This window comes from Myxocyprinus asiaticus, chromosome 26 (genome assembly GCF_019703515.2).
Source record: "Myxocyprinus asiaticus isolate MX2 ecotype Aquarium Trade chromosome 26, UBuf_Myxa_2, whole genome shotgun sequence".
NCBI lineage: Eukaryota > Metazoa > Chordata > Actinopteri > Cypriniformes > Catostomidae > Myxocyprinus > Myxocyprinus asiaticus.
The window spans coordinates 42,001,581-42,106,987 of record NC_059369.1 but is presented as its reverse complement, the minus strand read 5'-3'; the positions used below and the strand labels follow the sequence as shown (position 1 = coordinate 42,106,987).

Sequence of the window (105,407 nt, the reverse complement as noted above, 5' to 3'; positions counted from 1 at the left end):
ACGAGGCTGTGAGGGATATATTTACAGTCTCTTTAATGGGTTGTACTGTTTAAAGTGTTTTGGATCGTTCGGCTGACAAAACATTGAAAAACATATTTCAAAGAAATTTCAGAAAATAAAAAACTGGCTACCACCCTGGAGTTCGCTAGTTCGCTAGTTCGAATCCCAGGGTGTGCTGAGTGACTCCAGCCAGGTCTCCTAAGTAACCAAATTGGCCCGGTTGCTAGGGAGGGTAGAGTCACATGGGGTAACCTCCTCGTGGTCACTATAATGTGGTTCGTTCTTGGTGGGGCGCGTGGTGAGTTGAGCGTGGATGCCGCGGTGGAAGGCGTGAAGCCTCCACACGCGCTATGTCTCCGTGGCAACACGCTCAACAAGCCACGTGATAAGATGCGCGGGTTGGCGGTCTCAGATGCGGAGGCAACCACCCAGATTGAGGCGAATCACTACGCGACCATGAGGACTTAAAAGCGCATTGGGAATTGGGCATTCCAAATTGGGTGAAAAAAGGTGAAAAATCAAACAAAAAAGAAAAAAAAAAGAAAAGAAAAACTCCAGAAAACACGAGTAGCGGAAAAATGTTATGTGATCAAGGTGCTTTATAAAGTGTGTGCTACTGAAGACACTGTAAGTCTATTCTTCACTGCCTCATTTTCATTCCTGTTAAGAATCAAATATGGCACTACTGCGAATAAGGTCTATTGAATTGAAAATTCAATGTGCTGCTCTATGGTGAATTTGTCAGATTTTCACCGACTTAAGGCTATAAAAGAAACTGGCACTTTGTTTGGTGCCACACTGGATGTGGTGCCACCCTAGGCATGTGAGCAATTGGTGCCCTATATGGTTATGTAGCATTCCAAACAATTTGGAATTTCGGAATTTTACAACTTCCGTATAAGAAATATGCTATGGAATGTCACTTGAAGTCAGACTTCCAACTTGTAAACTCATGCAGAACTCTTCAATTCCAATTTTGCCAAAATGCAGGTGCATGACATCACATAAACATGTTTGCTCCCAAGAAGATGTACGCAGTAATACCCATCAATGAGTCAAAGTTCCTACATTACATAGTAATAAACTTGTTTAACAAATATTTCAAAACACTCTAAATTATATCATGTTTTGATAATCGTATAAATTGTATCTGTTGATAGTTGAACATCTGCTAGGGAGCGTTGCAGTCCAAAACGGTTAAATCCTGGAGTATTTTAGGTCTTCTTTTTTATGGCGAAATATTATGTTATGCAGTGCTGTTCATAACAATATTTTCATTTCCTTCTCTATCACTTTCTCCATCTTTTTTTGGTGATTCACAATCTTCGTGCATATCGCCTCCTACTGGGCAGGGAGGAGAATTCATGATAAAAAAAAAAAGACTTAAATATTGATCTGTTTCTCACCCACACCTATCATATCGTGTCTGAACACATGGATTTAACCACTGGAGTCATATGGATTACTTTTATGCTCCCTTTATGTGGATTTTGGAGCTTCAAAATTTTGGCACCCATTCACTTGCATTGTAAGGACCAGCAGAGCTGAGATATTTTTCTAAAAATCTTCATTTGTGTTCTGCAAAAGAAAGAAAGTCATACATATATGGGATGCTATGACTTAATATGTTGAATTTAATCTTTGAAAACTGAGCCACTCTTGCTTTATAATCACTCAAGCATAGGCAATCAAAACTTCAGATGTTTTTGATGCTTTGTTTTCAGACCTCTTCCGACAAGCAGCCAGATCACAAAACAATTGCAACAAGACTGTAATCATCTTCCCAAGTCAGCTTAATGGATCTAATCTTTTACATAAATTACTGAATCCCCTACCCTGCTCCATGTTTTAGCAATAAGCCTGAGGCTTTAAGTTAAAGCGATTTTTGGTAACACTTTACAATAATGTTTTCATTCATAACATTAGTTAATGCATTAGGTATCATAAATTAACAGTTTAAAAAATATTTTTTACAGCATTTATTAATTGTTGTTAATATTAGTTAATAAAAAGACAATTGTTCATTGTTAGTCCATGTTAGTTCATGCTGCATTTACTCATGTTAACAAATGAAACTTTTGATTTGAAAAATGTATTAGTATACAGAATGTTGAACTAAACATTAACCAAGATTAATTAATGCTGTAAAAGTATTGTTCATTGTTAGTTCATGTTAACTAATGTTGTTAACTAATGTTAACAAATGGAACCTTATTGTAAAGTGTTACTTGATTTGATACGGGGTGTTCTTAGACACATGAAACAGAGTCAAAAGGGATTTAATTCATATGAATTCTATTAATTGTATTAATATATGAATTAGCAGAATAAACTAGTTCTTTATTGTACGCTGTTCACATTTGCCAAGCAGTATGGCACATTAATTTACACTTTATATTTGATACGCTTTATATTTAAGCCTATTTTAAGATTCATGTACTTTAATTTTATAACAAAATTCCATCAAATTGAACTGCTTTTTTTTATTTTGTATTATTATAAATTTTTATAATATATTTTTATTATTTTATTTTTACAAAATTACATTCATAAAACATAAATTGTTTGTTTTTTATTTTATTTAGTTAAAGATTACTCATTTAATTTTTATGGAATTTTGTTATGAAATTGAAATGCATAAATCTTAAAATATTTTTTTTGAGTGTAGAATGAGCAGTTGTGTTTATCAGATTTTTACAACTGTTTTGAAGGCTCATCCAATCAGAATTTAGAATTTTATTTTATAAAATGTAAACCCTGAAAAGAGATAAAGATAAATGTTGTCTTAAGGGCAACATAAAGATAGGATCCATTTTCTTTTGTCAAGAAATGAAACTGATAGTATCTTTTAGAACATATCAAACCTATGACAGTTGACATATGACATGTTTCCATGCCCAAAAGAAAATGGATGTGTCAAAAATTCATAAATCATAAATGAAAACAGTTCATAAATCAGTTGCATGTCCAAAAAAATGTTTCAATCAAAACTCGTATTTTGTACTTTTAATTGAACAATTTGATTACTACAAAAAAATCGACTTTTCTTTAAAAAAAGCAAAAATCTGGGTTCCAGTGAGGCACTTGCAATGGTTGTGAATGAGGCCAATCTGTAAACATTAAAATAGTTTCAAAAGTATTATCTTCCACAAGAGGTAAATAAGATATGTGTCAACATGATTTTCGTGTAATAAAAACACTTATCGACCTTATCTGTGTAAATTTATATGCAATTTTTTCATTGCCATGACGACAAAACGCTGTAAACCCAAAAATCCTAAAATGAACGTAAAAACGATGATATGAAAAATTTAACAGCTCAAGTAAAACACAAGTTTTAACAGAAGAATTAATGTAAGTGATTTTTATAATATCATAAGCTTCACATTTCTGCCTTTTAAACCCTTCAAAAATTGGCCCTATTGACTTCCATTGTAAATGCCTCACTATAAGCTCAATTTTTGCTTTTTTCAAAGAAATGGAGGGATGAGTTGAAGCTAATTTTTGTAGTAATCAATATTATGCCACAAATGCTGTTGATTGAGCTTAACTTGCATTGAACCTGGAATATTCCTTTAAAAAAATGACAATTATACAAAAGGTCAGATTTCCTTGAAGCACACAAAATAATTTGTAATGAGTAAATGTGGAAAACTTTTGAAAAATGTATCAAACCAGCTACACTTGGGTGTGTGCATTGTTCCAAAGACAGGCGGGACTATCTTGATTCATTCGCCTGTATTTGTATGTTGAAAAAAATCTTGTTTGTCTTTTCGATTTCTTGCAATCACGTGCTATGTATTGTTGATTTTGAAAGTTAAAAAGAAAGCAGAAACATTGTTAATATTGAAATACTGAGGGAAAATCTATATCTATGTAGGCTACCTTTTGTCTTCATCACTAGAAAATGATGATGCAATATACTGTATGACTGCATATACTGTAAAGTGGCATTGTCTAATATGCTGAAGCCAAATGGGTCCACATCATATGTATTATTGATCTAAAGGACAAAGAGTGACAAAGAGAGACTTTATGTCATTTGCGGACATGCAATTCCTCCATTGTTCTTGAGATTTATTTTTATTGCATTTCATTATGTTGAGCATCAAGAACCTTTCAGTAAGATTATAGGATTTCAGTTTTGTTGGCAAACATCAGACGTGTAAGTAAAAAAATAAATAAAAAATAAATAAATAAAATGCATAGATTTCAGTTCTGGAAAAGTATGAATCTGGAATCACTGCAGAATATCTATAATAAATGTCTAGGAATATTTACTTATACATGTAATAATATAAACATATAATAATGTAATTAGTATTGCGTTACTTTTCATTCAAGTTCATCAAGTTTTTTTTAATTCTATAACCTTCTATATGAACAATGACAGCATATGAAGCCCCAAAATCTATTGAAGTCTATAAATATAAACACTGCACTCTAAATAGTCTGTACCTATCATCAAAAAGGTTTGATTCATTTTGTATAAACAAGATCTTCCTTAACTTGGCCTCTATGCACTTGAAAAATAAAAATCTTAAACATCTCTGATGTATTTCTCTTGTGCTGTACATCGTAAGTGGAATTTATTCAAAGATAATTTTGTTTAACACAGAAAACTACTAGTCACTCCATAAATAATGAGAAATCAAATTATATTTGATCTTCTATAAAGATCAGAAGTTGAATCAGCTAATTGCAAATTGCACTTTTTTTGTTTCAAAACACTACACTCAAAAAACAAAACAAAAAACAAATACATATTTTAAGATTTAGGCATTTCAATTTCATAACAAATTTACTTCAAATTGAATTAAGGAATCTTTAAGAAAATACAATAAATGCTAAATATATCAAATTTTATTGATTTAATTTAATAAAAAATTACACAATTCAATTTGATGGAATTTTGTTATGAAATTGAAATGAATAAATCTTAAAAATAGGACACAATTATTTGTGTGTATTTTCGTTATGTTGGTTTCGATGTATGGGCTTAACACAGTAATATATAGCAGCACACAAAATTGGGTATGTGTGCAGAAAAGTATTGTAGTAGGTAAAAATAAAAAAAATGATGGTAGGAAGTAAAAAAAAAATATTTTTTGTTTTTTTTATTTTCTCCCCTTTTCTCCCCAATTTGGACTGCCTAATTCCTAATGCGCTCTAAGTCCTCATGGTGGCGTAGTGACTCACCTCAATCTGGGTGGCGGAGGACGAATCTCAGTTGCCTCCACGTCTGTCCGTGCATCTTATCACGTGGCTTGCTGAGCACGTTAACGCAGAGACCTAGTGCGTGTGGAGGCTTCACGCTACTCTTCACGGCATTCACGCACAACTCACCACGCGCCCCACCGAGAGCGAGAACCACATTATAGCGACCACGAGGAGGTTACCCCATGTGACTCAACCCACCCTAGCAACCGGGCCAACTGGTTGCTTAGGAAGCCTGACTGGAGTCACTCAGCACACCCTGGATTCAAACTTGCGACTCCAGGTGTTGTAGTCAGTGTTTTTATTTGCTGAGCTACCCAGGCACAGACTGCTGCATGTTTATTGCAATCTCATTAAGCAATGGACACCTGGATACGACAACCATTAACAAACAACTTGCTTTTGTCACCACGGGATGGTGTGGCAGTGCTTTTTTATTTTTAAAAGGACAATCATGAATTGGGTTGCTGTGCTCAGACCTAACTTAAGTTTTAAACACATTCGATGTCCATAAATAATATTTTATTCCGTAATGGTTGAACGCACATACTAAAGGTAACATCTTGTCTGTATGCAGATCACATAGTCTAGATGTTGAAGAGAGACAACTGCATAATAGATAAGGGTTTCATTTTATTCAATCAGTTAATGGTAAGTTGTTGTATCCTAAAAATAAAATGAAAACTATTTGTAGCCATTAAAATGTAAGGTTCATTCTGTTCTGTTCCCTACTGTATATGTACACAAATTTACTCCCCTGCTGATATTTCACTTTAAAAAAGGTATACAGATAGACATGTCGGGCAAAATAAAGTCCTTTCTGACAGCAGCCATGGCAACCTGCGCACTTAAAACTGCAACGCAAGCTGCGAAAAAGGCTGTCCTCAATGTAGGCTACGTGATAAACTTGCTGTGATTTTGCGCTCCCCATGTCCCGTGTGAAAGCGCTTTTATTCTGAAGAAAAGTAGACAGAATGAGGAAGGACAGACATTGCAGTTATAACCAATCAGTACATTTACATTTATGCATTTGGCAGACGCTTTTATACAAAGCGACTTACAGTGCCCTTATTACAGGGACAATCCCCCTGGAGCAACTTGGAGTTAAGTGCCTTGCTCAAGGACACAATGGAGGTTGCTGTGGGGATCGAACCAGTTTAACAGTTACTGATTACCAGTTATGTGCTTTAGCCCACTACGCCACCACCACTCCATTAGAAATGGGCGTGTCACGACCATCCACTTGTACAAATCAAATAAAAAACAAATAATAAGATTGTACACTTATTTTAAGCGCTTGCATAAAAAATTCCTGAATTCCTGTTTTACATTTCTTATATGAAATGAAAAAAAAAAAAAAAGAAAATAAAGTGTTTTCTTAATTTTGCTAATTTCTTTTTAGATAAAAAAACAAGTAAACAGTCAGTTTGTTGGTTTTGAAGACAAAAATGAGAAAACAAATTATCCGAAGGTACACGGACCCAAAATAAGTGCCATTTGGCTTATATTTTCATATACTGTATACAAGGGCATAGTCAGGAAATTACTGTTGGGTGGGCCTCAATAAAAATGGATGGGCCAAGTATTCGCCCAAATATATATATATATATATTTTTTTTACCAAATTTTCCTTAACAACAGAGAAGCAGCACATTCAGACAGTTCTTTCACACTTTCAGAAATCAGAATTTATGCACTTTTAAACTATTTATAAATATATAATTGAAGTCAAAGAATAATCTCTAATATACTGGGTGGGCCTGGGTCTAATTTGGGTGGACACAGGCCCACCCTTTGCTATGCCACTGACTGTATATCTTCATACCGCAGGACCATTTGGCCATTGGTTGTCCAGTCATGTATATATATATATTTGGGTGGAAACTGGGCCCATCAATTTTTGTTGAGGCCCACCCAAAAGTAATTTCCTGGCTATGCCCTTGAGTTCAGCATTTTGCATTGTGAATACAACTGATTCAGTTTATCCATACATGACTAAAATACTTTAAACAAAATAGGGTATTTTTGCTCTTTGAAGAAAGCAAAGAAATTTACCATAAAAGCACAGCCAGCATAATAAATGTTTTTGAGTTTTATTTCAAGAATACAGAAATGTTATATGTAGTTTTACATAAAGTTTATAGTTTATATTGCTTGTCACTGCCCCAAAAAGAAAAGAAGAAAGTACAGTAGTGGAAAATAATAATAGAAAAATACTGAAAGCAGTAGGACAATACAAACCACTCCAAAGCTATTGTTGTACTATTCAATTTACTGTAACTGGAAAGACTTGAAAGTCTTTTTCTTTAACCTTGGTGTTGTTTGTGCGCATTAAATGATCTCAGAAAGTAGGCAATAGATGCATGCGGTCAAGTGCTCTTGATTTTTTGGCATTATATGCCAACAGCCCCACTAGTACCACAATGCAGACAATGAAGAGACCTGCAAAGACACCGGTGCTTGTACTGACATGTACTGATCCTCCTTTTTCTGAGGCTGCAAAATGAAAGAACAATACAGTTACATGAAAGATAATAACATCACTCTTTCTTTAATCAGCTCTATATCACTAATATACCTGCTGCAGAATTGTGCGTTTGTCTAAGCACACGCAAGGGACCCTGTGTGATGTAGTGCCTGGCTGTTTCTTGGTTCAAATCTCGTCTGTGTTTGTGTGAGGTTTGCCGAAGACAGCCTTGGGCACATCTGGAGTTTGGGCTTCCTTCCACACACAGAATCACAGAGCAGCTTATGTACACCTGTCGACAGAATTTCAGTCTGTTATATAGTTTAATGTTCCAGTGTGGAACTCAATGTACAACATGAATTTGCATGTATCTGTCGTACCTCATCGAAGCCACCTGTGAACTTGAAAGCTTGGATCTCAAAGTCGTACTTCATGGAATCGTTTGAATAAACCTTGACTGTATCATCCAAAATGCACCTGTAATGACACATTCCAAGAGGTCAGAGAGAAAATGCAAAACTATATATTCACTGTGTTCATGTCTTAGAAGATAATACCTTCAGCGCTAAACTCTCAATAATTAAATGTCTGAATTTATTACAGTTTGCTTGCTGTTCTAACCCTTAGTATTAAACTTCTGCCACTTATTCTTGAACATAAAGACTCAATTCAAACTTTGTTTTGTTGGTAATTAGGCGTGCTATCTACAGTATTTTTGTTTATAAAAACTTTACAATTTTTACGAAATTTAAAAGGAATGTTCTGGGTCCAATACAAGTTAAACTTAATCGACAGCATTTGTATCATAACGCTGATCAACCACAGAAAAATATTCAACTCATCTCTTGATTATTAATAAAAAGAAAGAGGAAAAAAATCAGTTACAGTAAGGCACTTACAATGGAAATGAATGGGCCCGTCCATAAATGCTAAAATACACACCGTTTCAAAAGTATATCCACAAAACTTAAACATTATACATGTTAGCATGTCAGGGGTGTGTCGGTGCCCATGGCATGGATAACTCGCACATCTGTGAGGGCACCAGTAATGCAGACAGATATGTACAAATTTTGGAGCAGCATACATTGCCATCCAGCACCGTCTTTTCCAGGGATGTCCCGGAATTTTCAGCAGGACAACTTCAAACCACATACTGGCCGAATAAGCAGAGAGCGCGGGTGCTAGATTGGCCTGCCTGCAGTCCTGACCATCTCCAATTGAGAATGTGTGGTGCATTACGAAGAGTACAATATGGCAACGAAGACCCCGTACAGTTGGGCAGCTAAAGACCTGCATAATGGATGAATGGGGGAAAATTCCACTTTTTAAACTTAAACTTGTGTCTTCAGTGCCCAAATGCTTAATAAGTGTTATTAGAAGAAATGGTGATGTTTCACATTGCTAAACACTCGACTGTCCCAACTTTTTTGGAGCGTGTTGCAATCATCTGATTTGAAATGACTGTACATTAAAAACAACAAAGAAATTCACATGATAAACATCATATACTGTGTAGTTGTAGTGCTTTCAATACAGCAAAGGGTGAATATAATTTACAAATCACTCCTTTTTGTTTTCATTAGCATTTTTCAAACGGTCCCAACTTTTTCGGAATTCTGTTATTTATTATTAAACCATATTTTATTATAAGCGATATGCAGAAAGATAAAGATCTCTTAGCAGCAGAACAGGTTTCTACATAATTAAGTACTTGGCGTGACATGTCACAGAAACACTACAATTATTTGACAGATAATATTTCCTTCAGTATGGTGCTATAAGTGACATGTGGACAAGTGTATTAAGCATTGAAAAAAAGGGTGATGTTAGCATTCATACTTGTTTCGCACATTACTGCGCCACACCTGCTTCCACAGTAAGACGATAAATGGTTTAGAAGAAAGCCACTGTGAAGTGTGCAACAAAAGAATTTGACAGATCTTTGAATTTGGAGGAGTCCAACCTGCTTTTGACTGGGTTGGAATCTGAAACTATGTTGTTAGTAGCCTGTTAGGCTTATTAACTTAGCAAATTAAGTTCCTTTAGCAGTTTTAATCACAAGCTTTGTGTATGGTGAATGTACTTCATCCAATTTGTTATGGGACAGTAAAATGTGAGAACATTTTAACAAACCCCATCCATAAGTATTGCACCATTTGTTGTGTGTAAAAATATTGTTCATGATGTAAAGTCTCACCCGTCTTTGATGATGTCGTAATAGAGGGCACTATATGGGTTGTCTTCTGGAGTGGCCCTGCAGGACTCGACAAAGAGTTTGACCTCTGGGAGAGCGGAATGGGCTTCAATGCCCATGTAGAGCATCTCCATGAGCTTCACCTCCACTGGATACACGTTGGGATCTACCTGACTATTGAAGTTGTTGTCTGTGAAAACTTCAAATGAGTAACCAAAAGTGCCAAAGCTGGATTCAGTGAAGATGTAGTCAGACTTGTGGTTGACGTAGTGGCTGGAGACGCTGGCTACTTTGGGATACTGGCAGGAGAAGCCAAACTTTACTTGATTACGTCTGGTGATGACAGCATTCGTGTTCTCAAAGGAGTTGATCTCATTTTTGAAGACCATGAAATCTCCAAAGTCCTGAATGGTGATGAAGATGTACAAAAGGTTTATGTAGAAACAGAAAGGAGAGAAAATGAAGAGAATGTTAATGGAGACTGGGGACAATTGTAACATTTCTTTCCATTTTCTTTTTTTTTTTTTTCTTTTTTATTGGCATAAGAAACATATGTGCCAAAAGTAATGATAAAATTAAAATATTTACATATTTTAGAAAGACTGGATCTTTCAACTCTTGAATTTAATACAAGAGCTCCCCTGCTATGGGGATGATTGTAAAACTTGAGGAAAAGTGACATTTACCCATAACTTATATTACTGCTTTAATACTTTTTTTATGGGTGTTTCTTTAACTTTAGGAACATTTAGCTCTGCAGATTTCTATGAAGAAAGTCTTGTTAAAACATTTTGTACACTTTTGTACAATTTTTTTTAAAGTAACAATGTAATTATGCCATTTGTATCTGAAAGTCATGAAAATTCCCCCCACAGTGTCATTTCCAGCACATCTCAAATTCCGTATTGTGTTTAATAGAATTCTGTGCTGGAAATGACATTTTGAAATAAAATGGTTGACTCTTGTCTTGCAAAAGCTAATTTCATTGCTAACATTTTATGTATTCTAAAATACACACAAATGAAATAATATTTTCAAACTTTTTGGATAATATGGCAAAATCACAGCTTGATTGTTAATGATGCACAATAAAAATATTCTGCTCACATGTGATAGGATAAGATGGGGTAAGACGCCCCCCTTAAGAACAATGTTCATTTACTTTTAAATTGTAACATAAGGCATCTTACCACAAGGGTCTAACTTTACTTTGTCACTTCAAAATAAAAAATATTTTTTACTCCAAAAATCTAAATATTTTACTGTGTCCACAGATCCCCCATTAACAATTAGACATAAAAAATAAAAATACTTTTTGAATGTCACAGATCACCATTTTCCAATGACAAAAAATTTGGTCATTTCACCTCAAAACTGTTTGGACGGAATAAATCTCACAAATGTTGATATTTGGATGAAATGTCAATATTAAGAGGATGTTACATCCCAGGATGTATTTATTTCTTTCCTTGTTACATCTGTGGATGTAGTGGTTGATTGTATATTGATTATATAGTGTTTGTATGTTTTTCCTTGTGTTCTCTCTCTCTCTGTCATTTTCCCAATCAGATTAATTGACATAAACTGCCAATGATTAAGGTCAAGTGCTGAGCTGCTCTGATTGGAGGACAACATGGGGAACATGTGGATAAAGCTGAGATGCAAAGTCAGCTAGAAGAGACTCCTTTCTCAGCATGTGCAATGTTGGTGTTTAGTGCTGGTGTAACGTGAAGTTGTTCTCTATGATAAATTTTATCATATATATAGTTTATATATATATTTTTTTATATATATAAACAATCTTGTGAGTGTAAGCTCCTGTGTTGGGTGTGTGCTTATTTCCACCCCTTAACATTTATGGAAGCAGTAGAGAGGTGGGTGCTTGTTTTCTCCTGTTTATGGCTAGATGGGGAGTGAGGCTAGATGTCTTAACTTTCTATTTCTTTATTTGTAAGGGTAAGTAGTTTGTGCCTCCCATCAGCTTTTTTTTTTTTTTTTTTTTTGCGCCTGGTCCCCTCTTGAAGTCTTAATGCTTCCTTTGTGTTCACAGAAGGAAAAACTTGTAACTTATTTTAATCTGTGGTTGTTATTGGCTGGGACAGAAGTGAAGACCTCCATATGTTTCATTTAAATTGTATTCCTCATCACTTAGTTTTCTCCCACCCCTAGATGGGGAGGAAACGTAACTGTGCACAGACCTTCAATAAAGGTGTTGATGAGCTTTAGTGCCATCTATGGTCAAGAGAAGTTTAAGGTAGGAGGGTCAACTTACGCCAGTGGGGCATCTTCCCCATCTTACCCTATTTACTTCTCTTTATATTTCTTATCAGTCATGATTTTCATTGATCGTGTTTACTTTTAACAACTTCCCTAATATTTATTAGTACCTAACTTTACAGACTTTTATTAGACAAATTGTTTGGTGTGGTGGCACAACTGTGGGACAGTAGTTTTTGAGGTGGGTTTTTTTTTCCTATTAGTGTTACAATTACCCCTGAGCTCACAGCCAAGAAGATTTTATGGTGGTTACCAACAACAGTGATATAGCAACTGTTAACTTTAATCCAGCAGTTTAGCAATAAAACGCATTGAAATATCTGCTTCAAAGTTTGTTTCACTTCAAAGGTACTGTAAACCCTGATGTTGTCACAAATGGAAATATGAAGTTGTCTCAAACGTTAAAATGTCAAGTTGTGGGCCAACATCTCGTATCGACGTTCTTTTTCTTAATCCATACACTTAAGTGTTAAGAACTCAATTGAGTGCAAAATTGAGGCTATGGGGAATACCCACAATGCCTTGTGCTTGAATTATCTAATATATTGACCAAGGAAACATAATGGGGGCATTTAAGTAGTTGTTCTATAGAGGTCTTAATAATTTTATAGTACTGTTTTGTTGCAAATAGATAACCCTAGTGGGGATCAAAACAACTCTCCTTTGGTCAAGTTGGACCCGGTTAACATTATCTCAGAATCAGTAATAACCATTATTTAAGATGTGTTGTTGTAAGACTGAGTCCATTCAATTAAAATTAAGTTGAAACTGTTTAAATGGAAAATCTAAGTCTACTTGCATCTTAACATAAATAGTGAAGTTCATTCTATATGAACACCAAGTTAAGTGAACTTAATTACAAGTTTGAGACACCATTACTCCATTCAACTGAGAGAATGAGTTTACTCAGTTGTGTCAACTTATTAGGGTTTCCAATTAAAACTTTGAGCATAAGCTAACTGTCATCACATCTTATTTTGTATTGATTAAATACATTTAGTGTGTTTCAACTACCTGTTGTTTCCCCTACTGTGCAGAGAGTTACTATAAATTTCCTATAAGTTTATCTTGAAGAACAAAGATGGCAGTTACTGTACCTCCACTGTAGTGCCACAGGTGTTGAGAGACATCGTGCCCAGGATGTGGGTTTCATTTGAGGTAAGAGCAGGTGTGATCTCTCAGTTGGAGCCAGTTCTGGTTAATGCCTTCCATGGATGCTTTACTTACTACAATGCTGATGCGGTTATCCCCACAGGATACCACTGCTTCACCTTAATACAAGTCATTTTTAACAAGTTTTACCATTCTAGCTTAGCTTAACAAACCCTGTTTAATATATTCAAAAACCAAGGCCAGAAACTTTTTGTAAGTAAATGTATGCAGATGTGATCACTTGGCCAACGCATTGCCATTGCAGGGTCCAGTTGAACGTGCTTAACGTGCATTCTTGCATTACTGTGGCGGTAACAAATCATAGTACTCAAGGAGGTGATAGACACACCTTCAAAAGTGCCATAAATATTTTGATTTTAACTTACTTGCTCAGCTATATTTTCTTCAAACTGTTGCACCGCCATGACATTCGTTGACAGAGAAAACTGACTGTAGAAGCGGACAGTTCACACTAATCTCACTATAATTTGTCCATGTTGCAAACGACAATATCGTAGGCATTAATGTAAACTCTTGTTAGTTTTCTCTTTCAAGTCAGCCTCTGTTATGGCAGAGGAACAGTTTGGAGAGGATCTTTCTGAGCAGGTTAGTTATCTGAAGCAGGTCGCCATCTTGAAAATAACACATTCGTTTTAATGACACAGAGTTTTTAAGGTAACTATCGCCCCCTTGAGGTACTGAGGTTTATTACTGACACATTTAGTGCATTCAATGGTACCACAATGTTAAAATCTGTTTTCCATGCATTCGTGTCAGTGCATTGCTGTAAAGTAGCTTATGTCTCAGTAAAAAATAAAATAAATATTACCTGATAGAACCTTCGATTTTGCCACAACCACAACAATGCATCTCATCTCTGATTGGCTAATTAAGAAAACACAGACAAAAAGAGCTCTTTAGACAATTTACAGAGAACACAAATAGACAATTAGCTTAAAGAAAAACCTCCTTTTACCTGTGAAGGGTCTCTGCTGTGAAACACACAGGTACGTGACGATACAGATCCGTTTCCTGTGGCGTCCAGGTCAGTGTTGCCACGGTAACCCCATGATCCTCATTTCTCAGGGTTTTAGACATATTAGAGGGGCCACTGACTTGGAAGTCAAAGATGCTACATGAGAGATATAACATCAGTTAACATATATCTACTCAAGCGGCTATCTAGTAAAATTTGTTTGCTTAAGCATACATTATTGATTGAGCGTGTCAAGATATTCAACCTGATCTAGTGATACATTTAAAAGACCTTCTGTGCTGACACAGATTTTCATAAAGATTATTAAAGTTTGGGCTACTTTTACTTTTAGGCTGCAATTAGTCAGAATAAAGAGTGGGGAAATATGTTTTGTTTTGAAGAACAACGAACATATTTGAGACCTGTTGTCTGAGCTTTGGGCTCGAAGGGTGATCTCATGAGCATGTCCCACAGCGGCGTGATGTTCCTCTCCGTGTAAGGGAGTTGGTGTCAAGAAACTTGGCTTGTTCACACCTGGAACACAACCCTGAACTGGAGGAAGAACTGCAAGACAGTGTAAACTCAAAGCACAAATGCACAAAAACAATGAGATTTACTGTACACTTCATTGACATTGATTTTTTTTTCTATACAATGAAAGTAAATGGTGACTGAGGCTAACAGTCTTTCTAAAATGTCATTTTGTGCTCCACAGAAGAAATAACGCTATGTAGGTTTGGGGTGAGTAAATTATAACAGGATTTAAATTTTTGTGTGAACTCTCTTTAAGAACATTTAAGAACATCACTTTGGGGTCAATGTTGTTTCTAATAATTAAATGTGATGACTGTGGACTCAAATAATCATACTAGTCTACAATCTTTACCATGCAGCTTTGATTTTCAGTCATTTCTTTATACTTGTAAATGTGTATATTTTATAAATGAAATTGCTACATATTTTTACTTAAAACTGCTTTTTGTGCTCATAGGTTTACAAACTCCTTGCAGAATCTGTAAGAAGTTTAGCATTTGTTTTTTAATAGAAATGAAAGTATTTTATTTTTATTTGGTAGGCTACAGCCCAGAAGCAGCAGCACAACATTCATTTCAGTATATTCCACAAGATAAAAATGAAATTATCCTGTTTATAAGGCCATTGGTTCTTAACCAGTGGCCATGAGCATGTTTACATGCACACTGATTTGTGGATAAAGACCAAAAATCAGCTTTCTCAAAAACACCGCACAAAAACCTTGTTTACACGAGACTAGGTTGATTCTCAGAATTATCCAAATAATCATTGGATCATTCTCTACTTTTAACATCAAAACATCAACAGTTATGCACAAAAAACTTGAGCACATTGGATAAGCTGCTAAGAATGCCAGTAAAGGTGTTTACATTAAAGCAAGCATTAAAGTAATCCATAATACGCCAGTGGTTAAATCCATGTCTTCTGAAGCGATATGATAGGTGTGGGTCAATATTTAAGTCATTTTTCACTGTAAATCACCACCTTTGACCAGCTCCAACCAGTAGGTGGCAATATGCATGAAGAATGTGAATCGCCAAAAAACAAAAGAAGAATGTGGAAGTGAAAGTGGAGATTTAGTAAAAAAGGACTTAAATATTGATCTATTTTTCACCCACACCTATTATATTGCTTCTGAAGACATGTATTATAGCACAAGAGTTGTATGGATTAATTTTATGATGTCATTATTTGCTTTTTGGAGCTTGAAGATTCTAGTCACCATTCACTTACATTGTATGGACCTACAGAGCGGAGATATTCTACTAAAAATCTTCATTTGTGTTCTGCAGTAGAAAGAAAGTCATACACATCTGGGATGGCATGAGGGTGAGTAAATGATGAGAGAATTTTCATTTTTGGGTGAACTATCCCTTTAAGCCGTTTACATGACCTCATACATTTTTGGCTTTTTAAGCATAACTGGTGTAAGAACGTGCATGTTAATGCATTCAGTGACTGCTTGCAGCATTTTGTGAAAAAATAAAAATTGTCCATACATTTTATTTCACAGACAAAGCTTTGTTTCTGCTACATTCATGCTTATTGACTTGATACAAAATGCTTAAATCTTACTCTATAAAAGATTTCATGCCAATAAACTGGCATACTTTATTGCAAATTACCTGCAAATTGAATGATTAGATCTTCCTTAAAAGTGCTCATTGTATTGCAATGCCAGCAAATGTGATAAGAAACCTCAGGCATTTACAGTTGGGACATGTCCCTACCACTTTTTGCCTACACCAATTTTTTTCCTGCCACTTTTTGAAATAGCATGTCAGAAGTGTCAGAGGAAACTTGTCCAGTTCGAGCAGGAGTTTCCATTTAATTCGTGTCTGTTATAAGTGGTGATCCAGCACTGGAGTTTGTTATTTTTAATATTATGATGAGTGCTTGTTAATCCAGAAGTGTGCTCTACTCGCTCCTTTCCAGTTAAATCGCAAAGCAAAATGCAAGCAGATGTGTCGCTGCTTATGATATACAGTACATCCACTGTACAGGTGCAATCTTCGTTTATCAAAATAAAAAGTTATATTAAGGTGGATTAGAACTCAAAACTCTAGAGGCAAAAACATTACCATGAGACCAACCAGTCATTCTGGCTAAAGGTATGCTGATCAATGGATTTTTTCACTGACGAACAAAATCTCAGAATTTACAGTGCTGGGTGAATAGATGTAGTTACCAAATTAATTAAATGTAAAATATTTATTGTAGCGCTTGAATCAAGAATTACTTTTTATTCAAACAGTAAAAGATTATTTGACATGATCTGCACATAACCTAATTAATATTAATGAATTTCGCCACTTTGTGAGGTCAACAAACTGCCCCAAACTGTCCCCTCCACTTTTTAAAACAAAGTGACGCCTATGTAAGAAACTGCCAATTTCTATCAATACTTGCAAATTATTTTTTTATGCATATACATCAGACCGTCATGCAACGGACTGTGCAGTCTGTGGGTATGCCGAAGCTCTGAGGCTTAGACTAACTTATATATTCAAGCTCCTTAATGCTTCCCAAATTACAAATGTACATCTGTTTTATTGCACTTTATATTGTTTGACTCATAGCAGATAATGCAATGATTCTCACTTACTCTCAACTCCAAACTGCAGAGGCACTTGACTAAGTGGAGTTGGGTTAGTGTTGACCATCAGATTAAAAGCACTACTGGCTAAGGAGACCCCATTTCCATCTGTCACAGTGATGTCTGTAACAGGATAATCCTCCAGCATTAGCTCAAACACATGCAGACCAAGAGCCATTGAACTGTTTCTGTGCAGTGTGCATGAGCCCTAGACACAATACAAAATACATAAAATAATTCATAAGAGTATGCAAGTGAATGGTGGCCTGAACTCTGAACTCTCCAGACACATAAAGACAGCATAAATGTAATCCATACGACTCCAGCGGTTTAATCTATATCTTCTGAAATGATATGATAGGTGTGGATGGAAGCATATTAAATTTAAGTACTTTTTTACTATAATGATCCACCTTTGACCAGCCCTGACCAGTAGGTGGCGATATGCATGAATGTGAATCCCCAAAAAAACAAAAGTAGACGAATTTGTGGAAGTCTGTTGGTAGCTCCAACATTGGAGATAAAAATCAATGACTTTGAACAATTTCAGTAAGACAACTTCCCACCCCTATTGAAGTTTTACATCAATTTAAAGAGTGTGTCATCAGAGAACATTACCTCATCAAGATGTATGCTTTGGTGTTGATGACACGATGAGCAGTTGGCCTCACTAAACTTGCATCTCACAACATCTCCATCTGGGTCATGGGCCATCAGAGGAAAGCTCTGGAAACAGTTCTGAGGAATCCTGATTACAAACCATTATCAATGACAAGATGATGCAAGCTGTATTATGGTTTTATAGACAGTAAATGTGATTTACAGTATTTATAATTATAAAATGCATAGTTTTGGTTCTGAATGCTGATTGGACAGTACAGCATTCCAGCCATGCTAAAACAATTATGATGCAGCTGTTCACCGACAGTAGCTACTGTGTACTATGTCACTGCACAGCACAGATAGAGGCTAGTTTACACACCAGGGAAAATGTCTCTTAGTGTAAAGAATTTTCTAAATAAAATAGCATTTTACAAAAATCAGTGTCTTTAATATTGCTATTAGCCACTTTATTATCAGTAGTAACTGAAAAGCAATAACGTATAAAAAGGTTGTGCTGTATTGTGAATATATACACAGTTAAAGAGCATTGTTTGTAATCACTTCAGCTCTTGTTCCTTATTGCTTAAAGGAATAGTTCACCTAAAAATGAAAATTCTCTCATCATTTACTTGCCCTCATGCCATCCCAGATGTGTATGACATTCTTTCTTCTGCAAAACACAAATTGTTTTTTTTAACTAAATATTTCAGCTCTGTTGGTTCTCACAATGCAAGTGAATGGTGGTCAGAACTTTGAATCTTCAAAAATCACATAAGGCAGCATGAAAGTAATCCATAAGACTCCAGTGGTTAAATTTGTATATTCTGAAGCAATATGATAGGTGTGAGTAAGAAACAGATCAATATTTAAGTCCTATTTTTCTATAAATCTTCACCTTTGACCAGCCCCGACCAGTAGGTGGCGATATGCACGAAGAATGCGAATCGCCAAAAAACAAAAGAAGAATGTAAAAGTGAAAGTGGAGATTCATGGTAAAAAAACGGACTTAAAGATTGATTTGTTTCTCACCCACACTTAATCTTGGTTTGTGTTCTGCTGAAGAGAGAAATTCATACACATCTGGGATGGCATGAGGGTGAGTCACATTTTTGAGTGAACTATCCTTTTAACTGCATTTTTTGTAGCATGTATCTGTGTAATCACGTAAATACACTAGTTTAAATAAATGATTTAACAATTCACTTAAGCATCTGCAGGGTAATTATTGTCTTTTTTTTAAGGGAAAGTAAAAACATTGCTGCTGTTTATCACTTTTTTCAACTTTGACTGTAAAATGTGTTGCGTTTTAGTTTTAATAGTTGTATTTATTTTCATTATGTAGTTTTATAGAGCACACACCTTATAGTTGATACTGCTGCTGAAACAGGAGATCTGTTTGGAGACTGAGTGTCCGAATGTTGTCCTGTGTCAACAGGAGTGCGAAACGTCCATCCACCAACAGCATGAACATTATTTTCCCAGCAACAACCAGAGTCACTGAAAGACATATTTGATCATAGAACAGCTGTCAGAGTCCATGTAATTGCATTAAAATATTCAGAACTGTTATGCTGATAATACCATTATCATTTGTAGTAAATTACAGTATAAAAGAGTACAAAATAGAAGCATATGCACTATTACGTTATAAAAATACATAAATCTTCCAGAAATTGCTGTAACTGATTTTAATGATTATATAATAATTACAATAAATAATTAATTTATAAAAAAAAAATTTTTTTTCTTTTTTTTGCTAATTGAGGTTGTATGTTGCAGAAAGGTTTTGTTAATTAAGAGGTTAATGGAATTTAGGGGAACCATAGTACAACCTAAAACTAAAGTTCTATTTCTGTAAAAAGAAAAACACTTTCACGGAAAACCAAATTTTTTCTTTAAAGCTCTGTTCAAAGAATGTTCCGGGAACCAAAAATTGTTAGTTGGGATTTTTTAATTGGAATCCTTTGACCTAAATATGTAAAAAAAAAAAAAAAAAAACATAAAATAACCGTTTATGGTTATTACAATTTGCATTTTGTCACCATATAAGAGTAAAATCAAGCATTAATGGGAACAAAGTATAATAAATACCATATAAACCATTTTGACTTGAACTTAGATTCACTATGAACACTATGAATATCTTTCACATTAAATATAAGGCAGAGCATAATAATTCTGTTTATAGCTGTATTAATTGTAAAGATTAACTCTGATGACAATAATAATAATACAAATAAAAAACAATCCATAAACAAAAACATGATCTTTGTGATCTTACCCCAGAATGAAGGGGCCATTGCTGGTGACGTTGGTGGTCATGTGGCCCTCCGACTGGCACCACATGTTTTGATCTTGGTCCTGATCTGTCACCTCATCTGTGATCAGTGATGTGTATGGGAGGTAGCCACAGCCTCCACTCTCACAGACCCAGTTAAGATGAGAGCCACAGGGCCCCCTATTGGACTCTCTGTAGTAAAAGTGCATCTGCAAGAAACATACAGGGCAGGATGGGGCTAGTTGTCACACAGGCTATCTCTCAGTAACTGTGAGGGTTTGAGTCAAAAGTCCAACTACACAAATGCCTGTTTCCTCTAGCAGTGGATTTTATGTTGTGTCAATCACCTAGTTCAAAACTGTGTTCAATTTTGCAAATCCTCCAAACTAAAATCTTTGCATTATCATATTTTGTAATAGCTCTTGTGTAAACAGATGAAAACAATAGTCACATTGGCATACAAGGATAAATTATATAATGAAGTTAGACTTTAACAAATGGTTGAATTGTGTCGAAGGTGTGTGTGTGTGTGTGTGTGTGTGTGTGTGTGTGTGTGAGTGTGTGTGTGAGTGTGTGTGTGAGTGAGTGTGTGAGTGAGTGTGTGAGTGAGTGTGTGAGTGAGTGAGTGTGTGAGTGAGTGTGTGTGTGTGTTCCTCACAAATGTCAGGTCCGAGCAAGTTGTCACATATGTTTTAAATGTTGTCATTTTATAGAGTTTGTTAATGGCCAAAGCAATATTTTGATATTTTTGGTTACCTTTTCCATTTTAGCTGTTTCTTGTGTTTTAATAATTGTTTTTGCCAATTTACTGTAATAGCCTATTTAAAGGCAGGGTTCCATTGTGACAACTTCTAGGCCAAGATGTGTTCAGTGTTTTACCCTGGGCAAAAAAAGGATTAAAAAGTCAAATACAGCTTTTTATGTAGCCAAGACTTTAAGGTATGTGCCGATACAGAAATTGACTTTCAAAAATAAATCTACCCTGAGTGTGACAACTAGCCCCATTTTCTCCTCCAACTTCTCTTTCATGAGGTAATTCGGCAATTTAATATTTCACTTTTGCTGAAGTTGCCAGGGGTGGTTCTAGACCATTTTGACTGGGGAAGTCAGGGTGGGGCTGGGTGTGCTTGAAGGGGGGCAACTGTATTATACCTTAAATGTCCCCTGTACACAAATAAAATATAATTTGCTGTTTTAATATTTGCAAACATGCAGTTTTTTAAAGATACAATTCACCAAATTTGAGTAAATATTTTAATTCTAAAATATATAAACAAACAGGCTCATGACGGATGTTTCATTTAGTCAATACACCCTAACGTTCTGGTTTTACCCACAAACTTTAAGCCATGTTGCCCGTTCTTTAGAATGACTAATGCAGTAAAAAGTATTGGGTAAAATGAATGATAGGCTACATCAAGACTTTAGGTTAGAATTTAATCAGTCGGCTATAATCAGCATGTACAGATCTTGTAAATGGTCATCATTTCCTTTAAGATTTGTTCATTTTAAATGGTCCAGTGTAACAAGTGAATTTTTAAATGCATGTATCTATCTAAATGCAATTACTATGAGTTTAAAAAGTTGCATGCATCGTAATTATAAGTAACAAATAAGATGGCTTTAATGTGTTTTTTTTTAATCAGTGAATTTTTTCAGTGTCTATGCGCATTCATTATTGAGTGCGCTTGGTGTGCGCCTCTTAGAGAATGCAGTTGCTGATATTAAGCTTACAGGTACATCTCAATAAATTAGAATGTCGTGGAAAAGTTCATTTATTTCAGTAATTCAACTCAAATTGTGAAACTCGTGTATTAAATAAATTCAATGCACACAGACTGAAGTAGTTTAAGTCTTTGGTTCTTTTAAATGTGATGATTTTAGCTCACATTTAACAAAAACCCACCAATTCACTATCTCAAAACATTTGAATATGGTGACATGCCAATCAGCTAATCAACTCAAAACACCTGCAAAGGTTTCCTGAGCCTTCAAAATGGTCTCTCAGTTTGGTTCACTAGGCTACACAATCATGGGGAAGACTGCTGATCTGACAGTTGTCCAGAAGACAATCACTGACACCCTTCACAAGGAGGGAAAGCCACAAACATTCATTGCCAAAGAAGCTGGCTGTTCACAGAGTGCTGTATTCAAGCATGTTAACAGAAAGTTGAGTGGAAGGAAAAAGTGTGGAAGAAAAAGATGCACAACCAACCAAGAGAACCGCAGCCTTACGACTGTCAAGCAAAATCGATTCAAGAATTTGGGTGAACTTCACAAGGAATGGACTGAGGCTGGGGTCAAGGCATCAAGAGCCACCACACACAGACATGTCAAGGAATTTGGCTACAGTTGTCGTATTCCTCTTGTTAAGCCACTCCTGAACCACAGACAACGTCAGAGGCGTCTTACCTGGGCTAAGGAGAAGAAGAACTGGACTGTTGCCCAGTGGTCCAAAGTTCTCTTTTCAGATGAGAGCAAGTTTTGTATTTCATTTGGAAACCAAGGTCCTAGAGTCTGGAGGAAGGGTGGAGAAGCTCATAGCCCAAGTTGCTTGAAGTCCAGTGTTAAGTTTCCACAGTCTGTGATGATTTGGGGTGCAATGTCATCTGCTGGTGTTGGTCCATTGTGTTTTTTGAAAACCAAAGTCACTGCACCCGTTTACCAAGAAATTTTGGAGCACTTCAGGCTTCCTTCTGCTGACCAGCTTTTTAAAGATGCTGATTTCATTTTCCAGCAGGATTTGGCACCTGCCCACACTGCCAAAAGCACCAAAAGTTGGTTAAATGACCATGGTGTTGGTGTGCTTGACTGGCCAATAAACTCACCAGACCTGAACCCCATAGAGAATCTATGGGGTATTGTCAAGAGGAAAATGAGAAACAAGAGACCAAAAAATGCAGATGAGCTGAAGGCCACAGTCAAAGAAACCTGGGCTTCCATACCACCTCAGCAGTGCCACAAACTGATCACCTCCATGCCTCGCCGAATTGAGGCAGTAATTAAAGCAAAAGGAGCCCCTACCAAGTATTGAGTACATATACAGTAAATGAACATACTTTCCAGAAGGCCAACAATTCACTAAAAATGTTTTTTTTATTGGTCTTATGATGTATTCTAATTTTTTGAGATAGTGAATTGGTGGGTTTTTGTTAAATGTGAGCCAAAATCATCACAATTAAAAGAACCAAAGACTTAAACTACTTCAGTCTGTGTGCATTGAATTTATTTAATACACGAGTTTCACAATTTGAGTTGAATTACTGAAATAAATGAATTTTTCCACGACATTCTAATTTATTGAGATGCACCTGTAATTCTCCATTATTGAGCACATGTGTGCCTCTCCCTTTTGATTGGTGTACTTCGCGATAAATATTTGATTGATAAATGGGGTTCATAAAGAAGATGTTGTGTTTGTTATCTGCCCGGTAAACTATTTAGTGCTTCTCTTACATTTCGTTTGCAAGGGAAGCAGCAGGATCAACTCTGAAGCTTTGTTCTCTCTCACCCGGTGAGTTGCGCATTTGCTTTTTATTCTTGCGCCTGTACCCAACAGTACCAATATTAATCTGTATATATTTTTAGGTTGCAGTGCATTGATGTGGTGAGCTTAGTGTATAAGAGCCTTTCTCACTGAAGGAAAATCATTTATTTGGGCTTCAGTGGGGTGGTTTATAAGGGTTCCAATTTTATGTTTTTAAGTGTATTCACAATACATTTGCCATTGCAGGTGCGGTGTGGCCCTGTATAATGCTAGCTGCTGTTTCTTTATACCTGTTTCTATACATCTGTTCCTGCATGCTGTTTCATCAGAGCCACTTCATTGTTTGTTTTGCCAAACTTTTAGCAATACATTTGTCTTGTTTCTGCATTGTACAGTGCAAAACATTAAATTAAAGACAGTGGGAAAAAATACCTCATTATAAATAACATAAGTGTGTACTGTATATTATTCCATAAATACACCCGACAGATACACATACAAAAAATATTTGATAATGAATACTTGCCATATAAGAGCGATCTCTAATGAGTTAGGATCAAGTGCATTCAATAAGGCAGAAAATCAGATCCAGATCGGGTTTCGTGATAATAATGTGGGAAATTGTGCTATAAAAGTAACTTATACTTACATTTACTCCAGCACATATAATCCACATTAACTAGAACTGAAACTGGAGCTGGCAGGTCCAAAGATGTGAAACTAATGCTGAACTTCTACCTTATCTCCAGATGTTTTTGGCTCCAGTTTCCAAGTATTCATTCATTAATTGATCCAATTAAAGTGTAAGTTATGCATAAAATTTTCAATCTTTAGAATGGGTTAAGGTTTGTTTTTTTGTTAGTTTTTTTTTTTTTTGTTTTGTTTTTTGTTTAAGTGTTTCAGACAGAACATGCATGGGAGTTGTATTGAACACTTGGACACCAGTGATGTTTTAGCACAGTGTGTGGCCTTTTTTAGACAATCTCTTATTAACCATAAGCAAATATTTAATAAATATTTAACTTAAATTAAACTTTACCCTGCTAAATATTATTATGCAGTCATAATGCATTGATGTTTTGTTTAAATATACTTTCTTTGGTCTATTTATTATGATGTGGGATCACTGAACTCTCAGTAGGATGGAAAATGAGAATTTAGGGGGGCCACCTGGTGGTGGTGGGGTGGTTGGCCCCAGAACTGCTCCTGGAAGTTACTCAGAAAATGTTCACTTATTTAATCTGTTTAGATTAACTACATATAAATAACTAGTAATGTACATTTTTGGATGCCAATAACAAATACAACTACTACAAATAGAACAAATGCAAAGGAATATAAATCATTACATTAAGTTAAGATTAATAAATTAGTTCAAAGTTAATACACTGAACTTACCTCCAATAATCCATCTGGATATCTTTTTCCTGGAGTGAAAGTCAAAGACCCCCCCATAGAAACCTACGGCTGAGCCCACAGAGAGAGCCAAGCTAAACAGCAGCAGTGCCATGGTGTGAGCCATATCTGTTGAAATCACACTGTGCGCAATGGTGTATAGGAGAACAGGGTGGACACTTTCTTTTTTTACATGTTATTGTCTGACTGGTTCTACCAGCTAAAGACGAGAAGAATGGCAAAAAAGTTTCTTTGACACAGGGATTATTTTTGTATCTGCTTGGTGGTTATTTTCTGATTTGGGGAAGTGTTTCAGATAGCAATATTATCTACGACTAACAAGTTTTGAATTCCAAATGATAGGAAAATCATACTGTATATCAAAACCGAAATACCCAATATTTTAGATAATTTAACTGTATGCATGTTATAAACCTTTTGTCCCGGTTACTTATTATTTTAATATAAAACAGTAATATATATTAATGTATAATTAATATACACATATACAGGTGCTGGTCATATAATTAGAATATCATCAAAAAGTTGATTTATTTCACTAATTCCATTCAAAAAGTGAAACTTGTATATTATATTCATTCATTACACACAGACTGATATATTTCAAATGTTTATTTCTTTTAATTTTGATGATTATAACTGACAACTAAGGAAAATCCCAAATTCAGTATCTCAGAAAATTAGAATATTGTGAAAAGGTTCAATATTGAAGACACCTGGTGCCACACTCTAATCAGCTAATTAACTCAAAACACCTGCAAAGGCCTTTAAATGGTCTATCAGTCTAGTTCTGTACACTACACAATCATGGGGAAGACTGCTGACTTGACAGTTGTCCAAAAGACGACCATTGACACGTTGCACAAGGAGGGCAAGACACAAAAGGTCATTGCAAAATAGGCTGGCTGTTCACAGAGCTCTGTGTCCAAGCACATTAATAGAGAGGCGAAGGGAAGGAAAAGATGTGGTAGAAAAAAATGTACAAGCAATAGGGATAACCGCACCCTGGAGAGGATTGTGAAACAAAACCCATTCAAAAATGTGGGGGAGAACCACTACGCACAGACGTATGCAAGACATGGGTTTCAGCTGTCGCATTCCTTGTGTCAAGCCACTCTTGAACAACAGACAGCGTCTGAAGCGTCTCGCCTGGGCTAAAGACAAAAAGGACTGGACTGCTGCTGAGTGGTCCAAAGTTATGTTCTCTGATGAAAGTAAATTTTGCATTTCATTTGGAAATCAGGGTCCCAGAGTCTGGAGGAAGAGAGGAGAGGCACACAATCCAAGTTGCTTGAGGTCCAGTGTAAAGTTTCCACAGTCAGTGATGGTTTGGGGTGCCATGTCATCTGTTGGTGTTGGTCCACTGTGTTTTCTGAGGTCCAAGGTCAACGCAGCCGTATACCAGGAAGTTTTAGAGCACTTCATGCTTCCTGCTGCTGACCAACTTTATGGAGATGCAGATTTCATTTTCCAACAGGACTTGGCACCTGCACACAGTGCCAAAGCAACCAGTATCTGGTTTAAGGACCATGGTATCCCTGTTCTTAATTGGCCAGCAAACTCGCCTGACCTTAACCCCATAGAAAATCTATGGGGTATTGTGAAGAGGAAGATGCGATATGCCAGACCCAACAATGCAGAAGAGCTGAAGGCCACTATCAGAGCAACCTGGGCTCTCATATCACCTGAGCAGTGCCACAGACTGATTGACTCCATGCCACGCCGCATTGCTGCAGTAATTCAGGCAAAAGGAGCCCCAACTAAGTATTGAGTGCTGTACATGCTCATACTTTTCATGTTCATACTTTTCAGTTGGCCAAGATTTCTAAAAATCCTTTCTTTGTATTGGTCTTAAGTAATATTCTAATTTTCTGAGATACTGAATTTGGGATTTTCCTTAGTTGTCAGTTATAATCATCAAAATTAAAAGAAATAAACATTTGAAATATATCAGTCTGTGTGTAATGAATGAATATAATATACAAGTTTCACTTTTTGAATGGAATTAGTGAAACAAATCAACTTTTTGATGATATTCTAATTATATGACCAGCACCTGTATAATATATTACTCAATATAAATCGAGTGCAATTTTTGAACTGTGGGAAGCCTTTATATTATAAAACTGTGTGCACAGATTTTCTGTCATCATAAAAAAATCTGCATAGTGGCTTAAGGAGGGTTTGTATTATACAGTTTGGTGAAATTGCAAAGAAGGCTTTCTGGGAGACCTGTTAGGATACTTTTCTGGCTGTGAGCACTAGAGGACAGTAGAGTTTAGCCTTCAAAGTAAACAAATATGCCTCCTTGGCATTTGGCAGAGGCTTTTCATCCAAAGTGGTGGTGAGGTAAATGTGCTGCACATTTTGTGAAATGTTTGTGATAAAGGTCAAGAGTTTTATATGATGAGCTTAGTTTATCTGAGTTATCAATTGGCAATAATCCATCAAAAACAAAAGGGTCATTCCTGGGATTCAGTATGTCAACTTGGAAATACAGTATTTTGTTTTTCAACTACAATTGATTAATTGTCTGAATACTCCACAACATTATGCACACATCAGACATTAAAGCCCTTTTATTATTTTCTAATAAAATAATTAGAAAATAATTATTCTCACCCCTGTCACGGGCATAATGGAAGTGGTTTGAAAATTATTCCACACAAATCTGGTTATATAATAAACATCTACCTACTGCTCATGTGTCCCTCAGACCAATTTAATGACTACAAATATATCATTTATGACAGTTTTCTCATTTTTATATGTTGAAGCTATAAATAGACCAATTGTGTGCCTTTGGTCGCATTCGGTTTGTTAAAAATGTTTTAAATTCAGATTTTAACTAAACCCCTAACTTTTTGTGCTAGCCCTTCACATGTCAAACAATACATTGATTTTTAACTGCGTTCCCATTTAAATTACCCAGTACTGTCACACTCGTCTCAACCCCATCACAATTCTCTAACCACTAGGCGACTTGCACCCATGTATTTTTAACACCATGTTTCATTCAAATCAAATCAAATCAAATCAAATCACTTTATTGTCACACAGCCATATACACAAGTGCAATGGTGTGTGAAATTCTTGGGTGCAGTTCCGATCAACATAGCAGTCGTGACAGTGATGAGACATATACCAATTTACAATAACATCAAATTAACACAACACAATTTAAACATCTGTTATACACATAATTACACTCAACAGTATACAAATAATAACATACACTGTACAGTATACAATACGCACTATATAGATACACATTATTCAATAAAAATAAAAAATAAAAATATATAAAAAAAATTCACATGACATTCAGGCTGTCGGTTGGTAGTCAGTTGTTAAGAGAGAATATAATAATAATATAATTTATGACAGTCCGGTGTGAGATATAAGAGTAAGGGTAATAAAGTGCAGTGCTGATGTATTTGATCGTGGGAGATCAAGAGTTCAGAAGTCTGATTGCTTGGGGGAAAAAGCTGTCATGGAGTCGGCTGGTGCGGGTCCTGATGCTGCGATACCGCCTGCCTGATGGTAGCAGTGAGAACAGCCCATGGCTCGGGTGGCTGGAGTCTCTGATGATCTTCCGAGCTTTTTTCACACACCGCCTTGTATATATTTCCTGGAGGGAGGGAAGCTCACCTCCGATGATGTGTCTGGCAGTTCGCACCACCCTTTGCAGTGCTTTGCGGTAAACATATAGTATTTGTAATGTATAATATATTGACTATTGTGTCTATAAATGTGGTGAATTACTCAGCCCCATCACAGGTTGACAGTGAAGAAATGTGACAGGGTTGTGTGTGACAGAGTTGTGTTTTTTGCTCAAAATGGCCACTGTTCCTTGGTGTAGGACAGATGACCACATAACATGCATACAATTAATAAATTATATATACAGTATATGGATTAAAATATAATTTTGAAAAGTACTGATTTAATGTCTTAATTTCATGTGACGGGGTTGAATTGTTGAGCTTGACCATACCCATCTGACAAAAGGAAACTTCAGTATATGAATACAAATTATGACATTTCTTATCTGTTTCTAATCCAGGCTTTTGAAGAAAGCTGAATGATGTCACATATGTGTGGAGCAAAATGGTTGGTGTGACGGGGTTGAGTTCAAAAGGAGGGCCAAAACTTGCCTGGTTTTATTTTTAAAATATCTTTCTCAGCAAAGAAACATTAATGACAAACATTATAAACATTGTAGACATTGTATTAATTTTTTCTAGGAACAAGTACAGTGAAGTGCCCCAGTGACATGACAGAATGTCAGGTATAGGATAGAAAGATTATTTTATGATAAAGATTATTTTAATGCAATACTTCGTTTAATTCATTATAATGGACATATCAACACTTCATTTCAGTGAACCACCGCTTTAAAAAAAAGAGTGAGGTGGCTGACATATTAGTCAAAAAAGCACTATAGAGGGAAGTAGATGCCCCTGTGGGTTATTATAAAAATCTACAGTATATGGAAAATGTTCATTAATAAATGGCAGGTAGGCTAAACGGATACTGTCTGTTCAATTTAACCGTTGCCCCAAACAACCATTTTACCTACAGTATGTTATCGCATCAACAAAAATATCTATTTGGCGCCATTTTGCGAATCAACATGGTTAGTCGCCCACTGTCTATGCCTTGGAGCACAAATTGCACAATATTAATATTAGCCTACAGGTTTTCTCAATCGATTTTACACATTTCTCTAAACGATAGTCAATGCTTTCAAAACATTTCACACAGCCGACAAAACAGACACTTAATTTAGCAGAACAATTCAATTTCACTGCCTAATGAAGCAATGTATTCTTTTCTGATAATGCATTTATTAAAACTAAATACTAACATCAAAACTATATGTGTTCTCTATTGAATTAATTTATAACATTTTCAGCTATAGATTGTATATAAATGTATGTAAGACAGCACTGTAAACACAGATGGTACAGCAATTGTGGACATTGATCGTGGCATGCAGACCAAAGCTATTTCTCCCTCATTTTTTGTTGAGATTGAAGTCACTGTAGATCTGCTCACTCACAGTAGGTTGAATTCTTTGTGTGTCTCAGAGAGACTGTGATTCATAACATGATCAATTACTGTAATACATATACCACTTTTGATTGGGGACTAAAAGCTCAGAAGAAAAAGGAAACTTCTAGTAGACACAAAGAGCTGGATGAGATAGAAATTAAGATGAAGGAAGACATATGGATTGCAAACTAACACAGTAAAGACTGTGTATCTGTATCTGTATTACTGTAAGCCCAAAGAAACAGAATGCGATTTAGATTTCTACTTTTGTACTACCTTTGCCAGCTGAGGAAGTTCAACCTGCCACTGGAGCTGCTGACTCAGTTCTACTCAGCCATCATTGAGATTGTCCTGTGTACATCTATAACTGTCTGGTTTGGTTCAGCCACCTTGGTGTTACTCAGAGGACAGGATTTAAGTTTAAGTCTTTTGTGCTAATAATGCTTAATGTGACACTGTCAGATACATACAAAAAAATCTCTGTTGTCTTTTGACCTTGCTACAGTATATAGACCACCTGGGCCGTATTCTGATTTCCTTGGTGAATTTGCAAATTTTCAGCAAAAATTTCAGCAGTTAAGGGCAGTGGTAGCTCAGCGGTTAAGGCTCTGGGTTACTGATCAGAAGGTCAGGGGTTCAAGCCCCAGCACCACCAAGATGCCACTGTTGGGCCCTTGAGCAAGGCCCTTGACCCTATCTGCTCCAGGGGTGCTGTATCATGGCTGACCCTGCACTCTGATCCCAGCCTAGCTGGGATATGTGAAAAAGAAGAATTTCACTGTATATGTACAAATGTATAATGTGTGATAAATAAAGAAAATTATTATTATTAATTATTAATTGTTGGTGATTTCAACATTCACATAGATAATGAAAATGATACATTTGAATTAGCATTTATCGATATTCTCAATTCTCTTGGAGTCAGACAAAATGTGACAGGACCAGCTCATCGCTATAATCATAAGCTAGATTTAATTCTGTCATATGGAGTTGATGTTGATGCTATAGAAATACAATGACATCTCAGATCATTACCTCGCCTCTTGTATGCTGTGATCAGCTAATGTTACTCAGTCTACCCATGCTATCGTTCAGGTACTACTATTCTAAACTTAAACTCAGTGAGTGTGTCTGCATCCTGAACATTGTTAGGGAGACTATTCCATAGTCTAACTATTCTTTTGACCACTAAAGATAGCTTCACTAATAATCTTCCAGATTTATCTCATATACTCAGTAAGCCAAAAAGTCAAGAAGAACTTGATGTAATAACAGAAAATATAAATACAGTCTTCTCTAGCACTCTTGATAGTGTCGCCCCCATTCGGTTATAGAAAATTAAAGAAAACCAATTTCAAATTTCCCATTTATGTCAGAAATACTAGAAAAGGTAGTGTCCACACAAGTATGTTAATTTCTACTGAGAAATAGTATATATGAACAATTTCAATCAGGATTTAGGCCCCATCACAGTGCAGAGACTGCACTTATCAGAGTTACAAATGTCTTGCTCTTATCATCTGATCGCGGCTGCATTTCTCTAGTGCTAGTCCTAGTGCTCTTAGATCTTAGTGCTGCCTTCGACATGATAGATCACGACATTCTCTTGAATAGGCTTGAGAATTATGTTGGCATTTGAAGACTTGCATTAGCATGTTTTAGGTCCTATTTAGCAGACCACTCCCACTTTGTCTATGTAAACGAGGAATTGTCAAATCAAACAAAAGTTAAGTATGGAGTGCCACAGGGATAATTTTTATGGCCTTTGCTTTTCTCCTTATATATGCTTCCCCTGAGAGATCATTACCTTGAATTAAGGAACCTTGGATTAATAGCGATGTTCGCATGGCACTTAATGTGCGGACGTCCACTTTTAATTCCGGGAATGCGGAGGAGCATAAACAAGCCAGTTATGCCCTCCGAAAAACTATCAGAACCGCAAAACGCCAGTACAGGAGCAAGATTGAAGGACAGTTTAACACCACCAACTCTAGAAGCATGTGGCAGGGAATTAACATCATCACGGACTTTAAAGGGAATAAAAACTCCGTCATGAACACCGCTGCCTCTCTCCCGGATGAGCTAAATACTTTTTATGCTCGTTTCGAGGGAAATAACACCGCCCTCGCAGAGAGAGCTCTCGCGGCTGAAGCTACAGAGGTGTCCACATCACTGAGGAACTCACATGGTCCATCCACACTGAAGTCGTTGTGAAGAAGGCTCATCAGCGCCTCTTCTTCCTGAGACGGCTGAGGAAGTTTGGAATGAACCACCACATCCTCACACGGTTCTACACCTGCACTGTAGAGAGCATCCTGACTGGCTGCATCTCCACCTGGTACAGCAATAGCACCGCCCACAACCGCAAAGCACTGCAAAGGGTGGTGCGAACTGCCAGACACATCATCGGGGGTGAGCTTCCCTCCCTCCAGGAAATATATACAAGGCGGTGTGTGAAAAAAGCTCAGAGGATCATCAGAGACTCCAGCCACCTGAGCCATGGGCTGTTCTCACTGCTACCATCAGGTAGGCGGTATCGCAGCATCAGGACCCGCACCAGCCGACTCCATGATAGCTTCTTCCCCCAAGCAATCAGACTTCTGAACTCTTGATCTCCCACGATCAAATACATCAGCACTGCACTTTATTACTCTTACTCTTATATCTCACACCGGACTATCATAAATTATATTATTATTATATTATATTCTCTCTTAACAACTTACTATCAACCGACAGCCTGAATGTCAATACAGTACAATACTGTACATTCTATATATACTATATATACTTTTTTATATATTTTTGTTTTTTATTTTTATTGAATAATGTGTATCTATATAGTGTGTATTGTATACTGTACAGTGTTTGTTATTATTTGTATATTGTTGAGTGTAATTATGTGTATAACAGATGTTTAAATTGTGCTGTGTTAATTTGATGTTATTGTAAATTGGTATATGTCTCATCACTGTCACGACTGCTATATTGATCGGAACTGCACCCAAGAATTTCACACACCATTGCACTTGTGTATATGGCTGTGTGACAACAAAGTGATTTGATTTGATTTGATATTATCAGGAATCATGGAATAAGTTTCCTCTGTTATGCCGACAATACCCAACTTTATATTTCTTCGAAACCCAATGAAATTTCACAATTCTTCAAATTAGCAGAGTGTATCAATGAAATCAAAGATTGGATGGCCAGAAATTTCCTTCTACTCAATTCAGACAAAACAGGGGTACTATTTATTGCACCAAAAACCTCTAAAAATAAGCCGCTAAAATATAAAATGACTATTGATGGATGTACTGTTACATCGTCTTCTACAGCGAAGAACTTAGGTATTATATTTGATTCCAATCTGTCCTTTGAAAATCAAATTTCCAATGTTTGTAGAGCAGTTCTTCCACCTCAGAAATATTGCTAAGTTACTCACATGCTCTCTGTTGCTGATGCCGAAAAATGAATTCATGCGTTCATTACCTCAAGATTAGATTATTGTAATAAATTACTGGGAGGATGTCCAGCAAGTTCAATACATAAACTTCAATTGGTTCAAAATGCAGCAGCCAGAGTGCTGACTACAACCAAGAAATATGATCATATTAGCCCAATTTTATCTTCGTTACATTGACTACCAGTTACATTTCGTAGTAATTTAAAAATTTTGTTAACTACGTACAAAGCTTTGAATGGTCTAGCCCCGCAATACTTAAGTGACCTTCTACCACGCTATATTCCATCATGTTCATTATGATCGCAAAATTCTGGCCTGTTAATAGTTCCTAGAATATCAAAATCCACAAAAGGAGGTAGATCCTTTTCTTATTTGGCTCCTACACTATGGAATAGTCTCCCTAACAATGTTCGGGATGCAGACACACTCACTGAGTTTAAGTTTAGACTAAAGACACATCTATTTAGCCAGGCATACACCTATACACCTTATCCATCAACTCACAATAAGGCTGCTTTAGTTAGGTCTCTCGGAACCAGAAACATTTATCGTGATCTACAGTATAACTCTGCAAAAAGTTGAATGGCATCTACGCTAATATTATTCAATTTGTTTCCCTTTCTCAACCTCGGGATTCATATCCGTGCTGAGATGCTGCATAGTGGCACTGCTTCCGGATATCACATTGTATAGTCCACTAGGACTAATACAAAGCGTTATCTGCATGCTGACCGCTCTAATGGCCCGACGAGGTCTATGCCAATTCTCTCGAAGGGGACCTTGATCAGTGGAAGGGGGCGCAATGTTGCTTTTGTGGTGGCCGGTGGATTCACCAGCTGACATTTGCGGCATGCCGCACACCACCTGCGAACATCGCTGCCAATGCCCGGCCAATAAAAATGGCCAATTAGTCAGTTCAGTGTTTTCCTTTCCCCTAAGTGACCCACCATCGGATTATAATGAGCCGCCTGGAACACCATTTCCTGGCGGCTCCACGGTATTAAGAGCTGGGTTGTATCTTCCTTTGTTTGAGTGTCCTGCGTCACTCTATACAACCGCTCGTTTATAACTGCGAAATAGGGATATGAGAGTGCGACATTCGGCCGGAGATTTTGACCATCGATCACTCTCACTTGGTCGAAGGCGTGCTTGAGGGATTCATCTCACGACTGCTCCAAAGGGAAATCCCCTGAGGATGGGGAAGGCTGCAGCCTCTCCTCCCCTCACGTCATCCTGACGTGGAGCTGATGAAGACAGCCCCGGCTCCGCCTCCCCTGCCAGAGCATCGCACATTTCACATTTCGTCGCTTTTGTGCAGGACCCATCCGCATATATTCCCTTTAATACAATGGGTCGGATCCCCACAGCTCCAGCAGACCGGCCCAGACACCATGCCCGCACCTGCGTTGGCGGTCACCTCAACCTGAGGGGGAGAGCAGCAGGGCACTGTAGATGCTGGGGGAGGTGCAAACCCCCACACACGAGGTACTGGCTTCGGTGGTGGGACTCCTCACCTCTGTGGGGCAGGAACGGGCTCTGGGTAGAGAGCAGAGTGAGAGAGAAGAGGGGAGGGGGAAGAGAATGGGGAAAACACAGTGGGAGGGGAGAGAGAGTGGGAGGGCTCTTCTTCTGTTGGGTATGCCACCATATGGTCCTCCACCAATTGGACAGCCTCCTCCAGCAATGCCAGGCGGTGGCCCTGGACCCATTCCACCATTCCTCGCGGTAGCCGATGGACTAGCTGCTCCAGTACCACCTGATCGATCACTCCCTCGATGTCACGATCCCCTGCCAGCAGCCATCTCTGGCAGGCATCTCGGTCCTCTCCAACTTCATGCCACGGAAGAGCTGGCGAATCTGCTCCGGACTTTGGCCAACCCGCTGCAGGATGGACTTCTTCAGGTTCTTGTAAGCCAGGAGACTAGCTGCCAGCAGTTGTTGAGCTGCGAGCTGGGTTTCCCTGGACAGCAACGGGATGAGCCTGGCCGCCCACTGGCCACACGGCCAGCCCCAGATCTTGGCAGTATGCTCAAAGAGGTCTATGAATGTCTCTGGATCATCTGCCGCCCCCATCTTCTGGAGCGTGGGCGGTGGCATGGGGGATGTGGTGTCCAGGGTCGTGGCCGGAGCTTTCTCCTGGCTGAGGAGGCTCCGGATTGCATGCCTGTCCTCTGCTTGAGCTCGTAGAATCTCGAAGAAACGACGATCCTGATCTTGTCTCAGCTCAAGCATGGATTGTTGGTGGGACTGGTGTAGGCCAGCGAGGGACTTGAGGATTTCTGCCAACGGGGGGGACTCCATGGGGCGTACTTCCTCCAACTTGATTGTTCCCAGGTTTCAGCACCAGTGTAAGGGAAGTCACACAGAATGAGGGAAGGAGGACACTGGGACAGGATTTTTCAGGTCTCAGGTGAGCTTTTAATCACAAATTTTGGGGTAACACAGTCACAACTGTCTCAGTAACTTCTTCAGCTTCACAAACTCTTTAGCGTCACAGGCTCCTAGTCACAGCCTCTTAATCATCACAAAGTCTTTATCACAACTCTTTAACATCACAACTCAGTAGCTTCACCATGAGACTCTCGTGCCAGGCTCTCTCTCCCTCTCTGCTGGTGGCGTGGCCGCTTATATGCCGCTCTCCTCATGCTCATTAGAATTAGAGACAGGTGTTAGGCATAATCTAGCTCAGGTGTAAGCGCCCGTACCGCTTCCTAGCTCTCTGGACGGACGCTCGACCACGCCCCCACTGCCACATCCCCATAATTCAAATCGCTTAAAAAACATAATAAATTATGTTTTATTGAAAATGTAAAAATGCAGAAAGTTTTTTGTGAGGGTTAGGTTTAGGGTTAGGGGATAGAATCTCTCGTTTGTACAGTATAAATATCATTATGTCTATGGAGAGTCCTCATAATGATAGCTGCACCAACATGTGTGTGTGTGTGTCAGCATTTTCATTGTGCAAAAAAAAAAAAAAAAAAAAAAAAACATATTTTGAAATCAAGCATGTAACAGTTTCTTACACAGGTGCAAAGTATGTAGAACAAGGATTTCAAGCAATGTGTTTGAATCCTTGACCTTTATTATTGTTCCCACTCTCACCAAACTTCAGACAACAATGTGCATGTATTTGTTTGATCACAATTAGATTTGGAAATGTGTTAAACAAAAAGACACAAATTTACATGACTGGTTTTGATGATGACTCAATTTAATTCATAATTATACATTTACATTTCATTTTATAGAATTATTCTCACAAATTAAGACATGTTATCTTCAGTGCTCTTTTAGCCTTTAAAACATATATTTATATTGTAAACATTCATCCTTAGTATTAGGGCAACTACGCAATCTTTTAGATTTAAAATGTATTTAATTATTTAATCATAGTTCAAGTGCTAAAACTGATGAAATTACAAAATGAATGGTTATTCTTAAATCTCAGCAGTGTGCAGGACTTGGGCAACCAATAATCCTCTCTGCAGTCCGAACTGTCCTTTTTAGTCTTCTGATGTCTGAATTCATAGCTGAACCAAACCCGACAGTTATTGAAGTGCAGAGGACGGACTCAATGACTGCTGTGTAAAACTGTATCAGCAGCGCCTGTGGCAGGTTGAATTTCTTCAGCTGGCGAAGGAAGTACAACCTCTGCTGGACCTTTTTCACAATGGAGTCAGTGTGGGTCTCCCACTTCAGGTCCTTTGAGATGGTAGTGCCCAAGAATCTGAATGACTCCACTGCTGCCACAGTGCTGTTTAGAATGGTGAGGGGGGTCAATGTTGGGGTGTTTCTCCTGTCCAATGATCTCCACCGTTTTGAGCGTGTTCAGCTCAAGGTTGTTTTGATTGCACCAGACAGCCAGCTGTTCAACCTCCCTTCTGTATGCAGACTCATTATCATCTCGGATGAGGCTGATGACTGTGGTGTCATCTGCAAACTTCAGGATCTTGACAGAGGGGTCCTTGGCGATGCAGTCATTGGTGTAGAGGGAGAAGAGTAGTGGGGAGAGCACACATCCCTGGGGGGCACCTGTGCTGATTGTACAGGTGCTAGAAGTGAGTTTCCCCTGTCTCACAAGCTGCTGCCTGTCCGTCAGAAAGCTGGTAATCCACTGACAGATAGACATGGGAACAGAGAGTTGGTGTCATTTATTCTGGAGTATAGCTGGGATGATGGTGTTGAAAGCTGAACTGAATTCCACAAAAAGGATCCTTGCATATGTCCCTGGTCTGTCCAGATGTTGCAGGATATGATGCAATCCTATGTTGACTGCATCATCCACAGACCTGTTTGCTCGATAAGCAAATTGAAGGGGATCTTGAAAGGGTCCAGTGATGTTCTTCAGGTGGGCCAACACCAGTCTCTCAAATGATTTCATGACCACAGACGTCAGGGCGACAGGTCTGTAGTCATTAAGTCCTGTGATTTTTGGTTTCTTTGGGACAGGAATAATGATTGAGCATTTGAAGCAGCATGGGACTTCACACTGCTCCAGTGATCTATTGAAGATCTGTGTGAAGATGGGGGCCAGCTGGTTAGCACAGGATCAAAGACACGCTGGTGAGACGCCATCTGGGCGTCTCCTGAAGCCTTCCTCATCTTTTGTTTTCCGAAAGACGCGGCTCACATCATCTTCACAGATCTTAAGTACAGGTTGAGTAGCAGGAGGGGGGAGGAGGGGGGTTGCAGGAGGTGTTGGTGTTTGTGTGAAGTGAAAGTCAGAGTGGGTGTGGGGTGTGAGATTGGACCTTTCAAATCTGCAGTAGAACACATTCAGGTCGTCAGCCAGTTCCCTACAGGGTTGAGGGTAGGAGTCCTGTAATTTGTGAGTTGTTTCATGCCACTCCACACTGATGCAGTGTCGTTAGCTGAAAACTTGTTTTTCAGCTTCTCAGAGTATCTCCTTTTAGCCACACTGATTTTCCTGTTCAGTGTGTTCCTGGTTTGATTGTACAAGACTTTACCCCCACCCCTGTAAGCATCCTCTTTGGCCTGACGAAGCTGCCTGAGCTCTGCTGTAAACCACGGTTTGTCATTGTTGAACTTTAAATAAGTCCTAGTAGGAATGCACATATCCTCACAGAAACTGATATATGATGTAACAGTATCTGTGAGCTCGTCCAGGTCTGTGGCTGCAGACTCAAAAACACTCCAATCAGTGCAGTCAAAGCAGGCTTGTAGTTCCAACTCTGCTTAATTGGTTCATCTCTTTACAGTCCTTACTACTGGCTTGGTTGATTTTAATTTCTGCCTATAAGTTGGAAGAAGATGAACCAGAGAGTGATCAGAGAGTCCCAAAGCTGCTCTAGGAACAGAGCGATATGCATCCTTTATTGTTGTGTAACAATGATCCAGTATGTTCCTGTCTCTGGTGGGGCATGTGATGTTCTGTTTGTATTTGGGCAGTTCATGTGTGAGATTTGCTTTGTTAAAATCCCCAAGAATAATAATAACTGAGTCTGGGGTTTTGTTGTTCCATGTCTGTGATCTGATCAGCCAGCTGTTGCACGCTGTGTTTAAACACGTGTTTGGCGCGATGTACACACTCACCAGAATAAATGAGGAAAACTCCAGTGGCGAGTAGAAAGGCTTACAGTTAATAAAGAGCACTTCCAAATTAGGAGAGCACATCCTCTTTAACGTTGTTACATCTGTACACCAACTTTCACTGATATAAAAGCATGTTCCACCGCCTCTCCTTTTCCCCGTTAACTCCGTGATGCGATCCGCTCTGAACAGCTGAAAGCCCGGCAGATGTAACGCGCTGTCCGGAATGGCTTCACTCAGCCAGGTTTCTGTGAAGCACAAGGCAGCAGAAGTTGAAAAGTCCTTGTTTGTGAGGGTGAGGAGATGTAGTACGTCCGTTTTGTTAGGAAGAGAGCGGAGATTCGCTAAGTGAATGCTGTTTGAAATCTGCGCCGACGGAGTTTGACCGGCGCACCGGCTCGTCTCCCTCGCCTGCATCTCCTGAACAACAAAGCTGCGCCTCCAACTAAAATGTCTACCAAAACTTCTGAATATTCAAAAACCGGGAAAGGTTTGTCTGGTACATGCTGTCGAATGTTCAGCAGTTCATCTCTGTTAAAACTGACTGGAAAAAGATTACTAAACACAAAAACAAACAAAAACAACAAAAGAACTGAGGAGCTCCACCCCGAGGCAGCCATCCGTGGCGCCATCATGATGATATTGTGTATGAAATGATGATGAAATGCAGTATTTGTAAAGATATTATCAGTGCATTGAGGGATTTAACCTCTTGTGTACCTGAAATCAAATTTGCTTTTTCACATCCTACTTCATTACTGGATTTGTTAATAAAAGAAACATGGACACCTAATATTTATAAAAATGTATATTACGTAAAGGAGCAATATGTAACATTGACATCAAGCGTTTAAAATGGGTACTGCAGTCCAAATTCAAAATATTGGAGAGTTGTCTCCCCCACCCCCTCCTCCACAGACTGGAAGCTCATGCGGGTTGCCAGGTTGAGGACACGCAACAGGAACGAGCAAACTGACAATGGCAAGCGACGAGTATTACACTGTAAGTTGATCAGCTAATGTATACGTTTGCAATGTTTTTATTGTTTTCAAATTATAAACCAGCTCATGTGAATTTTTTATAACTCTGTCAATGTTAGCTAGATGTATTGCTGGCTTCCAAGGCTGCAGCACGCTGTGTTTGCCTGCTAACTTGTTTCAAATCTGGCAACCCAGGGTGTTGAAATACTATTGGGAAATGGGCAGTGGGCGGGATCACACAGGCCAAAACTCAAACAGAAATTCCGGCCCGGAACGGACATTTCAAAGTAGAATATACTGGCTGTAGCATTGTTTTCGGAGAAGCCAGTATTTCAGCTTAGCTTGTTTCCTTAATCTCTGATAACATATTATGATAATTTTATGCTTTAGTACAGTAAATATATTATATATTGCTCCTTTAATCCTGAATACTGAAACAATGTAAAATAGTCATCATTTTTATTTGTATAGCGCCTTTCACAACACACATTGTTTCAAAGCAGCTTTACAGAAAATCATGCATTAACAGAAAATGAAACTGTAATATTCATAATGTTTTAAAGTCATCATTGTGTAGTTTGATAAAATACAATAGTGAATTGTGTTTAAAAAAAAGTAAATAAAAATTGTATTTAGAAACCCAGTGAGCAAGCCGAAGGCAACAACAACAACAGCAGCAACAACTATAATAATTCAATATGAATATTAAAATTAGAGAATATAAATTTTTACAATACAATAACAATCAGCAAAAAAAAAACAAAAAAAAAGTGAAATTGTCACTGTAAATATGGATAACTAACCAATTAAAGAAAAAACAATAACAAATACTAGATGAGTAGTAGAGAAATTTACATTTTCCTTCAGAGACTTCAGAGATTATGTATTTTCTTTTTTCTTAAATGTGTTTGACATTCAATATGCATTTTCCCCCCACCAAAACTGTTGTTGTGATATAGTGTCAGCTACTTTTATGTGTATTTTGTTTAAATACAAAAAGTTATTATTTACTGTAAACAAACAGTACAATTCTGCTACACTGGTATCTTGTTTGTTATATTATTTTAATTGTTTTGCAATAAATAAAAAAATCTGCTACACTGAGTCTCTGAGGGTTAAAGTGAGGAAAGATGGGAAAAAAAAGAAAGAGAAAGAAAGATGTAATGTAAATCAAATATAGTAAATCATACATCAACTAGGGTTGATGTATAACCGTTAAACTATTATTGTGTTCTTAATGATTTTTTTATTGACATGAGTCATATATTATTCAAAGTGTTTCATGTATTTTAAGAATCATTCTATTAATAATAATAATAATAATAATAATAATAATAATAATAAAACAGGATGACTGTTAAAAAAAAAAATAACATACTTTAAAAACATAATGTAAATTTTGCTAAGAAAATAAATATAATTTAGCTACAACAAAGCCGGCAATTTTTTAAAGGGGTCTGTTTTAAAATACCCAAAGATAATATTTTTAAAAATGCACTGAACTGTTTTGCAAGACATTATTTGCAATTTAAAATCCTCTCAAGAGCTGCTAAGTACACGACCTTCCCATCAGAACCTCCCTTTGATTGACACGAATCTCGACCAATCGTAACAAGCGAGTGTTTGTGAGGGGCGGGACTTCCTTCACCTTTAACGGGGGATGATTTTTCGGCAGCTCTAAGTGACACGTAACGAAAGGTGCGATTAGGCCTCGCTAAAACTTCACATTAATTATATTAACGAGTTAAAAAGATTACTTTTCATTATGTAACACGCTACAAAGCTTTTACCGAGCAAGAAGACCGAATACAAGCGAATTCTTTCCTGTTTTTCATCCCTTTTGACTGTCTGTGGGAACTTTGCAACAACTTGAGACCTTTTCCAAAGGCATTTGTTTTCTTCGGAAAATGCTCGCATATACTCTTCATGCATCTGACCAGAAGTAAACATTTTCATGAGGAATTTCGGAGTGGTTTCGGTACTGCGGAGTGAAAAGGAAATTCCCCTTAGGAAAGTTTCTGTGGAATCCAGGAGAGGAGCGACCATGGGCAACGGCGTGTGTTCCAGGAAGCAAAAGAAGATTTTCCAGTCTCTTCTACTGGTCACGGTGGTCTTTGGGATGATCTACGGTGGGATGGTGTCTTATGAGATGCATAAAGAGCTGAAGAGGACAGAAGCGATGGCTCTGAATTATCAGCAGCATCAGGAGTCCCTCTCTGCGCAGCTCCAAGGTAAAAACACACATCTGCTGCTAGTCATTGTGGCCATCATGACGTCACACACCATGGCAAAACATTGAGTGATTCTTATGATGGTGCTTGGGGTGGTGTGGCTAAGTAGTTAAAGATGTGGGCTGCTATTCAAAAGGTTATGGGTTCAAACCACAAAACAGTAGGCTGTCACAAAATGATGCATATAAGACCGATATTTCCACTGTATATTAGCGGATATCTCTTATTGCATGTTTGTACAATAGAATAGAATGGGGGTGGTATAACCTTGTAAGGTTGTAGGTTCAAACCACATTACAGGATGTCACATAACAATGCACAAATGTCATCAAGTATAAAACAGGTATTTCCACTGTATATTTTCCGACATGTTGACTGACTATATCAGTGTTTCGAAGAATAGATTAAAACTGGGGTGTCAAACTAAATTTCAGCCTGGGCCACATCAGGGTATATTTGTGCCCTCAAAGGGCCCGTTGAAAATGTGGCACCAGCACCTGCTTTGGTAGCACCCATGCAAATAATATTACATGTTATGTGCATTGAAATGCACATTTGACAGTACAGCATTGATTTTGAGTTTGGGATGCAGATGAACAGTATGATATTAACAACAGTAACATTTGTGGAAAAAAATGAACACCTTATTTTTATATGGCTAAACTGAAATATTCTGACATTGTGAATAAGTTGGTTCTTCTTTACAGATTCCTTTCATCAGGCTCCTACTGATTAAACTACAGTCATGTCTTGGAATTTCTGAAGCAAACAAAACAACTTACATTTTCACAACAGTCAGAGAGTATTACAAGTGTACAGATTTTACACAGATTGAAAACTGATAGCTTGGTCCATAATTATGGATAGTTCTTCCATAGTATCCATAGTTTTAACAATGATATTTGTAATAGTTCATGGTAACCATGTAAAACCATGCATGACTCCTCACTACCATGGTTAGCAACTATGTTTCTATGTAAAGAACTATGGCATTTTAAAGTTTTTCTGCCAAAAACTTCCATAGGTAATACAGTACAGTTAGTGTTACTACAGTAAATCCATGGTAAAGTTTTGTAAGCATTGTGATCTGAGAATTGAAAAGCCTTCTAATTTATGTTTTCTTTGTCAGTGCCGTTTAGAAGGTGGGGCTGTTTATTTTAAACTATAGTTTTATCACCGAGACATACAGTAAAGTTTTGCAACAGACAATTCAGTGCTGAATTCAATCGGGTTTGACACATCTCACTGGTTCACAAGCGCATTTAAAATAGTCTGTTCGTTTGAGACCAGTCCGCGAATTACCGCACCTGCTCTGCCCTCGTGCTGCTATGAATAAGCCGAGTTGATAATTGACCCGTGTAGCGCTGTTTCAGTCCGCTTTTGAAGCGAGCAAAACATAGGAGGTAAGCGCTAACTGATTGTTTAGTGAAACGTTGCGATCCCCTGCCATCCTACGTTTCAGAAATGAGCTCATGGGCCACATGAAATTAAGCGAGTTTGACACATGTTGTTACACTGTGACGTCACTGTGAGTAAGTGCGTGTATTTGTGTGTGTATGTGGTGGGGTCTCTTTCGCAGTGTAGAAAGTGCACAGCTAACGGGCTGGCAAGCGTTATGTTGCGTCAAGTATATTAAATGAACCATGTGAAATCCCAAGAGCGGAACTCATTATTCAGCAGTGGCGCAGTGCCGCTGCAAAATGCATATGGGGGAAACACTGATATATTGACTATATCCTATATTGACTAACATTTCTAACTAAGTCTGTGTCTGAAGGTTTCTTAGCCATTTACTGTTCTATTCTAATTGTGGGGTTGGTATACCCTAGCGATGAAAGATCTAGGCTGGTATCCACACAACCAAAAGGTTAAAGGCGATGTTGGGTGTAATCTAATTGCAAAGTTTTTTTGTACAAAAAAGTGGTGTAGTGCATGTCAGGATCAGAGTGTAGGGAATGAGAGTCTTGGGACCCAAATGCAGAGTAAACAATACGGGGTTTATTTTGTACAATAAAAAGGGTAAAAACAAACAAACTCCCATGAGGGGGAGAAAACAAACTACCCAAACGGTATCCAGGTTGAGGCAGAGGGTAATGGGGAAACAGGACCGACCGGACCGACAGAATGAGGGAAGGTAATCCACACCAACTGGAACAAGACCGACTGAACACACAAGACTGGAAACAAGATGAACTGGCACTGGACAGCAAACACGAGGCTAAAATAGGGAGAGAAATCAAGTGGGTTAACGGGACAGGTGAGGCATATGAACTAATAATAAGCAAACAAGGAGGCGGGGTATGACGTAAAACAGAGAGACACACGGCGGTACAGAAATAAAACAAAGCCATGTGCTCTCTCAAGAGAGCAAAACACCCAAATGGCATGAGCGCACATCGCCAAGACAATAAGGCAATATACAGCCATGCTAACCGACAAACAAGACGAGAGAATGCGTAACAACGCCAAACAAAGCGACGCCACGCATTCTCACACTAGACGAAACCTGAGCGTACATCGCGAGGCAAGCGCCACACGATGCACGCAACAGGCGACAAAAACAAGACAGGACACCTGTGCGAGAGTTTGGCCACACGCAAACCTGAAATCTCAGACCGAAGTGACCGAACCTCAGCACAGCGTGAAGACAGCTCACGACCCGGGCGCGCAGCACAACGTGAGCGCGACGCGAGGCACACCCATGTTTGCGAGAGACAGACATAAACTATTGATGTGAGTGCATGCTGCCAAGATGACATAAGCAGGATTCACCCACATCAATAACAGACAGACATGGATCATGAGTGTCCGGATCCCGACACAGACCGAAACCGAATCAGACAGGAAGTCAGGACCCAGACACCATACTCGAAATGAAACAAGACAGACTGAAGAGCGCACAGCAGGGAATACAACCGAAACAGTGCGCTCACACAAAGATAGACAACGAAACACAAGACAGACATGGGACGATGATGCCACGGTCCTGTTAGACCAAAACCTAGATTAAATGAGTGACAGGACCGTGACAGCACATTACATTTCAAACTCTTGTAATAAGGTTATAGTAACTAACTTTCATATTACTATTCATAACCTGAGTTACACACATTTAAAATAATATAATATACTGTTTGTAGGTACATTTACCAAATTAATTACATTAATATGTAAATCTGTTTGCATTTTTGTGACAGCTGAAGGGCGTACGCCCTCTAACGAGTCAATGATCAAGGAGGAAAATAGACATTATTTTGAATTTGTTGAGCAAATGCTTTTCTGTGAAAAGTGTTTTAGAAAATATAACCAGTGTATAACAGCAATAATTAAGTAACAAAATTCTAAGCTTGTTTTTGGACATGTCGCTTACGTAAAAAAATATGGATTGTAATTTGCCCCTCAAAAAAAAAAGGTGTTTAATGTAAATTCTGTTAATCAAAATCAATAATCGTGATTACAATATCAAGGGAATCAATCGACAATTAAGATTTTTGTCATAATCGTGCAGCCCTAATAACACTATCAGCATTGATTAATCGGAAAACCAATATATCTACCTCTAGTTTACTGTATTTCATGTATGAGTAACTCCCAGTTGAAAAGATCCATGAGGCAACTGTGGACTTCAAAGTTTAGTTAGATCTTGGCTGAATAGGTTCTTAGGCATCTAAACTATCTTAACCCACATAATTACAGTGTAGTATGTTTTGTTTAGATTGAGTGCCTCAACTTTAGCACAGTGAACGCATCAGTTCAGTAAAACAGGTCTTGTCAAGTGACAGCTCATTTCAATAAAGCAGTGAGATTCTTTTTTTGTTCTCTAAAGTAAGCAGTCTAATCTAAAGGACCTATACATATTCTGTTGCATATATATTTATATACACCGGTGGCCAAAAGTTTGGAATAATGTACAGATTTTGCTCTTATGGAAAGAAATTGGCACTTTTATTTAGCAAAGTGGCATTCAACTGATCACAACATATAGTCAGGACTTTAATAACGTGAAAAATTACTATTACAATTTGAATTTTTCTTTTTAGAACTTCTTAAACTACTTCAAAGAGTTCTCATCAAAAAATCCTCCACGTGCAGCAACGACAGCTTTGCAGATCCTTGTTATTCTAGCTGTCAGTTTGTCCAGATACTCAGGTGACATTTCACCCCACACTTCCTGTAGCACTTGCCATAGATGTGACTGTTTTGTCTTTGCAATTCTTCCCATAAGGCCTGCACCCCTGAGTCTTCTCTTTACTGTTGTACATGAAACTGGTGTTGAGCGGGTAGAATTCAATGAAGCTGTCAGCTGAGGACATGTGAGGACGTCTATTTCTCAAACTAGAGACTCTGATGTACTTATCCTCTTGTTTAGTTGTACATCTGGTCTTCCACATCTCTTTCTGTCCTTGGTAGAGCCAGTTGTTTTTTGTCTTTGAAGACTGTAGTAGAGCCCGACCGATACCGATTTTAGAGAGGGAAAATTCACTGATTACCAATATGGTGACCAACATAGCTAATTTTTGGAATGAAAGCAGACCTTTTCTATGTGGATTGTGCACTGATTTTGAACTGATATGACTATGCAAAGGTACTCAGAAGGCTGCTTTCTTAAATATTTTTATCAAAGAACATTTGACATTATTATTATACATTGTCAACAAATTCTAGAAATGTAAATGAAATAAAACACTGAGAAAATAAAGAATAAATAAAAATACAATAAATAGCTTAATAAACATCAGTACTGTATGTTTAGTATAAGTCAGTTGCTGACCATTTAAATAAAAAAATAAATAAAATAAAAATCAGTTCTGTATGTTTAGTATCAGCCAATTGCTGACCATTTAAATAAAGAATAAATAAAAATACAATAAATAACTAAATAAAAATCAGTACTGTATGTTTAGTATGTCAATTGCCCACCATTAAAATAAAGAATAAATAAAAATAAAATAAATATCTTAATTAACATCAGTACTGAATGTTTAGTATAAGTCAATTGCTGACCATTTAAATAAATAATAAATAAAAATACAATAAATAGCTAAATAAACATCAGTACTGTATGTTTAGTATCAGTCAATGGCTGACCATTAAAATAAAGAATAAATAAAAATACAATAAATAGCTAAATAAACATCAGGGGCCAGTTGCACCAGATATACGTATGTTACAACTTAGCCTAGTTGTGGTGTAAATGGGCACTAAGCGTTGTCAAAATTTACACTCTACTAAATATTTGAGCGTTGCACCATTACATTTATGTAGGACATATCCCTGCATATAAACTAAATATATACAGAAGACTCCGACCAGGAGTAATGGATGGAATAAAAAGCAGACTCATTTAATGACATCAATGAGCTCATGTTTTGGTTTACAGGCTTCAGTCCTTTCAACATACAGTATGATGTTGACATTTACACTCTTTTACATTTACCAGAGAGAAAAAAAAAAACTTTTAAGCGGCTCTTCAGCATGAAACCGATCTAACGATGCCATTTTTAGGGTGCGTCGCCCGGTGTCAAGTTTCAAAACATTCAAAATATATATAAAGGATATTAAAATAAATAAATGTCTGTTTTTCCAGCCTGTTGTATTAGTATTTATTTATCACCCCTTATTTATTTTAGATACAGTTCCTATATATTATTATTTACACAGGGCAAATATACTATTTATCAAATCTACTTTTATTACATATCCTATTTTAATGTCTGGAAAACCAGACTTCTAGATATTACATTTTTTAAATGCAATGACAGGAATTGTTCGGATGAAGGGGGGTACCAAACTGTAATCCTGAACAAAACAGTCTGGTGAATACATGTTTACACATTAGCTTCCACTTAGCTGACAACAAAGTAGCTGCGAGGTTAGCTAGTTAGCTATAAGCTCGTTGTCACGGAGAGTAAAAGGTGGACTTTATTTACTTTCCAGCATTGTGTCTCACCAACTAGGCAACAGCAACCCACCACTGCACCGTTGTCTGCTGAGCTGCAAAAAGATGCTCTGATGTTTACTTTTCAATCTGCTACATTACTGACTGCACTGACAAACTATAGCTGGCTAACAGCAAACAGATGTGATAAACATGAGGACATGGTTGTCAGGGACAGAGTTAATGTTATATTAGTTATATAAAACGATGAGTTAATTTTTTATTAACTTTCCAGTATATATTTTACAAACTAGTTAGCAATTTAATGAGAAGAGATCACTCAAATCCACACCGTTTAACTCGGCCCTGTCTGCAGAGCCACCGTCAGCTCAGAGTCAGCTCTGTAAACAGTGGAGTCGGAGTGCGCTTTGCTGGACAAACTACACTATGACACCAATTCTAAAGCATTGTTTTCTGCATTATATGTTCTGAAAAAAAAGTTTTCATATCGGTGCATATCGGTAAAATATACGCCAATACCGATATATCGGTGAAAGGCTATATCGGCCGACCGATATATTGGTCGGGCACTGGACTGTAGTGAACACCTTTGTATGAATTCTTCAGTTCTTTCTAGCAATTTCAAGCATTGTATTTTTGAAGGGCTGCCCCCGACCAAAGATTTTCCTAGTCGACTAGTAGGTGTTAGTTTAAGCCATTAGTCGACTAGTTGTCCCATGATATTAATTTAATTACTTAAATATATATTTTTGGGGGGGCATCAGAAAATTGTTTGAGTTCCAGGGCTGAGAAAGAATGTTATAAGTAACATTGCTAACACTTCTACATTACAGAGAAATACTAAATCATAATAATGAGCTTTTAAAATATAAATTTTACAAGCGCACACATGAAGTGAGCCGCAGCGACACCGGCAAAAGCAGTAATGATTCTGAATGTGTCTGAAAAACCAGCAAGGAGACGGTCTGAACATTTTGTTAATTTATAGAGAGAAATGGACATTAGGGTTTTGCCGATAAACGATGATCTCGGGGATCGACGATGGTCAGAGTGATCGCCAGTAGCTGATGTCTTTGACTATGTCAAGATGATATGTCTTGTTTTCCCATTAATGTATTAAATTATTATTATTAGGCTATTATCATTATCAAATTAATATTAAAAATAATTTGCCCCGCGGCACACAGACACGCGCTTGAAGAAACACTTTATTAAATAATTAAGAACAGATGACAGAAAATCATCTATGCACATGTATGACACGCTGTTTGTACGGAGTACGCATTCTCGTGAACACACGCATGTAAAAGGTTCTCACTCTTTCTTTGTTTCTATCTTCAGAATTTTTTTTTGTTGTTTTTTTGTTTTTTGCAAGAACAGTATCGTCTATGAGAGTGCTGCAAATGACCTCAGACATCTCAGCTCAGGAGGTGCTTTGAGTTCAGTTCACTTTATTTCAACAGAGCAGTTCATTGTGACCAACTCTGCAGCCTATAGCCTACATCTGTGATTAAATCATAAAATATTATAGGGGGCCTGGGTAGCTCAGTGGTAAAAGACGCTGGCTACCACCCCTGGAGTTTTAATATAATTGTTGTTATGTCTTCATTTGTGTGAGTAATTTTATATGTATATAATATTATTATTATTATTATGATGATTATTATTGGTTTTTTGATCACTTCATTATTTTAATTGCTTTTTCGTTTCGTTTGGAGTGCAATTTGATTTTAGAAATGTATTTGATTACAGTTTTTCTTTTTTAAATAAAGCAATTTTCATTTTCAATGCAAAATCACTAAAGCAAGAATATTCACCGATCCCTCAGCATGGGGGTTGCCGATGCAATTGGATATTGCAATATATATCGTGAAGGAGGGAACAAAACAAATGTATTCACACACATGACAACGAAATACCCGACTGGTAGAGAATGCACAGATGAAGTAGGTTCTTTGCCAGTGAGATGTTGCCCTTTCACAACAAAAATTACCCCATAGTAGGCTACCACCTAGCATCCAACCAGTGGTAATATCGGTGTTCGTTGGTTTGCCGTGGAGTTTTTTTTTTATTTTTATTTTTTTTGGGACCAACCGACCAATCAAAACTTGGTCGACTAAGACTCTTCTCGTCGACTAATGTTTGGTCGACTATTAGGGAGCAGCCCTAGTATAGACTTCATTCCTCAAAACAATGATTGACTGATGAGTTTCTAGAGAAATCTGTTTCTTTTTTGCCATTTTTGACCTAATATTGACCTTAAGACATGCCAGTCTATTGCATACTGTGGCAACTCAAAAACAAACTCAAAGACAATGTTAAGCTTCATTTAACAAACCAAATGTCTTTCAACTGTGTTTGATATAATGGCAAGTGATTTTCTAGTACCAAATGATCAATTTAGCATGATTACTCAAGGATAAGGTGTTGGAGTGATGGCTGCTGTCTAGATCTGATCAAAAATGAATTTTTTCAAATAGTGATGTTGTTTTTTACATCAGTAATGTCCCAACTTTTGGCCACCAGTGTATATATATTCTTTCTTATTTAAAATATATATATATATTTTTTCCACTGTACATTATTTTATCAGCATAGCAGTTTGAATGAAAAGAGACTTATTTTTGGTATGTTCCCTTTTTGCTATTATAACAGCAAGGACTCCACAAGCTTGTGCTAAACCTGATGGTCCATTTTTATCCCAGCATGTTCTGAGAACATTCCAGAAGTGTTTTGTGCTTCAGTGGAAGCTAGGAAATCTGACCTTTTGTTCTAAGTAATGTTAAATCAAGTGTCACAAATTTGCTTATTTGATTAGTGACCTAGAAATGTTATATATGTTTTCATTATTTGATGTTAATACTTTTCCTTGCTTTAAATTGATAAAAATCCTAAAACTTTCCAGGTTTAACTTTAAATTAGATTTCAAATTCCAGATTTTTGATGTGGTCTCAGACCATTGAGCAACAGTGTAGCCTATATACATCACAGTTTAATTAGTGAAGGATCTTGTTAAGTGCATCAACGTGAAAGTAAGTTCTATGATCATATTGACTGCTGGTCAAGTGTTTCATTGAGAAATCTGCAGAGGTTGCATTTTATTGGATATAAATGCACATTGAGATGCCTGTGCCAACAAAATGAGTCATCAGTATTTTTTTATCTCTTTTCCAAAAGAAAAAGACATTTTAAACGTGTATGCTAAAAGCTTGCTTTGTTTACTTTTTGGATATAGATTGCCTCAACGCTAACAAAAATGGACTAAAAGCCACTGAAGTCCACAATTGATTTCACAAGGTCTTTAAATTTGGGTTACTTTGGTTCTTGTTCAGCCCTCATTCAACTACTTTAGTCAAAACAAATCTGAAGTTAAATGTTAAAGAAGCATTTCTTCTTGAGGTAACTTTATTCAGTTTATTCTAATTTACCTGGAATGATTTTCTCAATGGATTTCACATTTCATTATATAAAGTTGATGAATGGTGACTCTTATTTGAGTGTAGTAGTTCTGACTCTAAACATATTGCACCCTAATCTTTTGAGATAAGATTAATGAGCATTTGGCTTTGTGATTGACTCTGCGTGTAACCACTGCAGTAGCTGCGTTTGAAGGTAATGCAGAACTTTTGTTGGCATCCACCTCTCTTTCAACCTGTGCCTAAAATCACAGTCTTCAATTTTTTTTGTCCATCTGTTCAGAGACGGATGTTTTTCCTTAGCCTTATTCAGCAACCACTGCATGTTCAAGCCACAGAGAGGAAAAATGGCCCTTGTCTTTGGATTTAATGCAAACAAAAACAAAGGAATCTGAATTAAACAGATGACGGTGACAGATTAAACTCTAGTTTATTATTTTGCCATATGGACTTCATTGTATCTCATTCCTTTGAATGTTTGACGTTTCCTAAAAAAGCACATTTGTGTTTAATTATGCAACTTTTGTTTTTGAATTTTGCATTGTTTGAGTTTACTCTGTTTTACATAATGTTTTAGGCATTCACTCATTCATAAGATGAAATGTAATGACACATAGATAAATACTCTATTTATTAGTTGTCCAAGGGAATGCTTGGAGAACGCATTGAAATCGAACTCAATATTCACATACAAAAAATCTTCGTCATACAGAAATCCATCTGGCGAAATTCCAGATTGTGTGGATTTCCATTTAATTGACTGCATATTGCTCTTGGAATTTCAACGTGCAAAGGTACATTTGACTGTGGCTTAAAGGACCGTTAACACTGAATGTGTTTTATGGGCGTCATTGACTGTTGTGCCTTCAGTGACTCATGAGCCCATGAGCGCCATGTTTTCTAGACGCCATACCAGGTAAAAACGAATGTCAACTTTTAAAAGCGGGCCTCGAGACATCTGCATTCTGTATTATGTGTTTTGTCTGGCGCAATATCTCGTTTGGTCTGAACAGCCCCTTACAAAGTCCTCTTGGTTTATGCAGACAAACTAATTTGTTGAACCACAAAAACCAAACAAAAAAAAATCACATGATTGTGTTTGACTTCCTGAGGTCAAACGGTTATATTTTCAGTCATTATTATGCCACTAGAAAGTAGTGAATAACTATAGAAGCTAGGGATGGGCATTTTGGTTATTTTGTCTACTTGAGTACTCGGACTAATCATTGAGTACTCAAGGGTCAATGACATGTTCATAACTGTATATATAATAACATGTCTGACAAACGTCTTTGGCTGCTGCATTGTGTCTTGTTGTTCCAGTGTATCGTCTATTATAGGCTGTTATAAAATAATCTGTTACAAAATGTACAAAAGATTGCATAATCAAAATATAATGCATCATATTTTGTCATTATGTGAAGATTCACTGCCCAACTCAATGAAAGAAGGTGCACGACGCGCATCTGTCTGTTCTTCTTTCAGGTTACTATAGTAATCTTAGTAAGCACGCACCAGTTTTTTTAGTGACTGTCTGAACCGTCCATTTTCAAATCGCGGTTGTCTTAACAGGAGATGCTATAACCTTCGCGTTTTTTAATATGCGTTTTATGTTGAAGTTCAGTTTTGAAGATGCTGCATTCTGTTCCATTTAGCTGCGCTCTGTCTAGCTGTTTGAAACACTCGCCTGCTGTGTGTCTGTGTCCCCAAGTGTTCGCTCCTGTGGGGAAAGCCACGATGCTCCGTATTGTTGTTGCTGTGATGATGCGTGAAGCGTTCTATTCAACACGGAGAGTCTGAATTTCCACCTTTCGATGGGGGGGAAAGTGCAACGGAATGACACTTTATGTTGGACTTTTAACTTGGAAACTCGTGTGGAAATCTTCAACTCCCATTTCGTCGAGATGCAGGTGTGTGTTACATCACGTAAACATGTCGGCGCCCAGGGCAGGGAGGTTTACAGTCAGTGACAAACATTCACTTTTATTAAATAATATCCATTAACGAGTCAAAGTTCTTACATTAAAGGATAATAAAATGTGTTTAGCAAACGTTTTGCAGAGACAGGTGTTTAAAACAATGTTAATTACACTCTCTTTTGATTATCGTAACAATAGAATTGCAGTGTCGTATATCAGTTTGGTTGATATGAGACGTCTCTGTCAATCAATGTACCCCCCCAAAATCACAACGTAATCGGTCAGAGCTGTAGCCTAGCGGGTTGCGCTCATGATATGTGGTGCTGATGCATCGCGGGTGACCGAAGTTCGAGTCCCGCTCGTGAGGTCCTTTCCCAATCCCATTCCCACTCTTCTCCCTCTCATTTCCTGTCACCTCAATAAAAAAATAAAATATCAATCAAAATTTATTTTCAATCAAAAATAAAAAAATCACGACGTAATCAATCTCAAAATTAAAAATAAGCTCCCTCTTTGACATGTTTGTGTTTAGTTGTGAGGTAATTGAATCACTGAATTTCAAATTAAGTGAGAAGTCACAACATTATTGATCACCATCGATCATCGTTTTCATGATCGATCATTGCTACCACGTCCGAGTACCCGAGAACTGGAGTACTCATGCCCATCCTTAATAGAAGCTGTTTTGATTTACTGCTGTAAAGTTATGATTGCTTTACTTCCCCTTCAGTTAGCATAATGAGTACTTGATGTGTCTGCTATGTCATAATACATGTACTGTAATAGGAGCATTCAGGATGAAATGAGAGGGGAGGAGGACAGAACCCTGTAGACCATTACATCATTGGAAGTGGGACAGCTTGCAGTGGTGGACTAGAACAAATACAGGGAGGGAAGTCTCTGTCAGGCTTAATTTCCTGTGGCATTTTAGATTTGGGAGGAGGGTTGTCGAAGCACATTCACTGCTCATGTTACGTTGGAAAGGTCAGTGCACACTGAGAGCAGACAGGTCAACCTTTCTCTCTAATGCCATTAGAGAGACATTAAGAGGATTGGATGTGGCACTCAATGGGTCAGTGGTTCACACAGTGAAGTCTTCATAAATAAGTTCACTTTCTGGCTGTGGTACTGAAAAAGCTTCTGGTTGTCAGCGTATAGGGTTATCTTGATACCGAAATTTCAGTAGGGAATACCAATACCATTAAAATGTCTTGGTTCTCGACATCAATTTGGATACCACAACAAAAATAGGTAATATACAAAAGTTATGAATGTAAATAATAATTTAAAACAATTGCATGTTTTTTTCTCAGGTAAACATTGCTTCATGTTTAAGTAATTATTCAGGTAAACAATTATAACAAAAAACTAAGTATAATGTAAACTGAGGGTGTGTTCACACTTGTAGTTCGGTTCTCTTGGTCCTCTTGGTTCGGACCAAAAAAGAAAATGATACATTTAGTTCTGGTTCGCTTAGCATTCACACTGGCATTTTTAACACCGAACCTAACGATACAAAACAAAAGGCATCAGCAAAAGTCACAACCTGATTGGACAGCTTTGATGACGTTTATTTTGCGACGGAACTTGCCGATCATCCAAAACAATGCTGGCTGCTGGGCGAAATGCGCTTGTTGGATTTATATATGTATATATGGTGGTATTTTTACCAGCTGAGAACAAACGAAGAGCTAATAAAATGTGTAAAGGAGTCAAAACAGTGCCAGGAATTCCTATGCCACAAATGAAGTTTGCACACACAAATGAAGATATGCTGCAAGGACAGCTGACGGCGGTTCCGACGCCTGTACCGAACTGTAATGAGCAACATAGCTCCTAGGATGAGAAGAACCATGTATGCTTGAGGTCAGTATTAGGCCGGGGTTCGACCCGGAGAACCGGCGGGTAGACCAGTAGTTTGGAGCTCAGTCGGTCGGAGGGGCGCAGAGTCAGAGGCCGAGCCCGAGGGAAGGGCGCCCAAGACCCCAAGGCCTACACGGGTCGAGTGAGTGGAGAAATGAACATCTGGTCAACCAGAAAAGACTTAGTCTCAGGAGCGACCGGCAGTCCGACCACTGGTACACCAGCTTAGGCTGGGTTGACCAGTAGCCGAACCGCCGGTCGCTCCTGAGTCTAAGTCATTTTTTTTCTGGTTGACCAGGTGTTCAGTTCTCCACTCACTCGACCCGTGTAGGCCTTGGGGTCTTGGGCGCCCTTCCTGTCATAGCCGACATGCATCACTCACTTCGGCCTAACACACTTCATCTAACACCCCCCACCTCCATAGAACCACCCTAAACCACTTACCTGTCATAGCCGACATGCATCACTCACTTCGGCCTAACACAGTGCATCTAACACCCCCCACCTCCATAGAACCACCCTAAACCACTTACCTGTCATAGCCGACATGCATCACTCACTTCGGACTCAAACAGTGCATCTAACCACCTCCATAGAACCACCCTAAACCACTTACCTGTCTTAGCTGACATGCATCACTCACTTCGGACTCAAACACCCGGGCCTGGGTAGCTCAGTGGTAAAAGACGCTGGCTACCACCCTTGGAGTTCACTAGTTCGCTAGTTCGAATCCTAGGGCATGCTGAGTGACTCCAGCCAGGCCTCTTAAGCAGCCAAATTGGCCAAGTTGCTAAGGAGGTTAGAGTCACATGGGGTAACCTCATCGTGGTCGCTATAATGTGGTTTGTTCTCAGTGGGGCACGTGGTGATTTGAGCGCGGATGCCGCGGTGGAAGGCGTGAAGCCTTCACATGCACTGTGTCTCCGTGGCAACGCGCTCAACAAGCCAGGTGATAAGATGTGCGAGTTGATGGTCTCAGACGCGGAGGCAAATGGGATTCGTCCTCCGCCACCCAGATTGAGGTGAATCACTACGCAACAACGAGGACTAAAGCGCACTGGGAATTGGGCAGATTTATATGGCACTATCATTAAACCCCTGTAAACTTTAATTTTCTCTCGCGCAGAGTAGATCACTATCGCGCTTCAAATGAACATCCGATCCCTCACGCTGAAAAGGTGCGTCTCTCTTCCTCTGCTGGTTTAAATTTCGTTTTGCACAGTTTCAGCCGAACTCATTAAACAACACCTGTGGCTGCTAGTGTGCAGTCATGTTTTAGAGCTCCTTGTAGGGCTGGGCATTAAGATGATATACATCATGGTGACGATATAGTGTCTATCAATAGAGATTTAGCTATATCTTGTATATCGCAATATGTAAATATCCATGTGCACAGTTCACAAAACCCAACACAGATTAGAAAAATGTAATCTGCAAACTGTCGTGCAACGATAATCACTTGTGGTAATACAAAAAAATCTGTTTTACCACCTTAACATGAAGCACGGTAAAGAATATTATAAAGGCAAAAGATGCGCTCCGCATTAATTTCGTCATTTATTTTTGCAAGAAGTATTTATGTATATAGGCTATTTTAAATTGTATTTTCTGCAAGACTTGTTATTTTTGTTTTACTAAAATTTTTTATATTTTCTTTACTTTGCTTTGAAAAGATCTTGAGTTTCTTGAAGAAAGTTTATAATAATATTGTTCAACAACATATCAGACCGAAATGTGGCATAATGTGAAATTGAGTATTAAGGTGAGATTGATTTAAAACTGTGTTTATTTTATTTTATTCTTAACTTTGACTGTTTGTCAAGTTCTGAATAGAGTATTATAAAAGAGGAAGTAGTTTTCATTTAAAAAGTATTTATTTCACTGACTATATTTTCCAAAAATAAGCAATAGACTACAATATGGCTATTTACTATATGATGTAAACTGATTTTTATTGGTTTTCCAGAATTTTTTTTATATATCGTTATTGTGATATAAAATGACTCATGATATACAATTTAGCTCCTTGTGTGCAATGAAGCGATTTCCATTTGTATACCCACGTTACATAGGCTTAGGATGTTGTGCGTATTGGATAGAACAGACGCTAAAATAATGATAAAAAAGCCCCATCTCCACGATGCGCATGGTCACATTTTTGAACCACGATGTATCCTGCCATGATAAACTGTTACACCCCTACTTTAGATGGAGGAAAATTTTGATTACAAAATCTACACACTGTTCTGCTCATTTTTACAGTGTTTTCCATTAAACCAGTCGTAGTTAAGTTTTAGTATTCGCTTTTTCCATGCCGGTCTGTTATTGTGGTATCAACTATTTTAGATAAACCCATCCCTAAATGGTTGTTTGGTCACTTTACAAGTCATTTAAACAGTCTTTTCGTGTCTAATTTGGGTGGAATTTCTGTGTAATAAGGTGCTAAGTGGACCAGACTTCATGCCAATAGTCAAAAGTCTGGCTACACAAGACTAATAAGAATACAGAAACAAAACCAAACCTCTCTCTCTCTCTTTCTTTCTCACAGTTGTCTATGAGCATCGCTCCAGGTTGGAGAAATCTCTTCAGAAGGAGCGTTTGGAGCATAAAAAAGCCAAAGACGGCAAGTTCATTTACACTCAGAGCTCTAATTATGACAACAAAAATGACTAATTGATGCAAAGGAAATGACTCACCAAGTGTAATATCCCAGAGCGTGCACGATACTGCCCAAAGAAACTGTGTAGTGGTTCTGGGTGTCTCAAGCAACATCAATTGCACACTGATGTCATTACATTAAATCTTATGGTCCATAAATCTTTTAATCAAACTCAAATACGGAAGCATCTTCAAAGTATTGCATTTGTCTCTGCATTAATGCTTGTTTTTGATCTTGCAGATTATCTTGTGTACAAACTAGAGGCTCAGCAGTCCCTCAATAAAGAAAAGGTGAGTTGTCGAAGCTGTGCCGCATCGGTAGTGTACTGTACATGAAAGCTGTGATCCGGTCTGCGTCATGTCCCTCTCATATTTTCATCTGATTGCAGAGTTCAGGATTCATATAAACAGTACATTCCATTCAATCCACAATTGCATTGAATTGATTTGGATTGGTAAAAAGATGTGGATGTATACATAGTTAGTATTAAACCTGAAGACTCTTAATTAGCAGGTTTAGTTGCAGTACATGTGGTTAGTGCACATTACTCTCTGGTTAAGGCAAAGGTCCTATTAACTAAAGGCATTGTTACTGTTACTGACCCAATACCATCTGAATTAGCATTTTAAGAGTATTTGTAAGAGTATGTTCCAAAACTAGACAAAATGATGGAGCACCTTCTCTCTCTCTAAAGCAAGCTCTTGAGACCAAACATGTTCTTGCCCCTCAGTCAAATGTTTCCTGCATGGCTCATGTGTTTCAGAAAGATCAGGCAGGGCCTGTGGCAATGCCTGCAGTGTTATCATGATGCCATGCTCACAAAAAGACCAGATCTGTTCATGTTTCTGTTTGTTTGTCCACAGCAAGATACCAGTGTCCGTTTCAATTCTCTGCATGCCCAGCATCAGATGTTAAAGGTCAGTGGGGAAAGATTTGAAATGCTTGTTTTTGAAAAATTATGTTTTTCATGGGCATAGTTTCCCTTTTGATCACAGAGTTTCAGAGGCAAAAGTGAGGCTCAGTGATAAGGCTAGACCAATTTTGGGTACTGTCACACAGTGCTGTGTTTATCTTGTGGTTTTATGCTTCGCAAACACAGACATTTGTTTTTGTGAACATTGTTGTTGCAAATTCTGATAATTTAAATATATCACAAAGGGAATGTTTTCTAGGTGACTAACATAGATTATGTTTTGTTGAAATTGTGAGAATGACTTGTGATAATCTTGGAAGAATGAAATTGTGCACCTTATGCCATTTGTTTACCTAAAAGGTGTGTAATAATTCATAGCTGTCTTGAACATAACACAAACAATTTGTAATAAATTGTTATTTTTCTAAAGGAAACTATAAGTTAAATATATACTGTATGTATATACTGTATATATATATATATATATATATATATATATATACTGTATAAACAGTAGTTGTGTATATATAGAGTTGTGCTCAGAAGTTTGCATACCCTTGGAGAATTGGTAATATACAGTATGTACCATTTTTAAAGAAAACATGAGTGAGCAGGCAAAACACATTTATTTTATTTCTTATGGGATTCATATTCAACTGTAGGTTATAACAGAATGGCACAATCATAAAACAAAACATAGCAACAAAGAAAAAAATGAAATGACCCCTGTTCAAAAGTCTGCATACCCTTAGTTCTTAATACTGTGTATTGCCCCCTTTAGCATCAATGACAGCGTGCAGTCTTTTGTAATAGTTGTCTATGAGGCCCCAAATTCTTGCAGGTGTTATAGCTGCCCATTCGTCTTGGCAAAATGCCTCCAGGTCATGCAAAGTCTTTGGTCGTCTTGCATGAACCGCACGTTTGAGATCTCCCCAGAGTGGCTCGATGATATTAAGGTCAGGAGACTGTGATGGCCACTCCAGAACCTTCACCTTTTTCTGCTGTAACCACTGGAGGGTCAACTTGGCCTTGTGCTTAGGGTCATTGTCGTGCTGGAAAGTCCAAGAGCGTCCCATGCGCAGCTTTCGTGCAGAAGAATGCAAATTGTCTGCCAGTATTTTCTGATAACATGCTGCATTCATCTTCCCATTACTTTTCACAAGATTCCCCGTGCCTTTAGAGCTCACACACCCCCAAAACATCAGTGAGCCATCACCATGCTTCACAGTGGTGATGGTACTCTTTTCACTATAGGCCTTGTTGACCCCTCTCCAAACATAGCGTTTATGGTTGTGAACATAAAGCTCTATTTTGGTCTCGTCACTCCAAATTACAGTGTGCCAGAAGCTGTGAGGCGTTTCAAGGTGTTGTCGGGCATATTGTAAAACGGGCTTTTTTGTGGCATTGGCGCAGTAAAGGCTTCTTTCTGGCAACTCGACCATGCAGCTCATTTTTGTTCAAGTATCGTCATATTGTGCTCCTTGAAACAACCACACCATCTTTTTCCAGAGCAGCCTGTATTTCTCCTGAGGTTACCTGTGGGGTTTTTCTTTGTATCCCGAACAATTCTTCTGGCAGTTGTGGCTGAAATCTTTCTTGGTCTACCTGATCTTGGCTTGGTATCAAGAGATACCCCGAATTTTCCACTTCTTAATAAGTGATTGAACAGTACTGACTGGCATTTTCAAGGCTTTGGATATCTTTTTATATCCTTTTCCATCTTTATAAAGTTCAATTACCTTGTTACGCAGGTCTTTTGACAGTTCTTTTCTGCTCCCCATGGCTCAGTATCTAGCCTGCTCAGTGCATCCACATGAGAGCTAACAAACTCATTGACTATTTATACACAAACACTAACTACAATTTAAAAAGCCACAGGTGTGGGAAATTAACCTTTAATTGCCATTTAAACCTGTGTGTGTCACCTTGTGTGTCTATAACAAGGCCAAACGTTCAAGGGTATGTAAACTTTTGATCAGGGCCATTTGGGTGATTTCTGTTATCATTATGATTTAAAAAGGAGCCAAACAACTATGTTATAATAAATGGCTTCATATGATCACTATCCTTAAATAAAAGACGCATGCATGTTCGGTCATATTTTCAAAATCAATGGCAAAATTTCACAATTTCTGCCAGGGTGTGCAAACTTTTGAGCACAACTGTGTGTGTGTGAGACACACAGTATATATAAATGTTATATATATATAAATGTTTTGCTAAAATTAAAATGTAATTCTCATTATTCTCAATGGTGATTGTCATTACTGCAATGTATTGCAATAGAAATTACTTCAGTACAATGATTTAAAAAAAAGTTAAATCAGTACAAAATAAAGGCAGCACAACAAATACTACATACTAAATATAAGAGCATAAATACTTATTAATTTAATGTATAATTTTTATGTTCATATTACAGAAATTTACAATGAATTATTCATTTGTCATAAAAATAATTTCAGTTCTTAATTGTAAAGAAACTGTATATAAAATGAAAAATAGATAAATTAAATATGTTGCTTAAATAGTTTGCTAAAAATAAAATGCTAGTGAAAATTAAAATAAATGTAATATATTTTATCAGAATTATAAGAGTGACTTGTAATAATCTTGAAAGACTCAATCAGTAATGTTCTGCACCATATGCCGTAGTTTACCAAAAAGTGTGTATGAATTCATAGCTTTCATCTCAAATTAGATTATAGTTGTTTAATGTGTTATTGCAAATTAAGAGCATAATAAAATATTTTTGTGAAGGCAATGTTGTTAAATGAAATAAATGAATTAATAAATTAATGTGTTGCTTATATAAATATTAAATATTTTGCTAAAAATAAAATGTAACAACTTTGTGGTCATGCCAGTGAAAATGTTCACCGACCAGGCCAGGAGAAAAAAAAACATGCTGTATGTGTGTTTATTCCATCAGAACCAGCACAACGATTTAAAAAAGCAGTATTATGAACTGCAAGAGCAACATCAGCTACAAGGAGATGAACACAATAAAGCAATAGATGAACACAAACAGAAACTCGACCAACTTCATCAGGCCAAAGAAACAGAAATTTCTAAGCTCAAAGGTAATACATTCCATCTTGCACATACACGATTTATATTGCTCAGACTTGGGGTTAGGTATTTGAACAAACCCCTAACCCCAACTATTAAACTTTTGACAGAGAGCTTGTCCCACACCGTTTGTTCTACAGACATGTAGGATAGCTCAAATTGTGTGGTTTGTTGAGGAGGGGTGTGCTATTACTTTCCTAAGCAATCAGACTTAAGATTTTTACCTGGCGGAAGATAAAACTTGGGAAAAAATCCATAGACTTGCATCAAAGATAGGAAGTAGAGTCATTTTGGGGGCCAGAATGTCATAGGCTACACTGCCACTGAATGTGGCCCAGATCAGATTTTTTGCTCAAATCAGAATTTTTTGTTAGGTTGTTCACATGACATTTTAAATGTAGCCCATTTCAGACACTGGTCTGAACAGCTGATAGGTCTTTAACACTCCTTGAGCATGAGCATAACAAACTCCGACATGTTCATCACTATAGTATGAATAATGAATTAAATTATAATTAAAAATGTAATTATCCGTTTTTTTTTTAACGCAGATAAGATACATGCCGTGAGTGATGGAGAAAGACCGTTAATAGATAAAGTATTTTCATGTAGTCATTTGCCTTCATATGGTGGAATTTAAATAATCATCGAAGTTCAAGTGTAAAATTACCTACGGGCAAAACACACAATAAAATGGAAAGACAGCAGGAAAAACGGCATTACATACACCAATCAGCCACAACATTAAAACCACCTGCCTAATATTGTGTAGGTCCCCCTCGTGCCGCCAAAACAGCGCCAACCCGCATCTCAGAATAGCATTTTGAGATGATATTCTTCTCATCACAATTGTATAGTGTGGTTATCTGAGTTACCGTAGACTTTGTCAGTTCGAACCAGTCTGGCCATTCTCTGTTGACCTCTCTCATCAACAAGACATTCTGTCCACAGAACTGCCGCTCACTGGATGTTTTTTTGTTTTTGGCACCATTCTGAGTAAATTCTAGAGACTGTTGTGTGTGAAAATCCCAGGAGATCAGCTGTTACAGAAATACTCAAACCAGCCCATCTGGCACCAACAATCATGCCACGGTCCAAATAACTGAGATCACATTTTCTCTCCATTCTGATGGTTGATGTGAACATTAACTGAAGCTCCTGACCCGTATCTGCGTGATTTTATGCATTGCACTGCTGCCACACGATTGGCTGATTAGATAATCACATGGATGATTGTTGGTGCCAGACGGGCTGGTTTGAGTATTTCTGGGATTTTCACACACAACAGTCAATAGAATTTACTCTGAATGGTGCCAAAAACAAAAAAACATCCAGTGAGCGACAGTTCTGTGGACAGTAATGTCTTGTTGATGAGAAAGGTCAACAGAGAATGGTCAGACTGGTTTGAACTGACAAAGTCTACGGTAACTCAGATAACCACTCTGTACAATTGTGGCGAGAAGAATATCATCTATGAATGCTACTCTGAGATGCTGGTTGGCGCTGATTTGGCGGCACGAGGGGGATCTACACAATATTAGGCAGGTGGTTTTAATGTTGTGGCTGATCGGTGTATATAAGGTAAGGTAAGAAGAGTTATCTTTATTTCAGATTACCATTGACTGGCTTGCATTCGTATTTTGATACATATTTTGAGAAATATAGAAACTGAGTGCGTGACATGAGCAAAGAGGGCCGATATATAAATCTACTGTACATCTGTATCTTTTCATACGCATATTTAACGTGCAGTCCAAACGAATCGCTGAACCCAACTGTTGAAGCTTAAACTTTTATTTTCTTTCCTTAAAAAGAAGTTGAATGCATTAACTGGACAACTATGACTCGCACTTAAAAGTTTTAAAATATAACAGGCGTATATGCACTGGAAATACAAGTGTGTAAATGATGAATGTTGAGGTAGATTAGTGTAAAAATCACATTACCTGACCTGGCTGTTCACATTGGAAAAAATCAGATATGTATCGGATTTATTTCCACATATGAAAGTGGCCCAGATTGGATTTAAAAATGTCAGATTCAAAGCGCTTTTGACTGTTCACACAATCATCCAATTAACAGATCTGTGTCACATGCGAGTGAAAAAATCCGATTTGGGCCACATTCAGATGTGGTGTGAACATAGCCATAAGGGCATTTCACACTTGAAATCGTTAACCCCGGGTAAACGGAATCCTGGGTTATCCTGTTTCATGTTTCACACTGTTTATACTTTACCCTGGATTAATAATTAATCCTGGGTGTTCATGTTACGATGTTTCACACTGTAAATTTGTAAACCCCAGGTTAACCTTCTTTGCATATTTGCAATGTCGATAACAATCATTGGACGAATGCAGCTCGTGGCAACCTGTCAGTGGAGCTGCTCTTCTCTTCTGTGAAATGTCGCCATGCAAATCATCTCTGTTTGTCTTTTCTGTCTTGTGAAATGTGCCACAAAAACAGGGAATACTGTCTCTTCGTCACGGCAGTTATTGTGTTTGCCACCAATGTGCAGTCCTATCAGCTCTCTTTCTCTCTTCTTCAGATAATGTAAATAACCTACGTGAGGAGAACAAACAGTTGAGAAAAGCTCATCAGGAAATCTATGTGCAGCTTCAGGATACCAGGGTAATTTCCCAACACAATTTGGGAATTGCAGTGCATAGGCAAAACCCATAGACTTCAGCTCTAAAAATACACCAACATTTATCTTTTTAATAGCAATAGTAAAAAAAAAAAAATTGTGTATCTCATTGACTTAGAATTCATTTTCAGCCTAATTTCTAAGATCCATCTTATTTCACATCATATTCATTATTCAACACATAATAATATATTTCTTTATCCTTACTAACATTCAATGTGTTTTTGTGTGAATCTCATGAAAAAATTTCCAGGTCACATTTCACTCGAAAATCAAAAGAAATATAAGGAATGTTATTTTGCATAAAGCTTATTTTTAGGAATATGAAGATTTTTTGCATTGTGACATTATTGTATTACAATTAAGAACATTTTCAAATTTTTTAATTTGTATTATTTATTATTCATTTGTCTTTATTTTTTTTTATTTTATTTTTTTTTTTGGTTATTCTCATTGATAATCTCATTAACTGTACTGAATTGCAATATTTATTTTATTTTCTCCAAATATATTAAAGTAATAATTGTAATAAATTGTAATATAATTTTATTAATACAAATATTAATATTAACAAAATCTACAAAAAGTACTTAAACACTAAGTTTAAAGCAGCATTAAATAGAGGCAGTACAACAAGTACTACAAGGTGTATAAAAACAATGTAATGTTCCATTTTTATTTATTTTTATTTTCCGCTTATTTTCTAATTTTGCAAAATGTCCTGAAATATAAATTTTAATATAAAAATATTTCCACAATCCAAAATATCTGAATGGCCCAAAAATAGGCTTCATTTTCTTTTTTGTTATTTTTTTATTTCTTTATTTGTGAAATAAGTCCTGGACAAATTCTTCACAGGTTGTGCTTGATGTACTCTTTTCTGCTATTTGTGGAAACATTAATAATACCAGGCTGTGTAAATAATGTGCATTGATGAGCTTTTTATTAATTTTATGCCAGAATGCTTGTATTTGAGCTTTGCTTGTGATGATCCTTCTCATAGCAACAGCACAAGAACTTAAAATCGGCCCATGACCAGCTTGTGTTGACCCTGGAAGACCACAAGGGTGCGCTAGCAGCGGCTCAGGTCAGGGTGTGCATGTGTGTATGTGTGTGTGTGCTTCAGGCAAGTGGAACGAGGTTGTGGGTGTGTGTTGTGCCTTCATTCCATTGACCAATCAAAGCCGAGCATGTCCTGTAAGAAAGATGCGCTAAACCTGCATTTCAAGTTCTGTCGCATTCCAAAGTGTCTTAAAAAAAGATTCCGGACAAGCCGAGCATGTCCTGTAAGAAAGATGCGCTAAACCTGCATTTCAAGTTCTGTTGCATTCCAAAGTGTCTTAAAAAAAGATTCCGGATTCACTTTGAATAGTGCACACACAAATTTATTTTGTTATCATTTAGTCATCCACATCATGTCATTCCATACCTGTATGACTCACTTTCGTCTGTGGAACACAACAGGAGATCTTTAGTAGAATGTTTACACAGCTCTTTTCCATACAATGAAAGTGAATGGGGACTTCTCCAAAATCATCATCGTTTACTCACCTGCATGCCATCCCAGATGTTTATGACTTTCTTCAGCAGAACACAGATTAAGATTTTAGAAGAATATTTCAGCTCTGTAGGTCCATACAATGCAAGTGAATGGTGACCAGACCTTTGTAGCTTCAAAAATCACATAAAGGCAGCATAAAAGTAATCCATATGACTCAGTGGTTAAATAAATGTATTAAGAAGTAAAATGATAGGTCTGGGTGAGAACATTTAAGTCCTTTTTTTGCTAGAAATTCTTCTCCTCCTTCACCCAGTATGGGGCGGTATGCATGAACAATGTGAATCACCAAAAGCACAAGAAGAAGAATGTGAAATTGAAAGTTAAAGTGGAGATTGACTGAGCAGGGAAGAGAATTTATAGTAAAAAAAAATTACTTAATGTATCTGTTTCTCACCCGCACTTATCATATTCTGGGGACATTTATTTAAACACTGGAGTCTTATGGATTACTTTTACTTTTATTTTACTTTTTTGTTTGATTTTTGGAGCTTAAAAATTTGGCACCCATTCACTTGCATTGTATGGACCAAAAGAGCTGAGAAATTCTTCTAAAAATCTTCGTTTAAGTGCTGCAGATAAAAGAAAGTCGTACACATCTGGGATGGCATGAGGGTGAGTAAATGATGAAAGAATTTTCATTTTTGGGTGAACTGTTCCTTTAAAGTTGTCCATACCACCTGTGCACTATATTTATAACTCTTATGAAGCTGTACATTAACTTTATGTGTAGAACAGACAAATTTAAGTTGTTATTCACTGATGATCTTACGCTGTAGCTCTCAAATCATTGGTGGATGTGAATGTTCATTTTTGCTGCATTACAATTGCTTATGTCATCTTATAAAGGTTTTTAGTTGTTTTACTGAATATTATATTTTAACTTGGATTTCGCCATGAAAGAACCCATAGAAGTTGGCATAGTGTTAAAAACAGTACGAAAACATGCATGTGCAAATGAGATTTTAGCGCTATGGCGGAAAGGAAGATCGAATAACATTTCGGTCTGTTCTTCACATAAAGTTATCGGATAACTTGAAGACTTGGAATATAGTTTACAAGTCATACAGACTATTTTTGTGGTGCTTTTTGTCTTTTTGAAAACTTTCATACAAATCACTATCCACTTTCATTGTATGATTAAAAAGAGCTGCTCTGACATTCTGCCTAACATAGCCTTTTTTGTTTCACAGAAGGAGGAAAATAAAACATTTGGAACAAAATGAGAGTGCGTAAATGATGACAACATTTTCATTTTTGATTGAACTTTTCCTTTAATGATCTCACTCTCGCCTACACAGAACATTGCCTGATGCTCTTTAATTAGGACTGTCACTATTTGCTTGCTCTGGGTGATAGAGAAGGATGTTTGGTTGGTCGTGGGTTTTGTGTGAGAGAGTGCCTGTACTTGAGAAAGAAACTGTACTTGTACTTTTCATGTGAATGATAAAACATTCTTCTGTGGAACACAAAAGGAGATTACAGAATGTCTGAGTTACTCTTTTCCATACAATAAAAGCAAAGAGTGAATTCTTCCCCAGCTGTATAGCTCTCTAAGCTCATGCACACTTCCACATATGTAAGCTTGTCACGTAGGGTCCTAAATTAACTTTTTAGACTACCAGCCAAGGTGGCTGGTAAATGAAAAACATGACCAGTCAGTCAGATTTCTTACCGGCCAATTTTAATTGCATTTCACGCAAGTGGATTTGATAGACATGAGATACAAATAAACATTACAAGTTTAAAAGGGAACTGCACTTTTAAATAATTTAAGTATTTTATTATTTTGAAATAATTGATTGCATGAAAGTCCATTTAAAGTCCTTTTTCAACTTTACAAGAAAACTCATTATGTGCATCGGTCGCATCCTAAACTACATACTGTTATATGTTTAATCCGTCATTAATTTCACAAGCCATAAGTACACATGACACAGTAACAGTTCACAGTATATTTCAGCTCTGATTCACTAAAAAGAGACAGGCTCAAAGGAATCATTCATTCAGGAATCGGACTACATTGGTCGCGCTATTTGTTGTTTATTCACTAAGTCCTGAACATTGCCTTCATCTTGCTTAGATTTATAGCTAACTGAGGCTATCGATGAGCAGCGGGAAACTAGCTAACTAGTATTCTGAAAAGCAAAGCCATACTCTCTAGAAATTCTCTTGTAATGGCATCAGACACCAGCCCCCTTGAAGACAACTGAAATGTGTTATTACGTCGACACAGAACTACATTTTTGCAAACTGACTTTTACGCGCCGCATTCTTCGTTTCATTGCAGTTTCCTGGTGAAATGATCTCTAAAGGTGCTACAGCAACTGTACGTATTATTCACTTTAACACAAATCACGACTAAAACGACTGATTATTACTTCATAAACACTTATTTTTCGCACTATCGGTTAGGTTTAGATGTTGGTTTAGGATAAGGATGTCTGTTTTGTTTACCTTTCATTTGTGTTTTGGACACTATCGGTTAGGTTTAGGTTAAAGTTTTAGGTTACGGAGGTACGTTTTACTCATTAAAACCTCCATCTAATGTGCCCCTTATAAACCTTGTCTGATTACGACATTATTTCACTCGCTTTTTGGCGCTCCCCACTGGACATTTCACTGGAAAACTGCAGCCAAACGTGTAATGAAGCAGGAAATTTAAATTTGCAAAAATGTTGCCGTGGTCACAATGTTCATGAGATTTGGCCGGGAAAAGCGGTAACCTGACAACGTTTGACCATTTTAATGCACCCACCAGAGTGGCACTGTGAAATTCATATGTGTAAGGGAAAATGAGAGAGAAAGATTGTCAGTGAATAATGACTTAAATTTAAGTCTGTTTTTATCACAAATCATAAGATTTGTAACAATGTGCACCAGTGGTATGGACTGCTTTTATGATACTTTTATAGTGTGTTTTTTTTTTTAGTCCTCTCCCCTGGGCATACTTCCATTGTACAGAAAAGAGTAATGTGATGATATTCTTCAAAATTTCTGCATTTGTGATCCACAGAAGAAAAGTCTTACACTTATTTTCATGAGTTTCATTTTTGGGTGTACTATTCCTTTATTCTGAACATGGCCTGTCTATCTGTCTCACTATATGTCATGAGCTTAATGTTGGCTTGCTGTGTTGTTGCCCATTTTCTATTTTTCAGCTAAACCACCAAACCTCACCCATTTATAGTCTGTGAAGCTTTCTCTCTGATGTGTTTTTGTACTGAGGGGGAAGAGTCTCTGTGGATTACAGGTCCAGGTGAATGAATATAAACAGCTGAAGGAAACTCTGAATAAGATGCCCAGTCTCAGGCAAACGGCAAGGCAGCCGCAGACACCTGTTGCCGTCCAGCCAGTCCAGAACGGAAAGCCAGAAAACCCAGGGGAAAACCATCAACCCCAGGACACTCAGTTACAAGTATTAGAGATGTTTACCCATCATGCAATCAAAACATTGAGTGTTACTTGTCAAATTAAGAGTTTTACCTGGTTTGAATCTGTCACACAGGTGTGAAATTATCTGCTCACACAATCAGACTTAGAGTTTTATTGTAATGAGTCTTTTATTTGTAGCTTTATTGTCACATAATGGAAAGCTGTTTTTGCACTGATGCCAGACTTATTAATTTGTTCTTTTGGTCATACTGCCCACCCCTATTGTTCATCAGCATATGATGGCATGATGGTGTCTTCAGATTTTGCTCAGTGTTATGCATTTCTCAATCAGCTGCAGAAAACGGAGGAGGTGGAAAAGCCCCATCCACCCCAATTACAGCACAAGGAGGAGGATGGAGAGATGGGAGGAGCCGAGGAGAGGAGGAGAGAGCTGGCAGAGGAGGAGATGGAACAGGCAGGGCAGCCTCAAAAGCTGGAGGAGGAGTTTGATCTGGCTCAAAGTGAGGTGGAGGAGGAGCCACATGCCAACCAACCAGATGAGAACGCATTAGCGAGGGAGGAGCATCAAGCTCATCAAGAGGTAAGACCCCATAGATCCACCTATTTCGCATTTTTAGCATCATAGACACGCTGCTGATGCAAAGGCTGTTCCAAACAGTGTAACAAAAATGTTTTGCTGTCTATAGCACTTCGTTTTGGCCAAACTCTTAGGCAGCATCACAAGTATTCTTTGTAAATATGACAGGGTATGCATTGAGATGAGCTTGGTGAAAATTGTCATCCAAGGTAGTGGACAGGGTTGAGGGAAACGTTGATTATTGTAAATATATTTTGTTCATTACTTATAAGCATTGATAGAAAGTAGTTTGATATAATTAAAAATGGACTGACACTCAATATTTGTGTGTACTATGTAAGGGGTAATGTACAGTCAGCCTGTTGTTATCGCAGAATAAACCCAAAAAGGGTGATCAGGATCAGTCTTGTATCAACCTGAAGGGGTTTATTTTGCAATAACAACTGGCTGGCCGTACATTATCCCACTTATTACTGCTACTAACCAAATAAATAAATACATGGGAATAAAATATTGATTTGCACTGAAATTATGTAATTATCATGCATGCATTATTATGGAATCCGGTTTGCGTCGGAGTTCTGTTGGTGTTTATTTTGTAATTAATGAACGTCTGCTCATTATGCATCTTAGTACAAAACTACTTGCCAAATTAATAAATAAATGCACATGAAACATTGAATTGAGTTGAAAATATTATATTAGCTTACTTGTAGAGATCGCTCAGTGATTGAGAAGCAGGAAAGATGGCTCGCAATACCTGGATGAGCTTGCTGATACGTGGAGTTGCGGTTGTTACTGAGAAATATCAGACCACTAGGTGGCACCATTGACCAATCAGAATGGAGTATTCCAGAGAGCAGTGTAATAAGTGTTTTTTAATGCTTTTTTTGTTGATAGCTCAGCAACATGCTGTTTTTTTTCTCTTTAATTTAAGAGAGGTTTGCAATTTTTACAACCCTGTTTCCAGTGTTGGGAAGTAATGGACAATATGCAATTTGGACTATGTAATCAGGTTGGAAAAATCAAGTCTTGACTTTCAAAGATGCCCCAAACTAATGTTTAAAGAAAGTAGTAAATTGGTACTTCACACAATTAAAATGAGTTTTTCATAAAAACATGAAATAAGTACCATAATACAAAAATAATCTTATGAGATTGCATAAAAAGCGTAATCTAAAAGATTACAATACGGATACAAATTTTAGTTGTGTAGTTTGTAATCAGTACTAGATTGCATTTCAAAAGTAATCCAACCAACACTGCCTGTTACCAAAATATGGGACATATCTGAAAGTCTAAATCCCTGATCTGATTATTATTATTTTACTTTTTATCAATAATCATTTAACAAGCATAACATTTATATTAAATAAAACTGATAACATGAGAAAATATTATATATACACTCACTGGGCACTTTATTAGGAACACCTGTACACCTACATATTCATGCAATTATCTAATCAGCCAATTGTGTGGCAGCAGTGCACAATGTCATGCAGATATGGGTCAGGAGCTTCAGTTACTGTTCACATCAACCATCATAAAGGGGAAAAATTTGATCTCAGTGATTTAGATCGTGGCATGATTGTTGGTGCCAGACGGGCTGGTTTGAGTATTTCTGTAACTGCTGATCTCCTGGGATTTTCACACATAAGTCTCTAGAGTGTAAAGAGAGTGGTGCGATAAACATCCAGCAAGCGGCAATTCTGTGGGCGAAAGCGACTTGTTAATGACAGAAGTCAGAGGAGAGTGGCCAGACTGGTCCAGGCTGACAGGAAGGTGACAGTAACCCAAATAAACACACGTTACAACAGTGCTATGAAGAAAAGCATTTCTGAACATACAACATGTCGAACATTGAGGCGGATGGGCTACAGCAGCAGAAGACCCCTCCGGGTACCACTATGATTGGAAAAACATTGCCTGATCTGAAGAATCTGGATTTCTGCTGAGGTACACAGATGGTTGGCCCACTGCAGCCTCAGTTTTCTGTTCTTGGCTGACAGAAGTGGAACCCAACGTGGTCTTTTGCTGTTGTAGCTCATCCACCTCAAGGTTCAACATGTTGTGCATTCTGAGACGCTATTCTGCTCACTACAATCGTACAGAGGGGTTATCTGAGTTACTGTAGCCTTTCTGTCAGCTCGAACCAGACTGACCATTCACCTCTGACCTCTGTCATTAACAAGGTGTTTTCATCCACAGAACTACCGGTCACTGGATGTTTTTTTGTTTTTCACACCATTCTCTTTACACTCTAGAGCAGGGGTCGGCAACCTAACCTTAAAAGAGAAAACATAAACTCACATCGTGGGGTTCAAAAATCGGAGTCTATTCAAAATATAATTTAAACCTGGAAATAAAGTTTTAGGATTTTGCAGGTGTGATTCACCGAAAAGGGCTGAATAGTTGATTGGCTTGTGATGTGCGAATGGCTTGCATGCACATGCGAGCCTCGTCACATTTTAACTTTTTGTTTAGCCTCCCATTCAGCTGATGAAAACACGCTGCGTGATCATGGGGAAGGATTACATCAAGATGTAGATTGGAATGCAGGTGCGAAAAACCTCATATAAATAAAATAGCCTGCTCCTGTCTCTTCTCTCTCGCTATTGCTTGCGTACTAGTGATTACCCCTCTGCATGGAAAAGTTTGGAATAATGTTCAGATTTTGCTCTTATGGAAAGAAATTGGTACTTTTATTCACCAAAGTGGCATTCAACTGATCACAGTGTATAGTCAGGACATTAATAACGTGAAAAATTACTATTACAATTTGAAAAAAAAAATGTTCAGAACTTCTTAAACTACTTCAAAAAGTTCTCATCAAAAAATCCTCCATGTACAGCAACGACAGCTTTGCAGATCCTTGTTATTCTAGCTGTCAGTTTGTCCAGATACTCAGGTGACATTTCACCCCACACTTCCTGTAGCACTTGCCATAGATGTGACTGTCTTGTCGGGCACTTCTCACACACCTTACAGTCTAGCTGATCCCACAAAAGCTCAATGGGGTTAAGATCTATAACACTCTTTTCCAATTATCTGTTGTCCAATGTCTGTGTTTCTTTGCCCACTCTGACCTTTTCTTTTTGTTTTTCAAAAGTGTCTTTTTCTTTGCAATTCTTCCCATAAGGCCTGCACCCCTGGGTCTTCTCTTTACTGTTGTACATGAAACTGGTGTTGAGCGGGTAGAATTCAATGAAGCTGTCAGCTGAGGACATGTGAGGCGTCTATTTCTCAAACTAGAGACTCTGATGTACTTATCCTCTTGTTTAGTTGTACATCTGGTCTTCCACATCTCTTTCTGTCCTTGTTAGAGCCAGCTGTCCTTTGTCTTTGAAGACTGTAGTGTACATCTTTGGATGCAATCCTCAAAACAATGATTGACTGATGAGTTTCTAGAGAAAGCTGTTTCTTTTTTTTTGTTGCCATTTTTGACCTAATATTGACCTTAAGACATGCCAGTCTATTGCATACTATGGCATCTCAAAAACAAACACAAAGACAATGTTAAGCTTCATTTAACGAACCAAATATCTTTCAACTGTGTTTGATATAATGGCAAGTGATTTTCTAGTACCAAATGATCAATTTAGCATGATTACTCAAGGATAAGGTGTTGGAGTGATGGCTGCTGTCTAGATTTGATCAAAAATGACTTTTTTTCAAATAGTGATGGTGCTGTTTTTTACATCGGTAATGTCCTGACTATACTTTATGATCAGTTGAATGCCGCTTTGGTGAATTAAAGTACCAATTTCCTTCCAAAACAGCAAAATCGGTACATTATTCCAAACTTTTTGCTATAGAATGGGTAACAGGATTGCAGATTTAGTCTAAATTAAGCTATCACTCATTAGGGGCCTATGCTGGTTAATAGTTATTGGTTAACTTCTTTTTCCCGTAAATAAAAGAAAACTATTTGTTTGATAATTTTTCTCACAATAATTGTGCTTACAGCGTTGAATGGTTGAGCTTGATGAATGCATTCAAGACTAAAATTTGTGTGAAAATTTCGATTTTTTACTTGCATTTACTGTCATGCTATAGAAAGAGTCCAAATTAAATTGAATTCGAATAGATTTTTTCTTCGTATATCACTGTAATGGCTGCTCTCTTTCTCCAGGTGGCACCAGCGGAGGTTCAGGTGCAGCATGCGCAGGTGGAGCGGGTGAAGTCTGCATATGAACAGCAGCAGGAGCAGCAGCGTCTGGTTGCGCAGCTGACGGAGGAGCGCAGACAGCTACACCTGCGTCAGGAGGCCCTGCAGAGGCAGCAGCTGCAGCAGCAGAAAGAGAGAGAGGAGCAACTGCGTCTGCAGAGAGAGAGAGAGGAACAGCAGAACAGAGAAGCTGATCTGAAAGAACAACAACTACAGCAGGAGATGATCAGGTCAGAGACCTTTCCCTGCAGCTGTCTGCACAGTCAGTTATGCATTCATTTAGCACTGTAGTAAACTGTAGTTTAATGTCTCCTTGTGTAGAGTATGTATTGATAGAAGGAGTAAAAAAAAAAAAAAAAGTATAATACAAAATTAACTTTCAGGCAATTATTGTGTGTGCTACGTGCTTATTGGAGTTGTTAACTTAGGAATAATCAGTTTTATTATCTATTTTATATGAGATTTGCAATATTTGCAGCTCTGTTGCTAAATTTAGAAGCAGAATACAGTTTAAACCCCTCATTTTTTGTATTTTAATTTCCATGACATTTGGTAGAGAAGTGTAGTTTGTTTGTCCAGCTATAAGAATATGTAAACCTTAAATTGTCTTTTTTATTTGAATAATATCATATTAATTAATATTTAAATAAAGCAGTAACCCACGAGAGACTGTGTTTTTAACTGTTTCTGGGGTGTTGTTAGGTAGCAAAATGAGAGCAAAAGCATTATAATAAAAGATAACATCATTTAATAAATAATTACATTATTTAATAATACCCCCCCCCCCTTTTGGCAAGTATCTTGCTGCATTATAGAATTAAATGGATGTGCACTTGTGTATTAGTTATATTGCAGTTCTTGTCACTATGATCAGATCTAAGACAGGAAACTGCAATGACTTATTTTGCAAATACCATCATTGTCTGTTATTTCAGGAAAAAGTCACAATATGAAAACATGGATGCTGATATAATCCAGGGCGAGGAAGATCCACACATAGCTGAGGAGAATGGTAAGAATTCATGTGGTGTGACCAACGCTTGTTGCAGTCATGTCTGGCCACACATCAGTGTTTCCTACATCGTTTTCAGCAGCAGTGCTCTGCCGCTACTGGATCTCCAGCGCCATGGCAAAAGAATGATACCCACGTTGTGAGCTTGCATTCTGAGTTGAATGTGATGAGTTAAAATGAGCGTGTGCCATGAAAGAATGCGAAAACAACACGTCTTTCTATTGCATTGTGTAGGGCTGAACGATCCCTCTAAATAAAATCGAAATCAAGATATGACATGTATATGAAACTGCAAAGTGCTGTGATCTAATGAAATGGTCTGCACACACTGCTCCACCATTCTGCACTTCTGTTCTCACTCCACAGATCATCTCATGCACAGAATAACAGATGTGTTGCGTTCGATTCAGTTTGGTCACGTGTGCGGAGCGTGTTGTATTTACAGCACTCCAAATTCACTTTAAAAGGATATTACGCCCAAAAATGAAAATTCTCTTATCATTTACTCACCCTCATGTCATCCCAGATGTGTATGACTTCCTTTCTTCAGCAGAACACAACGTTTTTTTTAAAGAATATTTCAGCTCTGTAGGTCCATACAATGTAAGTGAATGGAGATCAGACCTTTGTAGCTCCAAAAATCACATAAAGGAAACATAAAAATAATCCATACGACTCCAGTGGTTAAATCCATGTCTTCAGAAGCAATATGATAGGGATGGGTGAGAAACCGGTCAATGTTTGACTCCTTTTTTACTCTAAATCTCCATTTTCACTTTCAGATGTGAAAGTGAAACTAAACAGGCACCACATGACTTTCAGTTGTAAAAGTGAAAGTGGAGATTTAGAGTAATAAAAAGGACTTAAATTTTAATCTGTTTCAGGTGACTACAAGTAACTATACAAATCTAAAACAACCCTATGACACCAGGTTTTTGTGGACTGAAGAGGAGATGAGAGCATCCCATAGTTTAACCAAATCACGTAGCAGTGCTGCGTACAAGTTAAAAAATTATTAGAGATATTACTTGTATTTATATTAATATTATTAATAATAGTTATTATTAATGTAGTTGTATTAGTTATGTATAATGTTCAGTGTGCATATGATTACGTAGCTACAGAAACTTTTGCAATAAGTTTTAAATGTAAAATAAAATATAAATATAATAAATGATAAACTATATAATATAATATAGTTTCCAGCGGTGAGGCATGTCATCCTCCTGCAAAAGCAAAATTCTGTAGGAAACACTGCTGTACATCCACTATACTGTACAAACACATCTACTAAATCACAGTCGTTTTATTATTAAAAAAAAATGTCTCATTGTAGAGGGGAACATACATCATGAGGAGCCGAGGCAAGATGGAGAAGAACATGTTCACCATGAGGTGGAGGAGGAGGTGTGGAATCTTACAGTATGTTATTATAAGCGTATACACTTACAATGCTTCTGTTGTTCCAGTTCTGATGTGTAAAAAGCCATTATTTTGATGAAATGTCAACACTTAGCGCCCCGTAGAAGCAGATGTTGACCCTAAAGATGACCCGAACAATCAGGGCGAGGATGAGTTTGAGGAGGCAGAGCAGCAGCAGCCCCAGGAGGAAGAGCCGGCACCTGTAGGTCGTCCAGACATGCACCTGCCCAGAGAGCATCAGCACCAGCCCCATGCTGGAGAACAGCTGGTGGTGAGTGACATCACAGGAAGTGATGGGTCAGAATGTGAAAGTTGCACCGCCTCTGATCCGAGTTGGTTGTTTACACAGATTTGTTTGCTGTGAATTTGGAGAGGTTTCTTGGATGGAAATGCAGAAAATCTCAGATGAGTTCTGTGTGTTTTGTGCAGATGGCTGGAAATCCAGATCAACAGGAAGACACTCTGGATGAGCAGTATCAGGAAGATGGTGATGATGAGGTCAGAGATAAATGCAAACAACATGCACACACACACACACACACACACACACAGTTCTAAAAATAGAACAACAAATATATATATATATTTTTTTCCTTTTAAATATGACATCATTCTCTCTCCAGGCCCAGGATGAGCTCCTAGATAATCAGAAGCCTGCAGCAGTGATAGAGGAAGAGGGAGACCCATATAATGAAGAGAACGGAGAACTGGTACTAAATATTTATTTACAACCATGAGTATGCTGTTTTAATCTGAAGAAGTTTTGTATTTTGGTATTTACTGTCATTATATTTTGTTTGAGTTGATCATTTCTTTTTTCCCCTCAAAAGCATAATTAATTCTGCATTAAACGGAGCGGACCCAAAGGAAACGTGATGTCACTCAGTGTCAATATTATTATTCCATCTAGTATTCAACATAATTAGCCTCCCTTTATATGCATCTTCTCACTACTCTGTTGCATTTGGTGCAATTGAAGTTTCATGTCCTTATCATTTTATTGATAATATAAAAAAATAAAAAAAACATTATACTAGTGTTGTGTTGGTTAGCCACATACTCGACACAATGAGCACATGTATGTGACACAAGTTCTTAACCATCTTGCAACGTTTCTTGAGCTCATTCCCTTCTCTAAATAATTTCCTGTCATCTCTCCACTGTATTTTGGATTCAATACAAGTTAAGCTCAATCGACATCTTTTGTGGCATAATGTTGATTACCACTAAAATGAATTTCGACTCATTCCTCCTTTTCTTTAAAAAAAATCAAAAATGGAGGTTACAGTGAGGCACTTAAGATGAAAGTCAATGGGGCTAATTTTTGGAGGGTTTAAAGGTAGAAATATGAAGCACTTATAAAAGCACTTACATTATTTTGAGCTGTAAAGTTGTTTAAATTGTAAGTTTTACAGTCGTTTTAGAGTTTGTTACATCGTCATGGTTTGGAAGTTGTAAAATTGGCTATAACTTTACACAGAAAAGGTTAGTAAGTGATTTTATCATGCTAAAATCATGTTAACACACATATTGTTTATGTCTTGTGACTATACTTTTGAAACTGTGAATATTTTAATGTTCAAAAATTCCCCATTCACTTCCATTGTAAGTGCCTCACTGTAATCCAGAGTTTTGCTTCTTTTTTTTTTTTTTTTTTTTAAGTAAAGGAGGAACGAGTCTAAAAATGTTGTGATAATCAATATTATGCCACAAATGCTGTTGATTGAGCTTAACTTGTACTGAACCCGGTACATTCCTTTAAGGGGTTGTATAAGTGCGGATGAACTTAAAAAATCTGAAATATCAGAACACTAGATGATTCTGATTCTGACCAATCAGAATCAAGTATTCCAGAGAGCCATGTAATAATGTTTGTTAATGACATATTGATGAAAATCGTATAAAAGTTATCAAAGATTTTGCTTTTTTTTTTTTGTAAGAAGACTAAAAAACACAACGATGAACCTCTCTAAAAGAGCTGTTTGTGCAAAGCCAAACATGTTATGGTCATTGTAAATGATCACAGTGTAAAATGTAGCACAGATATTTATGTAATGCTCATGTGTGGATGTTTACGCTTGTTCTTTTGTACAAGTCGCCGCTGTAACAGTAGACTGGTGGCAGCGCTGCAGTTGGGTGAGTCAGATCGATTGCAGCGTCTTCTGTGGTGTCCAGTTACTGCCATGCCATCTCATGAGTTCAGTCCAGCTCCACTTTAAACATCCAGTCTCAATTTTCACGGTATCTCTGTAATTCGGGCAGCGGATTTCAGGAAATGTTTTTCATTTTCTTTTTCAAACACTTTAACCAAAAGAGAGTGTTTAATGTCAAATGCAAGCCTATTTTAATGGAAGTATACTGTAATATATTAATTACATTTTATATTGCTTTTAGACAGAAGGAAGTTCTTATCGCACATTGTCCACTCATTTTTTTTAGTGTCCTCTATACAACTGTTCAAAAACTGCTTGGCCATTATTTGAATAAGTATACCACCTGTATATAATTGTGGCATCAACGTTTTTCTGATTTACCCATCTCTAAACAACATGTCAGAACAAAACAAACCATGGTTGGTCACTTTGCATGTCAGTCTGATGGTCTCTTCCTGTGAAAGTGGCCAGAATAATAATGTAAAGTGCACTAGATTTAATGCTGATCACCTGTTTTTTATTCTTTTTATTTTTGTGTTTCTGTACAGGAAGAGGCCAGACACCAGGATGTAGCAGTGAAAGGGGATAAACAGCCCGCCCAAGACCCCAATGCGGAGAACTACGAAGAGGAAGAGGAGGAGGAAGAGGGCAACGGTGATAAACCGCCTCATCGCAGGGCAGAAATGTGAGTTGATGGTGAGCAAGAACAGCCAGTCGCTGCCACCTCTCTGGATTGGGTTTCTCCTCATCCTCTTAAACTCCGTACCAGGCAGTGGTTCTGGCGAGCAGGAAACAGATTTCTATTCTGGTCTGTGTGACTCTGAAACTGAAATGCACAAAAAAGATGCTGAATAGTCAACCACTTTCAGACCAAACACCCTGCTGTCTGCCTTTACTGTGCATCTGTCTGTTTATCTTTCATTATTGAGTTCAATTTAAATGCTGTTACATAAGTCTTGCTTTTAAACCACCAAACATTCTAGCACTGAAAGTTTTCCCAGGTGCCATTTATCAATTGAATATATGCTGTCTATCTATCTGTCTATCTGTGTCTGCAAATGCAAGATAGATTTTATCTTTGGAGTAAAACTGAAACATTTTTAGAAAACATAGACTGTAACTCTTTAAATGGGCGAGTCTCACAATAAATGTCTTGAAATATCAATTTGTTTTTATCCCAAAATCAAAAGAAAAATATGTATTTTGTGTAAAGAAATTAAAGCCTATCTTACAGTAGGACCATTTACAATTTTCACGTTGTGACCGTATTTTCATGGCAATTAAACACCCCCTCTCAATTCTCAGTAGCCTACTGTAATGCAAAATAAAAAATAATATTAATTACTTAAATGCAAAATAATAATAATATTTTTAATAACATATTTAAATGTAAACGTACCATTTTAAATATACATCATTGTGGTATTTGTTGTACAGAATGTTCTGGCAATAAAAAAAAAAAGACAGTGAAATTTGTATTACTGTATTACAGTAATGAGAATGATTTTTTTTTTTTTTTTTTTTTTTTGCATTACAGTGTAATGAGAATTTTGGGGGAAATGTGCTTATCATAAAAATGTAAATAATAATAATTTTCTTAATGCAAAATATATTTAATTTTTTAGTGATATTTAACCAAATACGAATACAATTTTGTTGGACTGGCAGCAATCACCAGTCAGCCTTGAATCCTCATGGCATTGGCCTTATCCGTTAGTCTTCTTTCAGTCAAACTTGCTTAAAATAAATTAAAATATCAAATGCATAATGCAATGCTGACGTGTTGCATTATGGGTGAGATTGCCAAAGTACTTGGGTCAGTAGATGTCACTACATGTAATTAAAGCAGATATGCATAGCTGTTTCAAATGTTTTAAATGTTGTTTAAATGTCTTTTTGTTATTTACCTTATGGGGTCAGTGCTTATGCTGCCTTAAATTAAATGAAAGTCTTTCAGGTAAATACTGATTTCATTGTGAAACACTTCTTTTATGAAGAAAAGTTTTTTGTTTTTTTTTAACTACATACCACAAAGTGCCTTATTGAGACTATATTGAAGACTTTTTCTTGCCCAATCTCTTACCAAGATTATTTGGCTGCTGATCTCTTTGTTGAAGGTTCTTTTCTGGCAGGCCAATTCACATCTGTCATCTGCCAGCAAGTGTTCTATTAACTACTAGTGGTCGACCGATATATCGCTAAGGCCGATACATATTCCTGCTTGCATGTGAAGTGACTGAGACATGTAAACGACCAGTCACTGTTCGTTTTGTTGTTACATGCCATCATATTACTACAATAATAGACTGGTGTGCAACAAAGTGTCATTTAAGGCAGACACATTTGAGCTCAATGTTAAAGTGCTCGTCTGTTTCATTCTCCCTCTCTCTCCTCAACAGTTCCCTGTAACTTTTAACTGTCTTGTCTAATGATAAAAAGGCAAATATCAATAAATCTAATATCATATACCATCTGCAAATATGCACATATCTCATTTAAACAGATGTAATAAACCAACCTCACACAACTTCAGCAGATCCAGCGTCCTATGGAACGCTCATAAATCTTCCTCTGAAGCACGTTTTCTAACAGTCTCTCCTCAACAATTCCCTGTCACTTTTAACTTTCTTTTCTAATGATAAAAGGCAAATATCAATAAAACTTGTATTATATACCATCTGCAAATATGCAGATAACTCATTTAAACAGATGTAATTCACGAACCTCACGAAAATCTAGTGTTTTCTTTCTGTCGAGCGGTCATCTAATATCTTCCTCTGAAGCGTGTATTCAATCAGCCAGAATCAAAAACTTCAGGATCAGGATCAAAAGTTCTTCTCATTCACAAATCATGACAGTCACTCTGTGACAATCCAAGTAGGCGATCCAGGCCATTTAAAATGTCAGGAGATTGCTGCTCGTGCTGGATCTGCATGAGTGCGTGAGTGCAACTTCAAAATAAAAGCGCGTCACGTGTGCTGTAAGTAAGTATGTCTTATTCACTATGCACTGTATTTACAATTGAATTGATTCGTTATTTTTTTTTGTTGAGAAAATGCTATTGTTAATGCGCATATGCCATTCATGTTTGCTGGACTACTGTGTGCACCGTCATTTCCTCCTTCTTAATGTATTAACAATTTATTGATGGGCAAATTAATTATTACAATTTGATGACTAAACAGAAATCAGAAGAAATTGCTATCTACTATTTAAAATGCAATATTTTTTAGATTCTTTTTACCAAGTTAAAGTTTTGTGTGAAATTGAGTAAATATAGTGCTAAATTAGAGTTTATGTTTTTGTTATTTACTATATTAAATTGTGTGATATATCAGCATTGTATTGGCCTATCGGCCACCCTGCTCTCTGGATATCGGCATCGGCCATTAAAAAACCCATATCGGTCGACCACTTTTAACTACTAGTATTCTACATGCTACTGGACCTGGGTCTCTAAGTCTTATTGTCACTGTTAGCATTTAACATCTGACAACAGACATGAGGGAAATCAATGGTACATTGAAAATGACAACTGATAAGAGGCAAAATATTTAGATGAAGAGTTTGAATATTTAAAGGTGTAAAGAAAACGACACAAAGTTTGCACAGTACACAAAGGGATTAGCTTACTTAAAATGATTTGTCCTGAATGTATGCTAAATCACTACAATACTGAAATGTTCTATTTATTTTGCCATGTATTTACTTTGTTTTTATATTATATAAACAAAAATAATCTTCTGCCAAAAGTTCTGCCACCTTTTTTATTTTACTGAACAAACAGGAGTTTTAGATTTATCAAATGTAATACTGGTAAACCAACTTTCTATTAAAGGATTCACCCAAAAATGAAGATTGTGTCATCATTTACTTACTTTCTAGTTCCAGAATCGTATGACTTAATGTTTTTTGACAACCTCAGTCACCATTCACTTTCATTCATTTGTATTTTTCCATACATTGTAAGTGAATGGTGACTGAGGCTAACATTCTGCCTAACATCTCTTTTTGTGTTTCACGGGAGAAAATAGTAGTATGAGTTTGGAACAACAGGAGGGCAACATAAATGATGACAGAAGTTTTATTTCTCAAACATTCAGCTTTGTTTAGTACATTATATCTGTGCATAGATGTTTTCCTGCATATTTGTGTGCCATTTTGTTGATAATGGCATGCAAGTGAAATAATAAAAATGCTGAAGGTTTTTGTATTCATCCATTTTCTTTGATGTGTGTATGTGTTTTGAGATCAGACCATCAGAAGGTTTAATCATGCACAAACATTGCCTCCAGAGGGTGGGCTGATGTTTTGATGTTTGTTGACCTTCAGTAGAAAGAGAGAAAATCTCTTTGTTCTAATGTAAATATAAAAATGAATCAAAAACAGAATAACGTCGTGAGTTTAGCACTGTGCGCTGGCTTATTTCATCCTGGTGTTTCTGGATGACTGATAAAGATGCTGCAGAAGATGACACGGAGGTAGATTCAGGCCATGTTGTTCTGTTTGTTGCCTCTCATTTTTTCATGAGACAGATTTTTTTTTTTTTTTTTTTTTTTTTTTTTTTGCAGTTGCCATGCTCCTTCTCCTGTTGTAGGTTTGACAAACCTATTATCAGGGTTCCCACGCTTCCTTGAAACCCTGGAAAACATGTAATTTTGCAATGCAGTTTTCCAGTTATGGAAAAATCATGGAAAATGAGAAAAACACCTAAATGTCCAGGAAAATTATTATACTGCCGTAGTGTATACAGAACGTTTGATTTGTAAACTTTAAACAATGACAACGGTCGGGCCGCAGATAAACCCTCCATTAACCTCAGTTTTAATGACCTCTCGTGTGTTTTTGCTTAAATATTACATCCCTGTGGCAAGTAAAATGTCGAGGGCTGCTTTTCCCAAAAGCATCGCAAGCTTAAGTTAATTGTAGAGGCCATTGGCGCCAGTGGCTTCTGCAGTCTACTTTGCTTACGATGCATTTGGGAACTGTCCTGGAAAACTGTGCCTTGAAAAGAGTGGAAACCCTGATTAACTATTACCTTCCAGGACAATAGGATAGTACACTATGTCTGAAAATATTTAGCAAAGTTCACTTATTTTTGAGTATGGGTGCTGGCAAAACAGGCTCATATGTAAACCAGTAACGCTTTATGTAAAGGAATTATCTTGAAAGCTGCTAAACATGTTCATAGGTTTCTTCCATTTCCTCACAAATTGTGTAGAGCTTTGGGAAGTCTGATTCATTTTAGCATATTGGTTCATTTGAATGATTTAAAACAGAGTCCTCAAGGTATTCTCAGAAGTCACTGTGAAGCATTTTATGTTTGATTTTGTATTTTTTTTTTTTTGTAGTAAAATTGCTGTTTACAGTATATATTGCATCAAATGTTGTTTATTGTACCAATATTAGCATATTGTTAACAACACTGGTGAGAACATAACTACAGTAACAATAGTGTTGACAATATTAATGTTAATTATTCATATTAATATTATGCATTTTGGTTTTACTTCTAAACAAAGCCATTTCTTACATTTGCGTGATCTACCAAAGCTTTGCAAATCGGCTCTATTGAGTCATTCGCATATCGGACATCACTAATTGTGTGTTTTTCCTCGGTATCACTAAATGTGTCAACAAGCATCTGATTTAAAAATGTGTACTAATGTCATGTCAAAAAGTTATAAATATATGGGTGAATTTGATATTACCTGACGAGGTTTACTGTACTGTGTCTGACGGTGTTGACAGAAGTAAGAATACAGCTGCGAAACCATATCAAATATTGTCAAGTAATGCTGTATAAATTAATATTCTACTGTCTAATCAAAGTTTAGAAATGCTTGAGATATTGAGTTGAGATATGTTTGTGTTTGTGTTGCTTTTGCAGGCATCTGTAATAAATCCCTTTTGAAACGTTGGAGAAAACTGTGGTCTCAGTAGTCTGAGGACAAACAAAAGCAGCTCTCACAGATTTAATAAGCTGTATAATTTGGTCTGATCTTTTGTTTTGGCTTTCTTGTCTTTCTTGCATGTAAGGTTGCCTTAGCTCAGGTTTCAATGGAACTGATACCGACACCAAAATTAAAACGAAACACTGAAGTGCATATGAATTAGTGATCGCCACTGAATGAGTCCCATCTCTACAGGACAATGGCAATCGTGAATGGCCACTGAATGTATATGAGACTGTTATAGTTATGCATTACCAGTCAAATGCTTGGACACCTTCTAGAGAGCATAAATGTAATAACTGGTCCTAAAGGCTCTAAATGTAATAAATACCTTAAATGTACTGTAATAGCATTTGGACCTTAATGAAATAAAGGCCCTACATTTTATAACATGTTGATCCTAAATGTAATTTAAGGGTCCATATATAATGCTAACACTACATTAAAGTTCCATTTGTTAAGAGGTTAAAAATAGGTTTAATGATGACTAATAATTTATTTCCAGATGCATTTGAAATCATTGATAGGTATAACAAGAGGCACCATAGGCTGACTTGCATTGCATACTTGCTAGTGAGATGATAACTAGGATGTTAAACCATTTTTATATAAAATTTGTACACTTAGGATCACAAGTTTACATTTTGGGTCTTTATTACATTTATGACCAAGAGTTAATTATATTTAGGGTGATAATTGCATTTAGGACCAAATTTGATTACATTTAGGTCCTTTTACATTTAGGACCAATAGTTAATTTAAGGTGATTATTAAAAAAAGGGGGGGGGTGGCGGCTCAGCGGTTAAGGCTCTGGGTTTCTGATCAGAAGGTCAGGGGTTCAAGCCCCAGCACCACCAAGATGTCACTGTTGGGCCCTTGAGCAAGGCCCTTGACCCTATCTACTCCAGGGGCACCATATCATGGCTGACCCTGCACTCTGACCCCAGCTTAGCTGGGATATGTGAAAAAGAAGAATTTCACTGTATATGTGCAAATGTATAGTGTGATAAATAAAATTAATTAATTATTATTATATATAAATTAAAAACCTAATTTAATTATATTTGGGGAATTTATTACATTTAAGACCAATACTTTTTACATTTTGGGCATTTTACATTTAGAAAAATTAGTTCTTTTAGTGTGATTTTTTACAATTAGAACTAAATTTTATTACATTTGGGACCTTTATTACATTTAAGACCACATTTGTATTACATTTAGGGCCTTTATTACATTAAGGACCAATAGTAAATTTAGGATGATTATTAAATTAAGAACCAAATTGTATTATATTTAAGACCAATAGTTTTTTTACATTTAGGGTGATTGTTACATTTTGGGCATTTTACATTTAGGACAATTAGTTAATTTAGGGCATTTATTACATTTAGGACCATATATTTTTTTATTATTATATTTGGGGCCTTTATTACATTGAAGACAACATTTTTACTACATTTAGGGCATTTTACATTTAGGACAATTAGTTAATTTAGGGTGATTATTACATTTAAGACCACATTTTTATTACATTTAGAACCAATAGTTATTTACAGTTAGGTTGATTTATTACATTTAGGACCAAATTTTATTACAATTAGGGCCTTTTACATTAAGGACCACATTTTTAATAAATTTAGGGTATCTGGGGTACCTTTACCTTTATTACATATAACAGACCTCTTCCTGTTCCAATAACTCAATTTTAGTTTTGGGGGGATAAAAATCATACATAGGCACAACTTACTTTTATGTGCAAAACTAAGCATTTAAGCATCTGCTTTAGAACAAAGTAAGGTTATTTTCTGTCAAATGTGCCTAAACATTTTACTGGTAGCTTCAAACAAGGCCTAATCATCTGTTAAATAGCCATGATCACATCCCAGTTGTAGTTTTATCATAGTCTATTGACTGATTTGAAAAGTGTTCATGCATCTCCTTTTGGATACCCACACAAACCCGGTGAGAACATGAAACGCTTTGCAAGCGCATGCCGTGACATCGTGAATTTCTGTGTGCTGCCTGCCAGTTTCACATTACTGTATCTGATTTAATCTCTCTGCCACCTCTTCACACCGTGTCAGCTAAGCAGACAAGCAATGCCACCCAAGAGCTAAGTCTTCTGTCAAAACAGTCTTAAAGACGAGGCGTGAACTTAAGAAAGACATTGGTTGGCTCTTCACTGAGCAACCAAATAGCCAGAATTAGCCTCATCAGACATTCTGTGACATGAACTGACCTAAATAGACATGTAGCGCTATGAGCTTCTCTGTGTGAAGCATCTGTGCTGATAAACCAATTTGATAATAGTCCAATATGTCAATTATATACTTAAGGAATACTTCCTCTAGCACTACTGATAGTGTAGTGTAGCGCTCGAGCAACCTCAGAGACACTGGTTCAGGTACTGTGGGAACCAGTAAGTAATTGCGTTCACATAAGTAATTGTGAGTGCGTTTTGAAGGTTGCATTTTCCCCTCTAAATTACAAGTTTTACTCCATTGGGGCCTTGGTAGCTCAGTGGTAAAATACGTTGGCTACCACCCCTAGAGTTCGCTAGCTCGCTAGTTCGAATCCCAGGGTGTGCTGAGTGACTCCAGCCAGGTCTCCTAAGCAACCCGGTTGCTAGGGAGGGTAGAGTCACATGGGGTAACCTCCTTGTGGTTGCTATAATGTGGTTCGTTCTCGGTGGGGCGTGTGATGAGTTGAGCGTGGTTGACCATGGTGGATGGCATGAAGCCTCCACACGCGCTATGTCTCCGTGGCAACCCGATGCGCGGGTTGATGGTCTCAGACGCGGAGGCAACTGGGATTCGTCCTCCGTCAACCGGACTGAGGAGAATCACTATACGACCACGAGGACTTAAAAGCACATTGGTAATTGGGCATTCCAAACTGGGAGAAGAAAAAAAAAAGGTTTTACTCCATTGATTGTTAGATTTAGGGATTGGGTTAGGGGGTACAGTAATAAAATCTGCATTGCAGTTGTGACTGTATTACATAATTTACAACTAAAAATACAACTCGCTTTTGGTGCCACTCTGTGGACATTTCTGTGGAGCTCACCCGTACTCATAAGTTCAACAACACTTCCAGCTTCAGCCACTGGGGGGCAAAGATTTTAATTTCGGTAAACACGGACCGATTTCAGCAGCAGAACTTTCGACCTACCATCACCAAATTCACAGTGTGATCAGTCTGTGATGCTTCAATGACATCAAAGACTTAAATTTCGTCCATTTCCTCATGCAAAGCTATCGTATGGCTTCAGAAGGTTTGGAATATACTGCTAAACATTTCCTTTTTGTGTTCCACATAACAAGGAAAGGGTTTGGAATGATAGGAGTGTGAGAAATGATGGCAGAATTTCCATTTTTGGCTGAACTGTTCCTTTCAAGTCTTGGCTGCTGCTATCTAAAGTCAGTGCAGATTTATATAGTATTTCCCTTTATGAGAGCAAAATGCAAAAATGTGAACCGGAGTTACAAAAATAGCTTTATTAAGTCATATAAATGTACATTAAACACCTTGTAACAGTGCATTTATGCAGTTAGGCTTTCACATGCACTCTGACAGTACAATACATTGGATTAGATCTTGGCTTTGGTTTTTGCCTTTGAGGTTTGACTTTCCTGTTTTGATGTCAGAGAATGGTACAAAATCTGGATGCTGCTAGGGACAGAGGCGGCACGGAATCTTCCGGTAGCTTGGGGATGCCATCCAGAACTTGGAGTTTTGGCAAACAGGAGAACACACTGTGGAGAAAACAGCACAAATCTCAAGATTAGACCCTCAAAGTCAGACAGACGTGAGCACTTTTATTGATTCCGCTGGGCCTGACCTTTTCTTTCTTTGTAAATTACCATATCGTCTTCTGGCACAGGAATTAACTCGAGACATTATGCTCTCTCTGCCTACATGATATCTGTTCAGCCATATTAATTAAAATCTGTAATTAGGTGATTAGTTTAAATTAGCCAAGTTCCCCTATTTGTGACCGCAAGTAATTAAAAGCTCAGTGGTTTTCTAAAAATAACTAAAATCTCTCAGATTCATCTTTTTGCTCTATCTGTATCTGTCTTTCTCTCACCATGAGCGGTAGTCCTCCAGAAACTGGCAGGGATTGCGTTGGAGGGTCAGAGATTGGAGTGGCGTGGCCCGCAGTAGGGACAGCTCGCCCAGTGAGCAAATACTGTTTTCAGACAGGCACAAGTGCTGTATCTCGGGAACCTTTGGCAGCTGACGAATGGATGTCAAGTGATTCCGGTGAAGATTCAGGATTTTACATCTATGATGAAGGCACATTGTCAATCGCAGCTTTCGTAAGTGATTGTGATATGTCATGGTCTTCTATCTACAGAGCCCCTTATAGGACAGTGAGGGAATTTATTTTCTGAAATCGTTTTTCCGTCCCCTCGCAATAGTTTGCATTCCTTAACGATAAGTTTTGCATTCCCTTGCAATAGTTTGCATTCCCTCGCTATGCTTTTTCGTCCCCTTGCAATAGTTTGTAATCTCTCACAGTCAGTTTTGCTTTCCCTCGGAAAAGTTTGTTTCCTTGCAATAAGTTTTGCATTCCCTCACAAGTTTTTCGTCCCCTCACAATAGTTTCCGTTCCCTCATAATCAGTTTTTCTTTCCCTTGCAATAGTTTGCATTTCTGCGCAATAAATTTTGCGTTCCCACACAATGAGTTATGCGTTCCCTTACAATAGTTTTGCTTTCCCTTGCAATAGTTTGCGTTCCCTCACCAGTGTTTCCCCTAGGATTTTTTTCAGCAGTGGTGCTGTTGTGCGTGCATCCACGAGCCTGTTACGCCAGACCGTATTTACACACGTCGGTGGAGAAATAGCATAAAATGTCCTTAGAATCATTATAGGTTATTCATTTTCATCTTGTCCTGTGTGTGTTTACTGGGGGCTTTTGAAGGGCTCTGGATGGTTCTGGAGGTAAAATTTATTATATACAACATCTGAACATTTACAATAATCTTTCCTAAATCTTACGGGGGTTACAATTCTTACCTCTAGTTTTATTCCGATAGAATGATTTTTGAAGTATACTGTATAGCCTAATTATGGTCCTCTGTCTCAGTCACTTGTTTCACAGCAAGATGTGATTCAATCATGTGCTGACTTACATTTATGTTGTTGTTCTTGGCAGATACCTTTAACAAAGACTATAACAGGTGACTGTTATATTTCTGTTACTGTACTTGTGACTTTCTCTCTGCGCGCACTTACGTGAAACTCAACAAGCGTTCAGTGAGGTGCACGAGAGAGGGATGCGGAAGAGCTGATTTACTGATTCTGGAATTACAGTTTGATACAAACGCAAGATTATTGATTTGTTCATCTCTGTATAGATTGGTAACCAATTCACAGCTACATGTTAAAGTGAATAAAAGTGTATTGTAATTCCACGCATTCTGAACGTGGAACATGCACTGCTGTTGAACGCATATAGAGGAAACACTGCTCACAATACGTTTTACGTTCCCTTGCAAGTTTAAAATTCCCTCGCAAAGAGTTCTGCGTTCCTTAGCAATAAATGATGCATACCCTCGCATTACGTTTTTTGTTCCATCACAATGGTTTCGCATTGGCTCACAATATTTTGCATTCCCTAGCAATAAGTTTAGCATTCTCTCGCATTAGTTTGTGTTCTCTCGCAGTAAGTTTTGCATTCTCTCACAATAGTTTTGTATTCTCTCGCATTGGTTTGCATTCACTCGCAATACATTTTACATTCTCACAATAGTTTGCATTCCCTCGCAATATGTTTTGCGCATCTTTGCAATACTTTGTGTTCCCTAGCAATAATTTTTGTGTTCCCTCGCAATAGTTTGCACTTCCTCACAATAAGTTTTGTGTTCCCGCGCAATAGTTTGCATTCCCTCGCAATACATTTTGCGCACCTTTGCAATACTTTGTGTTCCCTCGCAATAAGTTTTGTGTTCCCTCGCAATAGTTTTGGGTAACCACACAATTAATTAACTATTAAGTAGTATTAGTAATATTGTAGCAACCATGGTTAATCTGTGGTTACTATAGTTTTACTAAAAAAAAATAAAAAAACATATATATATATATATATATATATATATATATATATATATATATATATATATATATAAAACTGCGCAACTGAAAATGCAAGCTTATGTATTTTAACTGTCATTTTGGCTCACCAGCCTTTTTCAATTTACACATAGTTTTACTACAAATACATGGTTAAACTACCGTTTTCACTCCGGAACAATTGAAAATCACTTTGTTCCCGCTTTGGGGGAATTCTTTGTCAGTTTTCTTTTTCGTTCCTTTAACCATTTTTAGTCTCTGGTTACTATAGTTAAACCATTACTATGGTTTTACTACAAACACCATAGTTCAACTATGGTTACTGTAGTAAAACCATGGTTATTTTTTGCAAGGGAACCCAAATAAATGTCCTCCCTGACTTCTAATGAGCTTCATATCTCTCTTATATGCTCTGGCCTCAAATGTATTTGGACACTTAAGCCACACTTATAAATGTGTGAATTTCATTGCATTAGATAACAAAATGCTGTGTTGCGTTTATTTTAAAGGAAGATAGCACACTCTATGTTCTGTTCTGGTAGCTCAAGTGTTGAGTATGGCTCTCGCAGTGACAGGGTCATGGGTCCAGTTCCCAGGAAACACACAAACTGATAAAATGTATATCCTGAATGCATTATACATTGCTTTGGATAAAAGTGTCCACAAAAATAAATTTGTTAGGTTTTACATGTAAAAACAAGAACATAAAGACGAAAAGCACTAGGACACTTTCTGGTTGTCAAATGTTAGTGGAACATGTCCATGGGGAACTGACATCATTCACTTAAAATCTCCTCAACACCAGTTGATTAAAATTAATTGCAAAAATGGCTTAGAAATGTAAAATTAGTTCTGAGAAAAGGTCTAGGATTATTTGTCAGCATATGCCACTTGATTTGATGTTTGGTTTTAAATGACATTTTTAAGTGTGACTTGAGTGACCACATACTACTTTGAGGCCGCTGTATACATAAAAGTAAAAAAAATCCAAGTTTCCTTCAGTAAGCCAGAATCTAACTCACTACAAAAATGTTCAATTTTTCACATTTCAATTGCTCCAAATGTCAGATCAAAGAAAAGAAACCTGTCACAGATTGAGGCATAACATTTATCTGCAAGCAAATTCAAAAAAGTATGTCTACAATATGTCAAAGGATATGAAAAGGTATGAAAAACATGACAAAAATGTATAGATATGTAAAATGGCAGGGATTCACAAACTTACTGATGACAATATTTTGATTTGTTTAAAATTTACAAGAATATTTGCAAGTGTAATTGTGAATTTGACTGGGCCCTATTCATCAGTATTTTCTGTATTTTACTCTGCAACATGATTAGGCTTGCTTTTTTGGACTGCGTCTGATGGTGATACATAATTAACAGTTCCCTAACTACTGTAAAATAAACTAGTCATATGAGATTACAAGACACAGCTAAAGTTGCACTACATGTATTTTTACACAGCCATACACGTACTGTTACAAAACAACCAATGCCATATACTGGGACCGTTTCCAGTGGAGGATCATTTTTTGAAGGGGGAAATTCAGTTTTGTCATTCATGCTGAATTATTCTCCACTATTCATTATGATCTTAGACCTTCCATCTAACTTCCACAGTGTTGGCAGTATTCTAAATAATATTTAAGTCCACTATAAGGAAGAAGCACATGTCTCCGTCAGTATGGAGTGCAGTTTTGTACCTTGGCAGTCTGACAGAACTGAGATCCTGCAGCGAATTATCAACCAGCTGCAGACGTTCCACGCGGATCAGTCTCCTGAGGATACGGGTGAAATTATCCAGCTGGTATGGATCTCCCAGGTCCTGATAAGACAAGTTCAGCACCTAAAGGCACAGGAAGATATAAGCAATGTGAAGCTTGTCTAATGTGAAAATTAGAGCAGTCGAAATGAACTCGTAAACACGTGATGAATTTAAAACGTATGAAGCATTAACTTTTCCTAATCGTGAATAAGGCATTTACTGATTTGACATTTCATTCAGCTCCGTGTGAGTTGAACACTGGTAGAAATAGGGCAGAACCTTTGCGATGTGTCAGGAGACATTACACTGATGCATACACCACAAACACACACACAAACAATAGAGATTCCGTGTTAATGATCAAGCAATGGAGAAAGGAACTCTTTACAATGTAAAGCATCATCGTCTCCCTGGCGCCATGTTGCGCTTCCGTCTTACTGGACAATTTGGATGAAGTATCATTTACATGCACAGTGTCGGCACTAAAAGCAAAACATGTGGAGTTCAAAACGACATGAATAATGTGAATGCGGCTGCACTGTTACTGTAGCAAAGTGGATAGCTTCAGTTGATTTAATGGAGGATTACATTTTAAGAGATTTAATGCCCATTACAATTAATACTAACCTAGTTTTTTCAATTAGTCAACCTCCCACTTTAATGTTACTTGAATTGGTGCTATTTTAGTGAATTTCTGTTTTTATATTGTGGAACTCTTTGTTTGGAAAATGTTATTAAAACATTACTGTTATATATTGTTTTCTTTTCTAAGAAGGAACTAAAGGCACTTAGACCGTAAAAGAGTATTGTATATAGAGTAAAATTTTAAAACATTCAAAATACGCGATTAATCACCATTAACTACGAATAATCATGAGATTAATCACGATTAACTATGCAAAATCATGAGATTAATCGCGATTAGCTATGAAAAATCATGAGATTATTCACGATTAAATGAAAAATCATGAGATTAATCACGATTAACTGAAAAATCATGAGATTAATCATGATTAACTGAAAAATCATGAGATTAATCGCGATTAACTATGAAAAATCATGAGATTAATCGCAATAAACTATGAAAAATCATGAGATTAATCGCGATTAACTATGAAATATCATGAGATTAATCGCAATTAGCTATGAAAAATAATGAGATTAATCGCGATTAGCTATGAAAAATCATGAGGTTAATCACGATTAACTATGAAAAATCATGAGATTAATTGTGATTAACTATGAAGAGTCATGAGATTAATCAAAATTAGTTATTCAATTTCATGAGATTAATCGCGATTAACTATGAAAAATCATAATATTAATCACGATTAACTATGACAAATCATGAGATTAATCACGATTAACTAGGAAAAATCATGAGATTAATTGTGATTAACTATGAAGAGTCATGAGATTAATCTTGATTAACTATGAAAAAGCATAACTTTAGAGTGTATGCTGTTTGTTTTTTGGCTCACCACACAGTTCTCCCAGTTCTCCTGGAGTCTCTCCTCCCATTTCTGTCCTTCTCCCTCCCTCCTCTTCCTCCGGCCTCCTCTGAGAAAAATGTCTTCACTGTTAACAGACAGCTCCTCTTCTGCTGGCCCTGTTTGATAAAATCACTGACGATCTGTGTCCAATGATTTTATTTATGCACTGATATATATTTGTGAATGAAGTGTAAAAGGTCACCCTGAATGACCCCTTACCCTCTCTGACCCTGGGACAGGCCAGCTGGTCCCCACAGACATCATGCTCTTCTAACCAGTGCCACGAGGCAAACCTGAATCGGCCTGATGGCAGCTACGTTTAACAATGTAAGACGATGACAACATGATTCAATACAACATACAAACACGAGCTGTCAATCAAACCAGACATTGCAATTACTCTGCTAATTGAAGTTAACATTGGCAGTTTTGACAAATATCAACAGACGACATAAAACCAATGCACGTTCTGTCTTTGTCCCCTGTGTACTATTGATAGACTGATATGTGTGCAAGGCCATTAATCATTTGATATTTGGCCTATATAATATTATCAGCATTGGTCGATAGCCGGGTTGGCTGGTTGATTAATAGAATTGGTAGTTTCCCTTGTGACAGTTTCAAAATTAATTGATCTGTTTTTCTGTTTTCAAATATTTTTACAGCATTCTATTTAAAACTAGATAGGTAAAGTTTGACAAGACACTAGAAACTAAACTAGTTTTGAAGTTTGACGGCTGTACAGAAATTACAAAAAAGACAAACTGCCAGCCAGCTAGCTAATCAGTCAAAGCATCAGACAAACATATAGATAGAAAATGGGTTTGTTTATATTTGAATTTTCTTACATTTCTGACACATGGAGTTTGAATAGTCTTAGCATGTTCCGTCAATGTAAGTCTATGGGATTTTTATGATTTTTAATCATCCGCTTTCTGATCAGTTTGAAAAGTCATAGCAACCTGAGTCAGAACAGTCTTAAGGTCTGTACCAAATTTGGTGGATACAGCTTGAAAGCTCTAAGAGGTTTTACCATTTAAAATTTTGGTCTTCGTTTAGGGATTTTGAAAAAAAAACAAAAAAAAAACAGTGGATCTGTTCCAAAACTTAGTGAGCGTCCTCGGGAGGCATCATAGGTGCGCTCCCGATGCAAAGATTGTTCCAAAAGGTAGGTATCTTTATGCTACCTCTTAAGATACACTATATTGCCAAAAGTATTCGCTCACCCATCCAAATAATTGAATTCAGGTGTTCCGATCACTTCCATGGCCACAGGTGTATAAAATGAAGCACCTAGGCATGCAGACTGCTTCTACAAACATTTGTGAAAGAATGGGCCGCTCTCAGGAGCTCAGTGAATTCCAGTGTGGTACTGTGATAGGATGCCACCTGTGCAACAAGTCCAGTCATGAAATTTCCTCGCTACTAAATATTCCACAGTCAACTGTCAGTGGTATTATAACAAAGTGGAAGCGATTGGGAATGACAGCAACTCAGCCACGAAGTGGTAGGCCACGTAAAATGACAGAGCGGGGTCAGCGGATGCTGAGGCGCATAGTGCGCAGAGGTCACCAACTTTCTGCAGAGTCAATCGCTACAGACCTCCAAAGTTCATGTGGCCTTCAGATTAGCTCAAGAACAGTGCGTAGAGAGCTTCATGGAATGGGTTTCCATGGCTGAGCAGCTGCATCCAAGCCATACATCACCAAGTGCAATGCAAAGCGTCGGATGCAGTGGTGTAAAGCACGCCACCACTGGACTCTAGAGCAGTGGAGACGCGTTCTCTGGAGTGACGAATCACGCTTCTCCATCTGGCAATCTGATGGATGAGTCTGGGTTTGGCGGTTGCCAGGAGAACGGCACTTGTCTGACTGCATTGTGCCAACTGTGAAGTTTGGTGGAGGGGGGATTACGGTGTGGGGTTGTTATTCAGGAGCTGGGCTTGGCCCCTTAGTTCCAGTGAAAGGAACTCTGAATGCTTCAGCATACCAAGAGATTTTGGACAATTCCATGCTCCCAACTTTGTGGGAACAGTTTGGGGATGGCCCCTTCCTGTTCCAACATGACTGTGCACCAGTGCACAAAGCAAGGTCCATAAAGACATGGATGAGCGAGTTTGGTGTGGAAGAACTTGACTGGCCTGCACAGAGTCCTGACCTCAACCCGATAGAGCACCTTTGGGATGAATTAGAGCGAAGACTGTGAGCCAGGCCTTCTCGTCCAACATCAGTGTCTGACCTCACAAATGCGCTTCTGGAAGAATGGTCAAAAATTCCCATAAACACACTCCTAAACCTTGTGGAAAGCCTTCCCAGAAGAGTTGAAGCTGTTATAGCTGCAAAGGGTGGGCCGACGTCATATTAAACCCTATGGATTAAGAATGGGATGTCACTTAAGTTCATATGCGTCTAAAGGCAGATGAGCGAATACTTTTGGCAATATAGTGTATCTTGTTTTGGTCAAATTCTAAGGTAGCCTCATTCAGAGAATGCATCATCCACAATGGGCAATTAGGGAAAGAAATGTGTGATGCAGCAGTTTCCCTCAGGATCAAAGCACATGAAGTGGTGTAGCTCCAAAACTTTACTGTGATAAACCCTTTGGCCTTTGGTTTCATGATAAAATTATCAGAACAAAATTAACCGTTTTTAACTGGTTACCAGCATTTAAAATACAGTTTTCAATCCGGAACAATTGACAATCACTTTGTTCCGGTTTTCGATTAAGTTCTACAAAAAATTGTGTTCGTTTTTGTTTTCGTTCCTTGAACCATTTTTAGTCCCTGATTTGAATGATGCGCAGAGCTGCCGCCTATGTACAGCGTTCCAAATCGCTTTCTTACGAGGCATCATTTCAATAAGGATGCTGCCATAGAAGACAGCTGCCTATGTAGGCAGGAGACAGCGAGGCAGCTCACTAAGTTTTGGAACGGATCCAATATGTTGGCTCGGTCAAGCCAACAAAAATTCATTTAATTTCTGAATAAATATACAAATTGTCATTCATAACGACCCATATAGCTCGGCACTAATGTATACCCGTAGTCTAGCTTTAAAGAGTTAAGTACACAAAACATGACAACTAAAACACTTATTTAATATCCTGTCAAACTCAATATATAGTATACTAGTCTAGTAGTAAACATTGTATATTCGTTAAAAAATATGTAACCTAATAAATGAGCATTTAAATGTTCAAATTATGCACATTACAAAGTAAACATAAAAATGGGCATTTATTTCTGTCCTACTACCACATTTAGCACAATTAAATAATCTATCATAAATATACAGATTAAAAGCAGTGACACACACTCATATAGAGAAGTAGGTACTCACTGGTGTGGCAACAATGCCTGAGTCTGGAGTCAGTTCCACAGAGAGAGGAGTGTGTGTGTCGCTTAGTTCTGAGTAATGGGAATGAGACTTTGGAAAACTGTCACTGCTGGTGTTCACTCCTGAGGAACTAGAGAGAGAAAAGAGAGTGGAACAGAAAGAGAGAAATTGTTTAAAGCTGCACCATTATTGACTGAGTAATTAAACTGTGTTCAAAACAAAGTCCTGATTCACTACGGTAAGCCTACAAAAATTCTTTGTATTTTGAGCTTTTGGGTCGGATTTGGCACAAAATCTCAGGCTTATTTTGTTCATCCTTATGACGTTATTACAGAAAAGAAGTACTGGCTGTCATGTCTTCTGGCTGGGTCACAGTTCAGGAAAGCATTGCTGCAGTCTGAATGAATGTTTATCTGTTTGGTGAAGTTCTTTACTTGGTAGAATGCTTGGATATGTTGTCTGGTAGGGTTGTTGAAGCTAATATGAATCAAACATTGCTTGTGTGCTAACTGATAACAATGTATCTACATTGTCCAGTTAAGTTGTAACATGTTTACTAATTTTCATGTAACACTGCTGATGTTTCCATGTTTACATTTACATTTATGCATTTAGCAGACGCTTTTATCCAAAGCGACTTACAGTGCCCTTATTACAGGGACAATCCCCCTGGAGCAACCTGGAGTTAAGTGCCTTGCTCAAGGACACAATGGTGGTGACTGTGGGGATTGAACCAACAACCTTCTGCTTACCAGTTCAGTGCTTTAGTCCACTACGCCACCACCACTCCATGTTCCCTAAGAGTGTGTGCAGCTGTTTTCTTGTTTCTTTTGACCAAGTCGCAGAAATGCAAAAGTTATCACTTATTGTCCTTCAAGCTGATTGTCTGTTTACAAGTGTTTAAAAGCCACTGGAGTTACAAGTTACTGCAAAGTATTTCCCCATGAAATGTAAAATCATCTCAAGTTGTTTAAAATGTAGCGATTTCATAGCATAGTAATGTACATATTAATTAGTTTGGTGTGTAACTATCTATCTATTGTAACTTTACTGCTAAAGAAATGATTAACTAAACGTATTATTGTAATTGTGTATTGTAAATTTATTGCATTGTGTAATGTTTATAATCATTGTTTCTGTGTGTAATATAAAAAAAATACCTACCAAAATAAATAAAATCTGAAAAAGTAAAGCATGTTGAATAATCATACGCATAATATGAATTTATAATATTTTATCACAATATGTAAAAAAAAATTGAATTTCTAAACAAGAGTTTGATTTAGAAGTGAGAAGTTGTAAAAAAAAAAAAACTATTTAATAATCAAATATCAATCGTCATGTTATCATACTTTTTTATCTTGTATTTATCTTTCATTGTGACTCTCTTAAAAATGTTAAGCTGCAGAAAACTTAAAAACAGGATAAAAGTAATCCATAAGACTCCTGTGGTTTAATCCATGTCTTCTGAAGCAAACTAACTGGTTTTGGGTGAGAACAGACCAAAATATAACTCGTTTTTCAAGATCTTGCCATTTCAGTCTCAAAGTATAATCATGATTTCAAGCTCGATTACACTTCCTAGTGCTTGACACATGCACAGAGTGCTAGATGGCGCTATAGGAAGTGTAATCGAGCTTGAAATCATGATCACCAAGGAGACTGCTGATGTCAAGATTTATATTGAAAAGGAGTTATACTTTGGTCTGTACTCACCTAAAACCTCAACTTTTTTTTTCTTCAGTATATACCTGAATGAATCAAAATTTCCTAGAAAGCATTTTTGGTCATCATGCAATGTAAAAACTAAAATTGTGCTGTTGTTATCTAAAGGAGCTATTTCTACCTGGTCAGACCCTTAAAAGTAACTTTGTTAATCGCATGTAGACAGATTAAATTGTAATTTTATTTTTTAATTTAGTTTTAATTTATCTCAATTTTGTAATGAAATCTTACAAATTGGCTAATATATACGCACACACACACACACACACACAGTGGTGGCCAAAAATATTGGCACCCTTGGTAAATATGAGCAAAGAAGGCTGTGAACAAAAATGGGCATTGTTTATCCTTTTGATCTTTCATTCAAAAAATTCACAAAAATCGAACCTTTAACTGAATTAAAACAATTGAAAGAGGGGAAATATCTCATTATTAAATATATATTTTTCCCCAAAACTGGTTGGCCACAATTATTGGCACCCCTAGAAATTCTTATGAGTAAAATATTTCTGAAGTATATTCTCATTCATATTTTACATTTTTTAGTGCACCTGGGTGACTAGGAACATGAAATTGTTCAGCCATGACTTCCTGTTTCACAGGGGTATAAATATGAGGTAACACACAGACCAAATTCCCTTAATCATCAATCAATCACAGTGGGTTAGACTAAAGAATATAGTTCTGATGTGCGGCAAATGTTGTTGAGCTTCTCAAAATGGGAAGTGGCTATAAGAAAATAGCCAAAGCATTGAAAACACCAATCTCCACCATCAGGGCAATAATTAACAAGTTCCAATCAACTGGAGATCTTAAAAATCGGCCTGGAAAAGGACGTCTATATTGTCTCCACACACAGTGAGGAGGATGGTTCAAGTGGCCAAAGAATCTCCAAGGATCACAGCTGCTCCTTTTGGTCAGAAAGTCTCAAAAAAATATATCACCTACATCACCACAAGTTGTTTCAAATCAAATAAAATCCCTTTATTGTCACTCAACCATATACACAAGTGCAACAGTGGGTGAAAGTCTTGTGTGCAGTTCCAAGCAACATAGCAGTATGACAATTACAAAAAACATCTGCTTTACACATAACACAGTTTACACATCTTGTTACACAATATACACCTGATAATATACAATATACAGTATACACAAAATAAGAAGACTGTATACAAAAAAAAAAAGAAAAAAAAAGTTGTTTGGGAGGGTTTCAAGAAAAAAAGCCTCTGCTCTCAACCAACAACAAACTCAAGCGTCTTCAGTTTGCCAGACACTACTGGAACTTCAAATGGGACCGGGTTATATGGTCAGATGAAACAAAACAAAAAAAAAAAGCTTTTTGGCAGCAAACACCAGAGATGGGTTTGGCGCACATAAAGTACCCAATGCCCACGGTTAAATGTGGTGATGGATCTTTAACATTGTTGGGCTGTTTTTATGCCTGAGGTCCTGGACATCTTGTTCGGATACATGGCATCATGGACTCTATCAGATACCAACAGATCAAAAATCAAAACCTGACTGCCTCTGCCAGAAAGCTTACAATGGGTTGGATCTTCCAGCAGGACAATGATCCAAAACGAACATCAAAATCAACACAAAAATGGTTCACTGACCACAAAATCAAGGTCCTGCCATGGCCATCCCAGTCCCCTGACCTGAACCCCATAGAACACCTGTGTGGTGAACTGAAGAGGAGAGTCCACCAACATGGACCTCTGAATTTGAAGGATCTGTAGAGATACTGTATGGAGAAATGATCTCAGATCACTTGCCATGTGTTCTCCAACCTCATTAGGCCTTATAAGTGAAGACTATATATACAGGTGCATCTCAATAAATTAGAATGTCGTGGAAAAGTTCATTTATTTCAGTAATTCAACTCAAATTGTGAAACTCGTGTATTAAATAAATTCAATGCACACAGACTGAAGTAGTTTAAGTCTTTGGTTCTTTTAATTGTGATGATTTTGGCTCACATTTAACAAAAACCCACCAATTCACTCTCTCAAAAAATTAGAATACATCATAAGACCAATAAAAAAAACATTTTTAGTGAATTGTTGGCCTTCTGGAAAGTATGTTCATTTACTGTATATGTACTCAATACTTGGTAGGGGCTCCTTTTGCTTTAATTACTGCCTCAATTCGGCGTGGCATGGAGGTGATCAGTTTGTGGCACTGCTGAGGTGGTATGGAAGCCCAGGTTTCTTTGACAGTGGCCTTCAGCTCATCTGCATTTTTTGGTTTCTTGTTTCTCATTTTCCTCTTGACAATACCCCATAGATTCTCTATGGGGTTCAGGTCTGGTGAGTTTGCTGGCCAGTCAAGCACACCAACACCATGGTCATTTAACCAACTTTTGGTGCTTTGGCAGTGTGGGCAGGTGCCAAATCCTGCTGGAAAATGAAATCAGCATCTTTAAAAAGCTGGTCAGCAGAAGGAAGCATGAAGTGCTCCAAAATTTCTTGGTAAACGGGTGCAGTGACTTTGCTTTTCAAAAAAACACAATGGACCAACACCAGCAGATGACATTGCACCCCAAATCATCACAGACTGTGGAAACTTAACACTGGACTTCAAGCAACTTGGGCTATGAGCTTCTCCACCCTTCCTCCAGACTCTAGGACCTTGGTTTCCAAATGAAATACAAAACTTGCTCTCATCTGAAAAGAGGACTTTGGACCACTGGGCAACAGTCCAGTTCTTCTTCTCCTTAGCCCAGGTAAGACGCCTCTGACATTGTCTGTGGTTCAGGAGTGGCTTAACAAGAGGAATACAACAACTATAGCCAAATTCCTTGACACGTCTGTGTGTGGTGGCTCTTGATGCCTTGACCCCAGCCTCAGTCCATTCCTTGTGAAGTTCACCCAAATTCTTGAATCGATTTTGCTTGACAATTCTCATAAGACTGCGGTTCTCTCGGTTGGTTGTGCATCTTTTTCTTCCACACTTTTTCCTTCCACTCAACTTTCTGTTAACATGCTTGGATACAGCACTCTGTGAACAGCCAGCTTCTTTGGCAATGAATGTTTGTGGCTTACCCTCCTTGTGAAGGGTGTCAATGATTGTCGTCTGGACAACTGTCAGATCAGCAGTCTTCCCCATGATTGTGTAGCCTAGTGAACCAAACTGAGAGACCATTTTGAAGGCTCAGGAAACCTTTGCAGGTGTTTTGAGTTGATTAGCTGATTGGCATGTCACCATATTCCAATTTTTTGAGATAGTGAATTGGTGGGTTTTTGTTAAATGTGAGCCAAAATCATCACAATTAAAAGAACCAAAGACTTAAACTACTTCAGTCTGTGTGCATTGAATTTATTTAATACACGAGTTTCACAATTTGAGTTGAATTACTGAAATAAATGAACTTTTCCACGACATTCTAATTTATTGAAATGCACCTGTATATATATATATGTATACACACACACAAAAATGCTGCACAAACCTGATGCCCAAATCTGCTGAGGTAGGTAGCTCAATAGGTTTTGAGAAAAAGCCTTTGTGTAATGAGAGCCACCGCGTCCTTACATCCGCTGTGCCGAGGTTCTGGTGTACATTACCGTGAACTCTGCACCCTGATCCGGATTAAAGCCATCCATCACCAGAACAGCACCACATTCGAGCACATCGGCCCTTTATATCACAAGATTTTATAAGACGTGTTCGATTTTTCACATGACTGTGTAATTACATCCAATACGGAGTAATAACTATTAATAAACCAAATGCATTTAATGTCTGATTATTAAACCCTAATCTTCATGTCCTAGCGGAAGTGTTCCTTTATGTCGCAAGAAAAGCATCTAGTAACGGCCTAAATCAGCTTTCAAACGCGAAAAAAACAAAACAAAACCAAAACAGACAGACAGATCTAAAACATAAGACAAATATAACATGGTTTTGCCATCTGTTCCAGTCAGTGTTCAGAAATAATTCAACTGCGACAGGTTTCCTACCTTTCGGACATATCCGTAGGTTCTGACAGAACCCTGTGGCATTTGACTCCCAGTGAAAGTATCGATTAATGCAGAGTACAGTGAGGTTTTCCATTGAAGGTAGATGCACAGTCGTGTTAGAGTGCAACAGGTGAGTGTGAGTTGTGCGCGTGCGCGTCGCAGCTTCACGTGCGTTGATCTGCGTCCATAGGTCAGACAGGGCAGCAGGTGTGCGCGTTGAGTGGCAGTGCGTGTCTAAGGTTGCACTTCAGTGACTTTTGGAAAATGCCACACAGTGTTCATATAGCTGTACTCCTAAAACGAGAATAAATACAGTATAAACATGCATATATATATATATATATATATATATATATGTGTATGTGTGTGTGTGTGTGTATTTATATACAGGGTTGGGGAGTAACGGAATACATGTAACGGGATTACGTATTTAAAATCCAAAATATAAGTAAATGTATTCCACTACAGTTACAATTTAAATTATTGGTAATTATAATACAGTTACATTCAAAAAGTATTTTGATTACTGAAGAGATTAATTTGCATTTTTTGCAATTTACTATTATTCTACTATTTGCAATAATTGTCATTTGTTTCATTTAATATTGAGTCCTTTCAGATGGAAAACATTTATACATATACATGATGTGATCCAAAGTGCATTTGAACAGAGCTGAAACACTTTCTTATGAGGTGTTACATTCATACGAGCAGACAGAGAAGTGAGTTTGAAGTAAGTTTGGAGCACAAGAAATAGAAATAAACCTTGTGTAAACTGTCAGCTTTACGTTAAGCTAAAATGCTATTTCTAGCCATTTTACATGCACATGTTACCAGTCACAATCATATTTTTTATCAAGAAAATTCATGTTGGATCATAAGTTCTTTTTTTCTAGTAAGACCTTTGATATTAGGGCAAAAATCGTATTCTTGATAATAATTTTTGTATTGTTTTCCTGTAAAAATATCTAAACATCCTTAAAACAAGATCAGTTTGATTTATCTTGTTTTAGAAACAACACTGCATAAGATATTTAGGTTTTTCAGAGAATGTATTTTTAACATGTGTATTGTGTCTTACTGTACTGACAGAGTTTTTATAGTCAAAACAAGTGAAAAAATCGACCAGTGCTGAAGAAGTAATCCAAAGTATTTAGAATATGTTACTGACCTTGAGTAATCTAACGGAAAACATTACAAATTACATTTTACAGCATGTATTCTGTAATCTGTAGTGGAATACATTTCAAAAGTAACCCTCCCAACCCTGTGTATATATATATATATATATATATATATATATATATATATATATATATATATATATATATATACTAACTAACAAAAGCCTTCATCAGCCAAAATCAAAGGACAATGTATTTCCTCAGTAAATTCGGATGACTTCAAGGACTTTAACACTAAAATTTATAGTTCATACAAAAATCATATTGTTTAACGACTGACCCACAACACTTAGTTTACTAATTTTAACCACTAATAGTTCTAAACAATAATAACTAATATTGGCATTATATTTTCTGTTATAGCATAATTTCATGTACAGCTGCTTTGAAACAACGCCTGTTGTAAAAAGGGCTATACAAATAAATTTGACTTGAATTGAGTGACAGTATATACAGTTGAAGTCAGAAGTTTACATACACTTCGGTCGAAGTCATTAAAACACATTTTTTAACTACTCCACAGATTTAATATTGGCAAACTATAGTTTTGGCAAGTCATTTAGGACATCTACTTTGTGCATGACACAAGTCATTTTTCCAACAATTGTTTACAGACAGATTGTTTCACTTTTAATTGACAATATCACAATTCAGGTGGGTCAGAAGTTTACATACACTAAGTTAACTGTGCCTTTAAGCAGCTTGGAAAATTCCAGAAAATGATGTCAAGCCTTTA

The 105,407-nt window shown here is 37.3% G+C and overlaps 2 protein-coding genes and 1 long non-coding RNA gene across 4 annotated transcripts; 1 reads left to right on the top strand and 2 right to left on the bottom strand.

The window, feature by feature from the left end:
* Positions 1 to 5,874: 5,874 nt before the first annotated feature.
* Positions 5,875 to 25,227, bottom strand: LOC127416926 (oncoprotein-induced transcript 3 protein-like). The gene is made up of 12 exons (XM_051656530.1): positions 25,183 to 25,227; positions 20,301 to 20,506; positions 19,379 to 19,516; positions 18,035 to 18,164; positions 14,709 to 14,850; positions 14,287 to 14,442; positions 14,140 to 14,195; positions 13,256 to 13,429; positions 9,885 to 10,285; positions 8,065 to 8,161; positions 7,796 to 7,976; positions 5,875 to 7,713 (listed from the first exon to the last, which is right to left on the bottom strand). The coding sequence occupies exons 8-12, from the start codon at positions 13,286 to 13,288 to the stop codon at positions 7,559 to 7,561; spliced, it is 867 nt and encodes a 288-aa protein (XP_051512490.1). The 5' UTR covers positions 13,289 to 13,429; positions 14,140 to 14,195; positions 14,287 to 14,442; positions 14,709 to 14,850; positions 18,035 to 18,164; positions 19,379 to 19,516; positions 20,301 to 20,506; positions 25,183 to 25,227; the 3' UTR covers positions 5,875 to 7,558.
* Positions 25,228 to 41,711: 16,484 nt separating this feature from the next.
* On the top strand, positions 41,712 to 83,021 carry LOC127416909 (Golgi integral membrane protein 4-like). Of its 2 annotated transcripts, none has more exons than XM_051656507.1 (16): positions 41,712 to 42,488; positions 58,134 to 58,208; positions 58,485 to 58,534; positions 59,108 to 59,161; positions 62,090 to 62,240; positions 64,778 to 64,860; positions 65,880 to 65,963; positions 69,688 to 69,852; positions 70,162 to 70,410; positions 74,543 to 74,808; positions 75,514 to 75,590; positions 76,927 to 77,012; positions 77,107 to 77,283; positions 77,442 to 77,510; positions 77,636 to 77,722; positions 79,714 to 83,021. In XM_051656507.1, exons 1-16 carry the CDS (start codon positions 42,212 to 42,214, stop codon positions 79,852 to 79,854), a joined length of 2,091 nt encoding a protein of 696 aa, XP_051512467.1. In that variant the 5' UTR covers positions 41,712 to 42,211; the 3' UTR covers positions 79,855 to 83,021. The 2 variants fall into 2 exon arrangements, with proteins under 2 accessions (XP_051512467.1, XP_051512468.1); XM_051656508.1 differs by having other exon boundaries at positions 41,714 to 42,488; positions 76,927 to 76,997.
* Positions 83,022 to 94,532: 11,511 nt separating this feature from the next.
* LOC127416944 (uncharacterized) lies at positions 94,533 to 97,929 on the bottom strand. The gene is made up of 3 exons (XR_007893204.1): positions 97,801 to 97,929; positions 94,682 to 94,775; positions 94,533 to 94,578 (listed from the first exon to the last, which is right to left on the bottom strand). It is a non-coding gene; the product is annotated as an uncharacterized LOC127416944 (long non-coding RNA).
* Positions 97,930 to 105,407: the final 7,478 nt, after the last annotated feature.

What these genes read in the sequence shown, in the direction of transcription:
- LOC127416909 (XM_051656507.1), top strand. Translation starts at nt 42,212, where the DNA reads ATGAGGAATTTCGGAGTGGTTTCGGTACTGCGGAGTGAAAAGGAAATT. An exon ending in GTGCGCTAGCAGCGGCTCAG is followed by an intron (nt 65,964 to 69,687) that starts GTCAGGGTGTGC and finishes TGTGGATTACAG; the next exon opens with GTCCAGGTGAATGAATATAA. An exon ending in AGCATCAAGCTCATCAAGAG is followed by an intron (nt 70,411 to 74,542) that starts GTAAGACCCCAT and finishes CTCTTTCTCCAG; the next exon opens with GTGGCACCAGCGGAGGTTCA.
- LOC127416926 (XM_051656530.1), bottom strand. Translation starts at nt 13,288, where the DNA reads ATGTCTCTCAACACCTGTGGCACTACAGTGGAG. An exon ending in CCTGTGGCACTACAGTGGAG is followed by an intron (nt 10,286 to 13,255) that starts GTACAGTAACTG and finishes ATCACCATTCAG; the next exon opens with GACTTTGGAGATTTCATGGT. An exon ending in AACGCACAATTCTGCAGCAG is followed by an intron (nt 7,714 to 7,795) that starts GTATATTAGTGA and finishes TTCATTTTGCAG; the next exon opens with CCTCAGAAAAAGGAGGATCA.